Source organism: Megalops cyprinoides, chromosome 15 (genome assembly GCF_013368585.1).
Source record: "Megalops cyprinoides isolate fMegCyp1 chromosome 15, fMegCyp1.pri, whole genome shotgun sequence".
Classification (NCBI taxonomy): Eukaryota; Metazoa; Chordata; class Actinopteri; order Elopiformes; family Megalopidae; genus Megalops; species Megalops cyprinoides.
In genome coordinates this window covers 28,789,161-28,893,741 of record NC_050597.1, presented here as the reverse complement: position 1 = coordinate 28,893,741, position 104,581 = coordinate 28,789,161, and the positions used below count along the sequence as shown (strand labels likewise).

The 104,581-nt window shown below is 44.8% G+C and overlaps 2 protein-coding genes across 2 annotated transcripts; one reads left to right on the top strand and one right to left on the bottom strand.

The window, feature by feature from the left end:
- Positions 1-3,674: 3,674 nt before the first annotated feature.
- crtac1b (cartilage acidic protein 1b) lies at positions 3,675-27,613 on the top strand. The gene is made up of 14 exons (XM_036547305.1): positions 3,675-3,868; positions 5,871-6,067; positions 7,328-7,464; positions 12,923-13,079; positions 15,006-15,140; positions 15,775-15,920; positions 20,186-20,322; positions 21,648-21,730; positions 22,426-22,526; positions 23,032-23,200; positions 25,072-25,220; positions 25,878-25,920; positions 26,986-27,129; positions 27,501-27,613. Exons 1-14 carry the CDS (start codon positions 3,675-3,677, stop codon positions 27,611-27,613), a joined length of 1,905 nt encoding a protein of 634 aa, XP_036403198.1.
- A 19,012-nt stretch (positions 27,614-46,625) lies between these two features.
- On the bottom strand, positions 46,626-64,100 carry golga7bb (golgin A7 family, member Bb). Its single transcript, XM_036546970.1, has 5 exons — positions 63,905-64,100; positions 53,037-53,162; positions 52,147-52,299; positions 49,280-49,381; positions 46,626-46,905 (listed from the first exon to the last, which is right to left on the bottom strand). The coding sequence occupies exons 1-5, from the start codon at positions 63,914-63,916 to the stop codon at positions 46,822-46,824; spliced, it is 477 nt and encodes a 158-aa protein (XP_036402863.1). The 5' UTR covers positions 63,917-64,100; the 3' UTR covers positions 46,626-46,821.
- Between the last annotated feature and the right edge of the window lie 40,481 nt (positions 64,101-104,581).

Here is a 104,581-nt window from a genome sequence, read left to right as displayed (position 1 = left end):
TTATCAATTTATGTGGCCAATTAAAAGAAACTTATGCTGTCTGGCATTTGTGAATAACAGTCCTCCGGCACTGGAGACAGTATTTGCTGAACTGGAGCGTGTGTAACCTGTCGTGCTCATAGACACGGGATTTTCTTTATTTTGCTAACACAAAAAGTGAAAAAGTTGTTCACATTTTCTGCATTTGTTGCGACTTTAATGGGACACTGTTTAGACACGTATGTTGGAAGGGTACAGTTATACGGCTGCGACAGAATGGCTGATTCCGTGGTCAAGTTACTCGAATATCAACGGAATCTGAATTATAATGCTAAGGTCGCATGAATCTGTTTCAATGCATGCAGTAAGTCGATAACGCCTGCAACCTGTGCCAAATACATGTTTGTGAAACTCTGAGCGAGGGCGCACTGATAAAGGTTGTCCTTTGGGTTAAGCAGATCTTGACTGAAGAGACTGCACTTTGTCGCAGTCCTCCAATTACAGTTCAGGGGACAGCTTGACAGCACCAGCACAATTAAAGGGAACAGTGGATGATCAGACATAATAGCAAATGCCCATGTTATATATTATATTATATTACATTATATTATATTATATTATATTATATTATATTATACTATATTATATTATATTATATTGTATTATTGAGAAATAGTTTGTTGGCACTAATGTGAAAATGCATCTATAATGAAGCCATCACAGAAGTGGAGTCTGTCACCCCTAAGGCAGCTTTTGAAATTATTCTTCATGGTTCGAGGAGCCCTTGTTGATGGTTTATACAAACGTGATGCTGTGTGCTTGAGCTACAGTGGAAATAGAGTCGGGTAACGGCTTTCGGACCACTAGAGCTTGCTGACATTTCCATGCTAACCTTGATGACTCAGCCAGAACAATGTCAAAAAAAGAACAACGTGGAAACTCAGCTCCTGCAAGTAGTCCCCCCAAGCAGTTTCAGAAACTTTTTGGAGAGTTCAGGTGGATGGGACGCTCCCCGGGGCTGCGCCCTTTCCCACCAGTCTGTGGTTGGGACGCCCGCGGTACGGGTGCTCTCTGACCATGGCGTGTGTCCCCAGACAGCAGAAGGGGTACACGTAGTGCTGCCTGTCCTTGTCGTTCTGCTACGAGGACATACCCTTGGTCCTTGAAATAAGATCGCCTGTTCGGTGTAGGCAGACATGCAGTGCTCGCACTGCTGATAATATTTATAATTACCTGTCTAGCAATTCAGACCGCACTGTAAGTGCGTGCCTGCGGTTTGAAGCGCGCTGTTGTTTATAATATTTTTCGTTCCTTAGTCCCAGAGGGCTACTACTTCAGCAATACATCTCCGACGTTATGCCATTCCCCGGTTGTCTGAGTTGACGCTACATCCGTTAAAAAAGCTAATATCATCAACCCTTTGGTTAATATTCCTCTTTGCCCATAGCTTCCCACCCCATCAGTCAATGTGTTCTAGGCTAATGGAAAGAGACTGCCACACATCTTCAATAAAATGTTCTGTTAATGAACCCCATTGCTTTGACATATGTTCGGTGGCTCTGGTTGCGTTATCTCAGCAGCGGATCCCGGGCGCTACCTCTGTGCAAGGCACACGCGGACGTGTCCCGGGAATTAATGCACCACGCAATAAGCTGCAGCGTCGCATTGCACGCGGGCCTTACGAAGACGGCCCAGGCTTGATGTGAAATGAATTTCCTGGACGGGAGCTTTCTAGAGGGTGTATCAATCATTAGGAGGACTGGTGCGAGAAGAGGCTCCATAACTCCTCGGAGTGAAAAGACAACAGGAACGGGAAGAATTATCGTGCTTTTGTTTATAAATGCGAGCCGCTGGTAAATCTAGCTGTCATCTTGTAAAAAAAAAAAAAATCGATTTCTCCGCAACCTGTCAGCACAGTAGTGCCACTGAACATTGCTCCTCTGTCCTCTCCTCTCAGGTGTGTAAAACTCGTTGTCCAGGCGTCCATTTTATTGCCTGCACTGGATTTCAAAGAGCATGATGGTGCACTATAAACCCCAATAGGCCGACGGGCTCTCTCAACAGAGGAGTTGTCACAAACAGCAAGTGGCATTTTGAACTGGCTGCTCTAAACACACAGATCTCAGGGTCAGAGAGCTGTATCCCTTTGCCACTTCCCATCAGCCATGGCTAATTTATGTAGCTCAGTGACCGGAAAGATGTCTCTGTGGTTTATTTGGAAGTACGTAATTCCGAATGTCTTTCCAGTCCAGCTCTCTCATAAAGCACCAATAAGTAATCCAATAAAGGATTATGCAAACTTGGTATGTATCATATAGTTCATTACGGTGTGTGCTGTACTGTATAGTCGAGACGAACAGGTAGCGCTGCTGTAATTACAATACATTATTACATTATCATCATTTAGCAGATGCTCTTATCCACAGTGACTTACATAGGTTACAGTTTTATCCATTTGTACAGCTAGAGATTTACTGAGGCAACTGTGGTTTGAGTACCTTGCTAAGGGTGCAGCAGTAGTTCCCCAGTGGGGAATTGAACCTAGAGCCTTTTGCTTATTAGGCCTGCTCCTTGCCACTACACCACACTACTGCCCCAGTAGTACAGTACGTGTGTAGATTGGGGGGGGGGTCTTGTAATTAGCCTTTCTGTCTTACTTTACAGCTTGTCCCTTTCGGGCCTTGTGTTTTCAACTGGATTTACTCAGAGTCCTTATTTACCTGTGATAAATATTTCACACACTCTCCAGGCAAATGACTGGTTAAATGAAGCCCAGTTCTGACCATTCTGCATTTTGATCCCAAGGTGTTCCAGTTGAATCAAGCAAAGGCTGTTTTTCTATTTCATGCTGCCTTTGCATAACCATCGCTAACCAACCACACCCCTGCGCTACAACGAGCATCCCCGCGCCCTCGCCCCCCTCGTCCCGGACCCCTCCACCACACCTGCGGCCCGCTCCTCAGCCGCTGCACCCAGCTAGCCCATTAAAACGCATTAGTCAGCCCCAATGACTCCACAGCCCTGCCTCCACTGTCAGTTTGATCAATCTCTCCTCTCACATTATTTATCCCCCTGGAGTTCGGTCGAATCTCTAACCCCGTTCCGCCAGGCAACCCCCCCCCCAAAACTCGTCTTTTATTAGAAACCAAACGGGCTCGGAGAAAGCCCTCATGCCAGGATGCTTTTCGGCCTCCCTGTCCCACCCAAGCAGAGATTGTTTTCCGCGTATGGATTTTCTCCCTCCCCCCGCGTGCTGAGGATTGCCCCTCACGCGCTGCTCTCCACCTGTCTCCTGCCGCACTATTTATACCCTGTTCCACTTAACGTGTTTCTTGCTCTGATAATTGCCTTCATGTGAGAGGGAGACAATGCAGGGCTGTGTGGTCCAGTGGCAGGGAAGCACCTGGTCGATTTGATGGGAGGATGCTCATTGGTAATCGTAGCCATACATAGAGTATGAAGTCTATTTTCTGCACTGAAACATCTATTGTGTGGAGACGGTGGTCATACATCTGTTAGCCTGACTGTTGCTGCTAATTTGTGCATGTGTAAGTTGTCACCTCTCTGCTTTGGTGGGGGGGGTGAAAGCAGCAAGCAATGGAGTGGCTTGGATGTTGCGGCTATGAAGACACTGCTCCATTCTCCTTCTCAGGTGACCCCAGCAGCACAGAGTGACAGTTTGTTGAAAGGCAACTATGACTGCGTGGGTGTGGCTGCTCCTCCTAGGCCTTCCGGGGCCGTCCCGGGGCCAGCGCTCTGAGCCCATGTTTGTGTCAGTTACCAAGACCCTGCTGATGCCCGACTACGAAAACAACCCTACCCAGCTTAACTATGGGATGGCTGTGACGGACGTGGATGGAGACGGGGACCTGGAGGTGCTGGTGGCTGGGTGAGTCAGACACAAATCCTGTTCTTTAAACAGGTAACCCTGGCACACCTCTGTCACAGGGCAACACAACAAACACAACACAACCATCTCCATTTCATTCTGAAAATGATATTTTTTTCTACACTCTCTCATTGTTATTTCTTTGGCTGGATCAGTTTCTGATGTTTTGTAAATCCTCTCATGAGTGTCCACAAGCATTTCTGACACTCGGTTTCAGTGTTGCTGACAGAAACATGTCCTCACATCCAGCCAGCGCTTTCTGTCTGCGCAGCATACGATTGGAGGAGGGTAATGTATAGACTCCACTCTGTTGAAAATTGCTCATCAGTGTGATTTTCCATTAAAAAAACGAAATGGTTGTATCGCTCTGTCTCTCTCACTGAATGGAAGCTAGCCTGGATAGGAGGGAAGTCGCCAGAGTGGGCTCAGAGCCCTGAGGGTCTGCGCTGATGTAAATTGATGTAATTGACTGTGCTCCCTCAACGGTAACCGTCATACAGGTCTGCTGGGAGCAGGAGATTGGAAACTGGTAGGGGGGGTGGTTCCCCTTGTGGGCACTTATTGTGTGGAGCGGGAGTTTAGGCCGAGCGGAAAGGCCCTGGGCCATGGAGGAACACTCCTGCCATAATAAGATGATTCTTAGGCTGGAGTGAGGCTGCAGCAGATAGTATCGTCTAGCGCTATCGCTGTAGTCCCAATGACAGTAGCGGCTACACACTGCTACTGAGTGTGACCATGAGGAGGTGCTCTTACAAAGCAGGTTGTCTTGGGACCAAGAAAGGTATTTTTTGGGACTATCAAAGCTGTCACGGCTCAGGCAGGGACTCGGGCATAGACAGGGAAGCAGGATGCAAAAGAGTGTTTATTATAACCAAATTGGAATCCCACAAACGTGGTCAAATCAGGCGAAGTCAAAAACCCAGAAAAGCACAACTAACGACACCGATATCAGATCCACAAACGTGGTCAAGAGAAACAGGCAAAACAGGCAGGCAGAACAGGACAAACAGCTCATAGTGAAACAGATGAACTGAGACACGAACTAGCAACAAGACCAGACACGAACTAGCAACAAGACCAGACACAAGCAGGGAATATATAGGGCAAGGCTGATGAGGAGATGGGATGCAGGTGCACAGGCAGGCAGGTGGGGACAATCAGGTAATCAGGTGGGGGGGAGACAGGGCGGAGAGCAGGGCAGGGCTGGAACACAGGGAAAAACAAGAGCACATGGACAGGGAAAACAAAAACAAACCCGACTAAGATGCCAGGGCACTGACAAAAGCATTTTTGATCCAGTCTGGTGAAAATAGCTCTTAAAAATCTTTTCCAAAATAGTCCAAATGAATTCAAGCACTACTTACACATTAGTTCCATGTGTAAGAACCATATGTAAGAACTCCATCATTGTAAGGCAGGATTCACATTTTTCAGGGCACAGTCCTAGACATCCTTAAATATGGTGGAGGAGATCATTCGATAAGCGGTGTGTATTGTTTAATTTTATAGTTGTGTAAGCTGACATGTTATACAGTAGCTGCTCACAAAATACCCAGCAAGCACTGTTGGCTGTGAATCAGACTGATGTGGTGTGTCATGTGATGCATCTTGGGTTTACTCCACTAAACCATAAGCAATGTCCCAGCATGCATCTGTGTTCAAGAAAATATTTTCTTGAAAAACAGGCATGAGCGGAGATTGTTCGGACCCTGAGTTGTGCAACAGTTGTTTTGTAAGTTGAGTTGTGTCAGCAATGTTTTTTAAGACAAATAATAATGAAAAAGCAGTAAAGTTTTTTAAGGTCGGATGACTTTCTGATAAGTGGTCGGTGCAGGGATGTATGCACATTCTATCTTGTCCGGGTTACTGGGCGCTTTTTATCAGCAGGGACATGTTTCGCTTATCTTTGCTTAAATTATAGGAGAATGCTTGTTAACCATACAGTACACTGCAGTGCCTTAGAGACCCGGTGTGCTATAGTTTGGCTCTCCCTCTCCCTCAGGTACAATGGGCCAAACCTGGTGTTAAAATATGACCAGACCAGCCAGAAACTCCTCAACATTGCTGTGGACGACCGCAGCTCCCCGTACTATGCCCTGCGGGATCGCCAGGGCAACGCCATCGGAGTGACAGCGTGTGACATTGACGGAGATGGCAGAGAGGAGATTTATTTCCTCAACACCAATAACGCCTTCTCAGGTACAGGGAGAAAGACCCTGCAAGGGGAAGGGATAGGGGAGTGGAAAGTTAAGGTGAGAGGCTACAGGGGAAGAAAGCGTTAAGATGGGCTGAGATGTACAAAGTATAAGTTGAGGATCCAGACAGATTTTTGGAACCGATAAAAATCAGATAGAGGCATTGTCAGAACAGCAAAAACAAAAGCTGTTTGATAAAAAGTCTTTATGAAAGGAATCTGTTTTCTAAGAGAGAATTGTAGTCATCTTGTTCTGTAAAATCAGATTTCTTGGATTACTTATCAGATGTACTTTTTAAAGTAAACAATTTTATTAGTGTATGCTAAAACATATTACATGATTTCAAATATTGTGAAATGTATTCTACTTTGTATTAACTTATGAATACTAGGTGTACATATTGAAAGACACAAAATTTATTTTAATAACTGAACATGGAAGACAGTTTTAAATCCTTTTGTGGTTTCCTAACCTGCCTGACTGTCCTACAAAGTCTAGAAAGCTCTAGATTGTCTTCTATAGTTACTTAAAACAATTACAGATTACTTCAAAACAGAAATAAAGACTGAACGTGCTTAGCTAAGTTGTAGTCATAGTCTGCACTCTGTATGCCATGCTAGTTTGCACTTTGCAGTGTGACATTTTACTTTATATTTATTTTATCAGCACTGAAATGCAAATATGGTGCCACCGGCTTCACAGTGCAGTCCAGGGAACAAAGTTAAAAGGCTTACTTTTGGTGTTAACACAAAGTGTGATAAATATTAATATTTAATGTAATGAAATGGTTCAAGACTACCACCTCGGCATGCTTTCAAAGCTCATATAGAAGTCAGTGAAATTTGTTATTTTTTTGAGGCAGTTAGAAACTAAATGTACGTTTATCTCTTGTGCACTAGAGAGAGGGAAAGTCTGATGTTGATGCCATAAAAGGACATTGAGAATAAGAGATCCCCCTGTGAAATTGATACTTTGCCTTTTAGTGTTTCATTAATACCTACTTCACTGTAAAATACAGAATATAGAGTTTTTGATGGTGAATTAACCCACCCCTTTGTAATTTCACTGGAGTGCTCCAATAACATTGAGCAATATATCATTGTGGAATGTGCCAGGAATTTGTCTGCATCATAAAATGTTTTTTTTTTATTTATTTAGAAGAAATGTTCCATGTTGTAGTACGAGCTGACTGGAGTGTGGTTCACAGCAGCCAAAGGCCTCCCAAGGTTTTCCGGTTCTCGCTGAACAAACTCTCCTCTCCAAGGTCGAGCGACGTACTCCGACAAGCTTTTCAAGTTCCGCAACGGGCGCTTCGAGGACCTCCTGAGCGACGACATCAACGAGCACCGGGACGTGGCCAATCGCATGGCGGGGCGGTCCGTCGCGTGCGTGGACAGGAAGGTACCTGCGCCGCTCTCGTGGAGCTACCTCAGTGGATGGAGGCAGAGGAGACAGCGGAAATCACCTAGCCCTCAACAGCAGTATTTCAAATGCCCTGCGGCTTCGTTTATGACAGTTAATTCCATGTAGTGGCATGATTTTTCGCACCTCGCGCTGCAGCACGGTAATTAGAAAAGCGAACGTCCGTTTGTTGGGAGGCAGGCTGGGAAAAATGATTGCTCCTCCCTCCAGGTGCATAATCGCACCCACAAATCACCATTCATTTTGTCTGAAATCCTTTTTTTGTGTTGGGGCATAATTGTAGGGACTGATGATGAAGTGCCAATCATTTCTAAGGTTTGGCGGACAGCCAAGGGGGTGGCGAGCCTAGCGTTATATCTCTCTAATCGCTGGCGCAGTTCGTGCAATTCCCTGTTTCAGTCACAGGTGAAGAATGTCCACTTTTCCCTCTGGGAAACACAATAGGAATTGGAATAGATTTTGTGGCTGTGGCAGGGTTCAGCGTGATCAGTCTCAGGTCAAGAAAGAGGTCTCGGAAGAAGGTTGTGCGATTCCATTTCTCTGAGATAATGCTTTTTAGACGCACTGAGATCTGGCTCTGTAATGACTTTTTAATTAAAACAAATTGCACATGATGCTTTTCTTTCCAGTGAGAGGAGTTGCTTCTCCTCGCTGCTGTGATTGGTCTTCTTGTTTTCTAAGGACTCTCAGAGTCACTGGTGCAATGTTGCTCTTGTGACCACTTCATCAATGTTTGCTACCATGCTGATGTAATATAACGTCTTTATAATATTCACTAAGTCTGTTGTTGAGCATGTCATAGCATGTCAGCATGTCAGCAGTGAATTGCTATTGTGTGAGCATGTCCAGTTTGTCCAACAGCCTGACAAGATTTAAAGGCAAGAAATTATATTCCACTTTACAAATGCATAGTGAACTATTACTACCCAATCTGTGGAAAGTGGTAATTGATGGAGAGATTTCAGCTCTTCAAACATTCACATAGCTTTAAGAGTTTAGCGTACTGATGGGAAAATTCAGAGGAGATGGACTATGGAGAGAAATGCTTTGGTCCCAAATTACATTAAGGCCCTAATACAAATGTATCTATAATGCACTAATATGGTGTAACTACTGTGTGCATACACATTAATTACATAGTACTTACCATCAAACCTGTTTGTGGCTTGTGTTACTACACTTTTGTAAACACAGTGTGTATGTACACAGTGCCTACTATGTAGGTACAGAGCACCACCCCATAAATGCCCAGACATTAGGAACATTTAATTTTAAATGGATCTGGTAGATTTTAAAATTTTTGTCTCCCGCAAATAAAATCGTATCTGTTATGTCCAAAAAATTGTAGAAGCTGGTATATCTGCCCTTGTTTTGTCTTCTCTGGTTTTCTGTGAGTGGTTGGCTCAAGCTGACATGATCTACGCCGCTCTGACCCCCGATGCCCCCCTCATTCGTGGCGTTAATTATCCGAGTGCTGAAGGTTGTAGCCTGCCGCAAGGTGCATGGTCCGGGCCGCTAAATCACCGCCGCGGCCTGGAACGCTTCCCAGTTTCATCTCTGAGTGCATTTAGGCCCTAATTTCAGCCTCGGCTCAGTGGAGTGGCGGCCGACGCACATAGGTTAGGAAGACGTGTCGGTGGTGGGAAGATAGAAAGGGGTGGTGTGGCTTCCCGGGCCTGGGGGAGGCGGAGGATGTCCCTCTGCTTCATTACGGCGGGCTGACGGTGCAGACAGACCCCTTGCATCTCTACCAGAGGTGGGCGGGGGTGAGTGCCTGGGCTTGGGGGGAGTCATCCCAGTCCACGTTCCCTCGAAGAAGCAGTCAGGAGAAGTCATGTCCGCACATCCAAACGTCTACAGCCGCGGACTCGTGCCGCACAGCGGACAAACACGCAAGAACCTGCTATTGAGACAGGTTCAGAAATTACCCAAAGATTAGGTAACATTACTGTACGACCCAATTAGCCTTGGACCCTCTGGTCCTCCAGATAAAGATGGCTTCACCTTCACTGGCAATGCAAAGACCAAAGTGCGCATGATTTCTGTTTGGCTTCTTCCTTCATGTGGTGCATAAGTGTTGCTGTTGAAAGGATTGCTCAATGAGAAAAAAAACAAGTGGCAAAGTGCCTGGTTGGTCATTGCCAGGCTTCTTTCACTGTTAATGATAAGGCTACCCACTGATGAATATCCATTTAGAGGACAGCCCTTTAATAAGCAGCCCCAGTGTATTTCTTTATACACTCACTGAGCACTTTATTAGGAACACCTGTACACCTACTTATTCATGCAATTATCTAATCAGCCAATTGTGTGGCAGCAGTGCATTGCATAAAATCATGCAGATATGGGTCAGGAGCTTCAGTTAATGTTCACATCATCCATCAGAATGGGGAAAAAATATGATCTCAGTGATTTCGACCGTGGCATGATTGTTGGAGCCAGATGGGCTGGTTTGAGTATTTCTGTAACTGCTGATCTCCTAGGATTTTCACGCACAACAGTCTTTAGAGTTTACTCCGAATGGCTACAGTAACTGAGATAACCACTCTGCACAATTGTGGTGAGTAGAAAAGCATCTCAGAATGCACAACATGTCGAATCTTGAGGCAGATGGGCTACAACAGCAGAAGACCACGTCGGGTTCCACTTCTGTCAGCCAAGAACAGAAAGCTGAGGCTGCAGTGGGCACAGGCTCACCAAATCTAGACAGTTGAAGACTGGAAAAAACGTAGCCTGGTCTGATGAATGTTGATTTCTGGTGAGGCACACAGATGGTAGGGTCAGAATTTGGCGCCAGCAGCATCAATCCATGGACCCTACCTGCCTTGTGTCAACAGTCCAGGCTAGTGGCGGTGGTGTAATGGTGTGGGGAATGTTTTCTTGGCACACTGTTGGGATTGTTAATACCAATCAATCATTGCTTGAATGCCACAGCCTATTTGAGTATTGTTGCTGACCATGTGCATCCCTTCATGGCCACAATTTACCCATCTTCTAATGGCTACTTCCAGCATGATAATGCACCGTCACAAAGCAAAAGTCATCTTAAAGTGGTTTCATGAATATGACAATGAGTTCAGTGTTCTTCATTGGTCTTCCCAGTGACTGGATCTGAATCCAATAGAACACCTTTGGGATGTGCTAGAACAGGATATTTGTAGCATGAATGTGCAGCTGATCTGCAGAAATTGTGTGATGCAATCAGGTCAACATGGACCAGAATCTCAAAGGAATGTTTCCAACATCTTGTGGAATCCATGTGTGATGGAGTGCTGTCACTGCGGTTGAGTATGCGCTCTGACTGCCATACCAACGAGCCTGCCTCTTTGGCATCGCAGTCAAAGTTGCATTGTTAGTACCCCGTAGACCCGGGTTCAAGGCCGAGTGGGGTGACTGCTTTTGCCCTTCGCTACAAATGGTGTCAGTAGTAGGATGGCTTACTGCGAGGCCATTGGAGGTGTGCCCGGTGTGTGAGCCGTATGAGGGACCCCCAGGTTCGGTTGACCCCAGTGTGAGGCACCCCAGAGATGGGTGAAGCACGGTGTGAGGGTCCCCAGAGATGGGTGAAGCACTAGTGAGTGGGGCACCCTGGAATGGGAGAAGTACGGCAGGGGAATGCATGAGGGACGCCATGGTGCGTGAAGCTCATGGGTGCGCTTTCCAGAGGGGAGGGCAGTGTGACGGAGTGCTGTCACTACGGTTGAGTATGCGCTCTGACTGCCATACCAACGAGCCTGGCTCTTTGGCGTCGCGGTCAATGTTGCATGGTTAGACCCAGGTTCGAGGCCGGGTGGGGTGACTGCTCTCACCCTTCGCTACACCATGCCATGAAGAATTAAGGCTGTTTTGAGAGCAAAGGGAGGCCCTACCCAGTATTAGTATAGTATTCCTAATAAAGTGCTCAGTGAGTGTATATTCACTCTGAGGATCCAGGGGGCCCCAGTCATATAACTGGGTGCATTAACCTCATTGAAATTTTATGCACGGGTCCATTAGCATGTGTCGCCTGTTCCCTCGTCTTCCACAGGGACTGATAATGGAGTGTGAAATGAAAGTCTCGGGGTAGGACAGAGAGGGGGTCAGCCCCAGCAGCCAGTGAGCTGTGCACACACACAGACCGAGGAGTATGTAACCAAGGAAACACAATGTTTCATAAGCGTGCTGACTCCTTCCTTGCTGTCCTGCTGTGGACAGGGCTAGTGGTGTCCATGCTATGGGTCATGCCACTGATCAGCACTGCTGTAGCGCTGTGTGTTATACTGAATTGACATTGATATTGATATTCGGATTCATATTCATTAGTTTGCTGGATATGTGGATCCCACATTAAGTATGGGCTGCTGTCAAAGGCAATTTGAGGCTCACTGCGCATGAGTGTTATAATGAGCCAATGTGAGTTATGGCTGAGCCATCTATCAATTTCTGTTGTTGGATGATACTATATGCTCTTCTTAACAGCAGTATTAATCATCAAAGTCTTTAATTTAGGCTCATGTAACTTTTTACGAAACCCACAAGGCAACCCACATTGTTTTTTGAGCCTTGAAAGATGGCATCTTGCAGTGTCAGTACCAAAGGCCAAGCCTAGATGAAAGTAAGTAGGTAAAGATCTCTGAGCCAGGTAGACATATTGGTATCGGGGTGTGTTGTGGATAAGGTAGGTGATGATAGTTGTTCCATGCCTGAGAGAGATTTTAGCAATAATAGTAATAATTCTGTACTTTCTGCTCAATGTGCTGTTGAAACATCATGCAGGCCCAGCTCTCCACCCTGAATACTGGGGGGTTAAACTTGGCTGGCAGACTGTTGGTGCTACAGTTGAACAGTCCAGTCCTGCCTGGCGGAGCTGGATATGTATGGTAGCGGAAAGGCCGTCAGTGCGAATTAACTAAACTAGTGTCTGAAGGAAACTGAGCAAAATGGACGTAAAAATCGGTCCGTCTGCTGCGCCTTCTTAATCAGTTGTGAGGATGGTGTCGGAGTAGATGCGTTCCTTGATTTGAGTTAATTTCCCAAATTGTTATGAGTCATTATTTTTTTAAATGAGGCCATTAGAATTCAATTAAACTATAATAGCTCTATCAGCTCGGGTTATCAAGCTGTCCTTTGCCACTCCCGTACATTGATCCCTCTTTCTGTTAATTGTGGAATTTGTTCGTTAGAAGCCAGGGATATGATCTTTAATTATTTTAAAATATGCAGGAGTGGCGGTGTCTTCCTTTTGCTGATTGTGAGGAAGGTAGAAAAAGGTGTGACTTGATCAAGTTCAGTTGATTGCAGTTTTGTTAAAAACAGTTTTTAACGAAACTGTTTTTATCAGTTAAGTTTTTTTTGTAAGCGGCAAACTCTCACTCCTTACTCTCACTGTCTCTCTCTCTCTCTTCCTCTCTCTCTGTCACCCTTCCTTTCTCTGTCTGTCTCTATCTCTCTGTCACAGGGTACTGGGCGCTATGCCATCTACATCGCTAACTATGCCAGTGGAAATGTGGCGCCTCACGCACTCATCGAGATGGACGAGGCCACCAGCGATGTCTCCAAAGGGATCATCGCCCTGTCCAATGTGGCTGAGGAGGCTGGGGTCAACAAGTTCACAGGTCAGGGGCTTTTGTGAGCTCCCAAAGAGAAAGCACAGAGAATAGGTCCACTGTAGCTATGCAGAACACGACAGGAAGTTCAGCACAGTGTTTGTAGGAAATGTAGTTCAAGCATGTTTAAGTCCTTGACCTCTAGTTCCCGAAACTTCAGTGGACCGTCTGTGAAATCTGACCTGAAGGCAGCCTAACGGAGATGTCTCGTTAATTTTAAATATTCATCTGTAAATAATGTCAACATAATGAAAATATTCCACCTCTCTGTATGCAGTCATCAGTGTTATGAATGGGCTGAATTAATATCTGCATAGAGCGCTTGCGAAACTGCTACTCAGTGAGTCTGGTCACATGGCTGTGTTTGTAGCCTCTTTATTGGCTGTGGCATTTGCATGAGTGAGAGAACCTTTCCTAACCACTCTGCCCAATTTGACTCCCGGGGCTGCGGCCCCATTTGGGCCCTGTTTTGATTTACGCCACAACCTCCGCTCCCGCCCGCTGCGCACAGCTGAATTATGGGACGTCTTTATTAGAAGACAGCTGCGTTAGAGCAGAGGAAGCCTTACACTGGCGGGGCCTGCTTTTGGCCCAGTCAGCTGTTTACGGCCCGCGAAAGTCACAGAGATTCGCAAGGACAGTGGAGCCATATTTCAACGGCGGCCTGCTCAATGGGCCAAAGGCTCCATTAATCGTTGCTTTGCACAGGCCCGGGATGGGGCTTCCAAGGCAAAGGGACAACTTCTCTGCTTACGGTGGGGAGGTGGGGTGGAGGCCCCTGAGGCTGGGATGCATGGGTGATACGGCCGCAACTAGAGTATGGTAGGAAGACCACAGAGCAATTATTACTGTTTGCATCCAGGCATGTGGAGTTTGCTGACAGTGGTAAGTTCTCAAGTGCAGGCATATAGGGTTTTAAGACAGCAGGTGAGATCTCTAATGGCAGGTATGTGGAATTTGAAGGTAATGGTTAGATCTCTATTGACTTTGGATATGGCAGGTAAGGTTTCTAATGCAGACATGAATTTTGAAGACAGTGGTCTCTAACACCAGGCATGTGGAGTTGGAGGCAGTGGTCTGTAACGCCATGCATGTAAAGATTTAGAGATGGCGGGTAAGATCTCTAACTCCAGGCATGTGGAGTTTGGAGACAGTGGTGAGGTCTCTAACGCCAGGCATGTGGAGTTTGGCGACAGTGGTGAGCTTTCTAACGCCAGACATGTGGAGTTTGGAGTCAGCAGTAAGGTCTTTAATGCCAGGCACTCAGAAGCAAATACAAGGGTACAAGATGAGACTCAGCACGCTATATCTTGGTAGGAAAGAGGTAGATGACCTCATTTTGCTGTAATTAATAACCCATTGCCAAAAGTAAGTAAAGTTGTATTTCTAATCGCAACTGTACCCTGTAGGCTCATTAAAGTTTTATGGCCTCAAGACTGATGTTATTTATCTAAGCCAGTGAAAGAGATGATAAATCCAGGAGTAGCCTCAATGCTGGCAATGGGGAAGAGATGAAGGGTGTACTGTACCTCTCTCTCTTTCTCGCTTCCTATTTTTTCTCTCTTTCACCAGTCAAAAACAAGACTGCTGGAATGAGCTGCTGTTATAGGCTTTGCCTTTTTTGTTAAAGATTTGAACTTGATTTGAATAGGAGACACTCACCACAGGGGTTCACGCAGGGATGGGCAGAAAGCGGGTGCTGATTTTTATGTGCGGAGGTCCTCTGGAATGCAGGCACGCCGTGCCGTGGGTTGAGCTCCCTCGTTCAGTTTCCCGGGACCCCCACATGAAGCGCCCGCGTCAGCAGAAAGCATGCGCCGCCGAACAAATGACCCGGAGGAGACCATAATGGCCGCATCGATCGCTCGGTAACGGTCTCCCTCCCTCTCACCCCCCACCCTCCCCTCCCTGCTCTCTCCTCCTCCCGTCTCGCAGGGGGCCGGGGGGTCGTGGTGGGCCCCATCGTAAGCCAGACCCGCTCCGACATCTTCTGCGACAACGAGTACGGACCCAACTTCCTATTCCGGAACAATGGGGACGGGTCCTTCACGGACGTGGCCGCGTCAGCAGGTGAGGGGACGCTGCAAGGGGTTTTTGGGGGGGGGGGGGGCGGTGGGTGGAGACACCGTGACCTCATATCCCCCCCTTTTCCACCCCTCATTACACCTCTCACCACTACAAAGGGCACCTCGGGCGCCGGAGCCTGAAATTCATTCCAAAGTTTTCCTCCAAAGTAAAGAGTAAGCATTCAAGAGTGAGCCTGGGGGAAGGTGTGTCGCTGGATGAACACACTAACAGAATGAAGGTGTACGTGGCAGATTAATAACACAGCTCTCGGTGAGTCCAGTCAAATACAGGAGTGTTGCTGCTTTCACAAGGGATGTGCTGGAGAGCCCCCTCTGAATGGTTGTAAAGGGGAATGGTTGTAATGTTGTGTGATGTAATAATGCAATAAATATGTGATATATCTGCACATTTATGTAATAATGCTTTAAAGGCATGTAATATGTAAAGTGAATATAAGAAGTATGGTTTGGTGTGGCATTCTGGAACATGCAGTGGAACATGAACAGGATGTGCAGCCTGGTGCCAATTGCAAATGCACAAATTGCTTGAAATCTCTTGTGCCATCCCTTGCTTTAACCCTTTCACAGAGTCGGCTTATGTTTTTTTTGACGTAAGCATGGCCTTATTTTCACCACAGGAGTTGAGGACCCCATGCAGCACGGCAGAGGGGTGGCGCTGGCCGACTTCAACCGAGACGGGAAGACGGACATCGTCTATGGAAACTGGAATGGGCCACACCGCCTCTTCCTGCAGCTCAGCACCAATCGGAAGCAGCGATTTAAGGTAGGGGGGTGTGGCTGGGGAACAGGTGGTTAGTCTTAGAAATCTTGGGAATAGGACAGTGGCTCTTGAGTCTGGAGAGGTACTCTGTGGACCAAAGTCACTTTTGAGAAACCCTTAGTCAGTACAGCTCCAGTTGTAATAGCAACAGATAACTGAAACAGTGAGATTAGGCACTATGCCACAATGCAAGTGCTGGAATGTGTATCAGGGAAATGTATGTAAGGACAAGAGCAGAAGATTCTGTTCATCTTTCCTCATCTCCACACTGTGCAGAGCTGCTTGTTCTCAGTGCAATACGGCAGAACTCAGTTTAAAATCGATCAATCAATCAACCAATCAGAGTACTTTCCCTCACCCTCTACACCTCTTTCAAGGAGCCAACAGTGACTGAAAGATAGGTAGACCTCCACTCAGGGCCCCCATCATTAATTGGCCTTTGAAGCCCAGTAAAAAGTTAGTGACAGTTAATCTAGGACCTCCCTGGAGGGCCAGGGACAAACAAAAAAGGTCCCACTGTAAATATGGGCTCGTCCTACAGCGAGTTAATGGTCCGTCTGCTCCCTATGCATCTTGATGTGGCAGTATGTTCTGTTTTTGACTACCTTGGTTTATGCCCCTAGCCCAGCCCACCTTCAATCTCATCGGTCACTTATCTGTATGTTACTTTCATGCTATATCTTCTGCAGCACAGCATGTGTCAGTTAACCACCAATGTCGATAACGTAATAGTGGAAGTTCCAAGGCATCCCCTCTGATATGTTCTCTCTGTTGCTGGGAAGAAAACACCAAAGAAACACACAGAGAATGGATAGAGAGGCTACATTTACAAAGATGCAAAGTCTGACTAATGAATGCTTTTCTGAAGTTAACGAACAATGCTCTTCGGCTTCAGCTTTTAGACTTTGTAACACTTGTTTTACGTTTTTAAAAAACTTAAAGGTATGTTGAAGATATTACGATGCAATCTATGTCTCTTTCAGTCAACTAATCCACAGGTCCATCAGCTGGCTCTGGTCCTTGCCAGTGTAGGACAGGGAAAATAGAATGAGTCATTAAAAGAGAAGTGTCTGACCGACGCACAGTCCACTGCAGAAAAGGGTGTCAAATGCACTACAGCCTACCAGCTCATTGGCCGGCCGCCAGCTCTTTGTCCCCGTTCACAGCAGTGCTGCCAATAATCAAAGAACGGTTGTCAAGGACGACGCATCCATTCCCATAAATCTGCAGCCAATCTGTCCATTCATCCCCCCATTCAAAGTACAGGCCGGAATAGGTTGCAACCCGCGAGCAGTGACTGACAGAGCTCACTGAGCATGTCTCTGTCCAGTAAGTGATTTCCCCCACTTTCTAGCACAGGTGATTTCCCCCACTTTATAGAGCAGAAGAGCCAAACTCTGTACGACCTTGCGCATTCTTTTTTTCAGCCCAGCCCAAGTTCCCTTGGCTTAATCAGGCTAATCAGTTAAAAAACTCCATATAAGAACTTATGTGCTTATGAGGTCAAGAGTTCTGCCATAAGTAAGTGAAACCTGAGATTGCGGGCCCTTGTGCTGTTGCTGCCATCTACTGGCAAAATGCAGTACTGCACCAACTGCGGACAGGCGGACAGCGCACTTGGGACAAGAGTGAATAGTTCTTGATGCCATGGCATCAATACAGTCTCTCAAACATGGCCACTCCAATTGATCTCAATGCCCTCTCCTGATCAGTATAAATGTTCTATGGCATACTCTTTCAGTGAGTGCATGCCACAGGGGGCTAGGACCCTGGGTTCCCTTGTGCGCTGGTGGTGCGTTGGCTTTGTTAAATTGTTAATGACTCACCTCAAAACCAAAGGGAATTTTATGGCGGCACTTTGGTGTCGAAGAGCCGTCCTTTGGATAAATTGGGATGCCTGTTTTTTAATGCTGTTTTTTTTTCATTCTTACATATACAACATACTGTTATTTGAAAAGGTGTCTTTTTAAAAGTTTTTAAATTTTGCATGATTGATTTTAAAACCAGCCCTGAGTTCCCGGAGGGCAGCTGGCTGTCTGCTGGTTTCGTTAAACTTTTTGTTTCATTTTAAATCTTGGTTGCTCTTACTGGTGCAGAGAGTAATCTGCTGGTGTGGAGACACAAAGCACACTTCTCCCGCTAACTGCACAACACCGAGGGAGGAAACCCTCACGGCTATCAGCACCTGATGGTTCCCTGACGCTGTCCCACTCACCCCTTACACACTCCACAGATGTACCGCGTTACCCTCGACGCCCCTAAGCTCAAGACTCCAGCGCAGAGGTAGGCTCTGAGGAGCACTGACTTACACACGGCCTGGCTGTAATTTACCAATTACCTCTGTCTGAAAGCAGATAATTGCCTTTGACTTGGGCTGAGGTCATGTGTGCAAAAGCTGGCCTGTGTGTTTTGCAGTGTGCCCCCCACCCCCTCCACCCCCCCCAACACTCGAACAGAAACGGTGGCTGCTTCACTGCCACGCAGATTAACGCTGTCGGTGGGTCACAGAGTTGAGCCCCGGGGGTTAACTCCTCCCATGGGGATGGAGAGATCTCCCCCCGACGTGAGCGAGCCACCAGGCCCCCCTCCCATCCCCGCCACTTGTAATTAAATTGCAGCTCCGGCGGGATGCTAATTAAATGCGTGCAGGGGCGAGCAGGGGCGAGCGGGCCAAAAGTGCGGATGGAGGCAGTGTGGGTGTAATTAAAAGCTGCCACTGAGCCTCCCCTGACGCCCAAACGAGCGCTCTCCGCCTCGCACTCCCTCACGCCAGAGCTAACGGCCCGTCCCGGCGCCGCCCGTGTTTGGGACGACGCGGAAGGGAGGTGTTGGCGGAAAAAAAAGCCCAATCATGACACAATCAGTAATTAAGGTGAGGACGGAATGCGTGAAGCAATATTCCACTGCTTATCCCACAAAGACAGAGAGCTCTAAGTGCTGTGCTGTGATGAGTTAGCAGTTGATTTCCTGTATGCTTATCTTTTTACGCTGCCTGTGTGGCTTGGACATCATTTTCTGAAAAAAAAAAAAAGTCACACAGACCTGGACGTTCAGGCTCAGGGGAGCATGCTTACGCGGACACGCCAAGCACGCACCGAGTCACCGTGTGTTTGGCGCCCTTATGAGGCTGATGTATGGAGGCTTGGCTTGCTCGGCTGCCCTCTCCCTCGGCCCTGACAGTGTGTCAGACAGCATTCCCTGGCCTGGGCCTCATTCCCACAGTTTAACACATGTATCAGTCTGAGTCGTTTTTCGATGTGGGGAAAGAGTGAGGGTGTGGTGAGGAATGTGTTCCAGGGAGAGCGCTGAGTTGGGACATACCGAGCCCACGCCAGTTGGATGTCCCTACGAGGTACATTATGTGGTGCTTTTGGATGGCCAACTGGATGCTTTCCCTGGTTTTAATTCACAGAGCAACCCAACATTTTGTGAGTAAAACAACTTATTCACAGAGAAACCCAATGTTTTGTGAATAAAATGTCGTTCAGTCACATCCATTTGTGAATAAAACTTCTAACTCATTGAGCTTAATGGTACCCTGTGTCTGAAAGGGATCTTTTGGCTGTACCCAGATTATCTCTGTATACATGTGCTCATACATGCACGCACACATGCATGTACATACTTACACACATACGCACAAACACACACACATGGTCTCACCCTGTTGGCCTGTCCCGCACACACACACACACACAAACACGCACACTTTCTTGTTGATGGCCTCTCCTGATGTGGCCATCCCCTCTCCTTCACCCAGATGGAGGAAGGTCACTGTGCAGGCCCCAGAAAGTAGGCTTTATGAGGCTTATAATTAAAGCAGGGAGTAAATACGAGGGGGAGTGGTGAGCCCATCCATAACTCTTGCTGGGCTTATTGCCGCGTCACTGAAGCACAGTAATATCGGTTACTTTCCTACGTGTCACTCCCTACTGGTACCATCAGGTCTTGTTAAATCCAGGAGTCCTGTCTGTGAGGTGCACCACGTACAGTGCAGGGAGACATTTTTCTTTAGTAAAAGTCCTTTTTCATTTTGCCTCTGGGCACTCTATTTCTTCTAAAACAGGTGGCAGCCCATTGGAGCTTGAACTGGCTTTGTTCCATACCAGCTGAAATGGAAAAAAAACAATAGAGATTCCCAATATACATAGGAATGAATTGTGACCAAGGCACGGGTCTTAGGTTATCTCAATCTGCTCCTGTATGTTTCCCATTTTAATTTCTATTCGAAGTGGATGTTCATCCCGAGTTTTTTTTCCCGGTCCCAGGACATCGCCTCTCAGAAGTTTTCCATGCCCTCTCCGGTGCGCACTATCATTGCGGCTGACTTCGACAATGACAACGAGCTGGAGGTCTTTTTCAACAACATCGCCTATCGAGGGCCGTCTGCCAACAGGCTGTTTAGGTGAGTATGGGGAGGGGCCAAGGCCTCATCCCTTGAGCTAAGAAGTGGCAGCTACAGTGTTGTAGTAGAACTCTGAGAAAGTGCTTTGTTATACATTCCCCTCATTAACAAAGCATTCTCCGATGGTCTTTGGCACGTGTGTGCTTAGTGTTTGTACTCAATTCTACCAAACAAGCACTTTTTCTCAGGCAATTTTTCCAGAATACTTAAAAGTAAATTCAGATACAAGTGATCTATACCTGTTGAACGATAACTGTAAGATAAACCACTAGTATTTATTTAGGCAACAGGCCTGAATCAGATGCTTTGCAATCCATCCTGAACTCCTAGACTTACTTGCATGATGACTGTCCATTGCTCATACTTAATTGCCCATTGACTCTACATAGCAATACAATGTTTGGTTTGGGATTTAGTTCCCATAATTCTTTGACTTTGATATCGGCTCTGGAGTTTGAGCTTGGCTTTTCAAAAAAAAAACAAAAAAAAAAAAACAAAAGGCAAATAAAAAGATTCATCTACTGTAGATTAAGCAAGCTTTTGACATCTGAAGTTAACACAAGCCTGAATTAGATGTATTACATTGTTCAACGGTCCGGAACAGAAAACATCCACAGAGAGGAAATAGTCCTCCTCCTAGTCCTGGTGGAGGTTTGCGGGTAAATCCAGACAGGTTAGCGAGCCAGAGGCCAGTCGGCCAGGCCACGAGCACCTGGGCCAAAAGCCCTAGGGTCTACAAACTGCCCGGCCCGACCGCCGCACCTGAATGGGAAACGAGTTTCCGACACGCTCTCCAAGAATCCCCGATTCCCCCCCCCGGCAGGATCTGGGAGGCAGGATGTTCGGAAGGCGAGACTGGGTGGAAGACAATGCTTTATAATCCTAGCGTGAAGAGGCGGCCAACTTTCCAGGGCCTGCAACTGCGGGGAAAGCGATCAGACACTGGCCACAAGAAAGCCAAGGGTGGAGCAGCACTTCGGCTCTAAGCATGCCACAAAAACAAAAGAAAAAAAAAAGACTACGCTTTTCTGAGGAGCTAAGAAAAACCAAGTTGAGGCAAAATCAGTTGAATCTGCCAAATTAAAAACTGAAGGAGTTGTCTGGCATCAAAATGCAGCCCTGAACTGCTGCACTGCTCCACAGATTTCCAGCGTCTTAAACAGCAGGCAATCGGATGTTGCATTCTTATCTGACTGCACGTGGTTTTGGTGGAGTGGTAAGGAATTATAGAGCCTGTTAAGCCGAGTTAAATGTGGAGCGAGGTGGTCCCTTTTCAACGCAGAGCAATTTGGTGCAGTTTTATTGATTGATATTTGCTGTGCTAGGGTGTCTCGGAGGGAGCACTCAGACCCCCTGATCGAGGAGCTCAACGTCGGGGAGGCAGCTGAACCAGATGGCCGTGGGACAGGTGAATGCCTCCAAACCATCAGACTTGTCATAAACTCTGTGCAAACAGAGCTGTAAACACAACATACACAATCTTCTAAGTGTGTTTAACGACCTGTCTTTTGAAGATTCCCTTGAAATTGCGCTGTGAATGTGCCATTCCTATTTCTACCACTTGATGGCATTAGAGATCCACAACTGTCTGAGACTATGCTCTAAGAGAGGGTTTTCCTTGGTTGAAACAGCTCTCCAGTCTTCTGAGATTTAAATATCCTGTGTGCAGTTCAGTACCACTCACAGTTATGTGTTGATATGATTAACACCTCACTCTGAGTTTCATAACATGTCACAATAGCTTACTACATTCCTCCACTGTTATTCTATCCATGCTTGAGTAATGATGGATGCCTAGGTTACAAACATATGAATCAGGCTAGGTAGATGAGAAGCGGAGAAACACAGTGAATTCAATTCATATTTTATCCATTTGTCCTTAACCTGGGTACACATTTCAACTCAAGTGTCACCTTTTTCCTCACAAATGCAATTTGGCAGGCTCAGCGATCTCCAAGAATGAATGAAAAAAAATCATATTCATACTAACAGACAGTACATCTTGATGTGTAATTGTGAGTCAGAGTTAAGGACAAAAGTAGATTGAATCCAGGCCAGCTTGTCACTGTATTCCTCCCTCCCCTCATTCCCTTTGCACGCTAGGGGCGACGGTGACAGACTTTGACGGTGACGGACAGCTGGACTTATTGGTGTCCCATGGGGAGAGCGCAGCCCAGCCCATCTCAGTCTTCAAAGTCAAACAGGCAAGCCCAAGGAATTGTGGGACATTCTGCAGCAAGAATCGGGAGGCTTGATTGGGTTGCCAGCCTGCTAATATGAGCTTATAAGGGATTCAGAAATGGTGGTGAAAACTGAAGATACAGCACTGAAATGCATAGCCTTCTGTGGCTGTCATGTTTGCAGGGGAGGTAACCTTTGGTTTAATGTTACAACATTACAACAGTGCCACAGATTCTTTACACATGGATTCAATAGTCATCTCTGTGTTTATCACCTTGAGTCTTCTGTCTCTGCCATTGCTAAAGCTACAAATGGTTCTGATTTGCTGGCAGGTTATGAACATTATTGAAGCAATGTGGTCTAAAGCAGAACATTCACATGTCAGCATAGGAACATGGATAATAGTAGAACCTCTTGCTACCAACCGGAACCTCCAGACAGAGGACAAAAAGGAGTGCCACAGTCGAATATCTGGAGAAAATAGAACATCTGTGATGGTGCTTTCCCTCCCACCCTTCCTCCCCGCAGGGCTCCTCCAATAGGTGGCTGCGTGTGGTGCCCCGCACGCAGTTTGGTGCCTTCGCCCGTGGCGCCAAGGTGGTGGCCTACACCAAGCGGAGCGGCCCCCACACACGCATCATCGACGGGGGTTCTGGGTACCTGTGTGAGATGGAGCCAGTGGCTCACTTTGGATTAGGTATGTTCCCCCCCCACCAGACACTTTTAAAGGCTAAAGTTAGAGCTGGAGATTCAGGGGTTCAGCCAAACTACACACCAGATAGGCACACTGTTTGTATTCACTGAAAAAGTGCTAATAGTTGAGTGTTGTGTGTGGGGTTGGTAGGGAAGAGTGAGCAAGAAAAAAGGGGTGTCCTGTCGAAGAGGATGGCGTGCGCATGTGCTGGGAGTGCAGCTGGAGCAGGGGTCCCCCCCGGGGCTCTGTGTCATCATCCTGCACGGATCTTTCTTCCTCCAGGCACGGGTGGGAGAGAGCGAGAGCTCAGCTTAATACCCTTCCTGATTATAGGCCCAAGGGAGGAGGTCACTAACACACAGGTGCAACAGCTGGTTGAGCTGGTCGCTCCTGGCCTGGATGCTACACAGCCCCCCCTACAATTCCCCAACCCCCACCCCCCAAAGCCCCCAAAATCCCCTGCTCCTGCTCCAGATGCTTTCCAGAGTCAGGCCACGACGGTCCATGAGGGAACCGTTTTGCGGTTTTTGGAGCGCGGTTAGGCGGCCAGTTGGAACCTCTTATTGCTCTTAATATACTGTGAAGAACAAACCGCGGGCCGCCCGCGGGCCTGCAGGACAACCCCCACATTTTTTTTCTTCTTTCTTTCTTTCTCTTTTTTTGTGTGGCGGGTTTTCCATCCCCAAAAATAAATCTGCACGTTCCTGAACGGGGCTCCTTTCAGCTTCAGTGCCCTGACCTACTTTGCTCCTCAAGCAGGCTTACAAGCCCGACATTTACTCACAGTCACCTACGGCTGGTCACGGTAAAATTATAGGCAGTTTAGGGGATATTCGTCATTAACAGCACATACATATGCGTGTATTTGGACCTTGAGATGACTTGTAAAAGTCAACAGGTGCTTGGAAATGACCTCCGAGGAGAGTGTTTAGTTTGCCGTACCGAGCACACACTAAATCAGCAACCCTAATGAGGCTGATTTATAAAGGCGGAGCTATATCCAGCCATACTCTACTACAGTCCTGACACTCTTTCCTATCATGGAGTATTCCTCTAGAGTACGATTCCTGCTCTGTTTCCCCAAAATTCAGGGACACCTCCCCCGTATTGGCAGCAAGTCATTACTGGGAACAGGTGACGGTGAAATTTTGCCTGTTTCCTCCCACATGGCTCTGGAGGAGCAGACCCTGCCCAGAACGAAACCTCGGTGGGATCTGTTTACCTTTAAAATGTCGCTTTAATTAAGAGGCCAGGGGGCCTTCAGAGGCCTGATCAAGCTTGACTAAAACATTTAATTGAGGGAAAGATGATCTGATGGAGGTAAGGTTGTCATCCCTCAGCCCCCCCCCACCCCCCCACCCCCACCTACTCCGGTTTCCCATTGGTCACTCTCAGAGCATTCATTTGTGCAGTGGGATCAGGGGTCTGGAGCAGCCTGAGTCACACCTCGTCCCCTCGCTGCCAGGCTGGAAGGAAGCGAGGTTCCTTCTGGAGAGCGAGAACAGCGGCTCCGCTCCAGAGGAGAGAGAGAGAGAGAGAGAGCGGACCTCCTCGCTCGCCGGCGCCACCCCCCCCCATGCCCAGTCAGAGTGAATCCAGCGTGCTCGCTAACACCCTGTCCGGCCCATGCCAAAGCTCTCCCTCTCCGCCTGGCCCGTGCTCGCGCCCTTCTTGGGAGGCCTCCTTCATATTTTCCATAGAGAGCTCCACGGGGGAAAAAAAAATAATAAATAAATCATTCATTGTGCCTCCTTCCTCCCACGGGGTGAGGAAACAAAGGAAGCTCTGTTAAAACGGGGGGGGGGGGGGGTGACCACGGGCCCCCGCCTCTCTCTCTCTCCCTCTCACGCCGTGCTCCTGCCATCGCTCCGTAGGGAAGGATGTGGCCACCAGCGTGGAGGTGTTCTGGCCGGACGGCCGCTCCGTGGCGCGCCCGCTGGAGCCCAGCGACATGAACTCGGTGCTGGAGATCCCCTACCCCAAGGAGGAGGAGGAGGAGGCCACCCCCGCCATGGAGATCGAGGTGGGAGGGTTTGATATCAGGAAAAACTAATCTTCCAGGACTTACAATTTGCTTATACTGTAATAAAGATCATGTAGGGTAATAACACTGTTAATGTTTGGCCTTCTATATTCAGTACATATTTATTAAGTGAGGTGTCTGATTGGTTCATGTCCTGTCAGTCATGCATACCTCTTGGCAAGGGGTGGGGAAAGGACAAAATTCAGCCCTTTGTCACTGGATTATAGCTCAGGAACATCAGACATCTTGGGTGAGCACAAACACCATGATTTAGTAGGCCAGACTTAAATAGGATGAGGCTTGCCATACTGAACAGCATCCTATATTACTATAAGTACAGTACCTGTCCAGTGGGCAGGTAAGTGTTGGATGTACCAAGACATCATTCATAAGGCCATCCACTTAATGCATGTTTGGTACTACAAAGCCAACACTTTCCAGTGTTGTAATTTTCAAACAATTATTGACCTATTCCTAAAAATCAAGTGTAAATACAAGCAAGGTGATGTTTACATGGTCCTTGTATGGTTTTGGGTACTTGTTGTTAAGCTTTTGTCATGGAATTATACAGGAATGCCATAGAATATACTGACCTGCAAATTCTGAAACAGTTACTATTCTGGCACACTGAAATGTAAACCTCTACGTCTTTTCCAGTGTGGAAATGGATTCACAGTCAACGAAAACGGCCGCTGCACAGGTAGGTTGGATCTCACTCCAGGCAGATGGGAATGATTACGGCAATGAAAAATGATCGACTCGTTTCATGTGATAGTTTGAAACAGGAGGAAGCATACAGATGAAGGCCAGAAATGAGGGGTTTGAAGTGATTGGGGTGACGTGTTCTTTGATGTCCGTTTGGGCTTCCCTCCCTGACCTGCTGCTTCTGGCAGTAGACAAATATGTCCCACCATGACCCTCTCCGAAATGTCATACAGCTTTCAGTTATTAACAAGCCCTTTCCGCTGTCTGCACAACTCCTCATACCCCTGTGAACGAGCAAAATTGATATATGGTAAAATATGAAAACCAAATTGAAAAGTACATTTCTTGAAATGCATATGAAAGTAAATGGAATGGACCTCCAAATTACATTACATTATGGTCATTTAGCAGATGCTCTTATCCGGACCAATTTTATCCATTTATACAGCTGGATATTTACTGAGGCAGTTGTGAGTTAAGTACTTTTCTCAAGGGTACAGCAACAGTGCCCCAGCAGTGAATTGATCCAGTAACTTTTTGGTTACAAGCCCTGCTCCTTACAACTATGCCACACTACATCAGTTTTACTGCTTGTGTATACGGCATTGCCAGGGCTTGTTGTTTGTTTAGAAGACACACTCTTATTACATGTCATCCATTTATAAAGATAGATGCCTACTAAAGGATTGTGGATTCTTGCTCAAGACTACAGCAGCAAGAGGACAATGTTCCATTCCCAGAATTTATCCCCACTCCCACACCTCCCCCAACAGCAACATTTCAATACTTAATATACTGTGTGCTTGATGCTGTATAGTTCATCCTTGTGCAATGTAGTTTAATGGACTAAAATATTCCTTCCATTTGGACTTAATATTTGAATTAATGAATGTATGAATTATTAGTGAGGGTGTGGTTTTACTGAGGTCTCTCAGGTGCAGCCTGCCCCCTCAGTGAATTCCTCCATTCCTGCACTGCTGTGATTATCTGCCCTGATTGTTTGTCCCATGTTGAGTGTGATTCTTTCCCATCTGAACCCCAAAACCTCCCCCCCCCCCAGACATGGATGAGTGCACGCAGTTCCCCTCTGTGTGTCCCCGAGACCGTCCCATCTGCATCAATACCTACGGGGCCTACAAGTGCCGCGCCAATAAGAGATGCGGCCAGGGGTTCGAGCCCAACGACGAGGGGACAGCCTGCGTGGGTGAGTTGGGGGGCGAGGCTTCAAGGCGCAACAGGGTAGGGGTCGCCAACCCAACAAGCAAGGTTTTGCCGCAAAGCTGTCCATTAATTCATTTCATATGTGTTTTTTTTTCTTATCCTCGTGCAAAACAAGCTCGTGTCACAATGGGGTAGATGCAGCAATCAGAAAAGAGAGGATGCTGTGTGCATTGCGAAAATTAGCAAGCTCGTGCTCTCCAGCTCCACCACGACTGCCATGCATTCCTCCTTTGTCCCCATTCCCCACCCCGTGGGGTCGTCATTCCACAAAGGGTCCACTGACTCTCCACAGGTGCAGTTCACAAATAAGACCCCTCCCACCTCTTTCCCCTCCTCTGTGTTCTCTCTCTGCAGCTCAGGTGGCTTACTTTGAAGGGAACCGCTCTTCGGCCTGCAGGTTTGGGGTTCCCCTCTCGCAGATCTCTCTGACTGTCCTGGCCCTTGTCACTTTCAGTCTGCAGGCTTGACCGCCCCAGCTGTACCTCTCCCCCTCCCCACCCTCCTTCTTTCTTGATGTTAACGGGGGGAGGGAGGCGGGTGTGGCTCTCGGATAAACTCTATAAGGTGGGTCAGACCTCACCCCTCCCCTCCTCCTGCTGTGGTGTCGGCCTGGCTCCTCCCCCCTCCTAGCTCTCAGCCCTCTGCGTACTGAAGCATACACACTGAGCGTGTCTGCTGGGAGCTGGGAGATTTGTGACATTGTAACTGACAAAAAACAGTCCTCATATCACCTGATCTTGGGGGAGGGCTTTGTGAGTGCTCCCTGGACCAATTACAGGCCCTGGGAGCAACCATAGCGACGACAGCTACAGTCACAGCAACAACTAGAAAAAACTACAACTATGGTTAGAAGAACAACTACAACAACTTGGGAACAACCATAACAACTATGGACTACAGTTACATCAACAACAACTACAGATACAGTTACAACAACTACTACAAATGAAGTTACATCAACAACAAAAGAAGCTACACCCACAGTGACAACTACAAATACTGTTACAAAAACAGCCATGTCAACAACAGCAACTCCAGCTACAGTTACAACAACAATGACATCATGTGAATTTGGTCCCTGATCAGTTTTTGTCTATACCATTCCATGGTGGTCTGTTGCATGACTTAAAAGTGTAGAGGATTCTCAGTGGGTTCAGGTGCTTTATAGGCCAGGGTGAAGCCCCCAAGGCTCCCTCCCCCCTTTTTTTGTTATCTCCAACAAGCACGCTTTTCTCCACCTTTGCGCTCTCGCCTGATGCATTCCTCATTCCCTGCTTCACAATGCAGCGTCGTTTGGCGCCAAGCTACGGTCTACAAAGCGCGGGGTGCACAGAAGCTGCTGGAGACAGCAGCATATGCCTTCCCATCTGCGGTGTGCAAGGTTACAGTATGATAACGCTGCATAATACATGTGTGGAATCACCTCCCACACAGTATTTTGGTTGTTCTGTGAGGACGGCAATACGCTTTACAGCTACTTCCAACACACAGAATGGTGGTTGCAGACCCATTTTACATTAGTTGGAGATTGGGAGCTGAACAGTTGCCCACTTTAAGCGTTATATCAACGTTTGGCATCGTAAAGTATATGCACTGTACTTACCCACACCGAAAATGACCTCTAACCCTTACTATACTGTAGGTGTCATTTAAGGAAAGATTCAAAATGTTTGAATCTTCCCTCACCTTTCAGACTCCCTCTAATCTAAAGCTAAGGCTGATTTTGAAGGTGGTGGTATTGTTAGAGGACAGTTGCAGCTACTTTCTGGTTCAAACCCAAGCCTCTACTCTATAAATGATACCAGCTGTCATCTTAGCATATGACCAAAGTTCCAAGTTTCTACATGATCAAAACTGGCTGCTTCTTTTCCTCCAGTGATTTGTCTCTTATTTGACAGTTGTGCAGTATGAGGTTGTTTTAAACTGGAGATACATGCGTCCGACAGTCGGTGGAGGCACTCCAACGGTATTGTTAGTAAGGGTCTGCTGGCAATCTCTGATAAATGCTCTCACTGACAGCTGACGCTGATTCTACATGTTGAATCGGGAGAAACAGCCGTCAACAACAGGGTAACTACAGACAACTACAGCAGCAGCGACTACAAAGTCAACAATGCTGTTTGTCTAACCATCAGGTGCATGTATGCCCAGCTTTAGAAAACGAGGATTCCAATGCATGTGTTCATCACCCTTTGCTCTTCCGTTGTGCTGATTTTGAAACGAAGAGGAAAATATTCCCTCTGCCAGGACCCATGTCTTCCAACACGCACCGTCATGTTTATTTGAAACTCATCTGCCGGCGTGCGTCTACGCAAGAGGTGACAGGGAGAGTCCTGAGAGACAGAGCAAGCTGCCATTCCTCGCATAGAGCGCTCAACATTACGTGACGCGGATCCTGCATTTTTTTGCTCTCAGTGAAGAACTGGGACTGGAGCAAGCAAGCAAACAAAGAAGGGCATCTCGTACGGATTTGCTGGAAGCTTGAGGTCGCTGTAGCTAGTGTGCAGTGTTCACTGGGCAGCTCGCTTCAGACAGGGTGGTCTCCGGGGCCAGGATCATGCTGGCGGCCCCCGGCTCTCTCTTCATTCTCTGACTAAGAGAGGGGAAATGCTTCTCACAGAGCCGAATTGTTTTATTCCCAGTCCTGCCGCTCACACATTACAGTATGGGGGAAACATCCAGCACAGCTTGCCACAGAAGCGTCAGCTCTAATGAGATCTGATCCGCGCAGCTTATAAAGAAATACCTTGATGGAAAAGTGCTGTGTAATTAGATATTCCGCACCGGTCAGCTCTATGACACGAAAACAGATTCAGAAAGACAAGGGGAGGCAGGGCGTTATGACTCAATAAATGAATCAGTTATTAGGGGGCAATAAAGCCTTCCGTTGGCAAAACGGGTAGGAATGTGTCGAATATACTCTCCTGGTGGCTCTCTCTGGCTAACCTGCGGTTATGGAACCTACCTGTTCTGTTCACAATGAAAGGTCTTATCATCTCCTAGACTAATTGGTCACTTAGTCACTTTCACTGCAAATATGAAGTATTTTGCTATGAGACAGAACTGTGGTGAAGCAGACCTGTAAATAGCCTCATCTGCATAATTAAGATGATGATTATATGATTGTGTTGTTCTGCTGTTTTTTTTTCAGTTGAATTGAATGAGCAGCTGTATTCCCTCTGCAGAATGAAATGTGAGTTTGGGGTGCTCCCTGTGTGAAATAAAATCTTAAAATCTGGAATCTCCACATTTCCGCTTGGGTCGTTGCTTATTTGTGTTGGGGACTCGGGGGGGGGGGGGGGGGGGGGGCGTTGACTAAAACGCACTGACCACTCTGTCACTTGACCTCAACAGGGACCCCATTATTTCTACAGGGTGCCCTCTTCTTGCAGACACAAGTAAGCCTAACACCGAGCCAAACCAATCACTTTGTCGTCTATCCATCTTAACTGCAATGTCCCTTCAGTTACAAAATGAAGCAAATTTTACATATTTTTGTACTTTTTTCTTGAGAACATCTGTAACCCCTAGCTCATGATATTGTGTAAGAGGCAGAACAAAAAAGAAAACACTTGTTCTAATTCGTTACTCAGGTTTAAGAACCAGCTGCATTATGGGCATATTGAATAGAGACTGTTTAATTTTTATTAAGAATACATATGTAAAAGGCTTATAGAGGACAACCTGAGTGCTACTGAATGCTACCTATATTAAATCTGCTGACCTACATAAGTGTGTCGTGAACAGTTTCCTCAACTCTCACTTTACCTAAATCACTCACTGGACGTGGGGTGGTGTGGTCTTCTAGACACAGTATAGCTTGGTGGGCAGTTTGAGGAGACGTATTTTTCAGATAAAAAAATCACATGTCTAGCCAAAGTATTACTGAATGCAATGTTAATGCTTCCACATCCTCTGTAGAGGGTTTGGTAGTTGCAGTGATTGATTATGTGATGATTCAGAAAGGCATGACTCAGAAAGGATGGTGGTAATGGATCCATAAAAACCACAGCTGTGTCACAGAAGTGATGTACTGTAATCTCCAGCAGAGACAGCACAGTAGATATTCTTGAGCGCTTGGTTTAATCCTTTGTCACTCTGTGCTCTTAGAGGCTAGTAATAGCTCATTGAACAGTTCCTCTCAGCTCCACGTTTTGCGTTAAAAGCATAGATGTAGAATCACTTGAATGAGAGGAGTGTTCTAGCTTGCATTTCACACTGTTCCATGTAAGCAGACCTCCTGAGTGGATACAACACCACAAACTCCAATTGACACATTTTAAGGGACCAGACCAGAAAGTAGACCAGAATGGGGTGTGATATATTCATTCAGTTTACGATTTCATGAATACACTGAAAATGGCATTAGCCTAATCTACAGATAGTCAACTCATAAATGTGTAAAAATTAATGTGTACATAAATGTAAATCCTTAAATCTGCCATGTCTTATGGTCCATGCATAGGAAAACAGCTACTCTGCTTACATACACACAGCATTCTGGGTAATGGTCCTTACCTTGGTTATGGTCATGTGCTTGAAGAAGCAGTTTACATGCACCATGAAATGTGACCACCGGCATTTCTGTATACAGTACATGATAATCACAGCATCTCAAATCAGCCCTGTAAAGGACAGGTGTGAATTCACAGCTAATTATCTTATTTTTGAGTACAGCTTGGAAAATACTCACTGTTGTATTGTCTTGTGCTTCTCCATATGTTTGCAAAATAACTTGCAGCAATTATCTCCTCAGTGTTCCAAAAATGTGGGCCTTTTTTGTTAGCTGTGAAACCTAGCCAGTGAGGGAATTACAACCCAAGATCCCATGCAAAACATTAATATGTACAAAACCAAGTGTACAGAAGGAATATTCTGAGTAAGGTTTTTACATGACAGTGTATTCCATTTAATAGAGGAATATCCTGTATCAGGTTTCTCATAACTGAATACTGGCTGATTCGATTTATGGTTGTGAAATAAGATTTTCGAATGACTCATGTTGAAGTTGGAATAATTGAATATTTTCTATTGGAACATTAACGTGCATGTACAAGTGCAGTTACAAAGAATCATAAAATGAAATACTTGCCGATATTGACAATGTGCTGTACAAATTGGAGCGTGGCAGAGAACTATCCCTTTCCCCAAGGGAATGGGGCACGTTGCACTGGAAGTCATTTTCACCTCCTTCCACAGGACAATAAACACCTGCTTGAGACCTCGCATAGCTTTCAGAGGGCCCAAGTCACGTTAAATTCACCCAGGCATTTTATGCAACACTGCTGGCCAGGGGAAAGCTGAGGCAGGGCTCTGGGTGGTCACAGCCAAGAAATATGGCAGCCCTGATTAAAGAGGACAGGACTGTGGAATAACGGTTGAGGAATGGACCAGAAGGTCGCAGGTTTGATTCCCAGGTGAAGCCCATCTATTGCACTCTGTAGTGAGGCACTTCAGTACAGTTTCCAGCTGTGTCCAGAGTGGATAACATGTAAAATGCAAGCTAAGCTGGGTGAAAGCATCAGCCAAGCAAGCAAATAAGTAAATGAAGACTGTAGCATTTCAGCACAGAGGCTTTTCCCATCATGCTGTTCTGTCAAAACCCCAAACCAAAGCCAAGGGAGAGGCTTCCTCCAACCTCATCTGTATACATAACAGCATTCCATGCTTTCTGAAGGGCTCCATATACCCTGGAATGACACTAATCATCACTGGCATGTTTTCTTAGTTTTAATTGAATTAGTATGAACTATTTGTATTGAGGGGCCCTAGTGTTTCAAAATTTATTTATTTACTTAATGTTCATCCAGTAGAGACAGATACATATAAACATAGAAAGTTGTTGCAAACCACACAGCAGCAAAGCTACTGTTATTAGTCTCTCCTTTTCTAGCGTCGATGCGCATGAAAATGAGTGCATTTGTGTCAGAATTGGGTAATTATTGAATTGATTGGCCACGCCTCCTAATTAAGAATGCCGGGTGGTATAAATAAGAGTGGAAGCTTGTGAGAAGGGAGTGCTGATAATTTTTGTTGGGTGCCAGCACACATAGGGGTGGAGAGGAGGATGAGACAGCAGATATTCCAGCATAAAAATCTATTCAACAGGAAAGGGTGGATATCAATGCAGCGGGGGTGATACAGTATATGTACTACACTGTATCAATACAGCAAATACTGCTACATGGCAATATCGTTGAGGTAATCATTTGAAACGAGACATTTCTGTTGGATCTAGTAAACAATAAAAGGGAAGTCCACTACTGGTAGGTATAGAAGAGGTAAGTTGTTAATGGCTTGGCCTTATTTAGAGCATATGGTCAGTTAAGTCCTCACTCTGGAGGATAGGGAAACATCCGACTGGTCTGTGATCAGCATGTCTGCTACTGGAGACAGTAGCGCATGACCTTCAGTGCTGCACTAGATATGATAGGGAGAGGCAGGTATTGAGGGGGGCAAGTGTCATCACCAAGGAAGGCAGATTTCAGTTTGAAAGGGTTACTATTTACAGCAGAGGCCTATAGGGAAATATATAATCGAGCGTTAAAATGAATTTGTTCAACAGAATAGGTGGATGTTATCTCACCTCCTAACGTAACCCACTCCCCACAATAGGTGGCAGTATACTCCTTAAACCTGGTTCACCCCACCATTAAACTAAAAGAAGACAGCGCTAGGGCAGAACAGAGAGGTTTGACTGGAGATTTTGTACTCCTTAATTAATGTGTTTTTAGCCCTTCTTTAACTATTTTTATCCCTTGCCTCGTCATTTGATTTCTACTTGTCTTATATATAATAAATGAAGCCGTTTTTATATTCCCCATTCTGGTGCATTTAAAAAAGCTTTTCAAGTGAGATGTAATCGACCACTTTCATTACAAGGACCAAGGAAATGTCTCTGGAAAAGAAAAATGATCAAGCTTTAACCTTATGCATATGAATATCATATCTGAGGTCATTTTTTAGTTATCTGGGGAGAAAAAAACCCAGGGTAAAAATGACAGGTTGTGCAAAGGCCTGACCAGATCGTAGACTGACTGATACAGGAGCTGCACAGTATGGCCAGGCAAACACATTCCCAGGGTTTCCTTTATTCAGGGAATGGCTGGAGGTGCCCTTTAAAATGCTGGCACCACAGTGAGAGTGAGAGAGAGAGAGAGAAGCAGAGGGGCAAAGAGGGAGAAAAACAGGGAAAGAGGCAGCGAGGGAGAGCAAGAGACAGAGAAAGAGGCAGAGAGAGAAAGAGACAAAGAGGGTAAGGAAAGGAGACAGACAAAGAAAGAGGAGGAGAAAGACAGGTAAAGAGAGGCAGAGAAAGAAGGAGACAGGGAAAGGGGCAGAGAGAGACAGAGGCAAGGAGAAATGAAGGAAAAGGAAAAGAGAGAAAGAATCAGAGAGAGGAAGCAAGAAAGAGGCAGAGAGAGATGATTATATCTGCGAAAGGAAGTCCAAATAGACTGAACTGCAGTGATGCAGTGATTATTGTCTTTGAATGCAACATTAGATTCCTGAAGCCTCACCCAGTCTTTGAAGAGCCTGTGCTTTGGACCAGAGCTGTACTAGGAGGAGGAGGAGGAGGAGGAATGGGGGGGGCACCCCTCCAAGGGCCAGCACAAGTGGAACGTGGGGTGTACGCACGCCACTGGCATACCTGTTTACCCAGGTGCTGTGCCCCCAGCCGTTGCCAGGCGCAGGGCCAGAACTGGAGAATTCCTGACTCGACCCCTCGGACCATCGGAGGCCTTGGAAGAGGGCGAACGGGCCTGCCAAAATGTGGTCTGACCCTCTGCTGCGGCCTACTTCTTCACGGATCATAAAGTTATGCACTGCAGATTTGTTTTTCCTGTGGTACAGTATGACCAGTGCAGTTGACCAAGAAGCAGAGGCTGAACCTTTCCATGTGTTCCCAAAGTAAATGAGACGTCATTCATATTAATGGAAGAGTTCCCTTAGGCTACCGATAGTCCCTCTAATGTTCAAGTCTTGCAAGTAAAGGGCTTTCCTGTGTTTTTCACTGACAGTAACACCACATTATGAGGCTGCTGTGTGCTGCCGTCAATGCCGGTACTTTAGAAGGACATCAGAGCTGAAGCTAGAGAGGTATCATTACTTATAGGGTAGTTACAATACTTGGGTATGCAATGTCTGAACTACGCAATGAAATATCATAGTCCATGCCACAGTGAAGATCTGTTTTTGTTCGCAAACCCCTTCAAAAAGGGAGAAAGAGAGAGAGAGGGAACCTCTCCAAGCACCCAGATACATTTCCATAGCAACTCCTCTGCTGTGTAAATGGTTTCCTTTGAGTGTCATTCATTAAAGAGGAGACATTGGTGCCAAATCATTCTGAAAACCCAAAAAAACAAACAAAAGGCAAGAGGTTGCTGAGGTTGCTGTGAAGCCACAGCTTCTAGAGAAACCAAAAAAGCTCTGCTTGAGTGTCGCACAGAAATGGCATATAGTAGATCTAAATATGTAAATCTGTTTTTAAAAATAAATATGGCAAATGAATCTGTGGCATATCATGAAAACTGGCCTAACTCTGGGAATTGCAGGTACAAGGACAAGCCAAACAACATCATGAATCAGCCATCTCTTGCTGACTTTACAGGCAGCCAGCTATATTACTTTCAATAGGGAATGCACACCTGATGCACAGATCACACCGATCATAGTAAGGCTTGAATGAAACCATGAGGCAAAATTAATATACAGACAGATAGCATGTTAGCATGTTACACACACACACACACACACATACACACACACACACACACACACACACACACACACACACACACACACACACACACACACAGTGAGCAGCATCCTAGGCTTTACATGGACAACACAATAAAAAAAACTGCATTCTGGGTAGGCACGCTTGAGTGGCACCTAAGTCTGCAAAGCTGGGGGCCAGTCCGATACCATCTCGACTGGCCCATCCGGCGGCTCAGAGAAAAAGTGCCTGCCCGCACTAATTTGTCTGCTCCTGGCTGTCTTGGCACCAGGACGGCCCTGAACCCCTGGTCTGACAGCTGCTGCTCTTGCACCGAAAGCCCTCTCACTGCAGACCTTGTAAAGCGGCTAACACAACGCAAAAATAGAACAAGATGTTTCGCAGGGCTGCTGCCTCCTGCTGCTCGCCGTCTCCGTGAAAATGACTGATGTAAATGGTTCCAATTTCGTGGTCCGATGCTGGAAATGCACTTTTACTGTTCTGACACGCTCAAGAACAACACCTCTGACGTCGCTTGGAATCACTGCAGTTGCTCGCTACGCTCTGTTTGTTACGATGCGTTACACATAGTTTACACTGCGCATAATATGCACCGGTGGTGTGTGACATTGCAGATATGAAAGGAGGAAAAAGACGTAAGCAAAATTGACCTTGGCTTGGGAAGAAGAGTCAGACCGAAATTTCCACCAGGAAAAAGCATGTTGAAATTTAGTGGGCAGAGCAAATCAGAAACTTAAACCAAGAACTGAAACTGAGCGAGACAGACATAATAACTCTATTAAGAAGTTAATTGTCAGGTCAAAAGTGTGACTGTTTTGGCTGTAGAATTGTCTTTTAATGTCTGACTATGATTCTGGTGGCCCTCACACTTTGAAAAAGCCAGTGTATACGCATATGAATCCCAGAAATTGTATGTATTTGGACTTTGGAAGACTTTTTTCTCTTGATATGTATGTTTGCAAATGGTTCCGATGCACCGTTTGTATAAAACTGATTTTTACCGAAGTCTGGGATGAACATCATTTCTTAAGAAGAGTGAAAATGAAATCTGAACCATTGGAATGTCGGGAAGAGGGTTAACAATCTTAATGTGTGGGCCGCAGTTTATTTTTGGATTTACAACAAAGTGAATCCCTCAAAGCTTGCCCCTGGATCAACTCCTACCCCGGCTCACCCTTCAACACAGCCCCTAACCCTAAGAGTGGGTGCTGGAAACCAGGCAAGCGCTGACACAGGGCTCTCTTTTCCTCTCTGATGAAAGAGGAGTTGATTTTATTTAGAATTCCTGCGTACACTGGAGGTTAAAGCGAACAGCAGACACAACAAAATATGTGTCCATCACTGAGATTCAACAAAGCCATGGGGCCTGCAGCCAAAGCTAACAGGCGAGGCCCTTTGAGAAAAACAAAAAACAAAAAAGAAAATTTAGAAGAGGTTCCAAGATGAGGCAAAGTACAATAAATTGAACGGTTCGACATGGCCTGAGACCGAGCTAAAGTCGGGAAGTCTTTCCATCATGCGCTTTCCGCACCTTCAGAACGTGGTCACTGGCCCTCGTTTTGAAATGTCAGCAAATTGGGCTCATCAAAGCCCCTCGGCCTTCTTGCGGCTTGCCTGTTCCTGCTCTCAGAATTTCATGATTGATAAATATTCGAAACAAATGTTTCAAGGAGAAACAAGAGCACCCCAGAACATACTGTACTTATTTTAAGAGTCTCTGCCTGTTGTATGAGGTCTTAACCAGGGGCAAACTTTTCCCCTGCATTTTGCATTTTACAGAATTTACAAATAACTTGGTGGGAATGTACTATTTTGACACAACAAGTAAGCAGACAAACACTATAAATAAAGCTAATTAGGGCAAAAGGTAAACTGTTTCTGGACAGCAAGGAGACAGGGGTAGAGGTCAGGGTAGAGGCCACCATTGCTGTAAGTTTGTCCCACAGGAGGAAAGTCCTCTGGGTTTGTGCAGTGCGTCACAGCCCATTGGCTGATGTTCATGGGCTGTGATGCACTGAGTCTGGCCTCCTGTCTGAAGCAAAAGGACACTGATGTTGCCACAGATGTTGTGACCTTGACACAGAGGCAGCTTCAGCTCCTTGGGGTCAGGGGGAGGGGGTGTTGAGGAGGCATCTGGGATTTTGGGAGACCACACTGCCATTAAAACATGTTGTCAGTCAGAGATTTGTGTTGCCATTCTGAAATTCAAGAAGAAGTCAGCCTACTAGGCACTTCCTGTAAACCCGTGCCTGCCCCAGCGACTGAGGGCTATCTCAAGGTCAGGACAACGAAGAGTCGACTACAGCTGATCAGGCTTCTTCTGAATTTACTGCCACCTGGGGACTCCATGGGCACCCTTCCTGTGCCCTGCTGTCCTTAGCCCCACCCACGTGATCAGCTGCGTATAGGTCTGACCCACCCCCTGGGTGACAGACCCAGTTTTGGAGGCCAGAAGCAAAGGTGTATTCCCTTACAGCCCTGTTGTAGAACTGAAAATGAGCTAGCTCACCTGCTTCTGAACCAGGGTGGGTTTTACAATGTCTTTTTTTTTAACTGAGCCAACTCTTGTCAGCTCCACCCTCTAGCTCTGCCAACGCTGGCCTACTTATGCGAGAGCTATGGGTGGAGATGACACAGGAGCTGAAAAAGAATGTGACAGATATGTAAGGGAGAAAGGAGCTGGCCTCCATTGCCGGGAGCAGGGAACAGTCAGAGACCTTGCAGGTAGAGCTAATACAGAGTCAAGCTGGCTTCTGGAAAACTTCAGTCTTCGGACTGCAGACAAAGTCCAGACGGCCATCTCAATCTGGGCAGGCGTGATACAATGTGCTGTGGCTCTGGTTTCAGGGTAAGGCAATGGAAAGGGAGTTATGCTGTACTGGGCCACCCAGACGTAACTCCAGCTTGTGATGGGCTGGTTCCATTATGACAATGGAAACCTATACCGATAGCTTGCGATGCCAGTCGTATCACTGCCATAAAAGGTTGAATTTAGAATGTCGTCTTGGTGCATGTACTGGTATACACATGATGAGAGTGTCTTAAAAAGGCATGGAGGATTGTTGTTTGAGAAAAGGGAAACTGTTTAGATTGGATGTACTGACCATTTAAAGTTGTAATGACCATTTAAAGTTCATTACCGAACATCCAATGAACTCTTCCCGAAAACCTAAAATAATTTCAAAGCTCCACTAATAAATAGCCACATGTTAAAGGCCCATATTAAAGTAAACTACTGATAATTTTTCAAAGACAACCACGGGTACCCTCCAAGACAGTTGAAATAATTGCACAGAACCATTTCTGCTTATAATGTTTGGCAGGCCTTGTAGCTAATCCAAATATTTCCCTGGACACGATGACCTTTTTTTTTTGTTTTTTTTTTTGCCTTCCCGGCAGAACGCGTGTTCCTATTTGACATTCATAATACCAAATGCCTGCTCTAATCAGTGACGAAGTGTGACGCCACCTTTTGCTAGCCAGCGACTCAGACCGAGAGAACGGGGGACAGCTGTCCCAAACACGGAGCCCGCTGCTCCATCACAGAGGGAGCTCCGCTCCTTAAAACGACTCCCGAGGAAACATGATACCTTCTAATAAAGTTTACTCCTCTGGAGCCGGTCCCTCGGAGTGTCAGAGCGAGATGGATTTATTATTGCGAGCGGTGCCAAGTGTGCATAAAAAGAGCCCGGCCACCAGTACGATGAAACAAAAAGGTATCTATGGTTTCAGGAGTGCTGGAGCATCTCGCTCCATGAGAATCTGCTAAGAGATTTGCCACGCCAACCTTTTAAGAAATGAAGAACAGTAGTTGTAACAGTAAATACAAATGCTTTTTACTAGAAGTTCTTTAGTAGCTGTCTTTAACAGACACTGTATATCCTTTGGACCTGTAACCCAAATGAAAATGCTCCTTGTCCTCCCTGGAGCCTCCTCCCAGAGCGAAACAAGCAGGCTGCCAGTCCATGCATATTTTCCACAAAGCCCCTGAAAGTGGAGGCTTCACCCTGTTGGCGCAGGTGCGGTGCGTTTCTGCGGCCAGAGGAGGGCGAAGTGGCCGCTGGTTGAGCACGAGCTTAAAGGACACTTTGGCCAGGTGATACACGCAGGGGCAGCGGAGGGGCGAGAGACAGGGGGAGTGTGGAGCGAGGGGGGCGCGGGGCTTTGGAACAAAACTGCCCTTGTGAGGTGGAAAGGCTCTCGTGCTGGAAACTCTCGTCGGGAGCGGAGGCTGACATTTGGCCGCAGGTGCTGAGCCATTAGCGCGGCCCCTGCCGCTGTTTTCTTTAGCGCCCACAAGCTGGCGGGGCCGAGGGGCTGGCAGCCGCTTATCTCCGGCCGCTATATGAGAGGGCTCTGAGTGATGCCTGGGCCGCGCTTTCTGTTCCCCTAATCTGACAGCGACGATGGGACCCCCTCTCCCCCTGTTCGATGAACTTCCTCTTGTAAGAAGGTGCTGTATCAAGGGCCCGAGGCGGGACTGAGCCCTCCGTGCCAAACCACCTGCTGTTATCAATGTATTCATAGTTTCACCACGAGAGCAGTATATCCTTGAGCTGCCCTCTTTTAACAATGGGTTGAAAGAATACTGTCAGCAGTGGCTCTAATGCAGCACAGAGCTTTGGGCTCTGACTGCAAACCACTACATGCCACCAAAAGTGGTTTTGTATCAAAATAAAACCCGAGGAAAGTGCTGGGTCAGACCGAAAGCCAATTTTATGAATCAGCCTTGAAAATACCTGTGTTTGGAACATTTGGTAAAATACATTTTCACTGCGGTTTATTCTCCAGCACCCTATTGACCTTTAAATTAATTACAAGTTCCAATTAAATATTCAAGTTAAAAGTTAAATTACTAATATTTCAGAGAACAGCCCCCAGGCATCATTTAATGATTGCATTAAGATGGTATACAAGCTGCACACTTTCTTTAAAAACAATGTGTTTTTCATCTCAAGTGAATTGTACTGTCTGAGTGTGTATCCTTGACTTTCTTATTATGAGAGCTTGTGCCATTCAAAGTATTTAAATGCTTTCCTTTTCTTATGTCAAGACAGAATAAAAAGACACTTAATCTTTCTCCCCTGGCAACTTAAATAGAAACTTATAAAGAAAATGCATATTGGTTGTATAGATCCTTGTTATCTATCTCTAGCATCTCTTCCAAAGTGACTGTGCATTTGGCTGACCGCATATACTGAATACCAAAAATATTCAATAACGCTGCGACTGACACATTTAATATCCTTTTAAATGTGGGACATGAGATATCTGATCTGATACGTGTCCAATTTTTTCCTGTTTTATCAAGTTGTCCTGTTTTAGAAGCTGAATATCCTTTCTCTCTGAGGCCTTTTGGCTGAAATGCGCAGCCAAAGACACAGGAAATTCAAAACCCGCACGCTAAAATGTACAGGGTACAGACACAAAACTGCACCCTGTGTAATGTCAGCAAGGGCCCTGTGGTAAATGACATACATGTGAATGCTCTGAATCCACTCTTTTGGTCAGGATCACTTCATGCGGAGGGCATTGCAATATGCAGCCGCGAAACCTCAACGCCGTGATACCATCTCTGTACGCATGTCAATTCGCATGCCTTCTCACCACATCCTAACCCGCTTGTACTATAAGATGTTATTTCTAAAAGAGCGCCCTTGCATATAGACAGGAAGACTGAGGGGAAACTGCAGACTGCAGTGACTGCAGACATGCAGAACTATCCAGAAACGTGGTGCCATGCAAGTAGTATTGTCCACAGATGTGATGACCCTGATGCTAATGTTAAAGGCATTGGTAAAAGACGCTTTGAACAAGGTTGTCTTTTTGGACAGGTCTGCCTCCCCACCATGTGGGAAATGATGAGTTCTTAGAAAGGAGTGGGAGTGTGGATGAATTAAAAAGAGAGTTTATGCCCTTCATATTGCAAGTTCAATTCACAGGTAGGTGAATGTACCCTAAGCTCCACTTAACTTGAATGGCTTCAATACAGTATCTTGCTGTATGGATTGATAACAGGATAAAATTATACAAGTGTCTATTAAATGAATAAATAAATAATGAATAAATAAGTGTATTAGTTAAAAAATTAAATAATAAAAAATAAAGGATCTCTATGGGGATCCAAGTCCATTTTGTTCACTGGCACTGTATATCTCTGTGCAGGTACTCTATACAATATGTATTGCCCGGTTGTTAAAATCTCCTAATCAACATTTTAAACATGCAGTACAGTACTGTGGAGCTGGCACACAAAAGAAAGAAAATCAGTCACTCTCCTCTAATTTCACTGAAGAAATCTGTCTTTGTGCAAGGGAGGGAGATCAAGTCTTGTGTTAAAAAAAGATAGACACAGCTTTCAGCAAGTGGTAAAGTGCTTTTTGAACGGCCTGTATGTGTGTGTATGCCTCCGTTTTATTGAAAAGTGCAGTGTTTCTCTCATTAAGGTGAAAATTTGGCTGGGTGTACCCATCACTCTCTGGGCTGCAGGTCAGAGGTGCTGGCTTGCCTCTCCCTGTGCCCATTCTTCTCTGAAACAGGACCCTCGCCTCCGTTTGAAAACCAATAACTGTTATCTGCTGTTCCCTGGCAGAGCACAAAGCTGTCAGATCAAGGATGATTTCATTTCTGTTAAAACAGAGGGACTGGTTCTTTCTGCGTCAAGAAAGGCACTTTTGTCTGTGAGAGCCCCTTCACAGGCCTGCGTATCCTGGCTCGGGATACAGCCTGTTTTGAGCGCGAAGAGTCCCATGCCGGGACAGGGAGCCTCTCTCAGCATGGTGTGTGGCATGGTGCCAGGGTGGTGCATTGGGTGACCGCCCCCCAAGATCCGGAACGCCGCAGATCCTGTTGTGGGCCGGGGGTCTGTTTTCTCCGTTTCTCATATATGATAGCGCGTCAAGACAACAACTTGCCTGAATGGCCCCAAAGAACCATCCCCACCCCCCGACTTCTCTAAGGACAGTGGAATACGCATCTTGCTCAGAAAACAAATGACCTTTGAACCTTGAAAAATCTGCAGATTGTGCTTTGGTTTGTAATGATGGCTTTTTTATGCTGTTTGTGAAATTGGTTTCATTCGCTGTTTTGGCTGATTTTTCCCTCCCTGGCTGGCATTTACGATTATTATTTTTTTATGCCTACTGAGGCCAGTTTTATTGCTTGCACATTTTCGGTTTTCCTGCACGTGTCATATCACAGAGCACTGGATCTACTGGAAAATTACAGAGCTACAGTATCATTCAGCTCTGTTAGGAGAACTGTGTTCAGGCAATGATCACTGAAATGTTGAGTTCTCTGCCATACACAAATAATGGCAAATGGCCAGAGAATAATCCCTGGAAGGCCTGATATACAGTATCTCACACAGAAGCTAAGATCTTTGCAGATCTTAGTAATAATAATAATTTCAAAGATACATTGCAAGTACATTTATATTGAAGTCTCGACTCTCATAATACCTGTACATGCAAACAATTGAGAGAGATTTTTTTAAAAAAAATCTGATTTCATAAATCCCTTTATGGGAAATAACACCTGTCAATATCAAAGCTCAAGAGACCTGTTTCCACAGAAGCAACCACATGCTCACATTACGAGTTCAGGATGTCAGCGATGGTATTTATTTGTGTATGGGTGAAAATCTTGTTGAAACATCACTTCAACACAGTCTTACACTTTCAGCATCCAACGATTAGAAGCTTTATGAAAATTGACCACATTTGCATTCACACAAATATGACATAAAAATATGTTAGGAAAAGAACACTTATTGACATCATTGATAAATCATCTTACAGCAGCAATGAGCCGGGAACTCTTTGGAGATTCTCCTCATGTGTAAGGAAGGGGTGCTTCACCTAAGGAAGGAAGACTTGGTTTTCTAATAAACAGTTGCTACATCAATAGAATACACATTTGCAGAACAGAATTTTACAAAACAAAGTTCATACTGTATGTAAACTTGGTCCATAAAGAAAAAAAAACAGGGTTCCCACATCACCTTTACCAAATCCACAACCCTGTCTCTGGAGAGCTCCGTCTTTAATCAGTACTCTTTACTTCTGTAAATGCTGCTCCTCCTCACTCACTATCTGTTGAGCAAAAGGACCAGCGCCCCCTGTTGATGGCCCTCCTGCCTTCTCCTGAACTCTGGCCCTATTTGCTTCTCATGCCCAAAGAACAACCTAACTATACATTTGACTCCTGATAATTGCGAGACTACCATGACATTGTGCACCTAACCAGAGTATGCATATAACAGGAGTAAAGTAAAGTTGGTGTGACTGAAATGGGACCAGGTGCACATTGTGCAATAATGCAGAGTAATCAGTTTTCCAATGGCAGCTGTAAGGAGCTGACTGTAAAACCCTCTGTTCTGAATAACATTCCCTGCCTGGGGAACGGCTGGCTCAGGAGGGGACAGCAAGATGGATCTATCTCCTCCACCCAATTCTGTCACTTAACCTCTCATTTCGATCAGGGTCACTTGCTCTGGTAATTTATGCCATCCTCAATGCCTTTCCTGACCCAGCCCGCAGAACAAAATGATTAATTTCCCACGCTCAGAGAGGGAGTCGGTCCTTTCCAGCACTCCAGTCTGTACCCACAAATCCCCGTTTGTCCTTTACCTTTGACCCTCTGGGAGGTTGCTCTCTCCTCCTGTCACCACCCCTCCCCTCTCCTCCCTACACCCCCCCAAACCCCCCCCACCCCACACACACACACACATACACACTCACACACACAGGCTCAGGATCAAAATCAATGGAGGGGTTTTCAACAGCACAACAACTCAATACCCACTCGGTCACGGCACGCCCACTTCTGTACACAAAGAATCTCATGCGATACAGTGCTCATGTACAATATACAACACTGGCTCAGTGGCAGTTGGGAATCAGCTTGTTCAGCCCCAGGCTGGGTAACCACAGAAATGAAACATGAGGGCATCGAGCACAGGAGGCCTCCGAGAAGCGCTACTGTTCGCATGTGTGGTTTGAAAAGGTGCTGGCTGGAAGACGCCCTGGAGGGCATATAACCTTGGAAATGTCTGAGAAGTGTTAAGGGTTGCCAGGTGAGACACTGAAAACAATAAGAAAAAAAACAGAAAGGAATTAATGAAAGAGAAACAATACATTAAACAATAGGCAATGTTTGAGGAATATTCCGTCCCAAGATGTGTGCAGCCTGACTCCCCAGGGGCCCTGTTACAGTGTGCCATCATCTGTTAAGATCAGACATTCAGCCCCTATAAGAGATTCTGGTTGGTAACAGGAGGTTCTGGTACTGTCTACATTCCCATTCCAACAATGGATGTTCTGTTTGGCACCGAGCTGACTACATGGTCCAATATCTTTGAAATCAGAATTACAGCCGAGAGGTTGTTCTTTGGCCCGGCCACCAGAGGGCATCACAACTATAAGTGGCAGAAGCACAAGTACAGAAACACAAGCAGAGCAGACATCTGAGGACTCATTCCTATTTTTAAACAAGCACAAAGTAACTTAAGAAATAACTTAATCATAAAGAGAACTAAAGTTTGAAGGGTACAAAAGGAGAAAAAAGTAAACAGGTGATAATTTATGGAATTAGTAGTAACAGAAAACAACAACAACAACAATAATAATAATAATAAACAATGTACATAATAGTAATAACGAAGACAGTCATAATTGATAGCAATGATAATCATGTGAATTAATATGAAATGGGTGTAAAAGGATGGAGAAACATGTAAACAAAGGGACCTGCCTCTCCTGACATACATCCCGTGAGCTCCAGCAGGTTTAATGCATCTCCACAGCTCTCAGTCTTTATCAGCTACTGCAGCCAAATCAGCCATATCATTCATCCCATTAATTATGGACTCTGTAAGCATATGGCACATTAATTACTAAGCAGTGCTGCTATAAAGAGGGTCGGTTTCTGGTGGTTACCACTGCAGACTTGATCACAGGATATTGATGTAAAGCCTCTGGACACCATTAATGCCAAAGGGTGACAAAGAGGAGACCCTGCTCTAACAGCCTGTAAGCGCCGAGCCGCAGGTGGGCCAAAGCAAACGTTACTCAAGGTTCACCTCTTCTGCGGACCCCCCCCCCAAGTGAAGAAAAACAAACTGTAACCAGCGGCTTTATTCTGCTGGGGACAGTGGCAGCTCGGGGCTGAGAAAAGGCAAGGGTTTACTCGTGTTCTCGATACGGTGAAACTGCTCAAGCACTGAGTGCAGTAGTGCATGGCCGTGGCCCGCAGGCGGGCAGGGCAGGGCAGCGTGTGCTGGCAGATGGGGCAGACGCCCTCCAGCCGTCTGCGCGCGATGGAAGATGGAAATGATCTAGAGCTAATTGGATCTATTCATTCGAAGAAGGCGGCACAAAAAAAATGAAGTGGTTTTCCATTTAGCGTCTGTTGCAGTCTGTTTCCAAGAATGGGATGAGTGTTGGAGGATAGCGTCCTTCACAAAATCCCTGCCAAGGAGGGACATCAAAATGCCTGAGTTACACAGCTTGCCTAGCGCAACGTTACATTTTGAAAATCCCTCTCAAAAATTCATGATCACTGATGGTCTTACAGTTCTTGTATTACCCAATATGACCTTGTAAGTTGCTCAGGAGATGAATATGGTGACATTTGGTACTGACTAGAGACAGGAGATGCCCACGGAAAACACAGCTGGTACGAGTGAAGTTGCACATGTGCGTACGTGTGTGTGTCTCTGTGTGCGCTCGTGTGTGTGTGTGTGTGTGTGTGTGTGTGTGTGTGTATGTGTGTGTGTGAGCCAGCTCCTGGCTAAATGGATGGTTGTTGGCACTGTAAGGAGGGTGTCTCCCCCCCCCACTCTGTTCAGAATCGGGTGCTCTCATGTTTCAGCATGCGGATTTTGGAGAGCCCATCGGCCCCCCGGTACCCGTACCCCTGGTGCTGCTCCTCCAGTCACCGGCCGCTGCTGCTGGAGGTGGAGCTGCTGCTGGAGCTGGAGCCGCTGGAGCCCCGGTCCTCAAAGATGGAGATCTCAATCTGATCACACCAACGTCAAGGCTCAGTCAAGCGTGCATCTGATATTCCGGCCATGTGGAGAAATCTAAATATGGGCCTCATCTACATACATAGATAATAAATGGACATAAATAAGTCCAGGATATTTTTCAGGCTCATAGTTCACCAATACCATTTTACTGGAACTGACAAAGAACCAGTAGTTGTTTGTCAGCTCCAATCAAGTGGTGCATTTTATTGCATCCCCCTGTCCTTAAATGGAAGGACAGAGGGACCCAATAAAATTATTAGAAGCATTGGCATAGATAGATGCAAAGAATCTCATAAATACAACAGTGAACAGGACTGGAATCTGGAATATGTGACCGCTAATGGAACTATTCAGTGTCAGTTGACATTGTATAATATTGTATAATGTATCCTGTTGGACTTCATCTATATTCTTCTATCAAATGCATGAGTTTTTTTGTCAGGTTTATATGGGAAAAACCATGTGAGATCACCTATTCAGAAGGGTTGGAAAAACCCCGTCTGAATCTACTTCAAACTTATGCTAATTAAGTTGTGATTTCACACTGGGGCCACAATTTGGGGATTTTCTGGATCAAAGCGGATCAAAGCCTTAAGTTCCCCACAGTAAATGGCCTTCAGATTCATATCTCCGCAGTCCCAGACTACATCATCGGAATGTAGAGATCAGCTCTGCTCACATTTAACACAAACCAAATTATTCCCAATTCATGAGGATTGAATGGTTCTATTAAATTCTGGTACGTTAAGTCACAAGATTTTCTTCATAAGAATCCGCCATTAGGTCTGTCTCAGTCTGTTTGCCTCTTTTAGCAAAAGTCTGAGAATGTCAGGAAATGTCATAAATACTTGCTAAGTTGAAGGTACCTCAAATGACACTGGGTAATACAGCTCATAGTGCTTCATTAAACTGTGTACAATATTGTGGATAGCACCCTCTGGTGGTCAGTGCAGGACCCTGTGGTGATGGTCAGCCAGGCAAAGCTTTGCCAAGTAAAAGTGTCAACTCAAACCATCATATGACAATACACTGTTCCCAAGGGAGTTTGCAGTGAAACAGGTTTTGGAGGCAGCTGGGCCTAAAGCCATGAGGGAGAACGAGTGACAGTCCTGCCAGACGTGTTTGATGGTCCACTGGATAGATTTTCCTCTTTTTTCAACAAAATCGCCTCAAATTATGGGATTTCAAAGAATAACATATTCTTGGAAGGCCCTGAAAGGCCATGATTATTGTACCTGGAGACAGAAGGCAACAGCACAGCCAGATGGGAACTCAAGGCGATTGGGTATTCATCAGCGTTGAGACGAGACACACCCAAATGGCTGTCAGATCATTGCAGATTCACAGAGGAATTATTACACAATACTGAGAGTACCATACACCACAAACCCCATGGGTATTGTGTGTGTGTGTGGGAGTGGGGGGAGGGGGAGCCGAGGGGGATAATTTCAAAAGAATGATACATGAATAAATATGATATCCTGTTCGCAGTGTTAGAAAAACAACCACCTCCCATTTGGTGTAAACAGATCCGTTGATGCTCACGCCCACCGCTGGTGTCTGAACTGTCACAGTTTGTTTTCACCGCTGTCTGTGAATAAAGAGGCTGCTGGTGGGCATATGCTTTCCTTAATGGTGCAGTTTCCATACAGGAAAACAGAACTCAGACTGAAGACGTGAGCCATCACTGACACACATCAGAGAACCTGGTTTGACCAGAGAACCATACCTCCGCCCCCGAAAGGTCACTCATCATGGCTTATCAGAGAGCATGCCACCATGTTTTGCAGACATACCATCTTTACTAAAGATGGCGGAATCATCCTCGAGTGCCACAGGGGCCATCACAGTGGTCACGAATGCTGTTGGAAAGCATAACCGGTAAAGTTGTCATATGCCAGCCATGCAGAGGACAGTGTTCGCACTTGTCAAAGTCTGACTGAGATGGAGACATCAACATCAATGGTTGGAGGACACAAAGGCTAAAGTAACGTTATTTATCTGGAAAAGCTGCCACTTTACCATCCAAGCCTATATTGTCCACTTCTTTAAACAATTTAACAAAAACATTATAAAGTGAAATACATGGGAAAACTATTGAAAATAGCATGCAGAAAAGTTTACATACTTTGCTCAGCTGATTTATGAATATGTAATGCATATATAACATTATCCCTCTGTTTGCTTTTCAAGGAGAAGAAACCTAGTTTCTTTATAAGGACAAACAGAATGAAAAATCCTCTGTTTACATTCCCTGCTCCTGTTGATGGACAGCAGCTACCCTATCTATTGAGTTGTACTGACTATGCAAACAACCTCTCTTCATGAAGGTGTGCTCAAAACTGTGACCTCCAGCAAGGATACCACCCTCATGCCCCTCTCGATGGGGTCGGTGATGAGCAGGCCTCGGGGCGCGTAGATCTTTTCGTTCTGCTCCTGAATGTATTTGGAGATCTTCTTCAGCACCTGGGAGGGAGGAGAACGCAGATGGGCCGGGTCAGGTGGAGCATGGACACTCCTGCACACAGCAGATGTCTGCATCTGCGAAGACTGGGAGTAATCTCAGGTGCGGGAGTCCTCTGATGCTACCTGAGTGTGTCGGGTAGGGTGTACATACAGTGGTGTTTGCACAGCATGAGCGAGGGTGGATTAGTCATTACTTTACACGACATTACATGTCGCATTTATTTCATTCATTTATTTTAGCATTTATTTTATTCGCTTAGCAGACGCTCTTATCCAGAGCGACTTACATAGGTTGCAATTTTATCTATTTAAACAGCTGGGTTATTACTGAGGCAATACTAGGAAAGGTACCTTGCCCAAGGGTACAACAGCATTCCCTTAATGGGGAGTTGAACCAGCAACCATTGGGTCATGACTCCTGCTCCTTATCGCTATGCCACACTGCTGCCCTCTTGAAGTTTCCCCTACACAGCTGGACTGCCACAGATTTGCAAGAACTGCGCTGTCTAAACAGTGACTTCTTGTCTCAATATTTAGGAAAACACCTCCTTTCTCCCAGGCCCATAATCCAAACCAAGAATAACTTCACCATTTAGCAAGAAGCTATTCATGACTCAATGGGTTCAATTACCAAAATTGACAACTTTAGTTTTGCTGCATTACTTTTTTATTCTGCAGCTTGGCTCTCCCTCTGGGGCACGCTCTCGCTCGATTCCGCGGGTAAGATGCTAGCGCGATTTGGAAACACAATAAAGCACAAGGGCCCAGATTATTTAGATTGCGCCAGCATGGTGTTTTTTCATTTCGCAAGTAAGCATTGCGCCAGATGCACACTCATAGCTGCGCTCCCCAGTGAAGGGAGACTGACTGTTAACTCCTCGCTCCAGGAACAAAGCTCCAGGAATAAATCACTAGGATGCTTCATAAAAGGAGAGGGAAACAATCTACTTTTATCTGGTTTTGGTTGAGTGATAATTACACAATTGTCTAGCTGCAAGCGATGTCATACATTGCTGAGACTCATAAATGACCATTCAGCATTACTTTGCACGCTTCTTGAAACATGCAAATGCTGTGTTACGGATTGATCTGCCATGCTTTTCTGAAGTTTGAGCATGCTTAGCAATGCTTTGTGTCAGCTCCACTACAGAACCACAAAGCATGAGATGAGGTCATTTTAGCGGACATACTTCACACAGGTGCTATTGTGCTCTGAGGCTGTGGTTGCTCCTATTCATTATCCATCTCTGTCCATCAGTCACACCTTTAAGGTGGTGCAGGTTTGAGTGGGCCCCTGGGCCTGCATGCCTGTGTGTTCAGGTGAGAGGGCCATAAGCCAGTAACTGTGATCCATACAGAGAATGTATCCCAGAAAAAAAGTGTCCTGTTCTTCTCCTACTGATAGTGTTGCCCAGAAAACAAAACGGTTTGTTCCCAGAAATCCAAGGGACCATACTTCAAGGGCAGAGATCCAAGGGACCATACTTCAAGGGCAGAGATCCAAGGGTCCATACTTCTTCTCACCGCATGGAAAAGCACTACGTCTGGACATGACAGAGAAAATGTGGCACCGTTCAGACACAAGGGAGGTTTTTGAATTGATTTTTTCCATGAGGATTTTTTTCCATCTTTTAATTAGAACCCCTATTCTAGAGTCAAAACATGCAATTTTCCCTCTTAGCTTGTCCTTGCTTAGAGGCTTTTGGCTGTGCTTGGTGGCTCCGGTGTAGCTACATGCACTCAGTCCACTATGATGGTGCAGGTGTTAATCTATTAGCCTATGGAACACTCAGACATTCACGCCAAGATTTACATCTGTTCATGTGTGGCCTCTAATCCGCTGCGGTGCAAAAAAAAAAAAAAATTGAGTGCGTGCACTTTGTCATCCTCTGTCACGAATTTCTGAATCCCATCTTTCAATGTAAATATTTTACCAAACTTTTTTTTTTTTTGAAAGGACAGGATAAACAAACATTGCTGGGAATTTCACAGCACGGAGTGATAAGATCTTAATGTTGCACAAATCTGACAAAACACAAAAGAAGCCACTTCCTGACACTTCTGCTGACAAGCTTTATATATGACGTGAAACAGAGGGCAGGCATGGGAGCTGGGAATGACCTGGGATTTTCCATTTCCCTGGAGTCCTGTTCTGGGCGGCTGGCGCGTTGGAATATAAACGAAACAATTAATGTCTGTGCCCTTTCGGGAGGTGTCCGTGGCACTCAAAACCATGTTATCATTGGCAGGGTGGGGTACGCTCGGTGGTGGACAGGTGCGAGCTTTCGCAGGACCCAAGCAGAACAGCGCACACTTCGAGCGAGACATTATTTGAGCGTTCGCTTTGCTGCAAATTAAATCTTATCTCACATCCTTTCATTCAGAGGCTTGTTTTATGTTATGCCCCTGGCGTGTGCCAGCCCGCCCTTACAATGGGGCCGCTGGCCATATAGGAAAGAGCACAGTGCATGAAATGCGTGTGAAACTCTCACAATTCAAGGTTAGGTGGGAAAATTTGAGCTGTACCATCAGCAGTCTTGATTCAATGAGCCAGAGCAAAAGTTCAACTGTATTGTCCCTTGCAGGATAAAAGCTAAAGATCAAGGTTACAAGGATTGTTATCTGAGAAAGCTGGCAAGGGCCTATAAGATGATGCATGATTAGGTCCTTTTGGTTTCTCCAGCTCTCAGAGGGTGTGGTTGGCAGTTAATTGTATGGTATTATGGTTGTGTGGTGATTGGGTCAAAGACAGCCCCCACCCTCACCTTTTCGTAGCGCGTCTCCATGCAGAGGAAGATGATGTAGGCTGTGGCACAGGCCAGGCAGCCCTCCAGGTACGACTGGCCCCCGATCTTCTCCGCCTCAGCGTAGAAGGTGTTGAGCGTCTTCACCGTGTCTTCAAAGAGAGTCCGCTCAATCTGTCGACAGTAGCCACAGTCACAACTGAGAGATCAGATGCTCTTCGGAGAAATGCAACTCCCATTTCAACCAGTCTCCCAAAATACTCATTATTTCCCTCTTCATAAAATACCTTTTGGAAATGAGAAAGCTGAATTTTCAAATACAAAGAATTAATTAAAAAATGTAAATGCTGCAATGTGACCAGACACAGACACTGTTCCAGTGGGAGGCAGGTATATGCAATTGTTCCCTAATTTCTGTCTGTGCTCTTGATTTCATCTGTCCCACAAGCCCTGATTATCCGTACTAAATAGTCCTGAGTAATCAAAACTGTACTTTTAATGCTGGTAACTAAGGGAACAGAATGATATCAGTTCTTCTCTAAAAATATCTTTTCCGTTTGATATCCTCTGAGTGGCTGACATTTATTCAGCACTGTAATGTTTTATTAACACTTCAGCAGAGTTCATTAGAGTAGGGAACTCTCTGTGTGTGCCGGGAGGATAGCTTAATAGTCATCATGGAATGCATAAAGCCCTGTTAGAGCTCAGTGCTTAGCCCTTCAGCACTATCTCACTGGCCTCTCTCCCTCTCTGTCTTTCTCTTGGTCTGTCACATGTGCAAGCACCAAATATTTTGATCTTGGCAGATTTGCCTGGCTGTATGTGGCCTGTGTGTAGCTTTACTACACCAATGAGCACATGTATGGCATGGAATTGCACCATCTCAAGCTTGTGCATGAGGGGAGGCTCACCCGGCTGTCCAGCTCAGAGGGGAACTTGGTCTGGAACTTGCAGATGGTTCCCTCGCTGTAGTCCCTCTGGATGAAGACTTTGGTGGCCAAGGAAGCGCTGTGGCGGAGCTCCTGCAGGTTGTGGAACTGCGGGGAGACACAGCACTTCAGTGTCACCTGTACACACACCCCAGCGTAACATGCACACCCAGACACACACAGACACACACAAACACAAACACATACATACACACACAAACACACACACACACACACACACACACACACACGCATGCACACACACATAAACAGGTGGTACCCTGACATCCATATCCTGGCTTCTACACACTGTTCAAATAAAAGCTTCTTTCAACAGGATGGAGAATTTGCCTCGAGAAGACAAATATCCTTGACAATATCTGTCATCTCTATACATTAAGCTTTGATTTATTTATTTAATTTTCATTTTGACAAGCCCAAGAACAGGATTCTGCAGGAGAAGAATCCATTCTAATATTATCATAATTTCCACATGTTGAAATTACTGAACATGTATGGTCTGTGCTTTGCAGATAATTGCATTTAGGGAAAAGTGTTTGAATTCAACCTTTGGGCGATAACACAAAGATGTTGTTATTCCAGATGTCCCTGACGTGTGGAGGCGACGTACAGTAAAAATATACTTTTAGGATTAAATGTGATATTTGGAAATGTCCGGAAAGTGCTGGAAAGCTTTCAGAGCCGCACACCAGAGAAGGGCTTCCTCCGTGTTACTCTTGCCCTGCTCTCATCCCCATGTGTCCCTGTGTGTTTGCACTGACAGTCTCCATCTCCTCCTCCAGCCTCACCATTCCCATTAGTTTCAGCTATATTTTTCATTACCTGTTTATTTTGCTCTAGTCTCATGTGGGCCATTTTGTTTTTGTAATGGAATAAATAAATCTCCATCCATATCAGTTGTGTTTTTTTATTACCTGTTTATTTTATTCTACTCTCAAGCAGGTCATTTGTTTTTGCAATGAAATAAATAAAGCATAGCACAAAAAAGCATACAATAGGATATTATAGAATGGGATTAAACAAATAAATAGATTAAAAACCCAAACGAGTAAGCATAATTTAAGAAAAGATTTTTTCAAAAAATCCATCAAAACAAATAACCTGAAGTCTGCTGAAACAAGTGGGAGTGTTTATGAGTGCATAACGACATCTAATATTTCCACCGGCAAGTCATGTAAGGGAAGTCTTTCTGCGCAATGGTGGAGTCAGTGAATGCCGGTCGATTTTCTCAAAAAACGATGACATTCGTGGAATTCAAACGCATATTACTCTGTCAACAGCTGCTCAAGCTGGAAGCGACGACAAGGATGAACGTCCTACTCACCCTACTGTGCAATTTTTAACGATTAAGAACATTATGAGCTGATCCTTGTAACACGGTAACTTTTTTGCATAAACCGCACCTCACCAAAACACGATGCTCTGGGTTTCTGAAACTGGCTACGTTAGTTTGCCAAACCAAACTTTCCCACTGATTAGTTGAAACCTTCTCGCGTAGAGGGACCCAAATGGAGGGGTAACTACGATCACAGTGCCACAGGAGTCACAGCCAATGAGCTCCTAATTACAGCTATTAAATTCCTCTCCTGACGCAAGCCTGTAATTCCAGAACACAGTTGCTGTCCGACAGCACATCTCTGGAATAAGTGGTTGAGGGGGTCAAGGTGTAAACGCAGCGTACGCTGCACTTTTTTCACCCCCGTGAGAATTTCAGCCCATTCGACCCCTCACGTCACTCTGGCAGGACGAGTTTGTTTTCGGGATTGAGGAAGTTATGCCATAAACACCGCTTCCAAGATGGACGGATTTCAAGAAAACAATCGGAAGGCTTCCAGGCCTCCCTCGGCAACTCCAAACATCCACTTCAATTATGTCACTCCCCCCTCCCCTTCTTCAGGCAGCGCATAAAGGATTTTGATATTCCCACGAAGCAAATCATTCTATTAATAGTTCAACATATCAGCAGAAGGTCACTGTTAATTTAGCCAAGACCAGATCGGTTGACCTAATCAGCGCAATTATGACGCAGATTTCCGTTCCAAATATATTGTGGATATGGGATTTGGTCTCTCACCAAACCTACTCAGCTCCACACAATGCTGATTACACACACACACACAGAAGAAAAAACAATTGAAATCTTTGGAATAGCATGATTCCAGATTGTTTGAGGGCTCCAGGGCTGAGAGCAGTGGGTGCATGTGCTGAGTCAAGCCGTCAGCGAGCCGACGCGGGGCGTGGTTTCGTCTGGCGCCTGCACAGAGTGACAAAGCCGACAAAGCCAGGGCCAGTGCGTTGGGTCTCATCAGCCTGCATGGGAGCAGCAATCAGACTGCATTACCGCCACGAGAAACATCAAAGTGCTTCGCTTCACTCCAGAACAGACGTGGCCAATTAACTGCGGCACCAGTGCTGGGCCTACACTTTGGGGAGGCTAGGGGGCGCTTGTCCCAGGTCTTGCTGCCTCCCCTGGCCAAATGTATTAGACGCACGCAGGTTTAGGTAATGATTCTATTTCCACCGTCATGGACTACACAAATGTTTCTCCTTTATGTTGCTGCATAGTGCCGAAGCAGTCGCTGCCAATGCAGACCCAGCCCTCCCATTACCGAGTTACGGTACACGCAGTTGAATAAAAAGAGGGGATTGCCGGGGCTCCACCAGCTGAAACATTGGAACCCAGAATTCGGAATTCGGAACTGGCAACAGCTGGTGTTTCAGTTACACCAACACGTCCACAGGGGTATGTCTGAGCAACGGGCAGGGGCAGGCGCAGGCGCTGATGGATGCTAGGGGGGGATATTCGCAGGTCTCCGGTTTCTAAGGCAGCACTTACCCAAGCCAGGCAGAGCCATGGGTGATGGAGGAGCTGGGTCAGGACACGGAATGCACCAACCCCCCCCACCCCATGTACCCAATCCCCCCCCCCCCCCCCCCCCCCCCCCTTCGCCATGTAAAACTCCCTGTCAGGGAGAAAAGCCCTCATCATCATCATAATCTGGGGGACAGACAGTGATGGAATAGGAGTGGACAGGGGCCTGCGCTCTGGGGTGTCTCATCAGGCCCACGATGCCTCATATCCCATGATCCCCCCATTTCCCTCCACACTGTAATCCCCTGCCTGGCAGCAGCCCTCGTTGCCCTCACAAACCGGGTTGGTCCACTGAGAGATGATCCATTTCAGCTCACTGGGGGAAGGAGACCAAGGGAAAGGAGACCAAGAGGAAGACAATGACCCCACTGCTCTTTTCACTGTGCCTCCCACTGTGCCTCCCCGCTCCCTCACTCCACAGCAACTAACTGCAAGACATCCAAGTGGGGAGGATATGCTTGCATCCCTTTGCAGACTGTTAAATAGACTGCCAGCTCCAGATTGGTAGCAAAGATGGCTCAGAGAATTGTTAATCACAAATGCATTATCGAGTACTTTAATCTTAATAAAACGCCGGGAGGAGATCTTGGTTTCCAGACCCCGAGAGATTTGCTCTGACTGGGATTGTTTTTTTTTCGCCCCCTCCTCCACGTTGGTATTTGCTGAGATCAAACTCAACAGCTCAAATGCATTCACTGCTCATGCCCACTGATGTCCGCTTGAGGTAAACTGAGAACCTTTGAAGAAGCTTCTTGTGAAGCTGTATTCAGTTTTTGGGACTTAATAGATTCGTTCATATCATAGCTAATCAGATTTATGAATGGTGTAGAATCAACCTTCACATGCCACACTGTCTGACTATGTCCACCAGGACATCTGTGTGGACCAAAACTCCATTTTATCAAAAATGACCCCAGATGCTGTAATCAACTGGGCAAGGTATGTCAAAAAATAGCAAAGCCAAAGCGAGCCGCCTTCACTTTAACAGAGTTAAACACCCACTGTAAAAATGTGGAAAACAGTTATCTCTTAGCTGGCTAGATAATTAAATTAGCCTGCTAGGTGGTTTTATTTCCCAAATGCTTCTCTGTACATGTAGCATTTATGCATCCTCCATCTAGTTTGACCAAGCTTGGCCTGCATTCATGATTGTAAGCCTCCACATTAGTTTGCTAGGGGCTAAGGGAAGTTCCACTCCCTATCTGCCTACTGTAGCGTAATGTCTGTTATTAACTTTGACTGAACTGTCCAGGCTAACCAGGATTCAAATGAGATGGAAACAGCTCTAGGTTTCAGTAAGGTGTTTTGTGTATGTGTCAGGGTGTAACTGTTGTAACCGCTGTACTGTACTGATGTACTGTACATCAACTACAGTGTTTACAGCTGAGTTACAATTCTGTCCCTTACTGTATGTTTCACTGAACTGCATTACCACAGTGGAGCAAAGAAACATCTTGAAGGTTTAGGCAGTAGGTTAAATGGTATGTGTTTGTGATACTGCCCTGTGTCGGCCCTCTTTCATACTCTGATGGTGAGCTCTCACACCTTCCACCACATGCTCTCAGGCCACATTGTCCTAACAATATTAAGACCATCGCTCCGAACACGAAACCAAACAAAACAAAGCACATGTGCTGACCATCTGCCCCCCAAATTAGAATGCAGGAAGAATAACTGCAACCAACAACAAGCTACCTTTGTAAACTGGGCAGAAATTGTGCATATCTGTTATGCATAGCCAGAGCAGACATATTTAAACCTGGCAGAAAATATAGGTACCCACAATGCATAACCAGTGAATAGGTTTTTAAATCAGGCAGAAAGCATACATATCCATTGTGCATAACCAGTACAAAGAGAGGTTAATTTAAAAGACATTTGATTGTTGCGGTACTTAAAAGGGCACAAAATTACCCCAGCAGCAGGCAGTGATATGGCTGCACATGGCCCTGTGGTCCCATTAGAGAGACAAATTGCAGGGTTCTGTGGCGGTGACTGATTGAGGCAACATTGCAGGGTACGACTGCTTTCTGTCTTCTTGTCACCCCCACGCTTTCTCCCTCTCTCTTTCTCTCTCTCTCTCTCTCTCTCTCTCTCGCTCTCTCTCTCTCTCTCTCTTTCTCTCTCTCCCTGTCTCTCCCCCTGTCTTCCATCTCTCACTTCAGCTCAGAGCTGTTGAAGGGGATTGCTTCATCAGCATGACATGTTTCCAGTTTTTGCCACACTGATTTTGCCGCTCTTAGAAATGGCATGACGAGTTGTGACATTTGACATATGGGAAATGCTGCCATGTTTTGCCCACAGCTGTCCTCACGGCCAATATGACTGGCTTTCCTATTGCTCCAATAATGCTGGGGGGCGGGGGCATTGGGGGTGCATGATGGGGACCTCTCCCTGTTTACAACATGCAGTGACCTTTTCCTGCCATTTCACACGTGACACCTGACTGTTGAACCATTCGGAAAAGCCCTCTCTCAGCTACGAGGGTGGATGCACACGGTTTACAAAAAGCTCAACCCAATTACAGCACAGTGACCCCTGAAACAGAGGGAGGTCTCACACCATCAATTTTACGAGTATTTATTTGCCAAACGCGCTTATCCAGAGTGACTTAGCAGGGAACATGAGTGCATACAAGAAGGCCACATAAACAAACAGCATGTACAGGAAATGTCAGACCGGATTGGGACAACGGTGCCAGCCCAGAATATTACAATAAGGAGCACCGTACTGAAAATGCAGACAAAGCAATATGATAATGTTGGCTTTCGGTGAAATCCACTATTCTTCATAATCAACACTTCATCAACTAGTTTCAATGACAAAAACAGTAAAATATTAGATGCTTATAAGAATGTGAGAAATATAAGATGAAGTGCTATACAGCAGGCTTGGTCCATTGTTGCGGATGTTTCACGTAGGGTTCTGGAATGGGTGGCATAGCACAAGACAATATTAGAGTGAACATGTCATGATTCCCAGTAATAGCTGCTTTGATTTAGGAATGATAGGGAATGTAAGAATAGTGCAAATGGATGCCTATGGAAAAACATGAATGGAGCCTGAACTAAATGCCTGAATAGCTGTGCATCTCAGCCTCTGAGCTCTCAACTGTTCCCTGGACCGCTCACATTAAATGTGTCGTTTATAATTAATAGGGTCTGGACCAGGATGCTGGCACTCAACCAGAGACAGGGGATGCTGTGCTACCGTCCGTGCCTGTGTCTCTCTTTGTCTCTCTGTGTTTCTCTCTGTCTCTCTCTCTCTCTGATCGATGGAGCAGCTCTTACCAGCTGCGCTCCACCCATTACACAAGCCTAGAGAGACAAGACACAACAGTGATGGGTGGGCGGGAGAACCTGAACGGGACAGACACCGGTGACCTTGCTGTCATAGTCCGAGCCCATAGCTGCTGTGGTCCAGCCGGAAGTGGAGATCTGCCGATCAAAGTGCATGGGCAGGAGAGGAGATGTGAAACGGACGAGCGGCACGTGATCGTACCGTCATGCAAAGTACGTGTTGAAAGACTGACAAATGTTTCAGCAGCAGCGTGGTGTAGTGGTGAGGATCAGGGCTTGCTACCCAAAGGTTGCTGGCTCAATTCCCTTTAACCAAATTGCTGTTGTACCCTTGGGCAAGATATTTAACACAGAATTGCCTCAGTAAACATCCAGCCTTATAAATGGATCACTTGTAAGAACTGTAACTTATGTAAGTTGTTCTGGATAAGAGCGTCTGCTGAGCAAAGTGTAATGTGAAGATTCAGGATTCTCATTTGGACATGAGGTAGGGGGAGGAGAGGTTTCCCCAGCAGTTCAGTTGTGTCTGAATCCTGAAGTGAGCTTCAGTGGTTTTAGTGTCACAGGCCTAAGGATGTGCTGTGCAGGCAAAAAGACCACATCCTCTGTGTATATACAGTAGGACGAGCGCGTGCTTCCCTGACACGCACAGGCAATCATGGGCCTTTGTTCAATACAACCACTATGTACTTTCAGCTGTTCCACCAGCTGTGAGTGGCAAATCTGTATAGGTGTTCCCTTTCATTGATCATAAAGAAACATTTTCAATCTATTAGCTGCTAAAACTATGATGTTTCCCCTTCTGTCTCTCAAATGGAGCACCCCAAGCATGAGCAAAAAATAGGGGAACAACTGCCGAATGACAAATGCTTTACCTATTGAGCTGTGTTTGCTCGTCAAATACAGATGACAAAACAGACAAAATAAAACTGTAAAATAAAAAAAATCTTAATTTTCTGACTTGGCTAAATGACATGTTTCAGTGTCAGACTTTCTCAGATCAGCCAAGGGCAAAGCCCACTCTGGCTAGACTGACTGGGTGAGAGTTGTTGCAGTTCTGTGAGAGGTTTATGTGCCCACGCACCAACACCACTGCACCACCTACCAGTGATCCCGCCTAATGTACAGGCGTAAGGGCAGAAGAAGAGGCCTATCAATGGCAATGAACAGGAACAGACAGAGGAGTGGAGAGGGGGCAATATTGCACCTCGCTTGAGGTGGGAAATTGAACCAAGGGTCAAAGGGAGGGAGGAAGCTTTTGGTGGTGGGACACATGCGCAACTCACAGGAAGAGAAATGTGGCAAGCTGAGACTTGGGAGAGCAAGACTGTGTGTGTAGAAGCTCAAAGTGAAATATCACCCCATAAAGTCCCCATCATTATGTCCACTAAAGCTGGCAACCAAAAACACTTCCATTTCTGAATGTCAAACAGGGGCTGTACAATGTCTGTCACTTTCTAATCTCTTAGGCTAACACATTTCGATTTTCAGTCAAACAGGAAGTGCTGTGAAGCTGCACATTAATACAAAAAGAGAATCAATTCCTTTGTGTAAGAGGTTTCCATGTCACTCCAGTGAGCCATCAGGCTTGTCCAAATAAGTACCAAGGCTTTCATCTGTTCTCACTGAATCAGATTACATTGATCTCTATCCAGCTGCATACAGTAGGTATCTTGATTTGAAAGATAGAACCAGCATGAAAGTATTCTTTAGTTTCTGTGATGGTATTTCAGTCCCATGCTGAAAAAAATGAGCAGCCAACTCTGAACACCATGTACCATGCTAATGCATTTTATGACAATGTCTAAAAATAGCCTGTTCTTTATATGGTGGTGGGAGAAGATGTGACAATGGCACTGGGTCTCCGGTAAGTAATTAATCAAACCCTATCTCGTTGCTTTGGAGACGAGCCCGATTACTGTCACGCACTCTTAGCAACGGAAGATTTGTGCCGCAATCAATGCACGGCACTTGTGCAGTACGTAGGAGTAACGCAAGGATGGTGCTGTTTAAAAGAGCAAGTACACTTATACACTTTAAAACTTTAAGACTTAATGCATTGTAGCATGATGGGATCGACTAAGATTTCTTCTGGCTGGAATTCTGACAAACAGAAGGAATGCGGATGGTTCTGTAAAAGTGCATGGATCTAGAAGACAAAGCACTGGGAGGCCATCTGGTTGGAGATTCCCACCACTTATAAAGGGGTGCTGACCTGTGAGGACGGTACTGTGTGTCCAAATGAACACTTTCCCTGCATTCTTTCAACACTTACTGATTCTAACTTTAGGTTAATGTCAATCACTCAAGGTAATTACTGCACACATTTTGAAGAACTCTTGATTTTAATTCACTTAAAGTCCACTTCAGAGTTGAGTGGAGCAGCTGTGAGATGTCTTGCACTATAATGCACAAGCTTACAGTCCATTATTTAGGAGTACAGTACATTATTTAGCGTTGCAGCAAAATCTCCATCTGACTGATTACCTATTTTAATTTAGGGTCTATTACGTGGAACTATGGTAAATAAATGCTGTTCTCTCTTCAGTGTAAAGGCAAACCCCCCACCTTTTTTGCTTTTAAATACATATAGCTGGTAGCCCTGGAATTAACAGAGGTTTCTGTATTAGTGCACGCCTGTGCCATGTATAATTTCTTTGATCCTTAACAAACCCAATGATATCTTTTATAATCTGGTGTTTCTTTTCAAAGAGCTGGCCATGGGCAGGGGCATTTCTAGCTATTGAAAAGATCCAGGCTAAGTCAAGTTTGCCTGGAGCTTGTCCTTTTTTTTGAAGGGAGATTGACATTGGTAGGTTGGGGAGGTTATATCTACCTTTATAATAAATAAATATTACCACACTTTTGGACACTGCGAGTCAAGTTCCGCTCTGTTACACAGTCTGTCTGTTGTTTTGGTATAAACACCTCCTTTTTCAGGGCAAAAACATTTGGGGCTAGGCTTAAAATATTCGGGGCTATAGCCCCGAATGATTGGACCCAACGACGCCACTGGCCATGGGCATATTAGCATATTGTCATAGAGAACACTTCATTTCAGGCCATTCAAAGAAAGGGAGATAAGTACTGAATTCATTGAACTGAATGCTTTCCAAGGAGAGTCAGATTTGATTGAGACGGGTATGTCTGCTGAAAGGCAATGTAATGAAAGTATGCTTAAAGATTATGACTCTGACAACCAATACCTTGGCCACAAGTCATCTGCTAGACGGAGCCAATACACGCCTGTTCCTAATCTTCAATCCAAGGTCCTTATCAGTTACAAACAGTCGCTAAATTCCTGTGCTTTTCATCCTCTAAGTCAGACAACATGGAAAGTTGGTTTTACATTTAACCTGGGCTTATTTTTTCATCAAAAATAACATTTTTTGGTTTTTATGACTGTTTAAAAATTCACTGTCGAGACGTCCTAATCATATTGTCAGACACCTAAAAAACACAAGTCATTAAGTTCATTTTTAGTCTGGCCACTGAAATCAAGCATCAACTCGAATGTAGCGGACTTTGGCGGTGCCTTTTAAATGTAAAGGTCAAATGGTAAAGAGCGCATTAGGAACGCATTGACATTTAATAAATTCTAACCGGTATAATTCAGGGCTTCGGGAGCATACCGTGAATAAAAATGTCACGCAGGGTCAGAGCATGTGTGATTATTACGGAGCCTGTTTGCTGGTAATTTATTGGGAGCCGACTGTACAGCGAGCGCGTTAGAATTCAAGACGGCACACGCTGCCTGTCTGTGCTAGGAGCTACTGTCCACGGTGCTGACAATTTACATCCCCAGCAGTGTATAACGCAGCGCGCACAGCCTCTCCTTCATCCAACCCCCAGACCGGACACAAAGGACTGTTGTTTTCCCTTAATGTACACGGATTATACCCCGATTTAATTTCCCTATAGTGTTCTAGGTCTTCGGTCTCAAGGGCTGAAACACCACCACAAACAAGATGCGTTTTACTGCATTTCTGTTCGACCACATTACAAAATCGCGCAGGGGAAAACCGTAACCACACTTTGAGATGACATTAGGAGGAAACGTTTAAACGTTGTCGATGAATGCAACATATTCATTGCTACTGTTTACCATCGTGTGCAAAGTGTTTTCTTCACAGAAATCGAAATCGATGTTGAATTACTCGCTCGCTGCAAACCCCTTTTCAGTTTTATTTAGAATACTCTGTCAGTGTGATTTAAAACATAAACTTGTTCATGTTAACACAAGATTCGTCGCAGTTCAGTGCAATTTAAGTCGCGTGTATTAGAAGAAGAACAGCTCTCAATGCACTTGTAGCTTTTTCCCGTTTTCCAAAGGCGTTAGTCAATAAATAAGACTCACACTAGACATATTTATGTTTTATCTCTCAATTGACTCACAACAATCAAATTTGGGCCCGTTTTGCCGTTTGCTCTGGCTGGGCGGTGGAGCAGGTGCATTATCGTTTATCTCACACAATCGTCCCCTGAAAAATCAACACGCATGTGTGGCCATCTAGACTAACTCTACAATCGTTTCGTTTCCCAAAATTGCAACATTATTTAGCTCCGTCGTTTTTTTATTTTTCAAGACAGAACCACCCTCGCTCAATGTGTCGTACTTCATAGCAGACGGGTATTTGAAAGAATAAGCCGACTCTTACCTCTGTCGCCATGTTGCCATTAGCCAGGGCAGGATCTGTCCCGGTGCTGAAATCGTTTCAACTCGCTGTGGTGGGACGCCACGACAGAGCTTCGCGGGAGGGAGGGACAAACCGGAGAGGGTGGAGGAAACAGATGCCGCGAGGGGCTTAGCCATTTCATCCAGGGGATATCAGTCGACCTCCATTTGTCTGTGGTGGAAGCAGAACGTCTCACTGAGGCGGAACTCCAGGGGGAGTCAGGTGTCTTTTCGAGTTGCCCTGCCATCGCAAAAAGTAGAACTAAGAAGTCGTGACATGAAGCAATGTCAAAGTAAACGCTCGGAGAATTACAACACATTAGTATGTTCTCTGATAAGCGGTGGTTTTAAGTGAACGTTGTTTCCTCTAAGGTATCATTAGTATTAGCCGTTTGGCTGACATTTAAGTGTTTTTTTCCCTGAAAAAACATCTTTCTTATTTGCAAAAGAAACAATATAAGAGACGTCCTTAACTGACATTGCACGTGAAGGCGTTTTCCTGCTGTGTAGGTCTGTCTGGGTGAAAGTCTTCTATTTTCGATGGAAGGTATTTATTGTAAGTTAAATATTTGCTGTATTGTCTCATATTTATGCAGAACACTTGTATTTCATATGAAACTCATGATTATAACATCTTAACAGTTTTCATAATACATAAAATTCTGAACAATTCGAATAATGACGGAGTCAGCCATCATTAACACGATCAATTTGTTTTATGGACCTACACAGAGGAATATGAAACATTCACGATTTTTTATTATTTATTTTTTTAATTTTATTTTTGCTCAATATCACAGAGCTCTTTCCTTTTTTTTTCCTTTTCGACTTGATATATAGGCCTACTTGAAATCGCAGTATCTTTAAACGGAAAAGTATATGACTCGTGGTGCTGGTCTGGTTGCTGTGGTTCTGAACAAAACAAGCCTTCCAGACGACCATGTAGGCCAGTTTTAGTCCTATGCAGACACAGGGGAAATTTATAATTTAGTATGAGTCCTTTAAATTTTTATAACTCAGCGCAGTAGCTGTTGGGGCCATATAAGCTTTTAGGCGATTATAGCATCGCCACAATTAAAAGAATAATATGTATTTTAAAAGGGTGTTACGTGACAGCTTGAACACTCCCTCTGCAAAATAAATAGATATTAGATACTATCGTGTGACGAAGAGTGAATCCTTGCTGCCCATTAACGTTAGTTTTTGTTTTGTTAGGCTTTAAGAAGATTGTTTCAAAAATGTAAATATGTCATTCTCATGTATTGCTGAGCACTGATTGAATATGGAAATAACAGAATGAGTGGGGCAATGGGCAGTGTCTTTATTTTTAAATAAAGTTTGATCTGTTCCAAATCTGTCAACTTATCTGCCCACTTATAAGTAAGTAGCCCTGTTTTTTGTTTTGATACGGCCATAGTTTGACCAAACATTGAATATAGGTCGCATGTCAATCAATTTGAGGAAAATCGTACAGCCGTCAGCTTTGCGTGGGGTATCAAGTTTCTCAAGGATCCCCCTCATTTCTGGTGTGTGGCGTGACCAGGGTACTAATGCAAGCCAAGAGAAACGAGCGACCGAGATAAAGATAAAGGGAATTTGTGTTAGTAGCCTATAGGTCTTCTTTCTGCAGCTCCCCTCAACTGCTCTACTGTCTACTTTGCTCATGATATGGTAGCAACAGTCAATTACAATCAGAATGAAATATATATTATGAGGTATTCTATGTATGTATGTATCTATGTATGTATCTATCTATCTATCTATCTATCTATCTATCTATCTATGTGTTTCTATCTCTCTCCCTCTCTCTCTCCATATATATATATAAATGCATGGAAACATGAATGACTGTTCCAAATACAGCGCGACTTTATCCATAAAAAGCTTTATAAAAAGGGTATAAATGTTAAATTATTATAATGAAGAGCATGATTTGTGTGGGTGTTTGGAAAATTCTGAAAACCTACTGGAATCAACTGAGCGTGTCACTCGTGTTTGGAGACAGAAAATAATTGGTACCTCCCATTCTGAAAGTTCCATTGAACATTTTCGGTTGCCGTGGGAACGCAGCGATTCACAAAACCTCAAGAATTCACAGCCTTTACATATAAAATCGCATACTGCCGCGTTTGCCCAGCATGCTTTCCTGCGGTCCCTTCCTTTCTGAATGAAAATAGAACCGACGCACATGGGGAATGCGGAACTAAGAGTGTTAGCTTGGGCCAGGCTACTGGCTCCGGATTGCCGCTATGAGATGAATGTCCAATTGCCTGTTGGCAGACTGAGGGACTGTACCTGATGACAGATTTTTCTGCACATGTAGCCCATGCAGGCACCTTATAAGAAACTAAAAAGCAGCCTCGAGAAAGGCCAGTAGCTTTTGCTGTATGCTTGGCATATCCTGCTGAACATACTCCACGGTATTCATTCACAAATATTGTATATATTCATGACATTTATGCTTGAGGGGAAAAATACTGATAGGTTTTCAGGGTACAGCCATAGATGTCTTGTAAACTGTCAATTTAAAAACGAAGATATTTGGAGATGATGTGGCATTTTACCAAAAGGAGGATGAATGCTAAAGGGGGAAAGAGTAGACGAGGCAAATGCCAGTGTAGTGATCATAGCCGTTGATCATAACAAAGTATGAATGCAGTTTAAAGTGTCATCTTATATCACTCCATAAGCTTACAGAGAACCCAGCCCTGTACAAAAATGCCAGTTTCTGAGTCCTAAATTACCCTTGTAACAAACAGCACTTTTCTTATGCAGTACGTACAGTATGGACAACTGTCAACACATAGAGCTATTCATTTACTTGATAGATGCTCATGCCTTTGTAATTTATATATATTTATAAAAGGCACATAGATAAGAATGCCTCGTAAGCCCTATTTCATATAACTACTGACTAAACAAGACCCCCATGGTAAGACTGAAGTAATACTGAATGCAGGAGTAACAAGAAGACAGGCAAAGAGCTACTACTGACCAGAAAATGGATGCCAAGCAAGAAAACAAGAAGGAAACAACAGTAATCATAGCCTGAGTTCATGCTGTGTGTAGCGAAGGGCGAGAGCAGTCACCCCTGGGCCTACGGGGTACCGAACATGCGACTCATTGGTATGGCAGTCAGAGGGCATACTCAACCATAGTGACGGCACTCCATCACACTGTGGAATCTGATGACACTGTACACTGTACTGGAATCAGCCTAATGTGTTAGCAGCATGCAAAGGTCAGTGGGCTCTGACCCCGCAGCCTGATCTCAGAGATGCGTGAGGTTTTCTATATCACTGTAGTGTCTCCTGAAAATCTTAGAGTTTCTGTGGTTCTGCACTACTGTTTGAATCTACTACTTCTCCAAACCAGAATGTGTTTATTCTCATGCCATAATGTGTAACAGGCACACTCACTATTAGAATGTAAATACAATCTACTGGTGAACCTATGGCTTCAGCGTTGTATTTTTTTTTTTTCCTTTTCTAATTGATGGAAAGTTTGGGTTTGTGTAAATAAAATGTAAAGCATTATAAGTGGGGACATGGGTGAAGGGGAACATCAGCAGTGAGACAACACCTACACAGCATCTATAGGCTGACATAGTTTACCAGGGGCTTTACTTTATTTATAAGAGGCTGGGACTGGCTTATATTTGATGCAGATGGTATAAGTTAGGGTGACCATACGTCCTCTTTTTCCCGGACATGCCCTCTTTTTGGGACCTGAAAAATGCGTTCCAAAAAGAGGGCATGTCCGGGAAAAAGAGGACGTATGGTCGCCAAAGTATAAGTAGTCATAGTTCTGGTGCCCTGGTTACCCTCCAGATGTGTCAAATACAAAGCTGACCTTATACAGTGTGGCATTCTGGGAAGGAACAAGACCTGTAATACAAAGGTTGTCAGTTTGAGTCAGGTCATGCTGTTGTACCCTTGAGCAAGGTACTTATATACTGATATACATAAACTGTGCAAGTCGCTCTGGGTAAGCATGTCTGCTGAGAAAATAATGTAATGCAATGTGCATTCCCAACCTACATGGGATGCTTCTCGAGCAACGCTGGTCAGTTACTTCATAACTTGATAACACCTGCGATAACAGGTGATGAAGTTCCCAATTAAACTGAGACCTCATGCCGGAACCCCCACCGTGAAATGACAATAAAGTCTATTCTGATTCTGATTCTGATTCTGAGAAGCCCGTGGATCATGGACACCCACGGACACCGCTGTCAGCACTGCCTGCCCACGAGGCGACGCGTAGGGCTGTTAAATGCTATGCTAAAAGCGCGCAGATGCTGGGAAATGAGTCCGTTTGCAAAGGATTCAGAGGAAAATGGCAACCCGGGTAGGGTTTTGACAAAGCCTTCATGCGTGTGGGCGGAAGGGAGGACATGCAGAGGCGAGCGGTCCGCTGGATAATGCGCGTCGGAGGTAAAGGCGGCGAGCTGCTCATTAGATCATGATGGGATTAGACAGTGCTGCTGGGAGGCGGACGCGCAGCGAGACGGAAAGGCAAGGAGAGGGCGGTGGATGCGCCGTCATTCGAGGGGCATCGTGGGGATAAGCCGGTCTAGGTTGGCCGAGACTCCCATCCCACCGTCAGCCATCTCCGTGCAGCAGGTCTCGCGTGTTAGTTTTGTCAGTGACAGAGCGAACGAACACGCACACACAGGCGAGTGTGGGTCAGAGTGCAGAGGAAAAACTGGACCCGGCACTCTCGGCCAAGATCCCCCTTTTGTTCCATTTCCAAAACGTTTACGGTTGAGCAGGGTGTCATGCTACGAGATGTCTCTGTTTTCCTGCTACAGTCGGCAAACCAGTCAGCCCCATGACAGGACCTGCCTGCAAATTGGATTAGTGCGAAACTGCCTGGAATTGCAGTGCATCGGAAGGTTTAGCAGGAGAGACCAGTTTGTCAGGAAAAACATATTGTAACGTTTAATGGGTCATAGCAATATCGCCTCCAGGTTGTTGGAGCCCACTCCCGGAGGCTGTTTTCATTTACTTGGCAAAAAATGTAATGAAATCTGGCGTTTGCTGTAAATGTTAGGTTCCTAAATCGAAACCCGAGCCAGCCGTAACTGACGTCCCCTGTTCTGTTGACATTCTGTGGACCAAAAGTAGGCTATGTATTTTTTGCGCTCGATACAGGGGATTTCTTGGGATCGCTCCAGTCGCAGCTGCTGAAAATTCACTTCACCTGAATCTGGACCACTGTGCATTTAAAAAAATATTGGAAAATATTCTTAAGAATGTGTTTTAATCCTGGAAGAAAAAATACTCACAAGTTGAGGCTGTGACTGGTCAGTTTGGTGCTTAAAGCAGTTTCACCAAAGCAAGTTCTAAAAATACATCCCCATTCTTCAATCAGATATGAAGGTGGCTGATATGATGGGACCTATGCTAGACTTGTTAAACTGTAAAACAGAGTACTTCACTGATATGTATTGTGCATTTAGTTCAGTTACTATTCACCCGGCTAAATGGGGGTTTGTAGTAGTGGTGTCAGAGTTCAACAGTTTAGAACAACCTGACAAAAGATGACTGTATACTATATTCTGGGGTTTATCAAGAAACAAGTTAATTTATCATGGCCATGTCTGTTCTTGCAACAAGCACTGCTATCTAATACAAGTGTTTATAGAGTAATATGATTACCAATGCTCTTAATGGGACTCAAAGATGCTGGAGTGAAGGGGAGTCAAACAAGCTGGAGGGGAGTCAGAGATGCTGGAGTTAAGAGGAGTCAAAGGTAGCCAAAGGTCTTTCATGAAGGTGCTCTATGAAAACGAATGTTTACTTTGTTTTGATTGTTGTGTTATTTATACCAATCATCTTGAAAGCCAACAATCAGTAGCAACAAATGCACTAGATAATCAAGCATTTGCTCATTGCACAGCATTCTCCACCTGCTTAACATCAGATTCAGGTGTTAAATCTGAGTGCTGTTTTTGTGGTGATATTTGGCAATGACATTTTGCACATCTCTTATGAGATGAAAAATTGAAACAGGAATTTTGTTAATTGATGGCAAGGTTGTTAGCAAGTAAATAGTAAAATATTAGTTGTAACACTATCTCAGGCTTTAGATATTCAGGATAGTCTTGCATAATTCCTTATGACGTGCAAACAATGGCATTCCTCTGCTATAAATACCAGGATACCATGAAAATGAGGTAAAAAGAGGCCTGGTCCCTGAATCACCCAGCTTACTTTGTAGATCACATTAACAATTTGACCTTGGTTTCTGAAGAGAGCAGTGCCAGGCAAGCTGTAATGTAATGGGACATTTGGCCTCTTCCCACAAATAGACTAAGACCATGACATGCCTGTACCCCACAGGCATGGTCGCTGTCAGCGGCGAATATTTAAGGGGTAATCCATTTGAGTCTTTTTCTGTTGAAGGGACATATTTACAGAGGGTCAGTATTGCATCCTGGACCTCCCATAAGACATCTTATAATACAAGTGGGGTGCTGAATGGTGCTTCCCTGCAGGTTCACAAGCCTTTTTCATGTGGGGTACCAGGAACACAGCCCTACAAATCCTACAGTAGGTGGAGCAGTGATTGCTACCACTCAGCAGGGGCTAGTGGGAAGTGAAGGTTGCATTAGTCAAACAGTAAAACTGGCTGTAATGCTCTGCATGGCTTACCTCTAAAGTGATGCGGTGCGTGCAGTCCCTGCTTCACATAATAAGGAGCAGTGTCTATGGCTCTAGCACTCCAGGCTAAATTACACAGCTCTTACCGACGGCTCTATTGTAGTGGACGGAGAGAGGCTACATCACCTCTGCTCCAGTAAGCGGTGACAGGGGGGCAATTAAGGGGTGGATCAACTCTCGCCCCTAGTCTATTTTGTTTTTTGTTGTTTTTTTTTTTTACCTCAGCAACCACTGTGGAAGTCTCAGTGTCCATAAACGTAATGCTTAGCATCCCATAACGCTTGGTAGATGACTAACATCGAGGTTCTCTTGACTTATGTCATTGTTATTATTGAATCCATGTCATCATTATTGTTGTTGTTATTGTCATTGCAATTGCTGAGTCCATTCCCAGAGCTCACCAGCTTGTGGAGGGATTTTCTAGACTGTACTAAGTTATCACAATAGGTAATTTTCTATTTAATCAGCTAACTGACAGATGAAAATAATAATCGCAATGGGCAACAGGAAGCCATGTTGTAGTATATGATTGTTACAACCCCTTCCAAACTGGAAAAGAGGCAGGCCCTCCTTAAAGAAAAAACAATGCCAAAATAAGTGCAGATCACCTTCTGGAACAGAATACACACACACACACACACAGTTTTTCTTTGTCTGACTCTCAAATAAAAATAATTAGTACACTACCATAATGAAAGTATATTGTTATACAGTATATCGAGAAATGTGCTATTGAGGCCAAGAATATGTTACAAATACATTTAAAATGGATTAACGCAAAACAGAATTAATTAACCAAAATGGCAAAAATATACATATTGTAAATATATTGATTTAGCTAAAATTTTATTCTCTAAAATACGGGTTCACACTCCACAGTCTACAGTTAAGCTCACAAAATTTGCTCTGCAGTTAGAGTATTCCTTGCTTTGTGCTCTCAGTACAAGAACAGACCATAAACTGTATATTGTTTGTGCTTAGCTTGCTTAGTGCACACATGAATGTAAAGCTAACATAGATGTGCTGTGCACAGATGTCCTTAAACTGGGCTGAACATGACTGACAGTTAAGATATTGAATATTGGAATGGCCTAAAGAATTTTCTGGTTCACCAGCAGCTATTCATACTAATTTACAAAATGAGAGGGTTAAGTAGATCATAGGAGTGGGAACGTAATTTCTCCCATAGCTCAGTATATAAGCGTTTTCATTCAAATCTGAAACTGTAATGCAATATGAAGCGTTCATAAAAAATTTTATGGTGGTTTTCAAAGTCCCTCTACTGCCATATGAAATTATAAATATGTATATATAACACGATATACATATACTTCAACATGTTACACTCATTATAAAATATTCAGCTCTGCAATAAATTTCCATTTCATGATAGTTTTCACTGAAATTCCTCCAGCAGTTTTCAATTACAGCAAATGCTACAACAGCATACAGATGGCTACAACAGTGTGTCACTATGATGAAAATAGCAGATTAGAGGGGTTTTTATGTTAACAAAACACAATTTTCAAAAGAGTGTGAAAATTTTCAGAACTAAACACAAAAACCCAAACTATTCACACTAGCTGCAAAACCATCTAACACGCACAAAGTTTTGCTGTGCAGAAACAAACAGTGAATAATATATTTTAGTTGATTAATCAAAGCAGAATAACAGCCTCTCTTTGACTGATTGTTTTGTAACACTGAATAAAAATTCAGAAGATATGAATTTCCATACATTGCATTATATCTGTGTCTGTAGGAGAATGTGGAGATTTGCTATTTGATGTACAGCAGTACTAGCCTTTTGCTTGGAGTCTGATGATGGGATCTCACCTACCCATGAGCCCCCATCTCGACATAATACACAGGGAGAGTTGGTGGAGATGGGTAGAGGAGGGATGCCGTGAACAACTGACACACAAAGGAAGTGATAAAAGGGGTCTTTATGCTCGCAGATAGAACCAGTTCAGGTAGGTTCAGTTCATTGCTTAGGGATTGCCAGAAAATTCTCCTACCAGTTGTGTGTTTGAACATTAAAACATTCCTCTTTTCAAAGTTATACAAGGCTGAAGGGTTCTAAATTAAAGTGAACAAACATGTATACATTCTAATGAATAGTTTGATGCTTTCTTTTGCTTGTACTTTCTAGCTTGTATCGTGTCTGGCCAACCATTGAAACCTGGTCATGCAGTGCTTCTAATATTGTTTACTCCTTATGGTTTTTCGCCTGTTTTGTACTCTGCCTCACTTGTAAGTCGATTTGGATAAAAGTGTCTGCCAAATGAATGAATGTAAATATAATGTAAATGTACACTACAATGCAAACGTGTACATCAGTCATGCCTGTAGAATACATCACATCTCACTTCTGTTTGTGGTCAAAGGTCTTCATTAAAGCTATTGGGTGTCCTTTATGTATGAGGTGATGATTTGTGCACCCCTGGTGTTGCGAAGCTGTGATATCACCACAAGTGCCATTGACTGACTGAAGATGGATGATTCAGTCACGCCACATGGGTGGCCATCAAAAGCTTTTGACTAAGTATGTACTGTTACTGTAGTCCTTCCAAAATGACATGCACTCTTGATGGCCGCCGCCTTCACACTTATCTTGTCTCTCTCAGCATAAAATGAATGACCAAAAAGGTCTGCATCATATTATAACATATAGAATTTATTGCTTTTTTAAATACGCACAGTTGTTTGTGTATGTCATCACAATAAACAACGTATTATATCAGCCCTCCAACTAAGCTGTTTACAGCAGCAATGTTCTTCTGGAAGTCCTCGAGGCGCATGCTGTCCAGCTGACGTCTCGGGACAATTTTGAGTTGCGGTTGCGTTTGACCCGGATGCTGAGCACAACCACAAATGGGACTGTGGCGATGACCGTGCGCGAGCGACCATTACAGCATCCATGATCATGATGATGACGATGACTGACAACCTCTGCAGCTTGCACTGTGTCATCATATGCTCCTACTTTTATCCTTGCAGCCTTCCACATGGTGGTGTGGCAGTCATCGTTTATGTTTCTGTCCATTCCCGCACAGACAAAGCCATTGGCAACAGCTACCAATACAATTCAGCACTTTACAAGAGTGGATGTCGGCATATCAACAATATGTCTTTAAAAAGACGAACTGCAATAGCACTTAGGAAACACAGTGGGAGATTAAGAATGTTGGGTTTTTTTTAAATATATAAACAAGTTAAAATGTGTTTTGAATTCAGAATTTTGGAACTCGGTTTAGTTTTTTTCTGTGGTATTAAGTGTTTTTGAACATCTTGATTATCGTTGGTAAATAGTATTTTGGAATGTACGATAATAGCCTTTTCATCTTTGGATAGTTTACTTGTGTAAATGCTGTCCCACATTAGATGTCTACGACAGCTAGTCTAGGGAGAGTTGAGATAATACTCTGTGCTGCGGTTTTGGCTGTTTCAGCGATATTGCAGAACATAAAGTTTCAGCAATCGGTCTGTGCTAGACCGAATGTCATGCAGTCAAGTACAAACTGTGTTACAGTAATATAGCTCTGTTTTGGTACCAGTGACAGATGGCATAAAGTTTTAAGATTGGACTGTGCAAGTTGCTGTGTGATATGTTCTGTGGCTAACATTTCCAGGTGCAGCATGGGAACTCCACAGTGAAACATCAGCAAAAGGTTCTTCCTGGAGGACTTCGTGTTTTCTTAAGGGCATGAAACATTGAGAGAGTAGCCTTTGAGGTGCACTGTAGATCAGGTTTATCAAAAAATGTATGAATCCATTTGCAGAGTGGCCATTGGGCCATGTAAAGATGGGGAAAAATGACTGGGCAAGAAGAGGCTTCCTTCTGAAAGTGGAATCACTTTAAAACTGCATGCTGAATGAATGTGTAATTAAATGAGCAGGGGCTTGTCACAGGGAGTTGGAGAGCTTAGCTGCATTGATCTAGTGTGGGAGATGACATGCGGAGACGCTGGGATGGTGGGTGGGCTGGCCACAGCCGGTGACCGGTCCAGATCCCTCGCCTTCCTCCCACCCCCTCCGGCTCCTCAGACACTTCCAGGAAGCAATAGATGCCTTGTGCAATGATGACACCCACTACTCCTTTATGGAATATGAAGTCCTTCTAGGAGGTCTGGTAACTCAAACAGGCCTTGAGGAAACTATTTTCTCTCAGTCTCGTTGTTACTGTAATCCAGGAGGGTTATTTTGTGTGTGTGTGTGTGTGTGTGTGTGTCTGCAAATGTGAGTACATTCAGGTTTGTATAAAGTTGGTGTATATTTATGTTTATGAGTGTATGTTTGTGTTTATGTATATATGCATGTATAAGTGTCTGTATAGACATCTATGTCAGTGTTTGTACACATGTGTGAGTGAGTGAGCGAGTGTGCATGTGTGTGTGTGTGTGTGTGGGTGTGTGAGAGAGAGAGAGAGATAGAGAGAGAGAGGGAGAGTGCGTGTGTGTGTGTGTGTGTGTGTGTGTGTGTGTGTGTGTGTGAGGCTGACCAGGCCGCCTGCCACCACAAACATCCTCTGCTTAACCATTGACTTAAACACAGGAGGAGCCTGCTGGAACCTGCTCAAATCATGCTCCCTTCCGAGAGGACAGGAAATGAGAATTCAGAAAATGAGAAAATAAAACATTATTAACTGGAATCTTCGAAAAAGGCAAATAAACACTGATCACAGCTTCCAAGACTCTGGGACTTGAAAGGAGAAGCACTGTCCTTTTCAATGTCTTCACAACAATGGCATCTGGCACGGTCCACCAAACCCTCACGTTTCAGCCGGCTCTCATTGGGTCATCCGTGGTACACGAGCCAGCAGTTTGTGATGGGAGAGGAGTGGGAGCAGGAGACAGTGAAAGCTCATTGGGCCAGAATGATCCGGAAGGACCTGCGAGACCACAGCATTGATGAAAAAAGTGCAGGCTCCTGGACATTTTTTTTGTCTTGTGCAATATTTGCTTCTAGATCCTGTGCTGGGACCAAAACGCACCATAGGAACACAGAAAAACAACTCAAAAACAATACACAGGAGCCATCTGGGAGATGTAAGGGGTCACAGTGACAACTTGTGAGCCAATACTGACAAAACGAAAGAACATACACGGATGGAAAAAGGGTAAAACGCCGTGACCAAGAGGACTTTTACTGAGAGGCATGAGGAAGACACTGAGCCCTCCATTCATTCTGTGACACGCTTTGAGTTTGAGATTTAAACAGTTACGTTGTCTCATTTTATCCATATATTTTTTGTTCGTTTCAACATCCACAAGACTCATGATTGTATGTAATACGAGATATAGATCCTCACTCGGAGTTAAGTGCCTAGAAGGATGCTGCTACAAGGTCAGTAAAGGTTAACAGAAAAGAAAGGCAGTAACCAGGACCTCTGAGCATGCATAATGATTGTGTTTAAAGGTCATAGCCACTTAATCCCTGCCAAAGCCCATAAGGGCAAGCAATTAATGAGAAGAAAAATCAATTACTCACACAGAGCAGAATTTAGGAAAATGAAGGTTTTGTTTGTGAGAGAATCCTGGCACCAGAGTAGGCTATCGTGTTCACAGTTTTATCTGTCAGGACAGTTGTTGGTTCCAACATGTGTGATGTCAGAAAAGAGGTTGACAAAATTAATGTGCACGTGGATTACCAAATTATTCCAGGGCAGTTTATAGTAAAGGGCAACTGTTCCCTTACAAATTATTACGATTAATATTGCTAAATATAGTAATTTAGAAAATATTTAACATACATATGTCTGACTGGTGATGAGGCTCAGAAAAAGTGTTTGGCTGGAGTAATCCAGCACAAACTGTGGGCCTCATGAGGGATAATTTATCAATGCTTGACATGTCCAACTTAACATTTTCCCTGGGTGTTTTTGTTATAATTATTTTTGGAAAACCACCCCTCGAGCTTTTGAAAAATAATTGAAAACAACACCTCTCCTCGGTGGGTCAAAATTCTTATAGCTCTTGTGGCCACTCAAAGTCTACAGAGCCATTTCCAGGTGGCCGTGAAAACAGATTCCTGATGTCACTGCACAACCTCCAGGCAGGAGCTCAGTGTTCAATTGTAGCATGTACATATTCCAAGAATTACAAATCCATCACTGAAAATCATATTGTCAGAATAAAACTTTGCAAAATACTCATAGGGGCATGTACAGATTCAAATGGTATAGATTCATGGCTGAGAAGGTGAAGGGCAGAGAGTGGGGACAAGCATGCGAATCATTTCAGTCATCACTCTCCAATATCTCTATCCCTTATCAGTCTCCATTATTGCTACTGTCATTTATTGCTCTCCATTATCTTAGTTATCTCTATTGACTCTATTATCATAGTCATACTTCTTTTCTCCTACAGTGAAGTCTTTTATATTTTCTAGTTGGTTTTTCTGTTAGAGTGCACTTAAGCACTAATGTGCCAGTCCTGCAGTGTGAAAGTCATAATAATAATAATAATTATTATTATTATTATTATTATTATTATTATAAAAATTTTCCTCCCAAAAGCAGAAATTTGTCTTTGACTTCACCTCCCATAAGACTTAATTATTTTAAGACTAAAATGTAATTTTTTAAAAACACACACTTATACAATTACATACATATACATACATACCAATTAAATATTACTCAAGAGAAACCTTTTGTAAGCCCTCTCCAAAACATCCTAGCTGACTCTGAAGACTTTCAGTTTCCTTATTAAAAACAGTCGCAGACTGGCATTTTTTAAAAAACAGTCTGTATTCTCCATAACGGTTAGCTTCTTCTATATACCCTCAGATACTTAAATCATTCCACAACCTCCACAGGTTATTGCCATTTAAAAATGACGTTTTACTTTAATATGCAATCCACCTAACTGACAGCATCTCTGAAGAGCAGAAACCAGTAATTTAACTCACTTAACGGCTGATCCTCTCAGAAGGGTCTTACCAGAGCCATACCAGGAGCATATTTAAGTATGTTGACAGTGTTTCCCTGAATTCTCATGTCATTGATGTATATGGTCAACAACATGGTGACAAGACCTAGCCTTGAGGGGCACCAGTGTTTACAAGTTGTTCAATCTCTTTGAGCATTTATGTTCAATGGAAGTGTAAGGTCCTATGAGATTCCATGCTGTACTCTAAGAATGTTAAATCAGACTGATGAATGCCACATTAGCCATCACAAGGACTCAGCCACATGTTTTCACCTCTGTACATCTCTGTAATGTAGGCAAAGGTAGAGTCCGGCGGTCACTGAATCAGCTCCTCCACAGCGCGGCCCCTCAATCAAGGAGGCTGTGATTTATAGAAAGTCATCACCCACGCTGGCTGCAGGAGCCCAGACAGGGGACGGTCCTGTCAGGGAATGCAGGCCTCAGTTTTCGGGGACACGGCTGCACCCGTCGCTCCAGCCCAGTGGAGATAACACAAATGGCGACAGCGGACAAGGAACTGTGGGGTCACGTGCACGGTGGTGCATTACATCATTGGAACAGTAAACATTAACTTACAAAAAAAAGTAACAACCACCCTGGCTTTGACTGCTGTGGAGACACTGGCAAGAAAAGACAATCTCCACTCATCCGCCATCCATCATTCCCCGTGATTTGTTTTCCGTGATTGCGTGAGGCCATTTGGCTATATTTGTCAAAGATATTCCCGGAGGTCATTTTGCATAATCTAATTACCATCCCCACTGAGGAGAAGAAAGTGACTGATATTGTTTGAGGCTTCCGCTGCATGTTGCTTTAAACCTCTTAATTCCAAAAAACTCCGGCAGAGCTTAGAAAACAGTGTTCTTTTGGACAGCACAGAATGGTGTCACAATTTGAAGGGTAAGAGCAGCAATCAATGGGGAAGACTGGTCTGGTCTGACCCATTGAATTATGCCTCAGTGCACTGGAGAATGGAATGAATGCTATCAGCTCCAAAGATAGTTGAATGTCCTCTGAATAGACAGGCAATGTTGTCAATGATGCATGTGGGCTAAAAATACATTTGCAAATGAAAAAATCTTACAGTTCTGCTCAAGGCTATCTCAGCATCAAATGCTTCCATGTCAAAGCCTCAATCATATGTAAACAGATATTCTACATAATAGATTTGGTGTCTGCATGGCAGTATCCTTGTCTCTGTGGTTTAGACTGCCATTTATGTTTACATTTAGTCATGTGGCAGACAGTCTTATCCAAAACAACTTGCAAAAAAAAGGTAGAAGGTGCAAGTGTGTTTGGGAAGGCCACATGAGCAGCATGTACAGAAATTGACAGACCACATCTCAACATGAGTCAGTTCTGTTACAGTGTTGTCATAACCAGGACCAGATGGATTGCAGAAGCGCTGCAATGAAAAATTAAAAAATAACAACTGCAATAAAGCCCATAGTGATACAAAAGCTGTAATTTTTATAACTAGTAGGAAGAGAGGACCAGTGACCAGTGATGTGTTTCCAGATGGCAAAAAAGAAGTAAAAAGGTATAGCTGCACCCTGTGACAGCATCCAAATCCAGAATTCTCCACCTTCTGTCCAACCATGTGATTCTAACCAAATGACACCTAGGTGGCAAGGCCTGGCAGTGACAGCACTGCTTTGGTCTATTTCGAGTGACATGTGGCATCAGTAATGTTAACTAAAACAAGCCTAGAGCCAGACTGTGTGGCAGATTGTCGGTGCTGGCGGCCAATCCTCCATCCTTCTTTGGTCATCATGGCTGCAGCCGTACAGTGCCCGGCCCCACACTGTTCATGCTTATGCCACACCCCTTAAATAAATGCCCCATACTTTGCTGCCCATAAGGATGCCTGTCACTGGATGTTCCACAAAGTGCCACCAAATGTTCCCACATTGTGAACTAGAACAATCTGATCCTTCATGCGCAATATGTATTTACCATGTAATCACAAAGTCAAATTCCTCTTTCAGATCACTCTCTCCTTTATATCGATTGCCTTGTTTATGTTAATCAACCCAGTGACTGGTTTGTGTTACTCACACTTCCTCTGAGGGCAGAAACTGAGGCCGCAAAGTGCAAAAAGAGAGCAAGCACTCCTTGTTTGTAACCAAAAGATACTGTACATGTGACACATTCCACTTATTAAGATGTGGACAGGGTGCTTTGGAGCAGCTCAGTGGTTCAGCAGCCTTTGCTTTGAGTGAAAGCTGAGCTCCACAGCCTAGGTTTGATCCCAGCCCTGTCATCGGGCAGTGATGACCAGGAGCCCACCGTGGTGGAGTGGCTTGGTTCCACCAGGGTGGGTGTGTTGACAGACATGGCTTGTCTTGCTCCTCTCAGGCACGCTGTGACTCATCAGGTGCCTGCAGATTGACATTGGTTAAGCCGTGACCTTCCTCCAGTTAGTGCTTATCTCACTCTAGTGCACAGGGCAGCTTGCGGTGTGAAAAACAGTCACTGTTTGCATGTGGGTGTGTTGAAGGACTGCTTTTGCCACACCCCAGTGTTTCTGCATGAGTACAGGGGTTGTTACTGTGAGATGCATTATATCAAAATGTAGATTCCAAATTAAGGCTGCATAAAAGTGAAGAACATTAGGAAAGATGGAAGGATGGTCAGAAAAGAAGGATGTCAGGAAATAAGGTAAAGCTTGCACGGCTAGGCCTAGCATATTGATTTAGACTGAACGCACTGGTAGGTGTCTTCATCTGAGAGTTGCATAGTGTCTACTGATCTTCTGGGTCATTCAGCCAGTAGCGCGCATTACACATGACCTTACAGCAGGCCTCTGAAAGAGATGGAAGGGCTTTCCCAGGGCTGAGGAGAGGTGTGAAGACCATCCAGGCTGTGCTTTGTCTCTACCAGCCCATGGGCCTTGCAGAGGCCACCGGGCTGCGGGGAGAGCCAGCGATGGGGGGTCCCATGTCGGCAGGGTGGGGGTGGGGGGGTCGGAGAGCAACCGCCGGCACACACATCTGCCTCCCATCTCCTGGCGATGATGTCAGAACGAGCTCCATCTGAAACAGATGTGCCTCCCCAGCACCCAATCCATCAGCCAAGATTAAAAGAGGAGACACCCCCTTCTCAATCCCCCCACCCCAACATTATCGTGCTATGTAGGCCTCTCGCGAGGGTTACAGCGAGAACCTGATCAAATTGGGGGCTTGAAAATGTTCACGTACCTTCAAACAGATACAAAACCACAATGATAAAATATCAAAGACAATCTGGAGCACACAATCAAAAAATGCAACACAACAAGGGATTTATCTGGCGATAACTCCTACTCATCCCAACCAGCCTGTCGATCCAGCACAACATCACCGTACAACTCGGCTCAACGACACTAACTCCATCCATGTCTGCAAGTAACCTGGGGGTAGTGATTGATGACTAGCTAAAATTTACCAACCACGTCACAATGACTGCCAGATCATACAGATTAGCGTTGTACAACATCAGGAATATCAAGCCCTGCCTATCTCAGTATGCTGTGCAGCTCCTTGTCCAGGCTCTTGTCATCTCAAGACTGGACTGCTGCAATGCTTTCTTGGCTGGCCTATCTGCATGCACTATTAAGCCTCTGCAGTTCATACAGAATGCAACTGCATGTCTGGTTTTCAACCAACCAAAGAGGGCTCATGTTACACCTCTCTTGGTCTTGCTCATCTAGCTCCCTGTAGCTGCCTGAATCATTGTTGAAGGCCTTAATGCTTGCATACAGGACGACCAACAAAACTGCACCTACCTACCTGAACTCATTACTGCAAGCATGTGTTCCCTCCCGACCCCTACGGTCTGCTACCGAACGACATCTGGTGGTCCTGTTGCACCACAGTGTGAAATCACTATCCAAAACTTTCTCCACCATTGTCCCCTGATGGTGGATTAAAGTTCCACACTTCATCTGTTCTGCCGAGTCCCTCTCTGTCTTCAAGAAATATCTGAAGACACAGCTCTTCCACTCTTACCTGAGCACCTGAAACACTACCACCTAAAGAAATTTTCTTTCTCATGTCTCAAAACTGTTTCCTGCTAAACTATATTAAAAATGTAATCTAATGGCTTAATGCACTCGTTATCTGTACCTAGCTTGTACCTTGTCTGGCCAACCTGGTTATGCAGCGCTTCTAATATTGTTGACCCCTTATGGTTTTTTGCTTGTGTTGTATTCTGCCTCACTTGTAAATTGCATTGGATAAAAATGTCCGCCAAATGAATAAATGTAAATGTCAATGTCTGCAATGCTCTGTAGAGTAAATCCTGAAAACAGCATTATTGAAAACAACTCCCTTTTTGAATTCTGGAGGGCCTCGCATGTGGATTATACCAAATTATTCCATTTTATATCCAGGGACGAATGCGTCTATGCCCCCTCCCCATGCTGTGCTCTCGCCCCGTGCTCCTCACTCCAGGACTCTGCAGATGTAATCAGTGGGGTCTTCAACCGGCGGAGGTTGGACCCCGTTCCAACTTGATCGCCCCAGGAACAGAACAGATCCCGCTGCCTGCATCAGTCCCGGGTCAATCAGCCAGCGCGGTTTTGGACACAAAACAAAACTGAGGAAGAGTGAACTCAAAAGGCCTTCCACAATTTCTCCAGGGACAAGCCCAAATGGTGAATGTGGAGGCTGTCAATACATGCACAAACACACACACACATACGCACACACATACACAAAGATTCAAGTTTCAACCAGAGGCCCTGAAGACAGCGGAAAACCCACGTCTCCGAACAGAGAGAAATATCTGGGTTTCTTCTACACTGACAGTGAAAGACTAAAAAATGTTGATACCGAAACATCTTCATCTTCCATGGTTTCATTAATTATAATAGATGCTACTTTTTCTTTCCTAACAAAAAACATTGTCTGTGCGCAGTGGAACTTTCCTCCAAAAATAGACTTTCTTTCAGTTTAAAGGACCATATGAGTGACAGACAAAGCCACTGCTGGCAAATGCCAGCTCTGTATTTATTCTTTTTTGGTTTTGATCGCATTAAATCTCGGACAGACTGTATAAATGTGTCACTGAACAATAACAGCTCTCGGCTCAACCACGTGGTATTAGTAGTCACAACTTGATTTAATTTAATAGTCGGGATAATGAGCTTCCCCCTGCCCTCCTTCAGATGGATCATGACAGCTGCTGTAGATTTTATTAAATGTTCCTCCATCCTCCATGTTTCTCAGCGTTAGTGTTTTTTTTTCTGACATGATGCCTGGCCTTTATCTACTGAAAGGGCAGCTGGGCAGCTGGGGTACTCTGGAAAGGCACAGACTGGTAAGAGTGGTCAATTTGCTTTATATGTCCTGCTGAAAGCTTTGTCTGTGTTTCATAAATGTTTCTTAATTCCCTCAACCCCCCCCCCCCCCTCCTCCCCCGAAGGTCCCACCTTGGTACCCCCCAAACAACCTTTTTTTTGTTCCAAACAATACTTAAACATAAGTATGCTATAAGTATAAGACATAAGTGTAAGACATGCTAAATGATCATTTAAAGTACTATTCATTCAGCTTTGGATGTTTGTGATTCTTTCTGTTCCATTAAGATTAATGTATTTTAAATGCTTAGTTTGACTGCAGTTTAGACCAATGATTCTCAGTCCTGCTCCTGGGGGCCACCCTGCTCCGCGTGTTTTCCATCTTTCCCTGCTCTACTTACCTGATTGAACTCATCAGTGGCACTTTTGATTAGCTGAGCACACCTGATTTAATCAAAAGCATGTTAATCACAATAATCAGGTGTGTCTGGAGCAAGGATAAATAGAAGATATGCAGGACAGTGGGCCTACACGAGTAGAGTTGAGAAACTGTGGTCTAGACTAATACTAATACTAATACTAAGACTAATCCATTTCCACATTGTACATGGCCTCCTCTGTACAGTGTTATGCTCACTCAGTGTAATGTTATCATCACGACACAAGCAATCAACACATTTTTTGTTTGCCTCTAAACATTTACATTTCAACTTATTTTAGGATGGACAGGTTTAGTTCATTCCATCAAAGACAGATGAGCTCCTTCCGCAGTCTTGACACTGCTTGAAATAACACAAAAACAAAGCAGTCAAGCCTCATCTTCTACTGCTATTGCATGAGGGGAAAAAATTAAACTTGTTAAATAAGTAAAGGCGAAAACAGAAATTATGCTAATGGCAGCATTTACTAAACTTTGGAAGTAGATAAGTCAGCTATGCTTTTAATTTCTGCGGTCAAAGGTGCTAAATGTATAGTATACTAATGGAAGCGAAGACAGCTGTTTGTTTTCAGTCTGCTAACTGGTATCGATTAACTACAATGAGAACAAGTCAGAACTCTGCCCCTGCAACTCCAAGAAAAGCACTTATCCTCTATAATCCTGAAAAAGTCCAGCCACGCATGGGTTCAACATCAGTCTTCATTATTAGGGAGATAGCGCATTCAGTTCATTTTACAGTGAGATTTACCGTGCCTTACATGAAAGTGAACCGCTGACTTTGGTGGGTTCTGATTGCCTGCGGGTCACCCAAGGACACAGGAAAGAAGGATAGAAGGATATTTGTCTTGATGCTCAGGTTTACCATGAAAAAGGCACTTTTTTTTTACAGCGGGAGCTTTGCCAAACGTGCAGTGGACTTTTCCTCGTGATCACAAATCTGCCACTTTTTCCTCAACATTCGGGACCAACGAAAGAACCTGAGATCAGGTTTATTTTTTGTGTGTACCTCCTCTTTGTATGGACACCCGCTGACACTGTCAGGGGCAATGGGGTCATTTTTGCGCAATCTGAAGAAAAGCGCCAATCAGCTAGCAGATCTGACAGGAGAATGAGCCGAGGGGTCATTATGAACAGGAACTGATTTGTAATCACAACGTTAGCTTTGGCCGTGGGGAATAAAATCCCAGTGACCCATAATGTCTTCCGCAGTATCAAATTCGGGATGGCATATCGGCTTACCTTTTTTCCTGAGCATCTACAATGTATAGGCCACCAAAGGCATACCAAAGGCAAGCCAGCATCACGGCTTTTCATATCAACCTGCGATACGTATTTTGGAGGGCCATTTGATTTTTGGTATGCGCATACATTCAGTTTTATTAGCATAATACCATACCAGCAGATATTAATTACAGTGCCTGTGACGGGAACGGTGTAGATTTTGACAGGAACAAGGGTTGAGGTGGGACAGTAGGTGTTAAAAAAAAGCAAATCTCACCTCTGCAAGGGAAGGAGAGCTGACTCAATCCCATGAACATTCACAGTACATAAATACCAACAATCTGAACTGTTAAACTTTTCATTTATTTATTTATTTTTATTTTATTATATTCAGACACTCAGTTCAAGCTTTGCTTGTCAAATATTTTAGACAGCAGAAGGGAGTTTCTTTCAGAAATGACTCGGAAAAATGATAGATTATACTCTGGTACTTGCACATACACTGATGAGCCAAAACATTATGACCACTCACAGGTGAACCGAATAACGTTGATCATATCCAAACAAGGGCGCATGTCAAGGTCTGGGTAGATTAGATGGTAAGCGAACAATCAGTTCTCGTAGTCAATGTGTTGGATGCAGGAGAAATGGGCAGGAGTAAAGACCTGAGCGAATTTGACAACTGCCAAATTGTTATGGCCAGATGACTGGGTCAGAGCATCTCTGAAATGGCAAGGCTTGTGGGGTGCTCCTGGTCAGCAGTGGTGAGTACCTACTGACAGTGGTCCGAGGAGGGACAAACCACAAACCGGCAACAGGGTGTTGGACACCCAAGGCTCATCGATGCGCGAGGTGAACAAAGGCTATCCCGTCTGGTCTGAACCAACAGAAGGTCTACTGTGGCAAAAGTCACAGAAAATTTTAATAATGGTTACGGTAGGAATGTATCACAACACACAGTGCATGTGGGTCGGCGCTGTTTCGGCGGCACACGGAGGACCAACAGCACATTAGGCAGGTGGTCATTATGTTTTGGCTCATCATATATATATACTTATATACTTATATACTTAATGAACTTTTTCAGAATAGTAAGTATTGTAAATGAACCAATAGGGGGAGGGTTTAGCTGGATTCACCAGTCAGTGGTCCCTTCAGGGATGATTTATAAAAGCTTGAATTTGTCCAACCAAACACTTTCCCTGGGTTTTATTTTCCCGGAAAAGCTGCCATTAAGCAGCAGGGAAAGGGGTTTGGCCCACAAAAATGAATGAAGGGTAGAAGCACCTCAACAAGTGAACAACCAAAATCAAAAGCACAAACATCAACAGAAATCTCAGAATATCTCAATATTTGGTGCAGTACAATACAGTATCTGTGCACATAAAACACATTATTCTAATTAATATTATGCACCTACATATGAGGGCAATAGTGCATTATCCATTCTAAGAGTGAGGGAGGAGTCCAGAGAATGTCATAGATGCTAACATTCAATGCAATTTTCTTTTAATATTATGGTATAATTCACAGCTGAGGCGAGAGAAATCACAAAGTATCATCTACAGACAGTGAAAGTGTTTGCCAAATCTGACTGATCTTAGATCAGAGCGGGCAGAGTAATGATTTCCATGGGTGAATGTTTGTGCTGCACATGCCAACGCGAATCAGCAAAGCATGGGAAAAGGCCTTTGGCTTCAGCACTAGTGGTGTCAGACTCAACTTACCTGAGGGTAAATGGGAATGTTGAAATCCCACTGAGGGCCTGATGAAATCACTGAAGATTAAATTGAGAGAGTAAATTCCAGAGCACAAAGCTATGCTGACCTGACAGGAAATTTTGCAATGTATTTATCATGTGCCAAAAAATTGTGGTAGTATGTTTGCCTTTGTTCATTTCTTTTCAGTTCGTTTGGCTGTTTATATTCAGATAATAAGGTTGCTATTTTGACATTATCACTTTCCTTTATTACTCAGTCCTATTCTTGTCATTAATTGCTGTGCAGTAATTGAACAAACTAGAGTGAAACTGGGTGGGATCAAATTTGGGCAGGAAACTTTATATAGTGCTGGAATGAATACCCATAATTATGTCACTGAGGCAACTTTAAAGGTATTGCACTTGCAATTCTCAGACACAAACAATACACTGTATCATGAACAAATCTGTTGTGTAGCTGCCAAGTCAGAATCTGACATTATTCATAAACGGTAATGACTTAATTTGTGGTGCTAAAGAGCTTGGACACAAATCATTTCCTGCAGTTGCTCAGTTGGTCAGATGCTGATGAGCCAGGATCCACAGAGGGCCTTAGGACATGAGGTCTAAGGTCCCTGAATTTTATGAGGCAATTTTTTTTCCGCAGGTGTCCCAGCTGAATGGCCACAGGAGGCACGCTGCTTGTCGGGTGTGCTCTGTGGGGATGTGGCTTCATGGGGCAGCCCAAGAGGGCTCACCCCACAAACACAAGACAAAGGATTGGACTGTGAGGTTCAAAGTGGCAAACAGGTGGACAAAGAACAGACAGACAGCACTGGGCAAAGAGAGGCCAAAGATCGACAGACCAGACTATGGACGCAGCGCCCTCTAGTGTGGAAAGAAAAACAAAAATGGAAGCACAACTGCACCAAGTTGAGTGGATTGCTACAAAAACACTGCACCATGTAAAACTGGCAATCTGCATTTGTCCTTTACATTGCAAGAATGACTCTACTAGTATTAAATTTGTGGCACTTAAAAGTTGCACACACAATTTCTCTCAAACTGATTGAGAACAACTTGCTCTGCCATTTCCGTAAAATACTCATTGGCATTTTGTAATATGTAATATGCACTACAGAGCAGCATAAATTGTTACTAGCTAACTGTTGCCAGCACATTACATTTCTGACCCAGAATTGGCTAATATCTTGTTACGTTATTCTGCTTGGGAGCATTTAATATTGTTGAAGACAACTCCACGAATCATGTGAATAAAGCAAGTAAATCAAATGGATTGTTCATTTGGAAATGCAAGAGGAGAATAGATTTACATACCATGAATCAAAAAACCAGTGCATCAGCTGTGTCAGTCCTCTGAAGAAGAATTAGATTCTTTGTGGTCTTGAATTTCAAGTATATTGTATGCTGTTCTGGAGGAAAAACAAGTGTGACTTGCAATTTAAACATAATCTATCATCCAAGACTGTTTTTGTCCATTTTTCATTATTCAATTTCTAATATTTCATTGTCAAAATGAATAATTTAATGATTTAATCAAAATAAATATGCTAAACTATTAAAAGGAAACACAATCCCACTTCTGAAAGAGAACCAAAAGAGCAAGCCAAAGAAATTTTTTCTCTGTTCATTTCTAAAATCTTTTTGATGTAAGAATGACTGCAACAATGGAAGAATGCAAAAATGAGGGAAAAGATCTGCGTGTGCAGAGACGCTACATCTTCAGAACTACAAGCACTTGGAACTGCCAACACTCTAAACTGAGATTATTCGGTTGATGTTCTGTACCTGTTGCCCTGTTCTGAGATCAGTCCCTGTCATATAATAATGTTTCTGGCACTCATCCAACTACTGTTGTATCACAGGACTGTATCTGTCAGGCGAGTGAAAGACCCGCTACACCCCAAAACCAATTCTCCTTGGCAAAAAGGAAATTCATTACTTGTTCAAATCATGGAGTTTGCCCAGGGGGGACGCTCATTATTCCGAAAATACGCACTGTCACTATACCCTTTATTTCCCACAGTAGCTTAAGCAGCTGATAAGAACAGAATCACCATAACTCCAGCGGTCAGACCCCTTGTGCACGGGGGCACCTCCTTTATCACAGTGCCCTGCAAGACAGGCTTACAAAAAAATAAAAAAAACGTAATCAAATATGTAAACCTGATTGGTTATTGTATTGTGAGTATTCCAGACGTGTTCCACACGGAACAACTGCAGCGAGTTAACCTTGCGGGCATCTAGGACAGACGAAATCTGAGATTTCAACTTGAGGTGAAATTGTGTGAAATGAAACCAGCAGTAACCAGGCACCACGAGAATTTTACTCCTCGTTTTTGAAGATCGCTTTGAATTTCTCTGGGCCGCAGTTTCACGGATCGTTGCCCCGCACAGCGCTAACATCATGCGTTCTATTACTGCTGGGTCCTTAAGAAGATTCCATCGAGATTTTCAACTCTGGAACCGCGCGTTTATCGAAACCAATGGAGCAACGAAGAACAGTTTGGGCGTGTCTCGTTCGGCGGCCTGTATGGCAGGACATCAGGCGCATGCGAGCGTTTCCCATCCCTTATACCGTTACTGCCTCGGGTGTAAGGGACGGGCAGTTTCCTCAAGAGAGACAGAGAAGAGCGGGGACGGCCAGACTAATAACTCTTTTCTGCTCTGGATTAACTTGTCAGTGTTTTTCCCCGTCTTCTCTCTTTTTTTTAAGGCGCTGCCAGCCTTTCTACACTTTGAAGTCATGTCTGTTTTCCAAACTGTCAAGAGGACATCCCGCCCTGCTTTGGCCCGCGCTGCGCAGCGTCGGGCCAAGAACTGCGAGGAATCATTACAGCGAGAGCCTGATAATCATTATATTGGGTATCTTGTTAAACATAGCAGTGTGTGTGTGTGTGTGTGTTTGTGCGTGCGTGCGCGCGCGTTGGGACACCACGGAGTTGATTTTCAAATCCTGTTTTTTTTTTAAGTCTAGTTACCGCGCCTTCCGTGTTCTCATCGCTTTAGCAGCACAGCGGCGATACATGAGACGGCAGACTAGATGCTGTCGCCTTGCCATGTATCCCTTTGAACACCACCAGGGACCTCTTTCAGGGAGCGACGGTCTCTGACGTCATGGCCTTCAGATATCAGCGCCAATCGCCAATCCCCGCACTTCATCACAGCCAGATCCACCGCCAAGCAGCGCGACCGCGCGAGGGTCTCCGTGTTTATTAAAACGTTCCTCGCGCGGTACGCTGGGAAAGCCACCCGTTTGCCAAGTGGATAATAAGGAACACCTGTTGGGACAAAGCCGCAGATAACGCTTTAAAGAACGAGACCGTCATCTCTTACAGGCAAACGTGCATACGAAAAAAAATGTCTTGTGTTTCTGTTGCTGCACCGCACCGCCCCGGGCCAGATGTCCATTGATCCAGACTAGCGACATTAAAGATGCTGTCTGTGTCTGTTTACACCCTTGAAAGTTTATATTTTTAGCTTTGGTGATTGATGTGTACTTTATTGGAGGAAGAATTGCTTGTCATGGTTGCAGCATTTGTGAAGAGAGGTTGTGTTCTGTCCTAACATTTTTCTACATCAAAGATGTGGTGATCCCACCCTCAATGAAGTAAAGAAAAATACCAGGCCTGTAAAACCGTGACATTTGACATTTTCTTCAGTGCTCTTTTAAATCTCATTTTCCATTTTGCAATTTGAAAAATCTAGGTTAAATGTCAGCACATTTCACGACGGCCACAATTTCCTAATGCAATGGAAAAGCAGAGAAACATGCGGATTTCTTTAGTCTGAACACCTATACATCAACCCGAAAAGCAAAGCTGGTTTAGTACTTTTTAAAGAAGGAAAACCTATGGATTATATTAATTGTATTGTCATGGAATGTCCTTGGGGTTAATTACCTTTCGTCCTCATCTCATCGCAATCTGTGCAAATCATTTGGACCAGGGGCACATTTATTAAGGTTGTCGTAGCAACATAAGGCAAATGTCGACTCCAGTATCAATCATGACTATACTGGAGGCAAAGGCAAAGACCAAAACTATCTGGAGTGAATACCATTTTCTTGATTTTGGGTGGGTGATTTAAAGTTACCACTCAGTTCCTGAATGACTTTTGTAAAATATATATATATATATAAAATCTAAATAATTAATAAAAACACAAAAAATAAAAATATCAACTATGTCAAAAACTTGTCATGCGTATTTATGTTAAAACATTCAAGAATGTTGCAAAATACATTTTGCTACGTCTGTAATTAAATGTACGTATATGAAAATTCTAATAATATTAATAGTATTCTAATAATATACTAATACATATACTTTGAAAATGACCTCTTCTTGCATACGTATTCAATGTATTTTAGACTTCACATTTGACTGAATATTGTCATACACTACTGTTTTACAGAGTCAACAGGCTAAAGCACTGTGGATGACCTCATCTGTTGTTCCTCAGTGATGAGAGATCAGAGGAGTGTACATGAGAATTTCGATCCCAGGGTCTTCTGCTCACGCCTTTGGCCCGAATTGACTGACGTGGGTTTCGGCGGTGGAGCAGATCTCTCAGCGGCTGCTGACATTGACGAGACAGCGGTGCGCTGTAAGGCGCATATCTGCCGGGCGCAGCGCTTTCTCTCACACACTCGCGAGAGGCCTCTCTGCGGAACGCCGTGCTGACTCACGCCGGGCGAGCACTCCGCGGTGTGAGAATATTCGCCCTGCACAGACACAGACTGTGGGGATTTTTTTCTAGCCTTCAGTCTGGAATTTATTTAAAAACAAAGCTTCGAATTAACTCAGCTATTTGTGGGATTATCTGCCTCTCGATTTGTTTAAGGTCTCTCTCAAGAGCAGGTCTGGGTCTCCACAGCTCACAGACTGCAAGTGCATGAGAGGTTTAGCACCTCTTTCCAGGACTTAGACAGAGCTTCACTTAGCGTCAAAAGCTTGACTCTGCCTGGCCGTTTCAGGGAGGGGGATGTGAACAGGTCCTACCATAATGTTAAAGAAGAAATGAGCATGCACGTTACCCTAATTTAGACGTTAACCGTAAAATTGTTCAGAGCAACTGTTTCTCAGAAACACATTTTGATTGGAGACGGTTTCTTCTAACGAACGAGAAAAGTGTAGAGGTACACAGAAGAAAGGAGCAGAAGGAAGGAAAATGTTCGGAGAGACATTTAGTCTCTAAGTGAGGCGAATAGGCAGATGCTGACGCACTGTCATTTTAACCCACAGCCCTTACCACGTGCGCTTGTGTAACGTCCAACATTTCTTACCATAAACCTTGCCTAATCCTCCTTGGAGCATTTTAAACAGTCTGACAAAAGACAGTAACATTGAATTTAATAAAAGTTTGTTCGCTAAGGAAACGGTTATTTATCGTTTTTTTTCTTTAAAAATGGGATGAGAACTTACTGTAAGAGAGAACATTTCCTGGTGTTTTTCCTTCTTGTTCTGTGTGTTTCTATGTACAGTAAATCGACTTCAGTTGGTACCTAACCGAGGTTTGATTACTTTCGGACGTTTCTTGTCCAAACAAAGGTGCGGTGTAGTCCTGGTTCGTGAAACATCTTCAAAATGTATTTTTGGACGGAAATGTCAACCACAACATACATGGTGAAAGCAATTCCAGGTCAATTTAGCTTTGGCATGTTTCAAAAATTCATTTCGTATAATTCGATATCCAGACTAAATACATCTCTCATTTTAAAAGATAATATTTTCAGTAGTCAGAGGCATGCTTTTCTGCTCCACAGACAGACCACCATCTCGACAGAGGCACCTGGCAAGGAGGTAGGGATTGAAGCGGTTAAGACCAGCAGTGTCCACCTTGCGACCCTTCTCCCTCCCACCGCCATTAGCACCGCGCCCCGCATCGCACATCAAAGCAGGGGCCTCGCTCTCTGGAGAGTAATGCCCTGAATGTACGTGGGTAGATTAAATAGACACAGATGGGGCGCTCATACCGTTTTGCATTTGAGACTGCGATCTCATAAAAGATCTATCAGGCGACCTAGGTTAGTCCCCCACCAAGAAAAAAAGCAATGGTAGAAAAAAATCTCTTGTATTTTTCATTATTTTTCCGTGTAATAGATTATAATATAAGCAGTATTGTTGACTGCATAGGTTTTTTTCCTGAAATATTCCTAATCTGTCGCATTAACGCCCTTTGCATAGCGCGGGTGTCCCTAGTCTCCTTTTTGTGTCCTGGCCTGATCGAGATGTGGAAACGCTCTTTTTGGTATTCGCGGCGAGTTTATTTTGAGAGTACGAGGCCGGCCAAATGCCGTTATCAGCGAAACAGCAGGTGCTATAAGACGGAAAATGTCAGCGGGTCGTTGCTGTCAGGTAATAAAAGGCAGCGCATCTACGGTACACGGCCCGAGCAGATAAACTTTAAACCTGAGGCCCTGGAGTGTTCTGAGGTGTCAAGGAGCACAGTAGATCATCAACTCTGAGACTGAGGATATCTCCTCTGAAACACAGGGTCATGAGATAATGCCTTGGGCTCACCTTGGTCTGGCAATAATGCGATGGATGTATATAAAAGTTAAATATCTCCTCAAACTATCAAGATCTGTATCGCTGGACAGATAGCAGCATATTTGGGAACACAAAAGCTCTGTATTGTTTCGTTTGAATTGTTCCATGTAAGTTTGACCTCTCGTCAAAGGTGACCTACAGTTCTGATCAGTGACTTACCTAACAAGTATGATTTCATAGGTAGGCAAGATTCATGTAGCTTCATCTAGTTTCATCCTGACATTAAATAGCAATGTTTCCACAGTGTATCTAAATATTTTTTTTTGAAAAGGAAACCAAGGAAAGATGATTAGCTGCACCAAGTGCAATCCAAACACACACTCTGGTTGGTTCAGGAATCTGTGGTAGGTCCGACCAAATGTTTTTTGCAGGTTTCATTTTTTGTTATACTAATCTGGATGCAGAAAATATTCCAGGTCCCATTTGTGTGCAGTTTTCTCTGGGGCTTGGACTGTGTGGGACATGTAGTGAATACAACACTTCCTGGCAATATAACTCACTGGCTTCATCATTAAATGCCATTTACAGGTAAGAGATGCAGGTCATTCACCTTTAGCACTGACTGGATATGCATTGGTTTCAGTGGGTTGGCCACCACTGAGAACCTGATAGGCAGTTTCCATGGACCCTCCTTCCTCCTGCGCAATAGCTCTGTTGACCTACAATGATCTCTGTTGGCTGGATTGGCAGTCAGCGCCTGACATTGATGCAGCATGTCGCCATCTTGTTAGTCTCAAAAGCACCCCAAACCCCCTCAGGGTACAGTAAGTACTCTAAATTCAGATTCCACAGTATTAGCTAACTATTTAACAGTTTATTTGTCATGCCTCGCATCATCCTTTATATTATTATTAACTTACCCAACAAAGCCTTCCAAAAACTCAGTGAATTGACAAATTATTACCAACTTTCCTTAATAGGCATGTGCAGTGTACCACAGAGAGACTTAAATGCTGCTCATAAGCTTCAGCCTGATTCTTCTGTCCAGTACAATAAACATGTATTAGCGGTGCCCTGGTCATGTTTAAGAGAACAGTGCTTCACAGGCTAGAGTAATGGAGTGAGTGTTTTCTGAGCACTCTTCTGATATTTTTTTTTAGCATGAGCAAGTCCTTACAAGTGGAAATTCTGCTTTCAATTTTCACCCCAGTGATTTTTTTTTTTGGGGGGGGGATCCTCCTGGCAGCGTCATTCCTTTACGCTCGGCCATGTTGTTTTTCTGCCAAAAGCGAGGTTTACCAAGACGCAAGGCAGCCTGTCAGTAAACAGGAAAAGGACGTCTTCGGCCGTCGGTGGGGAGTGCGTTCGGTGTGCACAGTCGGGGGAGAGAGCAGCACAACCTGTCGGGTACCGACGGGCGCACAGGGCCCCCGCTGGTGCCCGCGTTTACATTTCGGTGCTGCTGCTCTTGGACAGCGCCGCCTCTTGAAAAGGAAACGGGCCATTCATGCCTTGCGCACACATACACCCATAAGATAAACATCACGGAGGTGCCCCCACACCTCGATATTCCAGCAAGGTCGGAGTGAAAACTTGCAAGCGCCCACGTTTTCATGAATGGGGCGCACTGTCTCGGAGGGCTCGCCACGGAACACATTCATTAAAGCCCATTATCACGGGACAGCTTGGTGGCGCTCCAAAGCACTCCTGCAAAATATTGAATAAATCGCGGTGCAGACGCACTTGTATTACAGCCTTCCCATAGTGCTCCCTGACCTCATACTGAACAAGTGTTTCCATGCCGGCTGTAACTGATAAAGCTCACCGCGGAGCGGGGTGGTAATTACACGGATGGATTTGTGCGCTGACATTTACGGGGGGTGATGGCTGTTTTCTTCTGATCTCTTTACAGACCTTTGCCATGGTGAGTGAAACGCACATCAAGCGAACATGTAAAACAGCCACCCAAAAGGGGACTTGGTGATTTCATCTTTTTTGACCAGAACCGGTGTTTGGTGACGTTTTTTCCCCCCTTTTAAAACTGACAAACCGCACGGCAATATGTGGACCCCATTCTTTCCTTGTACGGGTTTGCCTGAAGCTCTTTTCCCTGGCGACAAGATCTTCCATTCTGCATAAATTATATTGGGGTGGGGGGTGGGCTGGCTGCTGTGCAAAATCACCACTCTCCTGGGACTGCTGCCCCCTAGTGGCAGAGGAAGGAAATTATTCCTGCAGCCCCATGAACAGCGGCAACCTGGAGTCCTGCCAAGCCCAACCTCGGGGGGCGGTGGTTTCAGCCCGAGCCACACGCGGTGCCTGGGACCTAGAGCCCAGGAGCATTTTTAACCTCAGAGTCACTCTGTCACTCCCAGGCTTCTCAGACCACAAAGTGTCCCCGTTTCACCTGCTCCAGGAGACTCTCAAACACCGGAGGTCCTTGTGAAGGAACGCACAGCAAACACCGGCGCCGCGTTGAAGTGACGCAGGGAAGGGTCCACAAGAGACTGGGACAGCTTGACAGGAAGGGAAGGAGATGACCATCTGGAAAGTGAAGCTTTTAGATGCAGGTCTTTCACAGCTCTAAAGGGAAAGCATGGCACTGAGGTTAGGGGACTGGGATAAGGAGAAAGTCATAGCAACATTCATAGCACTGCTCTTCACTAAACAATAAAAGTAACAATGAATATTCCAGAGCAGTTGAAAGTCTGTCCACAATTTTCATCACACAAAGAAGCGCATTACTCAAAAGGCTCTCCAGACTGTCAATGATAATTTAGGAATAGTTTTACCTTCAGTGCACGTCCTGGGACATGAAGGCTGGGGTGTGTTTTTAAAGCCAGGCGCTGCCCTGCCCTCAAGAGTATTTAATCCATTTACCATTAACCTCTTGGACACATCTGAGCCCCATGAAAACGCGAGGGCACAGTTCAGCAAAAGGCCATGCACCTCCATGATTAATACCAACAGTGTTAGTGGTGGGAATGAGGTCTTTAAAAGCAGGCAATATGACTGTGGGTCAGGGTGGGGTTAAGGAAGGCAATAATGCATACTACGCTGCTTGCACTGGTATGGTGCACATTTTGCATGGGAGAAAATGTAGTTGTCAGGCGAGAGCAATCTAGCAGAGATTCATGTCCTGGAATGCTGAACGTGTCTCCAGCCCCGCAAGGTTACAAAGGGCAGGCCCGAGCAAGAGGAGCAGTGTAGGATGGGCTCCCATTCGTTATAAGCCACTTCCCATGGGAGAAGGCTGTGAACAGGGCAAGACGTGGGGTCAGAAGTCAGGGGGGAGCTTTCAGTGAAATGATAACATTCTGACACAGTGCGCCGTGCCGGGCTGCACACAGTTGTGGCTTGTGGAGGGATGAGGGGAAAAGCATTACAACGACATGGGGTCGGCCGTGCTCATGAGATGAGCTGGAGAACTCGCGGGAGCTCACTTTATGAACTCTGAATGTTGGAGCTGAGGCGGCCAAATAAGGATTTACGGTCATAACAAAATGATACCAGTTCAATTTCAAGGGCATTTAGATGGAGATAAATACATATTGGAGTGTCTTTGACTGGGCTATAACAAACTCAGCTCTCCCTCCCCGGCCACCGGGCAGCCAAGAGAGGGAAGACAGAAACGGCACGCAGTATAAATGCATCTGAAAGATGAAACAATATAATATGTGTCTCTGCTTCAGACATTTATTTTTTCCAGCATACGTATATTTTTTTTCATTATGCTTCTTGTTCCATTTTGGCTCCTTTTGGGAAGATCCTGTCACTTCCAGGAGCACTGGGATGCTGGCTGACTAAAGCCTCCGTTATTAAGTTCACAACTGGGTCCCCCTCGGAGGCCCGCTCACCCGTGCCCGGGGATCTGCAGGGGCCCCGGAGTCCGCAGCTCTGCCTGCGCTTTGCGGGAAGGAGGGAGAGCGAAAAAAAGAAGACGAGAGGAATGCAGAGCCTCTCAGTGCGTTGAGTGCGCTCTTGAGATAGCTTCCCACGCCAATGGAGATACTTTGGAAAGTTCTGAATTTATGAAGTGTAAATACCAGCTATGTTTCAACACTCCACAGGCCTGCCAGAGTCCTCCACTTGCTTTTGGCCCATGGGGTGTTTGGCACGTTCCCTCAGGCCCAGCCATCAGCCACATTTTTCGACAGACCCGTTCACTGAGACATCGCTAGCATCTACGATATGTCCAACCCCCCCAAGGGGATTCAATACAAAATTGATTTTAGAGAAGGGGGTCATGCTGCCCACATTCTAGCGAATGGTTGTGAAGGTATTCAACTCCATATTTTTGTTACCCCAGGCATTTCGATGTGGCATTTTTGTCACTCACACATGTCGAGCCTGACGGGGGATTACCACAGCAAACATGTCCAATGACAGTCACAGATCTTAACAGATCATAACAGCAGCACCAATTTGACAATTGTGCCCTAAAGGTATGGAAAATCTGCCATAGGGGTTTCAGAAAAGGAAAAATGAGACTTCACCGTCATTGTGCTATATCCAGAAATGCCTTAATCGTGAGACAGAGAATACACACCCACCTGCACGCGCACGCATGCACGCACACACACACCCAGGCAGCGGTGTGAATTTTAGCACCATGGTACAATTCTTACGCAAAACGCTGACAGGGTAACCAAGACCTCTAGCTCTGCCCTGCCAAGTGTCCTTCCCTGTTTGACTTTCTGAAGCATTGCACCACCACCCTGTCCCGGGTGTCATGCAGAGACCTCCGGGCTGGTCACGCCCGACGTTAGCATTTCCACTGGTTCCCTTGGCATTTGCTAATCTTTTCCGCAGACCATGGGCTACATGTGCTCCCAGGCTCCTCTTGGATTGTATGGGTGGAACTCCGGCGGTTGGGATGTGGGGATCATCATGTTTCTCACATCTCCGTCTGGCCCTTCAGACAGGAAGGGGAACCCACGTGCCCAGCAGACATTTAAGACCACTCGCTGGGAACTGTAGCCACTTTGACCTCCCTCTGGTCTCCTTATTCTCTCATCTGTCTAGTTTTTTCCCACTCAAAGGTGATCAGCATTTCGATGGTCCACTTAAGCTGCTGGAAATGATTGGAGGAGACAGGGTCCAAGTTAACCGGTGTCGCCCGGTGGGCATGGACAGTTCCTGTCAGTCATTTTGCATCCTGACCCCCTCTCCACTACAGCGGTGCTGCATGGTGGTGATTAAAAGCAAGCAAATCTGTGGATGCACCCGTTTAAAATCTGTTGACTTATTCCACATCCAAACAGGTTTCTTGGACAGTGGCTGGATGTTTCTTCCCATTTATTAACGTGACATTTACTTGGGATGCACTAATAGAATGTGAAGAGTGAGTAAAAAAAAATGGTTGTTGGCCTTGTCCTCCTGGTATCGCTTTTAAGCTTTCAGTGACTGTGTTCACAGTTTCAAAAGAGGCTTTAGGAGAAATGGGCATGTACAATAGGGAGATGGTATGATGGAACTGGGTATCCAGTATCCAGAAGGTTGTAGGTTTGTTGCCCAGTGAGGGTAGTGTCGCTTTACCTTTCAACAAGGTGCTCAACTTCAAACACTTCAGTAAAATATCCAGCTGCAAAAACTATTCTCGAAAACGTCAGCTGGATAAATTGACCTGGATAAGCGATGATAAAAATAACACATAATTGTTGTAAGTGGACAACAAAGCCATTTCATAACAGGGCATGTTACCGCAGATTGAGGAAACTGGCAACAAGATGTCTGCAGGGTGTCAGGACTTGGCGGTGCTGCCCAGGCCAATAGCTGGACGGCAACGAGCTAACTAAGACTCCGTAAGCTGTGACCAGGATTATGGGGGCTTTGCCTTGCCCAGGCAGTGACCTTGCACTGTTTGCAAACATCCGACACAAAGGGTCCATTATCAGCTGATTTGGTCAGAGCCTGCCGCTCACAAAAACAATCGAAACGTCAGGATTAGCTTTTTCCGAATCGCTTAGCGCCTTTCCCCTTTCTCCTGTTAATCGTCTCTTTTGTTGCTGCCCCGTGGCTCCTACAGCTCTCCCTGTTACTCCCCAGCTCCACTAGTGCGAGGTCGTTTATTGGCTCACAGTATAGATCCTGGAAACACTTTCCAATGATGTCACCCGACCTCGGGGACAGGGAGCTTTCATTTTTCTTGTGCTCTTTCCTTTTGAAAGTACTGGATGAACAAGGCTGAAAGAAGTGCAAATACATAATGGGGCCATTATGTACTAATTCAGGGGAGGATTCTACCGTTAAACAGCACCCACATGATGAGTCAGTGAGAAAAGAAAACCCAGAGGAAACGTTTGGTTGGACCACTCAAGTATCCACGAACCACTTATGTAAAGGCCATTGGCATAGTGTGTGCTGAATTTGTCAAGCAAAACATTAACACTCAGGGTTAGTTTTCCAGTATTAATTGACAAATTGCCCGTGGTGTCCAGGAAATGTTCCATTTAAACATAGCTGCAATGAGATATATGTGCTAAATGATGACTGTATGTTAAAATGCTACCATTGTTATAGAGCAGCTGGCATGACCTTTTAACAAGTGTGCACACTGGTTACCACCCTGGCAAAAATAATCTTTGGCTTTCTTTTAATTACCGGTACCTCCAAATTCAGGCACCAAAGAATGATTTATGCAAGGCTGTTTTATAATCATACTGCTGCTCTGAGGTGAACAACTCTTTCTCAGTCAGGGTCTGCAAAGAAGAAGGCATTTAGATGCCAACACAAATCTTTTTAAGGAAATGAAAACATGTAGAGTATCAAATAAGATATGATACCAAATGCATTGGAATGTAAAACATTGTTTTAATACATATTAGGCCTTGAAATGAGTTTTTCCATTGTCTTAACTATTGATAATATTGTGATGGTATATCTGGCATTTGATGTGTTTTTCCCCGAAACCAGGGAGTGGATTAGTTTTGTTTTGAGAGCGCTGTGTAAACGAATCTCCTATGTCACGAGCGCTTCCAGAGTCCACTAACACATGGTGTCACAGACTGAGGTTGAGTGACTGTCAATCGAAAGAATCAAAGCTAAAAGCGTGCCCCGTCACATCAGGATGGCTTGTGGAAGCTCATCAGGGCAAATTAGCATTTAAATGTCACGCTGGACAGAAACGTATTTCCTGCTTGGTCCTGAGGGATCCCCTGCTGAGCGTGCACGAGAAGAACAAATTTAACACCCTGGAACAGAGGGATTCATTAATGCTCAAGCTCGCCTCCTTCCATTTTTGAATGACAGACAAAGTCAAATGCAGTGATTCACTCCAAGACCCTCCTCTGTCTTTCCCCACTGGACATTGTGAGTTTGTTCTTAATAACTTTGTTTTGTGTGATGTTGCAGAAGAAAAGGGTTGAGCTCAATCGAGTCTTTGTTCGGAAAATAAACATAAAGTCAAACCAACAGCTGTGTACCGGACTGTTGTGTCTCTCTGCTTCTGTTTTCTCCCCACGGAAATTCAGATGATGTCCCCACCATGCCCCCACAACAAACCGTCCCCTCTGGGTTCCCACGATCTCTGCTTTTCTCAGTGATACCCAAACAAGTGTTCAAGAGAATGCGTGGAGAATCTTGGTAACACTGTCCTGTTTTCTCCCACTCATGCCTGACTATTACATACTGTTGACCGTTCAGGTCCCACCTTGTAAAGACAAGGATTGATGCAATAGAGGCTTTAAAGTGCTTCAGATTAATAACAGAGTCTTAATTACATAAAGTCAAACCCCCAAGTACCCCCCCCCAACTCCATTCAGACTGTTTCAGCCAAAGTTACTATACAGCATTATGTCTTCATTCAGGTATTATCAGATTTAGGTGTAAAAGTGGCTTGCACCTTAGGTGTATTAGCTTAGACTGCAGTCTCCCCTTGCATAGCCTGTAGTGGGTGCATGTGCAACGCTGTAAGAAATACGACGCAGAAGTCACCTCTGGCCTGGGTCTTTGTTTTAGCAAATCCCTGCAGAGCCCATCAGGAATTTACTGAAAGTATCTGGGCTGTGGGCCACTCCATTGGCACCCCGAAGGGTTCCTGTTTAAAATTGGCCAGTGCTCTCTCACAGCAGCGTTCCCATGCCTTTCCGTACCGACCTGACATAATCTCCAAGCCTGCAGCCAATGAGAGTGAGGGACACGCAGGAGCATGCTCAGTAGGGACCAGTACCCAGTCATGCACGGAAAGAGGAACAGCTCGTTGTTAAGGAGTGAGCGGTACAGGATGTCTGATTGATTATTGCCGTATCATGGTGTTTCAGAACTTACAGGCCTAGACCACTCCAAGCAAGGGCTCTGCAGTCTCAGTTATATGGTGTGATACCCCCATTAAGCATTGGAAATGAGCCCTGGATACAGCTGAAACCTCTGTCCTTTAATTCAAATAGGCCCATGTGAGGGTTATGAGGATTATGCACATTGTCCCTCTTAGCAAGTCGGTTCTGAAGATCTGAAGTAAATCACTTCCAGAGCGAGTAATGCAGTTGTTTGCTTATTCATCCCTCAATACAAAACAAAACTGTTCACACCCACCTGTGCTTTAACAAAATTGATTTTTTGAAAAAATGGAAAACGCATGTTCCTCCGTTTAACATAGCGCAGCTGGTCACTTCCCTAGTGCACAATTCAAAAAACAAAACAGATCTGAAAAAATAAACAGCTGAAAAATTTGTTTGGTTATGCTAACAGCTATCTCTGCTCCAAAACTCCGCTGCTACAGCTGGTATTGTTAAATGCCTTCAGTGCCTTTGGATCTGCAAATGCAAAGTGCTGCAGGTGATTCTTTGCACTTTATCAATAGCCCTTGAGGTGCAAGATCAAGTTCACATGTGAAACCCCCTTATGTTCAAGATTCTGGTACTTTAGGGAAGGGGTGGGAGTGGGATTGTGCGTGTTTGTGTGTGCGTAAACATTCCTCATGCTTTATTTGTCTACATGTCTCCCACTTGCCTGAAAGCAGCTGCCCGAAAGATTTGGTTTAGTAAGATTACTACACCTCACTCACAGGGATTAAGGTCTATTGATAATTAAAGTTGTCCCTTATTGATTCTTGTGGGAGCAAAGGTCGAGTAGCTTGCTCAACCGGCTTACAACACAGTCTGGGCCTCTTCGGAGACAGAAATGGATGTGTTTCCTCTGTTTCAGTTGGAATCTAATGATTATATCATGGATTTTAAGTGCTGGACTCCAACCAGGTGCCTTCCACTGAAGTCTTCAGTCTTTGGGGGCTTGGCCCCCGTGTTTCTTGGTCTGCCCTCTGAACCCAAACCAAGAATCGCAGGGGCGAAGCCTGCTCATAAGCTGTGCTTCAGCGGGAGGCACTGTAGTAACGTAGTCACAGCTAAACTTTCCTCTCTGACACAACGTCTCACGACCCTACAGCTCACCATCTACCATTGATTCTCATAGGCCGTCACGGTGCTGGAAGGACAGAATTATTTGTTTAATAACTATTAATCATTCAGCTCCTTCTCTTATTCCTTATTCTACAGCTGTCTGAGTGAGGCCAAGTTATAACTATGAATGTAAATGACTCCTAATTACTTTGACTGGTTCCTACTTAATTCTAGGCCTCTTATAGATTTCTGAGCTTAAGATCCTGCCTCTTGCTTAAAAGTATAACTAATCACTGGCTAAGTTCAAATTCGACATTCTTGACTGAGACTTTGAAATACATTGCGGTTTCTCAGCTTGTACATTGATTCAGGTTGGAAAAGTTTAAACCAGCCAATCATTTAACATGTTTTTGGCTTGTGGTGTTAGCTGGAGTCGTCCAGCTCTGGTCGTAGCAGTTCTTTTGGCAGCCTTTGGAACCGCTGGTCAATAAGTGTTTTAAGAATGTCTGTGTAGCCCAATTTGCTTATCAGTTAGAATGTCTTTTATTGCGCTAGATTTACATCTGGGTTTCTGCCAGTAATAAACAACCGTTAAGTCTACAGTTTGGGTCTCGGTCCAATGTCCCTCACCATCACTCTCCACACTGTCATCGAGAGGCCTAAGCCACCTGCATTGCTTGGCCCACTTTTTGTTTCAAATCTCATGACACCCAGATGAACTCATATTGCCGAAAGGTTATCTGTCTGGATTAGCTTGCCTAACCTGGAATCGTTTCAGTTTCTGCTGTGCTTTTCGACAAATCCAAAATAGACAGCTATGGATGGACAAAGGATAACTCTATTGTTGTTGTCACGACCCCCCCCCCCCTTACAATCATTGTATTTGTCTGAGGTAATTTGGCAAAACAGAAATTATTTTAGGGATATGATTAAAACTACCAATCTTCAGGGGTGACACCGAATGGCCAAGATCTCTCTGCTCCCTGCACTTTTGACCTCCTCCTTTGATGTATTTTGATATTGATTGCACCTCGGTTCCAGCTTTGCTCTATCTTTAAAACTACATGATAGCTTCACCTGGGCTGCAGACAATGCAAAGACGCAAGGCCAGCAAACCTAGCAGAAGGAAAAGAAAGATAAAAGTCTAAATAGTGCCCAAATATATTTACATGTTTTTTTCAGTGCAATTTCTATGTGTTAATAATTTTTTTTGCAAGTTGTTTAAGGCTTACTGCTTTGGCTGCTTCATGCATATGATTGAAAACAGCAGTGAAGAACTCCACCATAATATGCTTTCTGTCAAAGAAATTAGATCTGAGCATTTTTTATAGCTGTTAACTGTTAAAATCCTTTGCTAAAACATATTGGTAAAACATATTTCAATCCAGAACAGAATAGAATAGAATTGGATGAACTGGATATTATATTACTTCTGTAGTAATATGTTTCATTGCATTAATGACTCGTCTTTTTTGGGGGGGGAGGGGTGCAATGCGAAGGTTTTGCCAGCGTCATACTTCAACTGCTTTTGGCCTCCCCAGGGTGGCACATACGCACTCAAAGTTCTTCATATTAAATCTGAGAAAAAGAATGAGCCATCAGCCTAATCATTTGCATAAAGGAACAGATGAACTTGAAATGCTTCCACCCTGAAACCCAAAATCGCTTCAGAGACTTTGATTCTGGTCCAGCCGCGCTCTGCTTACTCATTAAATCGCACATCAAAGTGGCCAGTTAATCACCTCTTTAGATGGCAAAAAAATGTTTTACCGAACCTCTACCAATATAATAATCAGCGATTGACGTGCTGAACGTTTTTCTTATGCAGGAAAGAAAGGACCAAATTCATTTCTCTATTAATCATTTACATCTGCTTACTGTACATCAGGTATTAAATCTCAATAAATATTCAATGTTGCATTCAGAATGCAGATTATGTTCACATGGCACACAGGCTTGGCTGCATTATATAAAATGCATAAAGAGACACAGGAAAGTCCTTTGTGGCTACAGTTTTGGAGCCACAAAAAAAAACCCCACAACAAAATAGGACATTTTTGCAGATTTTATCCCCCATATGAACAGACATAATATAGAGCTGGCTGCTGTGTACTAGGTCACCCTGCTGCGGGGGTTGGGGGGGAGGCAACTGTGTGTTGTGCAGGCTGGGCCACTCTGTATGACTGGGACTGATAGAAACAGACAGAGAGGGAGACGGGGCTCTATTCATAACTGGGGGTACCATTAGCATATCCCTTAAACATGGCCAAACAACCTGACCACCTGTAGCTGCCTCACAACCCCACCCCCCAGCAGCACAAAAACTCTTCCAGACAAGGGGAGGCAAAGGAAAGATTATGTGTGTGGAGAATCTGTGTGTCTGCGTGTGTGTGTGTCTGTCAGCAGGCGAGAAAGCGAGAGGAGGAGAAGAATGAGAAGGGAAAGTGGAGTCCACAGGCATTGTGCTCCAGAACAGCCTGTTGCTGCCTCAAGGAGTGATTGTTGGGGAAGGTGGGGGGGTGGAGGGGGAGTGCCCAAAAGGGGACAGAGGCCCCTCCCTCCTGTGAAGT

Excerpts from the sequence above, each read along its gene's own strand:
- golga7bb (XM_036546970.1), bottom strand. Across the intron at positions 49,382-52,146 it reads TGGAGACGCGCTACGAAAAG|GTGCTGAAGAAGATCTCCAA; the intron begins GTGAGGGTGGGG and ends CCTCCCTCCCAG. Across the intron at positions 46,906-49,279 it reads TCGAGAGGGGCATGAGGGTG|ATTGAGATCTCCATCTTTGA; the intron begins GTATCCTTGCTG and ends TGGTGTGATCAG.
- crtac1b (XM_036547305.1), top strand. The coding sequence starts at position 3,675 with ATGACTGCGTGGGTGTGGCTGCTCCTCCTAGGCCTTCCGGGGCCGTCC. Across the intron at positions 22,527-23,031 it reads CAGTCTTCAAAGTCAAACAG|GGCTCCTCCAATAGGTGGCT; the intron begins GCAAGCCCAAGG and ends TCCTCCCCGCAG. Across the intron at positions 25,221-25,877 it reads CCCCCGCCATGGAGATCGAG|TGTGGAAATGGATTCACAGT; the intron begins GTGGGAGGGTTT and ends CGTCTTTTCCAG.